At 50.0% G+C, this 141472-nt stretch overlaps 4 protein-coding genes across 5 annotated transcripts; 2 read left to right on the top strand and 2 right to left on the bottom strand.

Annotated features, from left to right (window-relative positions):
• The first annotated feature begins 28539 nt into the window (after window positions 1-28539).
• SYNPO (synaptopodin) lies at window positions 28540-88537 on the top strand. Its single transcript, XM_074960291.1, has 4 exons — window positions 28540-28603; window positions 45409-46327; window positions 72715-74753; window positions 82380-88537. The coding sequence occupies exons 2-4, from the start codon at window positions 45847-45849 to the stop codon at window positions 83400-83402; spliced, it is 3543 nt and encodes a 1180-aa protein (XP_074816392.1). The 5' UTR covers window positions 28540-28603; window positions 45409-45846; the 3' UTR covers window positions 83403-88537.
• Window positions 88538-90739: 2202 nt separating this feature from the next.
• Window positions 90740-103603, top strand: MYOZ3 (myozenin 3). The gene is made up of 7 exons (XM_074960289.1): window positions 90740-91093; window positions 94643-94732; window positions 95252-95406; window positions 96042-96119; window positions 96964-97102; window positions 97765-97945; window positions 101633-103603. The coding sequence occupies exons 2-7, from the start codon at window positions 94651-94653 to the stop codon at window positions 101805-101807; spliced, it is 810 nt and encodes a 269-aa protein (XP_074816390.1). The 5' UTR covers window positions 90740-91093; window positions 94643-94650; the 3' UTR covers window positions 101808-103603.
• On the bottom strand, window positions 103086-115679 carry RBM22 (RNA binding motif protein 22). Its single transcript, XM_074960288.1, has 11 exons — window positions 115525-115679; window positions 114814-114867; window positions 113704-113733; window positions 111680-111812; window positions 110808-110908; window positions 110475-110647; window positions 108408-108608; window positions 107553-107717; window positions 106996-107084; window positions 106235-106366; window positions 103086-105458 (listed from the first exon to the last, which is right to left on the bottom strand). The coding sequence occupies exons 1-11, from the start codon at window positions 115576-115578 to the stop codon at window positions 105328-105330; spliced, it is 1263 nt and encodes a 420-aa protein (XP_074816389.1). The 5' UTR covers window positions 115579-115679; the 3' UTR covers window positions 103086-105327.
• A 3020-nt stretch (window positions 115680-118699) lies between these two features.
• DCTN4 (dynactin subunit 4) lies at window positions 118700-137048 on the bottom strand. 2 transcript variants are annotated; one of them, XM_074960286.1, is made up of 14 exons: window positions 136841-137048; window positions 134419-134489; window positions 133674-133852; window positions 131886-131929; window positions 129990-130097; window positions 129164-129184; window positions 128097-128170; window positions 127553-127665; window positions 126234-126343; window positions 124891-124964; window positions 123685-123739; window positions 122936-123043; window positions 122365-122462; window positions 118700-121934 (listed from the first exon to the last, which is right to left on the bottom strand). In XM_074960286.1, exons 1-14 carry the CDS (start codon window positions 136973-136975, stop codon window positions 121721-121723), a joined length of 1404 nt encoding a protein of 467 aa, XP_074816387.1. In that variant the 5' UTR covers window positions 136976-137048; the 3' UTR covers window positions 118700-121720. The 2 variants fall into 2 exon arrangements, with proteins under 2 accessions (XP_074816387.1, XP_074816388.1); XM_074960287.1 differs by lacking the exon at window positions 129164-129184.
• Window positions 137049-141472: the final 4424 nt, after the last annotated feature.

Here is a 141472-nt window from a genome sequence, read left to right as displayed (position 1 = left end):
CCCTGCCATGTGCCACACACAGCCATGTATCTATTTATAGATGACACAGCACACACACACACTCACCCTTGCCCCATCAGGGGCATACGGGCACACTTCTCTTACAGCTGTGCACGCACACGCACAGAGACATAACTTGTGTTCGCTGTCCCAGATGCACACAGTCCCATCTCTCCAACACTCACTGTTGTACACACACGGGCCTAGTCAACACCCCCCAACCCTACACACGCCCTCGGTGAGTACATACAGACATCCATGCATCAAACCCCTCTGAATGAGCCAGAATAAATAGTTTATGGTAAATGACCAGAGCTAATAATTATAAAAATCTGCACTTATGACCCCAAGACAAGAAATGGTTTCCAAGCAGCTGGTGAACACGTGACCTAGTGTATGGCTGCAGGCTCTGCTCAGTCTGCTGGAATCGTTATGTCCCAGGGTGTGGAACAATCTCGGTACATAAGGCTATGAGGGGAGAGTTCGGGAGCAGTCCCACAGCTCTGATTCATTACGCTGGACGAGGCCAGAGGTCTGATTTTTCTCCCACTGGCTTCGGCGAATGGGAGTTGCTGGTACCTTGCAGGGAAGCAAACTGGGTTGCAGATGTGCAGCCGAGGCCAGATCTGGGGTGGTCTCCGAAGCCCTGCTTAGGGGGCTGTCGGAAGTTGCATACGGGGGAGATGTTTCAGGATCCCTCTGGCTGGGCCAGGCTAATGGTTACTGAGGCAGACATGAAAAATCGGTTTCGTTTCCTGGCGAAAGAGCCGGATTTTCAAGGAGTTGGGACAATGTTGTCACTGAAAGCGTCCAAGGAAAGAAAATTAGAGCAGGACCCTAAACAAAGAGGTGAAGGAGAGCAGGGCAAGCTATAGGCTAACCAGCCAGGAGCAGGGGCGGCCCACAGCCACTGAAGAAGGCAGCACTGGAACCATTGTGGCCAGAATCCTATTTAAACAGGGTTTGTGACTAGCAAGGACACGCTGATGCCATTTCCCTGGCCTGTGCAGGCAGGGACAAGCCATTAGGAAACCCTGGCTAGGGACACTCTATTATTATCAGAGTAGATTAGTACTGGCCTTGCCTCCAGGGCCAAAGATTGTGGCAAATGGTGCATGGATGGGAAGGGAGGTGCAGGCCACAAGGACAAGGAGGAGTTGGGGTGCATGTAAGGCGTGTGTATAATTTACTTCAAATCACTTTCACAGCGAGGCAATTCCCGTGTAAGTTGAGCCTCAACGCTGGCGGGGCTCACTCATTTATGCATTTAATGTTACCCATTGCAACTGGGTTTATTTGCAAACCGCTTTCCACCAGGCCTGTATGGCTGGAGATGCTACTATTGACCTCTGCTGGGGACCTCCTTTAGCTCAGCCAGTGGAGCTGCTCCATCGGACCCCGGCTTGCTGTACTGACCTTTCCTTCTAGAGGCTGGAGGACTGTGCAGGAGCGGGGAGAAGCACAAGCTGTGATGGCTGATGGAGATTCTTTGGCGGCTGCTCCTAAGCGCTCCCTTCTGGGTTAAGACTCTTTGGGTGCAAGACAAGTGGCACCAAGGGATGCTGGGTGAAGGCCAAGTGCTGTGGGATCATGTCGATCTACCGGGACAGCTGAGTTTAATTTCTACTGTCTCAATATTGTCATTATTGATAAGTTCCAGCCATGTGCTCGATGCTGTGCCAGGCACAGAAATGAAGATGGCTCCTGCCCCAAATGGCTCGCAATCTGAGACAGGCCAGCGTAGGCCCAGGCTCACTGGGGCCCCAGAGGAGATGGAGATCAGAGAGCCTGGACAGTTATTTATGTTTTCATTTTCCCCGTCTTCCCCCTACGACTAACAGAGTGAAGAAGGCAAACTATAGGTCAGTGGAGTTGAGCCCTGGGGAAGAAGTGACTCTCAAAGGAGGATCTGTATGGGGTGAGAGTGGAGGCCAGGTGTAGCGAATTGGGAGTGCTGAGAAGGGCCGGGGGGATGGACATCCCAGGATGGGGACCTCCAAGGAGGGTGGGCACACTGGGATGGGGACTGCCAAGGTGTGTGAGGGAGGTGGGCGCGCCAGGATGGGGATCACTGATTAAAACAGCAGAAAGGAGAAAACTGGAAACAACATCATCTCCCTTTCTAAGCTGCTTTCTCCTCCTGGTCTTCCATTGCTTGTTGCATTGTCTGGCCAGCTTATAGGCCCCGAACATGTGGTTGGATCCACTTGGGCAGACTCTTGTGCCTGGCGTCAAATCTCATTGACTTCAGCAAGACCCAGTGTGGACATAGGGTACCCTTCCCATATGGCTCATACGGCAGGATTGGGGCCTAGGATTGGAGCCCCTGCCAAGGCTGTGCCTGTGGTTTCATGTGTTCTGTACAGCGCCTAGCACGTAATGGATCCAGAGCAGCAGAGAGGACAGCATGGAGACAGGAGCTGGGAAGAGAACTTAGCTGTTGGGGAGGGTTTTTCTCCCTCCAGCACATAGCCACTGCCAGCGAAGTGTCTCATGTTGATGAGAAAAAGAGATGTCTTGTTGATCCCTTTATGTTGACTTGGAGAAAAATAAGCTGGTTTTCAGGTCAGCGCAGAGTTTTCCCTCTCTGGCTCCTTGGGTTCATGACAGATGATGACTCAGGCAGTAAACAGCAGCTGTATCCAAAGCTGAGCTCTCTGGTTGGCTGAACTCCACACTTCGAAGAACTTCACAACAATGGAGCCTGGCCTTGAGTGGAACATAGGCCAAGTGTTACCGGCTCCACTAAATGCAAGACAGCCGAGAAGTGGTTTTTACTGAGGCAGAATGCTGTGTAGAAAGAGAGAGAGAGGACAAGGGAGGGAGGCGTCCCGGGAAAGCCCAGTACGGAGAGGTGGCATGTTCCGTATCTAAAGCGGAGTTGCTCCAAGCCATTTTCAAACACCCAGAATGGCTCTAAAGGAATTCCTCTCCCCAGCCCTGCTGAGAGTTCGGTAAATATGATTTCCACCGTTTTACAGAAGATAAAATCACGCCACACAATCTGGTCCAAGGTCACCCGTGTGGCAATAGAACCCAGGGCCTCCTGAGTCCCAGCCCCCACGCTGGGATCACCGGATGCACATACACGCAGTATTGACCTTGTTTCCCAAGCTGTTGATCACCCACGGCTTCTGTTAATGTGTGGCTGTGCAGCACGTCCGGAAACTAGACCCCAACTGGGCTCATATATAAAGTAAAATCATTAGACGCTAGAGTGTGCCTGATGTGGGAATGGTCCACCTAGGAGTGTCATCATCCCAAGCCCTATCCCTAGGTACGCTACTGGCAGCCCAGACCAGTGGGGTTGCTCTGTTGTAACATAATTCCAAAAGGAACCATTCTGCAGCTGTGTTAGTCTGTATTTGCAAAAAGAAAAGGAGGACTTGTGGCACCTTAGAGACTAACAAATTTATTTGAGCATAAGCTTTCGTGAGCTACAGCTCGCTTCATCGGATGCAGATTTCATCTGAAAGGCGAGTCCTGCCACAAATGACATAGTCTCAGCCGTAGCCAATCACTAGCCGCTGATTCGATGATGTCACTTCTGAAGTACTGTCTTCCAGAGGTGGGACTTCCTGGAATGGCAACTATGATCAGCTCAGTTACAAAGGCAAACACGTAACTTGCTTGCAGGCTTCTAACTGCCTCTGGACCCGGTCGTGCTGACTTCAATGCAGCCCCCTTCTGTCTTTTGAATAGAAGACATTAATTCACTTGAGTTTCAGACTTCCTGGCCTTCTGACTCAGTTTAAATGTTGTCTTTCTGCAGTCAACAGGAAGTGGAAGATGGATTTCTTGGTGAGCTAGGTTTTCTGTAAACAGTCTGAAGGCCTGACCCAATCTAAGCTGGGGCAGGGAAGAGCAATCGCCTGGGAAGTTTACAGTTGTTTCTGACATTCTTCTGCCCTCATTTCCTCGGACTGCACCGCTGCTTGGAGTTCTTCCCCAGACTTTTAGTCTTCATGGAAGTTGATATGCAGCTGATTGCAAGTAGTTTACAGAACCTGGTGCCTGTGATCTGTGATGGAATAGGATTGTGCCAACCCCCAGGACAGGGTGAACTCACATATACACGACGCTACACAGACTTGCACACACAGAGATTCATTACATGCAAACCATCTCGCACACATATCCATGTGCATATCCAGTGTGCCTCTCCAGCTCTCTCACACACACACACGTGCATACTGTATTTATTATAAATACTGTAGACCACATACGTGCTATGATGAAATCATAGGATGAAACTCAATAAGGACAAATGCAAAGTACTCCACTTAGGAAGGAACAATCAGTTGCACACATACAAAATGGGAAATGACTGCGTAGGAAGGAGTACTGTGGAAAGGGATCTGGGGGTCATAGTGGATCACAAGCTAAATATGAGTCAACAGTGTAACGCTGTTGCAAAAAAAGCAGACACCATTCTGGGATGTATTAGCAGGAGTATTGTAAGCAAGACATGAGAAGTAATTCTTCCGCTCTACTCCACGCTGATTAGGCCTCAACTGGAGTATTGTGTCCAGTTCTGGGCACCACATTTCAGGAAAGATGTGGACAAATTGGAGCAACAAAGAAGAGCAACAAAAATGATTCAAGGTCTAGAAAACATGAGCTACGAGGGAAGATTGAAAAAATGGGGTTTGTTTAGTCTGCAGAAGAGAAGACGGAGAGAGGACATGATAACAGTTTTCAAGTACATAAAAGGAGGAGGGAGAAAAATTGTTCTTCTTAACCTCTAAGGATAGGACAAGAAGCAATGGACTTAAATTGCAGCAAGAGTGGTTTAGGTTGGACATTAGGAAAAACTTCATAACTGTCAGAGTGTTTAAGCACTGGAATAAATTGCCTAGGGAGGCTGTGGAATCTCCATCATTGGGGATTTTTAAGAGCAGGTTGGACAAACACCTGTCAGGGATGGTCCTAGATAATACCTAGTCTGCCATGAGTGCAGGGGACTGGACTAGATGACTTCTCGCCGTCCCTGCCAGTTCTATGATTCTATGATATCCATGAGATATAAAGCAGAGCCGTATAACTAACTGCATTTATCACACACCTTCTCCAACTGGCTTACACGCTGCCCCCTACTCCACCCCCGACCAGGGTTTCTACCATTCTAAAGCTCTGAGCAACTTTCAGAAGAAAAAGCCACATTTGAACAAAATGAACTTGCTTCTCCCCCACAACCTGCCATGAAAATGTTTCTTTCTTTCTCCCTCAAAATTACAATGGTCTGACACCCAAAATAAGCCTAGTTCAGCCCTGCCACCATGGTAGCGCGGAGCTAGAAACGGGAGCTTTATGCAAGTGAAAGAAAACAATCGTGGGTTCCCAGTGTGGACACAGCATTTCTACTTCTAGCTCTGGCAGGTCCTAAGAGAGCAGATCTTAAACCGGTGGCATTAGTGGGTATAGAAAAGTGATGGTAGGTATTTGTTTTAGGTGTTTTCAGTGCATTAGTTCAAATTTTCCTTGTCCTCTGAGTCCTGGCTGATTGGGCTCCTGACAATAAAGGGACCTGGTGTTTCGGGTAGAGGGATGCGAAACAGTAGTCTCAATAAAACACTTAGTATTCCCTCAAATGATTTCAGTGTAAAGCATGGTGGGCGGATGGGAAGGTTTTACTGGCCCACACTTGGGGCTTGCTGCAAAGCTCACTCCAGTGGAGCTAAAACAATTTTTAGAGTGGGGGAGCTGTGCCCCCTCCATCCCTGTCTGTGTCCCCCGTGCGCCTTAGAGCTGGGGCTAGGAGCAGGGCCGTGGCTCCGGGAGTGGGGGGCAGGGGTAAAAGAGCCGAGGCCGGGGTCACAGCAGGGGGCAGGTGTGGTGCCCTGGGTGTGGGGCTGGCAGCCGGTACCCCGCATGCAGGGCTGGGAGTGGAGCTCCCGACGTGGGGCCGGGAGTCGGAACTGGGGCCGGCAGCTGGGTGCAGGGCTGGCAGCTGAGACCCCCGGGCGCTGGGATGACCAGGTGTCCGGTTTTCGATGGGAACACCTGGTCAAAAAGGGATCCTGGCACCTCCGGTGACTGGGTCCTTGACTGTCTGGTTGGCAGCGCCCCTGTAGCGGGGCTGGCAGGCTCCCTGCTAGCCTCCGCGCCGTGCGGCTCTCAGGAAGCAGCTAGCATGTCTCCCCTCCAGTTCCTACACTCCCCAGGGGGCTCCGCACACTGCCCCCGCCCCAAGCGCTGCCTGGCCACGCCGCTGCATAGGAGCCGGAGGGGGGACATTCTGCTGCTTCTGGGAGCTGCCTGAAATAAGCACTGGCTGAGGTAAGTGCCTACACCCCTTATCCCCTCCCACGCCCCAACTCCCTCAGTCCCAGCCCAGGGCACCCTCTGATACCCCAAACCCCTCATCCTTGGCCCCACCCCCAGCCCGCACCAAGAGCCAGAGACCTCACTCCCCGACCCCTGCACCCCAACCTCCTGCCACAGTCCTGATCCCTCTCCCGCCCTCCAAACCCCTTGGTCCCAGCCTGAGCACCCTCCTGCACCCCAAACCCCTCATCCCCTGCCCCACCCTAGAGCGTCCTAGTTAATGTGACTGTCATTGCTGATGAGCTGGGGTGTACATGGCTCCTGCTACATTCGGAGGCTGGAGTATGAACGCTGACACAGCCGCACTAGCACGCACGTGTGTGTCTTATCACAGCATGTGAATCCTGCGCTGTAGCATTGTGTGATGAGGTATACAAACCCCACACTGGGATGGAAGGGGTTAAAGGGCAGTACTGGGCCCAGCTAGCCCTGCCCCTCCAACCTGCAGAGCATGCTCCAGCTGGAGACAGGGCTGAAAAGGGAGCAACCCAGCTCAAAAGTCAGGAGGCTGGAGAAGAGGATAGATCTACCCTGAAGGCTCCTGCCAAAAGAGGCTGGAGACGCCACCCTGAAGTACCAGGACTGCATGCTGAGCCTGGCTGGGGCTGATGGTTTGGTTTCCTTTTCCTTCTCTGGGACCAGAAGCAGTGGTAGGAAGTAACCAAGGGAGGGTAACTCAGACTCAGAGGGTCTTCCCCACCCTGGAGGTCAAATGCTGCCGACCCTCTTAGGGCCCTGGGTTGAAGCCCGGTGGAGTGGGCGGGCCCTGGCTCCCCCACCACTGCCCCATGACTGAGTGGATGCTAACCACTATTACACCTGGTCAGATGTGTGGAGCACTCCACGACCTGCGGTGTGGATCTCAGGACGAGCAGCAAACGGCACTGAAATAGTCAAAACCAGCCTTCAGTTGAGGAACAAAGCTCTGTTGAACCCCCCACCCCCAAACACTGAAGCCCTGACCCTTGTGTGTGTGCCCAGGACAGCCATGATGAGTGAAATCCCAGTCAGTTACTGCTGCCCAGCAAGCCCTCCGGCACTGCCATGAGTGGGCTCACCCCACAGGACACTTCTCTCCTGCTCATCCCTCTCCCAGCCCTAGGGTTCCACAGAAGCACTCCGTTGCCCAGAACATCTGTTTGCCCCCTCCTCGCAGTGCCGCAAACGGCTGCGTAATGATGGGCATTCCAGAGACAAAATCCCTTTGGCAGATGCCACCATCCCCGAATGCTTTTACAGGTGCTGCTGGCCTGTGTGTTTGTGGCACAGTGGCTGTAGACAGGCTGCTCTGCTGGGCTGACCGAGGTGTCCCTTGGTTGACATGGGCACTGTTGGGGTTTCCCTATGATGACAGCGGGGTGCACCATTGGTAGTGTCTTCACTGAGAAACCCTTGAAGTCAGAGACTTTTTGGTTGCTCGCGCATCTGACCCTGAAGTTCTGGGAGCTTCCCTATGGGGCAGCCCTGCTGGAAGATATCTGATATTGGAGCAAAAGGAAGAAGGAAGTGCCTTGCTAAGCAAAGCTATTGGGCAGTTAGCATTTGTGACAAGAGCTGCCCAGAACTGCGTCTGGATCCCAAAATGCTTCTCTCCAAGGCCTTGCAGAGCATTTGCCTTCTGGCTTGTTATTGTGAAGAGCTGTCCACATGGAGCATGAGTGGGTGAACGCACTGGCTGCATGTCTGCAGCTGGGCCCACGGCTTGTCAGATGTGTCATATGAAGAACTGTCAACGGTCAACTGGTCCAGAGCTCTTCCTTCTGCGTGCCTGATCTGGACACCAGAGAAACACAGCTGGAAGAAAGATGACTTCCAGGAGCCTAACGGACTTGATGTACAAAGGCCCATCATGGACTTTCCTACGGCCATTTTTCAGCTCACACACCTATTGGCTCCTCCTTGCAGGGAGGTATAGGTGATGGAATTGTGGCCAGGAGAAATGTGTGACATGGGGAATGGAAATACCAGCCCTTTTGCCTGAGATCAGGTGCTTGATTAATGGAGAGAGAGGTTTCTGGGTGTGTTGGGATCCAGAGTTTGGCTGGCCCTGGTATAGAAGTCTGAGCAAAGTTTGAATCTGGATCCTCTTCAGAACTTAGTGTTAGAGATGGGCTTGAAACAAAACCTGGATCCTAGTTCCTGTTGGTCAAAACCATCCTGTAACTGCAGGGTAAACAGGTTGAGGAAATTGGAGCAGACACTTTAACTTCGTCCTCTCTTAGTCAAGGAGGAAAGGTAACAGGCAGCAGCCGACTAGAGGCACAGATGAAAGTGAGGGGAATCAGGCTGAACAGAGAGGAACCTGGGGGATAGAAGGGGGAAGAGCCAAGACTGAATAGACTTTAAACCCAAGAGAAAAATTCATGATGCCAAAGATACCTCCTTGATCACAGACACTTTATAAGAGGGGGGGGAAATGTCTCATCAGTTCAAGTTAACTGTGTCCCAGCTCTTCCAATCAGATAAGGAGCCATCCTTGTGGGGAGATCCGCTAGGATGCTGTGCTCGGACAGCTTGTTAGCCTTCGGGCTTTCGCTCAGAAACATATTGTCAAAGGAGAAGGCGTCAAGAGATGGTTTCCAAGTGCCGCCCTGAGAAACAGCTCTGGAACTCTGTCCTGAGGAGGCAGAGGAATTTTAATGGCTAAACAGGAGAAGTGAGATGGAGGATTTAGTTCACTGCTCCCTCCCTCTTTCCCCTCAGATTTCAGACACAAATAGTCATTTGAACATTTCCTGTGGAGAGGTCACCTCTTGCAGGGAACCTGCCCCAGCTAGGACTTGAACTGAGGGGTTTTGCATCCGAAAGCAGCCCCTCTACCACTAGCTTTTGTGAGTAGCAGCCCTGATATCCCCTTACCAGGCTTCTAGCTACTAGCTATTCTGTGCTGAGTGGCTCTTGGCATACAAAGCCCCCCGGGAGATATGGAGGAACCAACCCAGAAGACCAAGAGGGGATTGGGTTGTTATGGCTCTGGAGGCAGGCTGGGGTTCTGTGAGCTGGTTGCTATTTGCTGCAGAAGTGGCCTAGGGAAAGTGGTGCTATTGTGAAAGAGGCTGTGTGTGTTTGTTTGACCTTGATGTTGCAAACATAATGATGTTGCACTTGAGAGCAAATCACGCACACACGTATTTCTTTTTCCTTGCACTAATCCCATCAAATGGGGTCTGCTCTATGAATTCTCTCCCTCTAAAGTGCACTGTTCAATGCCATATTCTCTACCATGGCACATGCTGACATGTCTTCCTTTATGACAGCCCACCGTTTCCTCCTGGGTTAGCTACTCTGTCTTTTTCCTTCAGTCTTGATCTGTCAGACTCTCTTACACATACAGTTGTCACGACTGCGCTTTACATGACCAAGCCATCTGAGCCTGCACTCCCTCATTTCTTCATTTCTAGGTGTTACTTTGAGCGTGTCTCTGAACATGTCATGTGGTCTTTCTTGCTTACACCACTCATCCAGCTCACCATTTGCATATCTGTAGATCAGATCACTTGCTCATGGTTCTTCTCTGTTGCCCAACATTCAATGCCATATGTTAAAACTGAACTAGCCACTGATTATAGACTTTCCCTTTTAATCTTCCTGGTATCTTGCAGACACATACTATACCACTCCTCTCTCTCCATCTGAGCCCAGCATTTATTATTCTTAGCTCAAATTTCCTCCTCCATTTCCCCAGATTCTACAACCCAGATTCTTGAAACTTTGCATGTTCGGTATTGTCTTCCCCTCTAGTTTCAAGAATAATTCTTTGGTGTTCACATTATTGAAATTACATACCATATACTGTTTTCCCTCTCCTTATTTTTAAGCCCATGTCTCTCCAACACATCCCTCCAGTTATCAAGATCCTCTTCTAGACAATCTTTCTCACTGCATAGAATGATATAAACAGCATGCACCAAGATGCCGACTTTTGTATGTCCCTTGTGATGGTATCCTGGACGAGGATAAACAAGAAAGGGTTTGGTGCTGATCCCTGATCCACTCCCTCCTTTACCAATAGCTCATCTGTTTCACTGCTAGAAGTTCTGACTGTTGATTGTTCACATCCACCAACTCCTTTAGCACTCTTGGATGCAGCGCTCTTGTGCTCGTCCAGCTTTTCTAAATAGTCCCAAACCACTTCTTTCTCCACAGAGGGCTGGTCACCTCCTCCCCATGCTGTGCTGCCCAGTGCAGCAGTCTGGGAGCTGGCCTTGTTCGTGAAGACAGAGGCAAAAAAGCATTGAGTACATTAGCTTTTTCCACATCCTCTGTCACTAGGTTGCCTCCCTCATTCAGGAAGGGGCCCACACTTTCCTTGACTTTCTTCTTGTTGCCAACATACCTGAAGAAACCCTTCTTGTTACTCTTTAACATCCCTTGCTAGCTGCAACTCCAGGTGTGATTTGGCCTTCCTGATTTCACTCCTGCATGCCTGAGCAATATTTTTATACTCCTCCCTGGTCATTTGTCCAATCTTCCACTTCTTGTAAGCTTCTTTTTTTTGTTTAAGATCAGCAAGGATTTCACTGTTAAGCCAAGCTGGTTGCCTGCCATATTTACTATTCTTTCTACACATTGGGATGGTTTGTCCCTGTAACTTCAATAAGGATTCTTTAAAATACAGCCAGCTCTCCTGGACTCCTTCCCCCTCATGTTATTCTCCCAGGGGGTCCTGCCCATCAGTTCCCTGAGGGAGTCAAAGTCTGCTTTTCTGAAGTCCAGGGTCCATATTCTGCTGCTCTCCTTTCTTCCCTATGTCAGGATCCTGAACTCGACCATCTCATGGTCACTGCCTCCCAGATTCCCATTCACCTTTGCTTCCCCTACTAATTCTTCTCGGTTTGTGAGCAGCAGGTCAAGAAGAGCTCTGCCCCAGTTGGTTCCTCCAGCACTTGCACCAGGAAATTGTCCCCTACACTTTCCAAAAACTTCCTGGATTGTCTGTGCACCGCTATATTGCTCTCCCAGCAGATACCAGGGTGATTGAAGTCTCTCATGACAACCAGGGCCTGCGATCTAGTAACTTCTGTTAGTTGCGGGAAGAAAGCCTTGTCCACCTCATCCCCCTGGTCTGGTGGTCTATAGCAGACTCCCACCATGACATCACCCTTGTTGCTCACACTTCTAAACTTAATCCAGAGACTCTCAGGTTTTTCTGCAGTTTCATACCGGAGCTCTGAGCAGTCATACTGCTCCCTTACATATGTAAGCGGGGGAATAGTCCCGATATTGTGGGGAACTTTCCTGGCTTCTGCACTACCCTGGTGAAGTGGGCTAGCGAAAGGATCTGAGTCCTCGCTCCCACTTCCTTTACCCAGTGGCCTCCCTGCCCTTGAGAACTCCCCTTCCACTCTCCTGTCCGGCAGAGTCCTCGTAACCCCAACAAGGCTGGGCCCAGGATTCCTGGGGGGCTTGACCCCCAACCCTGCTGTGATCACCTAGGACAGGGGCTAGGGTGTCCCCACTCTGGGGTACTCTCGCTGCACTGGTCACTTCTCTGATCCACTGACCATTACATACAAGTTAAAGCAAATGCAAGTTATTTAATCAACAATTAATTTTAAAAAGAATAAGGAAAAATGGGAAAGGTTAAAGGAAACACATCAACCCACTCTGTGGCAGGGAACATCACAAACAGTGTCTCTGGAACGTCAGGGCAGTTCACAGTCTGTTCCTTGTAAGTCCCAGGCCTCCTTCTCAGGCCCTGGCCGTGCTGTAGGGACGCTGTGGGTTGGACACTCGCTCTAGTGGTGGCCACACGCTCTCAGGCTCTAAGTGGTAGGACCCTTCTTCCCAGTGTCGCCCCCGCCCTGTCGGGGTTACGATCCAAGCCTGGCCTGCAGAGCCTCTTGGCTGAGGCGTCTCCCTGTGCTGGGCCCGCTGCCCAGGGTCCCCCTCGCTCTCCCCAGCTGCTTACCGCACCCAGCTCCGGACGACTCCAGCCCCAGCTCCGCCACTCGGTCTCTGCACTGCTGCTGCTCTGCCTCCAGCTCCCTGGGCTGCTTCTCTGGCCCCTCTGGCTCTGGTTGCTGCAGCTCCGCTCCCAGGACAGGTCTGCTCTGCAGGCTGCTTCTGTGACTCTGCTCCCAGCACTGACCTGCTCCCTGGGCTGCTTCTCTGGCCCCTCTGGCTCTGGTTGCGGCAGCTCTGCTCCCAGGGCAAGTCTGCTCTCTCTGGGCTGTGCCTCTGGCTTTGGGGCTGCAGCTCTGCTCCCAGGACAGGGTCTGCTCTCTCTGGGCTGCTTTTCTGGTCCCTCTGGATCTGGCCCAGCTCTGCTTCCCAGCTCAGCTCGGGCCCCTACTTTCTCCTTAGCTCGGCCCCACTCTGTCTGTCTGACCCAGGCAAATCCAGTTTACACGGAGGACAGACGGGACCTCCCTGGCCTCCTGACTCCTTGATTAGCCTGCCGGCCCTATCATTCAGGCTGACCTGGAGCATTGGCCTCTCCCCATTGTTCCTAGGGACTGGCAGTCTCAGGGTCCTGATTCCCTATCGACCCTTCCCCCTTTTTAGTAATGGGAGCTAGCAACTAAAACACCCCCACTGAATGTTAGTAAGGGGGCAGCAGTCCCCGTGCACATACAATGCAACTCCCCCACCTCTTCTGCCCCGCTTGTCCTTCCTGAACAGTTTATATCCATCCATGACAGTACTCCAGTCATGTGAGTTATCCCACCAAGCCACTGTTATTCCAATCACATCATAATTCCTTGACTGTGCCAGGACTTCCAGTTCTCCTTGCTTGTTTCCCAGGCTTCTTGCATTTGCATATAGGCACTTGAGATAACTTGCTGATCGTCCCTCTTCCTCAGTATGAGGCAGGAGCCCTCCCCTCTCGCGCTTTCCTGCTCATGCTTCCTCCCGGTATCCCATGTCCCCACTTACCTCAGGGCTTTGGTCTCCTTCCCCTGGTGAACCTAGTTTAAAGCCCTCCTCACTAGGTTAGCCAGCCTGCTTGCGAAGATGCTCTTCCCTCTCTTCGTTAGGTGGAGCCTGTCTCTGCCTAGCACTCCTCCTTCTTGGAACACTATCCCAGGGTCAAAGAATCCAAAGCCTTCTCTCCGACACCACCTTTTCCGGACAACTGGAAAAAGGCTAATGTCGTGCCCATCTTTAAAAAAGGGAAGAAGGAGGATCTGGGGAACTACAGGCCAGTCAGCCTCACCTCAGTCCCTGGAAAAACCATGGAGCAGGTCCTCAAGGAATCAATTCTGAAGCACTTAGAGGAGAGGAAAGTGATCAGGAACAGTCAGCATGGATTCACCAAGGGAAAGTGAAATCTAAGGGAAAGGGAAATCTAATTGCCTTCTATGACGAGATAACTGGCTTTGTGGATGAGAGGAAAGCAGTGGATGTTTTATTCCTTGATTTCAGCAAAGCTTTTGACACGGTCTCCCACAGTATTCTTGCCAGCAAGTTAAAGAAGTATGAGCTGGATGAATGGACTATAGGGTGGATAGATTGTCGGGCTCAACAGGTAGTGATCAATGGCTCCATGTCCAGTTGGCAGCCGGTATCAAGTGGAGTGCCCCAAGGCTTGGTCTTGTTCAATATCTTCATTAATGATCTGGAGGATGGCGTGGACTGCACCCTCAGCAAGTTTGCAGATGACCCTAAACTGGGAGGAGAGGTAGATATGCTGGAGGGTAGGGATAGGATACAGAGGGACCTAGACAAAAAAGAAGATTGGGCCAAAAGAAATCTGATGAGTTTCAACAAGGACAAGTGCAGAATCCTGCACTTAGGACGGAAGAATCCCATGCACCACTACAGACTAGGGTCCGAATGGCTAGGCAGCAGTTCTGCAGAAAAGAACCTAGGGGTTACAGTGGACGAGAAGCTGGATATGAGTCAACAGTGTGCCCTTGTTACCAAGAAGGCCAATGGCATTTTGGGCTGTATAAGTAGGGGCATTGCCAGCAGACTGAGGGACATGATCGTTCCACTCTATTCGACATTGGTAAGGCCTCATCTGGAGTACTGTGTCCAGTTTTGGGCCCCACGCTACAAGAAGGATGTGAAAAAATTGGAAAGGGTCCAGCGGAGGGCAACAAAAATGATTAGGGGACTGGAACACATGACTTATGAGGAGAGGCTGAGGGAACTGGGATTGTTTAGTCTGCAGAGGAGAAGAATGGGGGGGATTTGATAGCTGCTTTCAACTACCTGAAAGGGGGTTCCAAAGAGGATGGATCTCAACTGTTCTCAGTGGTAGCAGATGACAGAACAAGGAGTAATGGTCTCAAGTTGCAGTGGGGGAGGTTTAGGTTGGATATTAGGAAAAACTTTTTCATTAGGAGGGTGAATGCGTTACTGGAATGCATTACCTAGGGAGGTGGTGGAATCTCCTTCCTTAGAGGTTTTTAAGGTCAGGCTTGACAAAGCCCTGGCTGGGCTGATTTAATTGGGGATTGGTCCTGCTTTGAGCAGGGGTTGGACTAGATGACCTCCTGAGGTCCCTTCCAACCCTGATATTCTATGATTCTATGATTGTTACATCTACATACATAAGAATGGCCATACCAAAGACCATCTAGCACAGTATCCTGTCTTCTGACAGTGGCCAATGCCAGGTGCCCGAGAGGGAATGAACAGAACAGGTAATCATCAAGTGATCCCCTTACCAGGCTTCTAGCTACTAGCTATTCTGTGCTGAGTGGCTCTTGGCATACAAAGCCCCCCGGGAGATATGGAGGAACCAACCCAGAAGAGCAAGAGGGGATTGGGTTGGGGGGTGTTATGGCTCTGGAGGCAGGCTGGGGTTCTGTGAGCTGGTTGCTTTTTGCTGCAGAAGTGGCCTAGGGAAAGTGGTGCTATTGTGAAAGAGGCTGTGTGTGTTTGTTTGACCTTGATGTTGCAAACATAATATGAGTTGCACTTGAGAGCAACATCACGCACACATGTATTTCTTCTTCCTTGCATTAATCCCATCAAATGGGGTCCGCTCTACGAGTTCTCTCCCTCTAAAGTGCTCTGTTCAATGCCATGTCCTCTACCATGGCACATGCTGACATGTCTTCCTTGATGACAGCACACCGTTTCCCTGTTGCTCATTCTGGCAAACAGAGGCTAGGGGCACCATCCCTGCCCATCCTGGCTGCATGGCTTAAACAAGCCGCATATAAAGTTCTGGTACCATTTTCTCCCTCACACCCCACCAGATGACATTCCTTGGAACTGAGTCAAAGGCCTTTCCCAGATCAGTGAATACCATGTGAACACTTTTTTCCTTTCTCTCTCAATTTTTCCACTGGCTGCCTCCATGCAAAACCAGCTTCTCAGGTCTATTTTCCTGGCCCAAAGCCATATTGATTTGCAATAATATCTACGTCGCTGCTTAGTCTCTTATCGATGATTCTCTCCTACAGTTCCGTCGAATGACGCATCAGCTTTATACCTCTATTATGTGTCACGCACATGCAAATACATGCCATACGAAGAAGCAGAGGGCAGCCTTTCTAATATGCTTTGAAATCTACTGATGAAAAGCACTAAATAAGCCCTATGTATTATTACTTATTAATCGTTGTCAGTGATTTCATCACTCTTTTGTTGGTGCCCCAGCTGCTTCTGCTTTCGAAGCTGGTAACGAGGGTCCGTGTAGAAAATGTGACCAGAAGGTGACCAGTAGTCTTTGTTCTGTGTTTGTACAGCGCCTGGCACAACGGGGCCTGGTCCAGGCAATATAAATAAGAATGTTGCATCAACCACTACTGCCACACAAAACAGCCCAGAGAAAAGGAGAAGAAGGGAAATCACTACACACAAACCTGTTGGATCAAGCCTGCTGGCTCAGTTCACTTTACTGACTAGGTCAGGTCCTCTGCTACATAGATAATGGGAGGCATGTTCCCATACCCCATCATTCACATGGGTGGGGGGGATCCATGTCCTCCAGTGTAACTTCCATGTGATTTCCATTGTTCATATGGCGTTTTTTTGTTCATAAGAAGAAAGCCCCATATGAAATACATGGGAGCCAAATAATTCACCTGAGCCACATAAAATGCATGCGTGATAGGCAGGATCCACAAGGAAAACACATGCCCCTAATCTACATGTGTTTGATTAGTAAGGGAAAGATGGGGAGTCCCTGAGGTTTTGCTGCACAGATGTTCAGCCATTCTACAGAGAGAGGTGGGGGGGGGTTAACCCGCCCTGTTAGGAGTCCTTTGGCTGGAGTTTGTAATTCAGTTCCTCATGTTTCAGTGCTCTCTGCCTCGGGCCTGCCATTAACAAATCAGACCCTCATTGGCACACAAGCCTCCAATTTCTCGGCAATCAAGACTTATGAAAATACAAACTGACCCCAAGGGTGAGCCAAGAGGAGGTGTGGGCGGGGTGAGGGGGAGGGAAGGAACGCAGGGGGCAGAATATCCTCAGCTGGTTCTCATTAATGGCTGCTCATTCATGGAGGGCCGAATTCCCCCCCTCCGTCTCCCGCCCAGGCTCGTTCTTCTGCCTTCTTTCTTCGATCAAAATGTTTGGCTGCTCCCAACCAGCCGTAAGGTGAAGGTCTCTTCAGTGCTGTTCCAGTGTCTGCATCCCCACCTCAGCCGTTCCCAACTGATGAGGCAGGCAGGCTGACTCTCACGCCAACACACACGTGGGCACTCACGTTCTTTCTCACACACGCGCGCGCCCCCGTGCTCCGCCTTGCCTGCCCCCTGAAATGGTGTGGGCTGCAGGATAGACAGTGCTATATTGTTGGACGGAGGAGGCCGATCACTTGGACAAACACAAGGTTAATGCTGGGGCAGTTGGCTAGACACTGGGGATCGAGCGCCTTGCGCGGGAGGCGGTAATTAGGAAACGGGGGTAGGCCGTGGCGTGGCCCTGTTTGCAGAGTTGAACAAAGGGGCTTTCTTGCCGTTAGTACCCAAGGAGAACTTGTCTGGTTTCTCAAAGGAGAAAAGAAAGCCGTCTGTGTCAGAGACGACTGCAAGAGGAATTTTTCTGAAACGCAAGGAAACTCAAGACTCTGCGGCCCAACGGGAACCTCCCACAGAACTTGCTTTATCTCTGGTTAGGTTGAAAGGGCAGTTACGCTATAAAGCTGGGTAACAGATCCTGCTGTAAAAATCTCCCGGCCTTTTACAGGACAGCTAGGAAGCCCAGCTGGCGGTTTGGACATCGTGTATCATTCAGTTTGGCCTTGTGGCTGAAACCTCCATGTTCCCTCAGTTGCTTCAATGAGCTCATGGCCAGGACCCACAGCAGAGTTTGCACATGCTCGGAATGGCTCTTCCAATGGCCCTGGCTTTCCCTGCTATGGGGGTTAGTGGACTCCGTAGTGCAGGGTGAAGGGAAGGGTGTGTTTGTGGGCATCATGCCAATTTGCAGGGGTGTGCTGTGCACTGGTTATAAAGGCAGAAAAAAATCTCACTGGGAATCGGATGTGGCATCTGAGCTTCATTAGGACATTCTGCAAAACCTTCCTCCTCCACGAGCCTCTGCACAATAGCCAGAATGGCACAACCGACACTGACACGCCCAGCTAACGTAATACCCCACGCCCACCCCAAAATAAACCCCTGTAACAGCCACCAAAGCAACCAGCCAAACGAAAAGTGCCACAAGCAGAGGGTTTTTTCCCCCTGCAAAGGGAGAAGTGTCAGAGACGCCAAGACTAAGGACTGCATTATTGATTTTTCTTTTTCCATGGAAGGGGCTCAGATACTGTGGTGATTGGAGGCCGTCTAAAACCCTATGCTAGATCTAAGCAAAGCTTTCCTGACATCAATGAATTACACAGCCCAGCAAATCTCATCAGCCTGTGTAAACATGAATGGACCTATTTGGCATTGGTGTATGCATGAAAGTGCACGTTTCGGCATTGATCTGTACATCATTTGGCCACATTACAGATATGGAGCATATGTGTTTCCACGTAGGTGGGGCACCTATTCATTGGCATGGGCCTGCACTGGTCGGAGAAATTTCAGTGCAATATGCAGTGCCGTTCTCGCTCTGTTTTGTGGGGTGAATGCATGTTTATGACTTTGCAACTTTGTCACCTAAGTGCAGATAGTGTGTGTGTGTGTGTGGAGGGGCGGGATGGTGGGCCGGTTGTTTTGCCCAACTGTTATCTCTGCATGACAAAATAGTACCGTATCATCAAAGGATGTAACTGGCCTTCACTGTATGACGACAATGTAGTGATCTGTGTGCCTGTGTGCTAGTCATTTCCTGTACAGCTAGGGCCAAATCCAGCAGTGATGTAAATGCTCTTGTAAGGACCACGTTGGGGGTGAGTTGGTCAAAAACCAGGTATATGTGGGTGCAAGTGGCCCAGCTGAGTAGCTTGTACCAATTTAGAATATTGAAGGGAACAAATTCAGCCTTGCCAATGCCCTGCCTCCTCCCTTGATGCTCATCATGCCCAGCAATTTAGATCCTAGTTTCCGGTAGACCCAGTAGCGACTTCCTTGCACAGCATCAGAGCTCTTAGTCATACGTTTGCTAACATGGTCTTCAGAACTGCGGAAGATAACTGCGCGCATGATCCATACGAGCAAGTCACCGGCCTGTGTAGGAGAAACCCCATACGGTTGGGTCTTTTAAAATAATGCTTCCAGCTCGTTTGCCTTCAAGTATATTCCATAAGATCACAGCAGTATCTATAATTATACAGTGTATTGTAGTTTTTTTCACACACCATTTGAATTTGCACCACATTATCCCTCTTAAGGACATGCGCGTACCTCGACACATTTAGAGTTGTGAGGCTGTGACGGTTTATCTGGGGGTTTGCTCTGTAATTCCCAGATTGGATAGAATGTTATTATTATGCCATGGGAAGATCATGCAGGTTTGCTGTTGCAGCTGTAAATCAGAAGAACTACAGTACTTGCAAGAGGGACCAGTTCTCCAAGGGAATAATAATATTTCAGAGCCTGTGTTGTGCTTAATAAGACTCTTGTCTGAAAGGCTGTTTGTGAGGTGACCTCTTTCCCAGTGTAGAAGCAGTAGATGATTCCTGTGTCTTTGATGCTTTGAGCCACTTGCTGGGATCTTAAATGGTTTGTGTCTTACCTGTCTGTCTGAGCCTTCCAGTTGTTTCTTGGCAAGATCCAAAAAAGGGGTTAGTGTAGGGTGACCAGATGTCCCGATTTTATAGGGACAGTCCCAATTTTTGGGTCTTTTTCTTATATTGGCACCTATTACCCTCCACCTCCGTCCCGATTTTTCACATTTGCTGTCTGGTCACCCTAGGTTAGTGTCTATATCCCTATGCACTCTGATACACACAACAATTTAGTTTTCTGAGAACTGAAATGCTTTAGTCCAGAGATTTTCAAACTGGGATATGCCCCCCGGGGGGAAGGATGTGTGAAATGTATTTGGGGGGGGGGGGTGGAGCATGAGAAGCTTTAAGAAAAACAATGTACTGCACACATTTTACCCACAGCAATGAATAACTAGCCAAGCGGATTCCTCCAGGCATATCAGGACCTCAGATGGTGCTGTGTGTTTCACTCTAGAAGGCACTGTGCATTTGACGGATTTTCTGGCATAGCGTTTTACAAAGTCGTTGCCCTCCGTACGTTAATCCAGTTGCTACGCTGCGGTGTGCACGTTTCACTGTAAGCATCGAACACAGTCTCAGGGTTTTGCTTTTGTTCTGATCACAAGGGTTCGGTGGCTCTGCTTGAATCAATGCCCTGCTGGTTTTAATAGTTAGTGATGTATGTTGGCTTTTTAAAAAATCGGTGTATGCACTTGTGTGGCTGGGGGTGGGTGGGACGTGAACTACTGCCGATACAATGTGGGAGGGGGGGCGCGATCAAATACCTTTGAGAACCACTGCTTTGGTCTAACCCAAGTTATTGGTTCAGTGTAGGAGTTACTGGGGAAATTTAATGGCTTGTGCTATACAGGAGGTCAGAATGGATGATCTAGTGGTCACTTCTGGCCTTAAACTCTATGAAACATAGGCTAATGCACCCCATGTCATCTTGCTTATATATCTTGGTATGGTTTTCCTATGCACCCGGACCCCCTAAAGGCATCTTAAGCACTGATATGGGTGAATCAGGTTATTCCAACTGCACAGCATTAAGTTTAGACACTTGGGTCCTGTTTCTGCTCTCTGTTTCACCTTTGCAGCTCAACCTCATTGAAGTAAATTGCTGGGTAAGGCTCTGACTGAAGGCAGAACAGAGCCTTTTACATTTGCTCGGATTTCCTAAGACCTGTGGGTCTTACGTAGCCCGTGTCATTCTTCTCCTGTCAGCAGGTGCCTTTTCCTCCAGCTCACGCATTTTGGCCCACTGCGTGTGAGGCTCAAAGCGCTAGTTCCGTTCATTGTCTTTGAACTCCCATAGACTGGAAGGAAGGGGTGGTTGTATCAACCGTAGGCCAGTCTAGAACGTGGGTTCTTGGCTGGGGGTCCTGCCCACTCTCCCTTTCTTTGTGGCTAGATGGAAGAGGGGGGGGTGTTCCTGAAACTTTGTTGATGTTGTAAGATGAGGTTGTGCTATGGAAAAGGCTGAGGGCCATGGGGCTTGACTACTGAAAGACAGAAAGGGAGGCAGACCCGAGCCTCAGAGTTCGGCTCCGAGTTTGGATCTGATGATCTTGGTTCAAGACATCTTGGTTCATAAGCCTGCAGTTGTGTTGGTTTTTTTTGCAGACTAGGAACCACTGACTTGAAGATTGCCAGGGCCTGGGTAAATATACTCTGAAGTCATTAATTCCTCCCCCTGGGAGGAGAGGGAGGAAAGAGAGAGGCCACCCTCCATCTTCAAGCCAGACCTGTCTGGGCGGCACACTCCCAGCATAAGAAGCTGCTCTTTTACATTTCCTTGTCTGCCAGAAGTGGCTCCCCCCAGAACTATGCGAGCCCCAGTGTGCTGAAGAGGCCCAGCCGATTAGAGCCGTTTAACATTCTTTACAATGCCAAAGGGATATTATATCAAGATTCCTTTTTTTCTGCAGACTGTTTTCTTTTCATGGAAACATCAAATGGTCTGAGAGATAAGGAGTAAATTTATACAAGTTCACACCGAAGCAGCCAAAACACTGGGAAGGAAAAATTCCTTCCCCTCTGCACCCCCTCCCTCATCAAACTTCCCCCCACCCCACCCATTTCCTCTCATTCTCTCCAAATTCTCATGACTCCCACAACAAACTTGGCCGTCCAGACTCTTCCTGCCACGAATCAAGACTTCCAGTAAAGTCGCCAATGGATCTGTGAGGTGTGGTAGAGGGAAGGTTAAGAAAGTTCACCAGCTAAGACACACACCCAGATACCCTTCTTACAGCAACTGGGCCCTGGAATTCTGTAGCAGCTGAGAGTCAAAGTCCATGCATGGTGTTATTAAGATTCATAAATCTGTGTGCAACAGATTTGAAGGAAAGTGACAGCATCCCACCATTACTTACCAGTGTGATGGGGCTGTACAGTATACGCTGATGAAGTCCAGCGAACTGGACAATGTGACAGTTCTGGATTGTAAGAGTATCCAGAGCCTGGAGGTGAGATGGATTTAGACTTTTTTGAGAAGGTCTTCCTCCCTCTCGGGCCTCAGAATTGATGTTATTAAAGAAGCTGTGTGTGATTTAAAATAACAGAGATGGTGGTGGTGGCGGCGGGGGGAGCTTCCACTGAAAATTTTCAACTTTTTATTAAAAAAAAAACAAAGACTGAAATTTTTCAGGATGTTCAAGGAAAACAGACACTTTCTGTACAAATTTCTGTTTTGTCTAAAGCCTAATTTGCCTCTGGAAAAAAAATTGAATATTTATATATGTAGCTAGGCCTTGCAGAGAGTTAGTAAACATGGTTATTTGGGCCCCATTTGGCCATGAGATTCCTTCATATTACGTTTGTTGTGTAAAGAGCTAATGTCACACTACGTGCTTACATGCATCTGACATGTGAACGGTGCAAAGCAGCCTCGGAACTCTATCTGAGCCCTGGCGGCCCTCCATGGTGCTCCTCTTGGCTTCATACAAAAGTTTCATCCAACCGCTGTCTTCAGGGACCCCCGCTGTCTTCTCACGGGGTTTGTTCCAAAAGACGTGCTTACTGGGCTGCTGCTTTGATGAGCCGTAAAGCCCTTGAACGTCCACAGACTCCCCAAGCAGATGGTTGGACCCTGTTGACATGACAAGCTGTATCTATGGCAGCGGGAAGTGCTGTTACTCTCGACTGGATAAATACTATGTGGTTAGAACATCTGTAAAATATATATTTACATAATCGTCCCCAACAGCTCCCAGTGCGATAAACAAAGCTGCACATTTGATATAGCTGTCTACACGCTCCCGGTTCTGGCTAGTACTCTGCGGCGATGCTCTTCTCTCATGTTCCTGCTCAGGCCTGGCCATTGCAGCCTTTCTGTGTTATTTTCCCTTTTCTGTGTTCCAAAGAGTATAGTGCCCTGCACTCATTGAATGGTAATAAGCCAATCAATTTCAACAACAGCAGGATCAAGCCCTTAAAGGGGAAGTCAGCTGTAAAAATGACATCTCGGTGCGCCATGGTTATACAATTGCTCTGGTGCACAATTCTGTCAATGCTCCTCCCTCCTAGCTTGCAGTACCCCCCTGCTGCTCCAATCCTGGGACCCCACCCTCCAGCTCTGCCAATGCACCTTAATCCTGACCCGCAGCCACCCATCCTGTTTAAATCCTGGACCTCTCCCTCTTAATCAGAAACTGCCAATCAAACCCAATGATGGGGTAGTTCTGCAGTACACATGAAGGGAGAGTCGGGCGAGAGACCACCCAGCGCCTTTTCACTTGTGAGCCATCCTTGAGTTTGAGCCCCAGACTCTAAAGCAGAAATACTGCTCAGTGCCCTAGAACTTGAGCCATGTATGTTTCTGACACACCTCCAGTTGGGAATAATGAAATGTCCTTTGTCCAGCAGCTAGAATGCTGTTACAGTGGGGAGAGGGGAAAGAGACAGCTTGGCAGGGGGCTCAGAGGGAGGGGGTGAGGAAGAGGAACACAAGAGGGAGAGATCAATTCTATAGCGGGTGATGCTGTCATGCCATCAATAAATGCATCCAAAGAGCGACCCGGAACAGGCCAAACAAAGAGACCGAGATCTATACATTCAGCAAAGAACAAGAGCAGCAACTTAATGGTGCAATAGGTCACGACTGCCTACAAGGAGGTAAGGTGGAGTCACAGTGCTCCAACATGGTCAGATTGTGGACTACTCAATGAAGAGATCCACTTGTGGATATGTCGCATTCTGAACTCCACACCTTCTAGTGCTTGGCTTACTTAGAAAGTGACACTAGGAACTGGAGGGTGATTAATGGAACAGGTGTGGCTGCTTGAATCCATGCTGCCGATTTCCTCTTGTTGGGTGTAGGACATCACATTTACTTATACTGAGGATCTCCGTTCTGTCAAGACCTCACTGCTCTCATCTCTCCAGGTTACTTTGCAGTTTAGCTCTCTCCTCCTGGGTTTGGTTCCCCTCCACTTTTGTCTTCTCGGCAAATCTGATCACGAGTGAATAGAGCTGTTTGGAAAATTGTTTTTTTTCCCATTGGAAAATTCTGCCTTTTTCTCAAAAAAAACAAGCACTCCAAACCCAAAAGTTTTTGCCTGAAAACTGCCAAAGCCCAGAAAATTTTCACCTGAGAACTGCTGAAAACCAAAAAAAAAAAAAAAATTGCCTAAAAGCTGGAAAAAGTTTATCTAAATACTGCCCAAACCCCAAATGTTCGGTTTTTAGGTTTATGGTTTTCTGATGGAAAATCAAACATTTTCAAGGAAAGCATACACTTCCTATGGCAATATTTGTTTTGACAAAAACCCAATTTTCCATTTAAAAAAAATAAGTTTAGATGGAAAATTTGTGACAAGGCCTATGCATTGGCTAATTTCACAGCAAAGAAACGCTTGGCAAAGAAAGGCATGAAGTAGCCACATAGGGTGCAGGGAGTGGGCTGGGGCATTAGTTCAGCTGCGTTGTGGGAAGCCTAAGATTTCAGGGCTAGGATACCACTGGCAGGAAGGTGCTTGAAGACTGATAGATGTCTCCCCATTGTGGTGAACACACGCAGCTCCACTTAGAATCGCTCTGTGGACCATGTTTTGAGAACCACTGGGATTGGGGGTTATGGGAGGAGATTCCAGAGGACCAGCTGGATGAGCATGAAGCTCTGGGGTGCTCAGGTGACCCTAGTTTCATAATCCAAAACCGGAGCATTTTTGTGGCAATGTTTCTTAGGGTCACCGAATATCAGAGTGTTCTGTATTCTGGCTGCCCTACCTGGGTCAAGAAAGTGCCACTTGGAACAGCAAAGTGGTGTCTGAGCTCAGACCCTTCCCCCTGCACTCCAGTGTCCTCAATTCCCTCCTCTGTATGGCTCTGGTAGCAGCCAGGTGCCCTCCCCCTTCAGCCTTGATTCTTGACCCCTGCAGGGGTTTTACACTGAGGGGGCTGGGTCACTGCCCCCTCGGGCTCACATTGCAACGTTGTTGCCCAGCCAAACTTTGGCCTTGAACAATGGGTGGTGTGACACATGCTTGGGAAGCACTTTGTGCACCCATTGCACATCAGGGTGGCTGGAACAAACATTCTGTAGCTATTAAAAAACAAGCAAACACCCAAGTGCTTTGACTGATGAGATGAAATGGTCCTTAGGCCACCAAGCTATCAGATGGAAACATCAGGATGGTCCCAATTAAACCAGAGCATCCAATCTCTTTAAGGGATGCAACCCAATGGGAAAAATTAGAGGAAATCACAGAAGACAAAGGCGATGCGGGCAGCTTCTGAAAACGTGATCTGCACGGGTGATTTTGTGTATCTCCTGTTGTGTGGGGGAGTGTCCCTTCAGAGCACAACACCTGAGGAGTTATATTAGGGTTAGATGGCAAAGAGAGTGATTGTCCTCCTATAGGATCTGCTTTGCCCAAGATGTGTTCTGCACACTGCATATATTCTCTAAACCCCCCTCACAAGTCTGCTGTACCTTAGCCAAGGGAGAAAATGAGAATGAAGCATGGGAGGAGGAAAAACAAGAGTGTCCCTTCCCGCCCCCGCACCCATAAAGCTTCCCTTATTTAATTTCTGCCACTGGGGGTCCGCTCAGCAAACCAGGCTTCGGGGCTTGCAATGCTGTAATGTTTAGCTTACCAAAATCTGCAATCGATTTTCCTGGCTGCCCCCAATCAAGTGGCCCCTTGCTAGAGCCCTGCAGGTTTATGAGCTCTGAAGAGCTATAAAGGCTTTTTACTGGCTGCTTTTTTTTACTTCAAATTGGAGTGTGATGGGCTCACCGCTGGACAAAGTGCCAATTAACCACGCAGCCTGCCCAGTGCGCGCGGCTTGTGGCCGTCGCTTGTCTTGCTGAGGTATTGGGGTTTGGAAGTTTGCTGTGGTTCTGGAGAGGGGACGACATGCTCTTTCACCTGAGTCCAGGCGCAGAGCTCATCAGGATGGTCTCATTTCAGTGCCTTCGCCCCGGCCCTGGCCACAGGTACGACTGCTGGGGGAGAGACACCCTGTTTCGGACTCTGGAGCAGTCACTGGTGCAGAGGGGAGCCCTGCTGTGCTGCGGGTGGAAACTGGATCAGTTTCGTGCCCCTTTGGCTAGGTGTTGGTTTGGCAGCCAGGGGGACAGGGTGGAAGCCTTGAGCTGACACTAGCATGGTCATATCCAGGTTTGTCCATATAAGGGCCATGCTGGCCATTTGCCAGGAGCCCAGGGCGTGTGCCTCGTTCGTATGAACTGGGGCAGATTGCAGCCATCCGCGTCTTCCTGCCAGATCCCAGCATGCACTGGTTCCCGGAGCATGGCCTTCCAACACCACCAGTCTGCACTGCCCACACCTGCTGCTTGGCGTGAGCTGGGGCATTTCCTATTGGAACCTCTGGCCTCTGCGCTGGGCACTCCTCTGTGCTGAAGGGGAAGGTTCCTGGGCATTGCCTTGCACGATTCTGTGGGTCACGTTTGAACCCTAACTTGCACATCAGCCCTGCTGTGTTAGTGCACCGCACAGAGTCAAACAATCGAATCAGGTAGTGTGTGTTTTCCCGTTGCCGTGGGCTGTGCTATCTCTCAGCTCCTTGCCTGCTGATTGCTGATTAGCAAGCTATTGGTGTGTAAACAGCCTATTCAATTAGCCAGCTCCTCCGCACTGCTCACTCTTCCCCCCGCCCAGTGACTAGGCCGAAATGATTCAGCACCAGAGAAGCACTTTGACACTGGGAACTCTGGCTTCGGAGGGCCTGTCTACACTGCACGCTAAGCCCAAGTCTGGGGGACCCGAGCGTGTGTTCCCAAGCCCATGCTTGAGTGTCCACACTGCATTCTAAACCTGGGCTCACAATGGCTGGACCCGGGTCTTACAGCCGTGCCAACACATCCATTCTGCACTACAGAGACTTCTGACTCAGGTCTGCGGCTTGACCTGCAGCCACACTGCAAAATGCCAGGGCTTGGACCCAAGTCTCAGTGGGACTCGGGCTCTGATCCACCCTGTACCAGGGCTCTAGGTCCCACATCCTGAGTGCTTGCTGACTTAAGCCATCCTGATTTGTGTGTGGATGGAAGAGGGGCCAGGGCTCAAACCTGAGTCAGAGCCTGGGTTTAGGGTGCCGTGTAGACATACCCTGGCACTGCAGAATGAATGAACTCCTCCCAGCCCCCTTTAACATCTCCAGTGGTTACTGTAGAAATAGATTATTATTATTTATTATTGGTTGTATCATGGTAGCACCTAGAGGCTCCAAATGAGGCCATTGTATGAATACAAAGCAAGAGATGTTCCCTGCCCCAAAGAGCTCACAGCTGCAACTGATCACAGACATAGGGGGAAAGAAAGTATTATCCCATTGTACCAATGGGGACTGAGGCACGAAGAGATGAAGTGACTTGCCCAAGGTCACCCTTGAAGTCTGTGGCAGAGCAGGGACTTGAAGCTGGGTCTCCTGAGTCCCAGCCCCCTGTCTCAGCCACGAAACCATCCTTCTCTATGTTGAGCTCATAGAGGACAGCCCTAGTGAAGAAGAGGCAGATGCAGGCAAATTCCTAAGCCACAAAGATCCTGAGCTTCACTCCAGCTGAGCACCACAGGAGTTGTGTGCATGCAGCAGCTGCAGAATCCAGATCCTCCCTCCACCACCCCATAGTCTCCAGGCGAGTTAGAAAGATCAAGAGAAGGGGGAAAGGGGGGGAAGGCAACGTGTGAACAGAATAAACGTCTACTCCCGAATATATTTTTGGCCTTTCCCATGAGATGCCAAGTGGCTCCGAGCAGGTCAAGGAATCTCATCAGAGTCAGATGTGCTCATTTGGATGCTAGTCTCTAGCAGGCTGTAAGGAGGGGTTGCCAGGTCTGGGTATGCCCAGCTCTCCCCTACAGACTGCTGGGCAAGAGAGGGCAGCACGGAAGGTTTTGCCACTTGGTCCGTGACTCCAGACATGTATATAAATTGTTTTAGGCCAGCGGCAGATATGTCATCCACCCTTCTGCCTCCTCCCCTCCCTACGGGACCAGCTGAGTGACTAGAGCTGTTGAGATCTGCGAGTCTTTTGACACAGCCTCTGGAGAGTCCATCAGGGCTTTTGAGACACAATGGATGTAACAGGGAAACTTCCTTTCCTTTGGCACCAACACTGCATAGTCCCCCTGGTGCCATCACAGCCCCACTACCACCACCTGTCACGCTTTGGGTTTGGCTCACTCTGCAAGCGCCCCTGTGAGACAACCAAACTCCAACCTCTCCCTGTAATTCAGTGGTCACTGTCTGTGACAGGGGCCCTTTTGCTCTGGAATTCTCCAGATCTTTTACTCTTTGGGAGCGACGTCTCTGCTAAAAGTAATCAATCATTTGGATCAGCGGGGAACATCCCCAGAGAGCTTGGAAGGACTGTCCAGGTGAAAGAGAAACCTTGAGGTCTTTGGAAGCTGCCCATTTTTCCTTTTCTGTTTGGATTTTGCCAGGCTCCAGATCCGTGATGGAATGCTTTCCCGGAGAGCTGGATACGGGCTGCATTTATATTCCAGTGTAAGCACTTTCATATAGGTGTCTAATGCCTTCAGTATGTCCGAAATATACCATATGCTGGAAACAAAAGGGGCTCTGTGCTATTAAAGTTTCCTCTCCCCCGCTCCCTTCCTCCCTCTCCTCCTCCCCTCTCCCCCCTTTTCACCCTGCCCTCCTCCGTTCCTGCTCAGGCTACGGAGGGAGACAGAGGAGACCCAGTTGCTCTGTGAGATGCAGGCTGAAGTGGCCAGGGAAGGAAGATTCTAAGCCTGGCAGTGCCCACCCTGCCTTGGGGCCCTCGCTCTCCAGAAGCAGGTAAGTGGGTAGGGTAGGGGTTGGGAGATGGCGAATACATGAGGCAGGAGGTTGGGGGTTGGCTCTGGATGAGCAGACAGAGGGTGAGGAAACCACATGGCAATCAGATGTTTGGTATTTTCCTGCTGAAGAAGGAAAGTAGGAAAGGGGGAAGGAGCGGAAGAAAGAAGGGAAAGGGAAAGAGAAAGCACAGCGTGATATCAGAGTAATAATGATACTGTGGAAACTTCTTCTTCCATCTATAGAATAGTGCCCAGCTGGTGCTACTCCCTGGAGTTCAGGTTGCAGGCTGAGGCAGGGCATTCCCTCCTGCCCCGCTAAATGCAACTGCCCGTTCCTCCCTGGCACAGCAGCTGGCTGTGAGTTGTAAACACTGTCCGTGGAGCTGGACTGTCTTAGCTGGGCTGAGGGATGCTGGCCAGGTCCAGCTTTTGGTATCCGTGCATGCGCTCACGGGCTTAGCTCTGAGGATGTGCAACTGCAAGGAGTTACCTCCTACCTACTGCAGGGAAGGATGCGTGAGCTCCCTCCTGCCCTGAACAATATCCCTTTCATTACCCAGGGGCTGGGCAATAAGGTAGAGCGATATCAGATGGTCCAGGAGGAGCCAATCAGTGTAGCCCTGGGCAGAAGGACTCTGAGTTCCGCTGTCTGAGGCCACCGGAGAAATAAAACTGACCCTGTGGGCAGGCTGGAGAGGGTGAGCTGATCCCCTTCTCCCCACCAGCTCCCCTTTCTTTTTCCTGGGGGGAACATGGTCATTTCTGTGACTAGGCAGAAGGGGGGTCGGTAGAGAGGCCCAGCTGTCCCGTGGGGCCCACTGATCAGTTTTGTCACTGTAAAAAATGCTTCCAGCTGCCAGTCTCTCCAGATATGGACACCCTCCCATCCAAGGAGGGTGAAGTAAATGCAGCCGATGGATTCTCTGTGGCTCCTCTTCCCACCGCCCCGCCAGATCTTGGATGTGTGAAGGTGTCAATATCTATCCCAACTGCAAAAGGCCCTTCCTCCCACTTCAGAATCCAGCAGAATATGTAACCTCTCCCTGTGTGCATCCAGGCTGCCAGGAGGGTGGGGGGACAAAGGCAGAAGCTAGGGAAGGAGGAAAGGGAATGAGATAAAACAAGAGAATGAGAAATACCATGCGGTAGAATTGCTACTGCAACACGATGGGAGAGTCCTGTCCTCCTGTCACGTCACCGGACCATCACAGGCTGCCTTCAAGGGGAGATGTCTCCATTCCTTGCTGATGCCACAGGAGAGGTGGCAAAGACCATTGCGCTACCCAGTCCATCCCCTTGCTAGTGCAGGGCTCTTCCCTGCACAGCGTTCACCAGTGCTTGGTCCAGTCTTGGTTTAAACGGCTGAAGCCGTGGGGCTCCCATCGCTTCCCGGGGAGTAGAAATCCTCCTTTCTTCCTTCCCCAAATCCTGAGCTGCTTCCGCAGACACAGCATCCCTTGGCATCAGTGGGACTGGCACGTGCTCAGCGCACTTTCAGGATCTGGTCCAACAGGAGATTTGCCTGAGTAAGAGCTTCAGGGTTTGGCCCTGCTGGTTCTGGGTTGTAGGAGCATAGGATACAGAGGCAGGGCTTCCCCTCTCCTCCTCCAAAAACACTTCCAAACGTAAGCGATGGAAGTGAACAGGTGAGGGATTGCATCTGCAGGTGTCACCCACATGCCCCCCTGTTGGCATTCAGCTCAGGATACTGCTACTTCCATCCAGTGCAGAGTGGGAAATCTCAGATGGCCAGCAGAGGGCGCTGTATTGGGGACCAACAGAGGAGTTGGTAGAGGTGCTGGAAGCCCACATAAAAAGCCAAGGCAGGAAGCAGGAGCAGGGAGGGGGGAGATGGGAAACAAATAGGTGGGTAGGGAAAGCAAGACTTAGACTTGGGGCAGGCAAGTGGGATGCAGAGTCTGATGAGGCTCACTGGGGCTGGTGCAGGGGAGGAAGGCACCTCCGTAGGGGCAGATAGGCACAGAGAAAGTTTTAAGGCTTTGTCCTTGCTAATGCCGTCGTGAGACCACAGAACATCTATTGGTTCCTGAGGGAGCTGGAGTACATAAGGGGTGTCATTCGCAGAGCTGGTCCGCCTACAGAGTGTCCAGCACGGAAGGGGTTAAAGAGAGCAGGAAAGGAGGATGCTAAAGAAAACAGAAAATTCAGGCGTGAACCGATAGGCAGGGGGCTGTTTGGACTGGTTTGAATATGCCCTCAGTGTGTTTCTTTCTATTGCACAGGCATTTTGCGAGAACTGGAGCCAGACTGACACACACACACACAAACACACACACCCCGCTTGCTACAGAGCTTTCAGATTCCAGACCCGACTGGACAGATGGTAAAACTGCCTTCCGCAGAGTTCTCCCCTCTGTTACAAACATGTCCAGGGGTTTCTGAAACTTCCCTTTGAAGGTGAAAATATTTCATACCAGTCATCACCACCACAGCCCCCGCATCTGTCAGCGAACACAATGTATTTATTTGAAATCCCTCTCATTGGCTTTGAAATGCAAAAGTATTAGATTAGATCTTGCTCTCAAAGCAGATCTGTCTCACAGGGAGATTTTGCTACTGTTAGAGCCGCACAGTCCTGCTATTAGGGTGGGTGTGCTCGGGTTGTCATGCCATCCCTCTGGCAGTGGAAACGTCTCCCGGCTGCTCAGGATATGACAGTGCTAGGGAGAGCAGTGGGAAACCACCAGAGTCGCTTATTACACTGACCAGGCCAGATTGCATCATCACACCTGTGTTGCTCACAAAATGGGATATGTTCAAACTAGCTTCCCCGTTTCAAGGCTAGCGGAATGAAGCCCCCCAGAATAGTTAGTGCCTGAGATGGAACTGGGATGAAATGGAGCTTGACTGATTTCCCATGCTGGAAGAAACGTAATTTCCATTTCTCGAGATATGGTGGGACCATTCTGTAGTATAATCAGAGGGTTCACAGAGCAACCTCACTATGGGCCAGAATTGGAACTGAGGGACACGCTGCAAATTCAGAGTAACTCCCTGTCTTCTCACTGAGGAACCAAGCCAGTCTATGTATCTATCTAATCTCACCTCTGTAGTATCCCTTAGCTCCCAGAGAAGTCAATGGCCCAAATGCTGAGGTTTTTACTCATGCATTGTTTCCCAGCAATTTCAAGAGGGGCTGCCGGAGCTCTGCTCCTGCCCCTCTGGGTTTGGGTCATTGACTTCAAAGGAAGTTTGTTTGAGTAAGGACTGAGTAATGGGAGATGAAGGGACACAGCACCTCACCTGAGGACTCAGAATCTTGCAGCAGCAGCAGCAGGCCCTGGTTGAGGGTGACCCCTTGCTTGTTCAGGAAAGGGAGTGCTGGCCTCAAGGACCAAGATACCCATGAAGCCTCTCTCAAGGTGCCATGGAAACACCTGGCTCTCGGTAATGGTTTGGCAGGATCGGGAGGTGGATGTGCTCTCAGGGAGCTAACAGCTGCTTATCTGCTCCACCGGGAGTGCAACTGATCTGCGAGCATGGGCAGGCACTGTTGTTTCGACTTCCCTTGGAACATGGCCCTGAGTGTTTCCATACAGCCATGCGGAATCAAAGTACCTGGCATGGATGAGGAAAACCAGTTGTCTTGCTAGAGCTTTATTGTCACAGGATAGAGGTCCAGGATGGGGAGAGGGCAAAGTGATGCCGCAGCAAGGCGGTAAGGAGCCAGTGTGATAGAGGCTGCTCTCTAGGGAGGCTCAGGGTAGGAAGGGAAGGGAAGGCCAGGAGGTCCCTAACAAAGACAGCAACCGGTAGCAGCTTCCATTGGAAGGCCAGGTTCTAGTTACACATTTAAGGTGAGGCATAATGTTGCCCTCATGAAATTTTTTCTTGGTAAGATTCTCGGGCAATAGGCTAAATAGAGGCATTGGGCCTCCAGGGATGGCCATTCAACTCCTGTCTCTGCTGTTAAATGGGAATAGGAATCCTTTCTCCCTCCTTGCCTATTTAGATTGTCAGGTTTTCCGGGAAGGGACTGTCCCTTACCATGTGCCTAGCATGATGGGGCTCTGATCTCAGTTGAGGTCACTTGGAGTCGCTATAATGCAAATAACACTGATAAAAGAGAAAAAACGCTAGAAGGTTTTGAAGTTTACCATTTGATTTTAAGGGCGACAAGGTGGGGGAGGTAATATTGAGATAGATAGTTTTCAACAGCGATTGGGTGGTGGGATTGTGACCTCATAAGAAACTGTCAATTAGAGCTGGGCGAACAATGGATTTTTTCGGTTGTTGGCCATTTCAAAAAGTTCACGGGGGAAGGTGGGGGAATGAGTTCAGGTTGGATCGAAAGTGCAAATATTTGGCAAATTGAAAAGTCAGAAAAAAATCTGTTTCTGTTCAAACCAAACGTTTTGTTGAACTAGAAAAGCACTGTTTCCTTTTGGCAATTTTTTTAATGGTTTCGAATAGTAAAATAAAATTAATGGAAATTTCAACATGAAAAGTTCTTTTGAACCAAAAAAATCAAAATGTTTCATTTCCAAAATATTAGCAAAACATTCTGAATTTTTTTCCAGAAGTTTTTTCCCCCAAATGAACAATTTGACAGAATCAATATGAATTCAGACATTTCAGTGTCTGCATTTTGTGCCAAAAAATGTTTCCGGCGAAAAATTTTGCTCAGCTCTGTTGCCAATCATCACTTTGCTGAATGCACTTACTTTGCATACGGCAGTCATGTTTAAGTCGGTGTTTCAAGTTATCTGGGTGTTTTGCATCGTTTACAGGTCATATTTCATATCTACCATGTTGCAGCTGTGAAATCGGACACAGTGGTTATAATATGGCCAAAAGAGGGACTGATTTCCAGCTGCAGTGAGGATTTTAATGACAGAGCAGAACCTTGCCAATTCGCATTGCTGATTGGGAACCCCATTGCAAGTTGCTGAATATTGCCAGTTTTATTGGGAACATACGTTAAAAAACAAAGTGGGATACCGCCTCACAAAACGTACTTTGCTCCTTTATTTGACACATGGTTTGGCTTTCATTATTTATGATTCTTCATCAGATGCTAGCACACGTTCAGAAGTGTGTTTTACAAATGACCTGAAGTCTTAGTAATGTCCGACCGCCGTACAGCATCTGCTAAATCTTTGCCGAGAAAGTTGAATGTGTGGGTGAGCAAAGTGAGGGAGGAGGATTGGCTGTATATGGCATTTGCGAATGTCTGTACATACACAGCCTTGCAAAATCCTCCTCGCTCCGGCTGAGTCATTGTTTTTGGACAGGTGAGTAAAATATGAGGTTTTCTTTCTCATAAATCATCCGGCTAAGGGCAGGTGCTTGGGGTGATAAATTTTGCAAGGCTGTATGTTGCAAAACTCCCATTTCTCCCTCTGTATCAGATATATGTTGAGTCACAAAGTTCAGATCCTGAAGAGAGTCCAAACTTCCGCATATTTCATTGGTGCCCAGATCTGGCATTCTGCTTTGGCTCAAAATAGAGTTCGGCTTGAGTCACAGGATTTGGCTCCAGAGCTGAACTTCCCCAGCGTCTGGGAGTCAGGAGCAAACCGGTGCCCTGATTTGAGCCCATCTCAGTCATAAACACACACAATGTACCTATTATTGTGTTCATAACAGTAGGACGTGAGTTCTAGTCCCAGCTCTGCCACTGACCTGCTGCGGGACCCAGGGCAAGTCACTTAGCTTCTTTGTGCCTTTGTTTCCACTCTGCCCCTTTGTCTGTCTTGTTTCCTTAGTCTGGAAGCTCTCCAGGGCAGGGACTCTCTCGCTCTGTGTCTGTACAGTGCCTAGCACAATCTGGGTTGGGTTTAGGAGTGAAATTTCCTCCTGGGCAGAAGACTAGCACCACGGTGACACAAGATTTAAACTCCACTTTAGCTCTGAGGGGGTAAGCGAGGGCACTCAGGGTGCATCTCCACAAAAATAAAAGCCCCCTGGCTGGGCCGGGTCAGCTGACTGGGGCTCTGGGGCTGAAAAGTCGGTGTGTAGACACTGGGGCTTGGGCTGGAGCCGGGGAAGGTGGTGGGTTTGGGATGCTATTGAGGGGTTACTTAGTCAGAGTGGCCCATATGCATGTGGGGGATCGTGGGAGGAAGGAGCCTCTTGTCGCAAAGTACAAACTAGCCACCCTCTTCCCGCTGCAGGGCAGAGCTGCACAAAATACCCAGGGAGAACACGGGGGCAGCTCTCGCAGTGGGAGGGGAACCCGTGCATGGGGCACCCCCCACCCTCCCAGAGTCACTCCTACCCCTACCCCCCCCCCCCATCAGCCTTTTCTTAATCACCTCCGGGCCAAGTGCCCGAGTCAGCAGAGGGAGCTACCCCGGCCCAGCCAGCGCCAGGAAGCCACTGGGTCCGTACTCCTAGCTGAGTGCTCAGGAGACTCATGACCCCACAACCATCAGGGGCCAGCAGAGGCAGTTGCCACTGGGCTGTGGGGAGTAGCTGCAGTCAGGCTCCAAGAGGTCTTGGCGCTTTGGTGAGGATCCTCTTTCTCCTTTCACTCAACTAATGGCATCCCAGGGAGTCCTGAGGTGGGGGAGGAAGGACAAAGGTGTGTGTGTGGGGGGGACCACAGCAATGTGGGGCTGGGGCGGAGCCCGCAGGCCCGGAAGCTCCTGCAGTGAAGCAGTGGGTGGAGGGGGCACGAGGGGAATGACGTTTAAACGGATAATCTTCCCACCCCCCCCATCCACCCCAATTTTTGCAGCATCTCCTCAGCTCCGTTCTGGTGCAAATGTAATCAAAAGAATGCAGCACGGTGCTAACGAGACACCTGCCAAACAGCCCCGCTCCGGCCGCTTGCTGTTCTCCTGACCCCCATCCCCAAACCCCATCCTACCACGCTTCAGATGGTGCAAGGCGGGGCGGGGGTCTTCCTAGGTGTTGGTGGTTTGCCCAGAGCAGCACCGGTGCCCCCCCACCCTCAGGAAGCGGGAGGTTGCGGTGTCCCCGGCTGCGAGGAGCGCGCTGAGGACAGGAGCTCTGGAATGTTGTTTTTTCCATCTTGGTTTCCTCCAAGGTAGTAAATCAGCCACGGGAGACGCTTGTTGTTTTTCACATTGCATCAAACATGGCAGAGGGCAGAGCGCTGACATCAGGGTCTCGGGCAGGCTGTTGGGACCAGGTTGGCCCTGCCCCTTCACGGGGGCTACAGCAAGCCCGGGAGAAAGAATATAATCGCCACAAGCCAGGCAGGTCCCACAGTCTCTGCCTGAGGGCAGGTAAGGATCCCCCTGACCCATGCTGGAATGGGGTATCCTAGAGACACCCTCACCCCATCCCACACTGGCAGGGCAGGGGCTTTCCTACAGATGCCCCCTGGGCCTGTCCCAGACACCATCCCCCATCCCAGGCCGGCAGGGGCTTTCCTAGAGACACCCTTGTCCCCTGCTGGGAGAGGGCTGTCCCAGAGACAACGTCCTACAGGGAGGGAACTGGTCAGTCTCCCACTAGGGAGGGAGCTGTCTCAGTATTCCCTGCGCTGGGAAGGTCTTGTCTCCCCTGCTGAGGGCATTTGGCTAGCCCCCTCTGCCCCCAGTGTCCCGGCCCCACGCTCTCAGTGGAGCACAGCCGGCCCATTCTCATTGTGGGCTCGGAGGCTGTAGCGGAACAAGGAGAAGGCCAAGGGCCGGGCAGATTTATCCCGAGAAGGAAGGTTTGGCCAGCCGTCCAGCACGCAGTCTTTGCAATGCCCCTCCGTGGCAGGCAGCATTTCGGCCCATCTTGGCCGGGCCCTCGGGAACACAGGGAGAGGTGGGCATCTGATATGAGGTCGCAACAGATGGAAGGCGTCTGGGCACAGGGCTGCACCATCAGCGCTGGCTCTGCCCCAGACTGCACTCAGTTACAGCTATACCTGGAATGGCATCTGGGGAGATCAGCTGGTCCACTTAAAGGAACGCTATCCCCATTTCTGGGCCAGCATTGCCCCCTTCTAGCTTCTAGTGAGGTAATGCACTTTCCTTTGGCTGGCCAGCTGTTCAGCCCAGGGGCTGCCTTTGCTTTCCCAGGGGGTTCTGGTTCATTTTCTAGCTGGCCTGTGAGGACCGTGGCCAGAGGAAATCAACGACTTAGCCAAAGGCACAGAACACGCCAGTGACCCAGCTGGAATTAGACTCCAAGACCCTCTGGTTGCCGGGCTCTTTTGTTTGAGCCATTGCCTCCCCCATGGTTCGTTGGTGTATCAGACCTGGGACTTGCCCCAGGAAGGTGCGGGGAGGAGAGGAAGCAACCTGGCCACTTTGCCCTTCTCTCATTTTGCTGACAGCCTGTTGCGGAACCCAGTAACAAAGTCTCTGGTTTGCACCAAACTGGCCCCGCAGCCCTTGCGCCTGGAGTCCTAGCGGGTCGCCCCCCTCTCATTGTGCTCTTGAGCCATCTCTTTGGAGGATGGCTCCCGCTTGGCATGTCGGTTCCATTTTGGAGAGGCCGATCTTCACCCCAATGCAAGTGGGGTGTGGGAGGGAGCAATTCCCTCACCCTGAACTCCAGCCTGGGCTGGCCTCCGAGATTCCCACAGCTTGGGATTTCTCAGCAAGAGAGGTGCTCCAACCGGACTATTCGAGTGCCACAGCGCTGGGCGCGCGGCTGCTGGCGCGGACGGAAGGGTGAGGATTCCCGGATTGATAGCTGCTGGGCTATTTTAGAAAGGGATGGTCTGACCTTGTGATTCGAGCTGGGGACTGGGTCCCTTCCACTGGTGTGCAGCGTGACCTTGGGCGAGTAACTTGATACCGCTTTGTTCTTGTATAGCACCTTCTCTGTGAGGATCTCAGCGTGGTATCCCAGCGGGACTGAATTAGGTTGCACAAGACCCTTCTGAGGATGACAGGGCAGTACCATTCTCTTTGTTTTACAGATTCAGAAAAGGAGTCACAGAGAAGTGACTTAATAGGAAGGCAGAGCGGGGACCCAGATGCCAGCCTCCTGGCCCCGGGGTCTAGGCCTTGACCACTAAAGAGAACACCCTTCTGTTCTCTCTCTGCACTTCATCTGACACATTTGCAATACAAAGGACATTAGTCCCATCCTCCCTGTGACCTAGTAATGCTTCTTGTTTGTAAAGAGGTTGGAGATCCTTGGATGAAAGGTGCTAAATCCAAGAGGTGCCAGCAGATGGACGGTGCATTCCTGTAGCTGATTTATGGGACCCAGCCTGTGGAGGGCCAGAAGGGGGCAAGATGCGCCCCTTAGCTGCTGGACACAACGGCGGGATCTTTTAGGAGCAATATAGGCACTGGACTCTGTCTTGACCTGGATAATCTCACCCCCAGTGTGAGAGCCAGACCCCTCAAGGCCTTGTTCTTCACCAGCCAACCATTCTGTCTCCCCAGAATCAACCTCTTCTGGCCCCTGGCGCAGCTGGTGTTTGGAACTTGGGGATAATCTTCCTGAAGCCCTGCTCTCTGTGCTGGGCTACCTGGAGCTGAGTGGCGAAGGAAGTCAAGGCAGCATGGCTCCATTGGGCCTTTGCTGCCAGGAGAGGGAGGAGGGACACAGGAGATATTATGGAGGCACAGAGTTAATGCAGAGGTGGGTGCCCTGAGGTCTGAGGGCTCTTGGGGGATCTGCGAGCCCCTGCCAGCCCTACAAGCTGGCAGCCAAACTCAGCCGCTCCTGACGGAGCAAGGGGTAGGCAATTTTGGCAGTGCCAACTTACGCCTGCCAATTCCTGTGCCCTCTGCAGGAGGGACCCACGCTGGGGGGGCTGTCCAGCCCTGAACACTTCATGCCATTCCTGTCACCTACTGGCCGTCCCAGGGGTGTCACAAGGGTGAGCCTGATGACACTCGCTGAGCGCTTTGCAGATGTGCCCCTTAGCTCCTGGGCACATCATGGCCACTTTTAGGAGCAATGTATGGACCCCTCGAAGCCTTGTCCATCGCCAGCCAGCCGCTCCAGCCTCCCTCAAAACATCCTGAGTCATGAACACGGCCCACGCCAGCCTCCCTCCTGGAAGGTTGGAGGGCCCAGTGAGGCTGGGGGTAGCTTGGGCACGTCGAGCTGTGCTGGCAAGCCGCGTGCTTTCCCCCAACAGATGGGGCTGTCATACAGGAGGCTCTCGTCAGGCCCCTCTCACCGGGATTGGCAGCATGAACGCCACCAGCGCCTGCCAAAAATGTTTGTGTAGGAGGAGGAACGTTCACTTGAGTTTTCCCTTTTGCGGGGGTGGCCGGAGGGGGTGGGGCGGGCGGAGTTTGCTCGGGATCAGATGCAGTGGAGTCAGAAGGGAAATAGACCATGGAGAGGAAGATTGTTTCCCCATCAGTTTTTATCAGTAAATGGCTCCCCGCCCCACTCTGCCCCCCCGCCCCGGCACAAGTTTAAAACTTGAACTTTTCTTACCGAAGTCAAAGCCTGTTCTCCTAGGGCCCCACTCCGGCCAAGTGCTGACTAGAAGTGGAGGGCACTCAGTGCCTCTTCGTCCGGGATCCAGAAGGGTGAGAACACAAAGGCGGAAGAAATGAACCCCAGAGAGGGATCCTGTCCATGACCTTGGAAAGTCAGGCCATTTGTTTAGATGGCTAAGGGTAGTGTGAGGGACCTAACTTTCGCCACCCAGCTTTGAAAACTTTGGCCCCGACAGCCTGATTCCCAACCCAGCATCTTAACGAAAAACCAGCCTTGTTCCTGGCCTGTTCCGGCAGGCAACGGGAGTGTTGTGGGACCATAATCTTATTCTGGCAGACACAGTACTATGGACAGATCATACCAGTACTTTGTGCGTCTTTAACCCTTAGCTCCGATGGCTGCTGACAGGGCATCTGCAGTGTGGATTGCCAGGGAGTGGTGGGGCGGATAGTCTCTGCCTACCCTGCAGCTGATCAGTGTAAGTTCCTGCTCAGGGAGATGTACACACACTAGACCTGCTTGAGCAAGCCCGCCACAAGTAACAGGGTGGCAGCTCGTGCTAGCCTCTCGGGTGCCCCTCCATCCGAGACCCTCGGTATGAATGCGGGCAGCAGTCGCCCATGCTGCCATGGCAGCTGCTTTAGTCACTAGCTCAGGCAGAGCTGGCAAGGTGGGCATGTCTACCAAGCTGGGAGTTGCACCGGCTGTGTAGACATACCCTCAGCCAGTAAATATTAGCCTCTGAAGTTGGCAAGTCACAAGGTCACTCATTAATTACCCTGCCCATACAGGGAGTCTTATTATTGCTGGTTATGTGATTGTTTCTGTAATGCCATAGGCAGAGGTGAAAGTAAGCCGGTCCGGTCCGGTACAGCGTACTGGCAAGAGCTGGTCCGTCGCCGACCCTACCGGCTTCCCCAGGCTGGTGATTTAAAGGGCCCGGGGCACCCAGCTGCCTCTACTGCAGCCAGAGCCCCGGGCCCTTTAAATCTCGATTTAAAGGGCCCAGGGATTTAATGGCCCTGCCTCTTCTGGTTCAGGTCCCACCCCTTCCGGTTGAGGTCCTGTCCCCCCGTACAGGACTCCGGTGTACTGGTAAGTCCTTTAAGTTACTTTCACCCCTGGCCATAGGTGAGCATGGGAGTGGAGATGTGGCCAGAAGCCCCTTAATTGGCACAAGTCATACCCCTTGTAGGGCAAAGGGCCTGATCAGTGTCCATGGGGATTGGACAGGGGCTGGCTTAGAGGCCCCTGTGGGTGGAGCCCCTGGGGTGTGGAGGATGGCTGGGCCAGGAGCTCCTAAGGTGGCACTGGGAGCCTTGGGGTGAGTGTGGGGACCTGGCCAATTTGGAAAGAGAATTCCCTCCCTTAAGAAGTCCGTGACCTAGAGGCCCAGTCCTGCGTGCCTCACTCACCCATGCAGCCTGTACAAACCTGAAACACTCCATACGGCTTGTAGGATCAGGCAATAATTAGACGGAGGAGGACCAGCAAAAGGGGATTCTCAAGGGGACAGTTCTCTCAGAACTGGGTGACTGGGCAACAAAATGGCAGATGAAATTCAATGTTGATAAACGCAAAGTAATGCACATTGGAAAACATAATCCCATCTATACATATAAAATGATGGGGTCTAAATTAGCTGTTACCGCTCAAGAGAGAGATCTTGGAGTCCTTGTGGAGAGCTCTCTGAAGACATCCACTCAATGTGCAATGACAGTCCAAAACACAAACATGTTGGGAATGTTGGGAGTCATTAGGAAAGGGATCGATAATAAGACAGAAAATCTCATGTTGTCTCTCCTTAAATCCATGGTACGCCCACATCTTGAATACTGCGTGCAGGTGTGGTCGCCCCATCTCAAAAAAGATATATTGGAATTGGAAAAGGTTCAGAGAAGGGCAACAAAAATTATTAGGGGTATGGAACAGCTGCCCTATGAAGAGAGATTAATAAGACTGGGACTTTTCAGCTTGGAAAAGAGACAACTAAGGGGGGATATGATAGAGGTCTATAAAATCATGACTGGTATGGAAAAAGTAGATAAGGAAGTGTTATTTACTCCTTCTCATAACACAAGAACTAGTGGTCACCAAATGAAATGTATAGGCAGCAGGTTTAAAACAAACAAAAGGAAGTATTTCTTCACACAACACACAGTCAGCCTGTGGAACTCCTTGCCAGAGGATGTTGTGAAGGCCAAGACTATAACAGGGTTCAAAAAAGAATTAGATAAGTTCATGGAGGATAGGTCCATCAATGGTTATTACCCAGGATAGGCAGGGATGGTGTCCCTAGCCTCTGTTTGCCAGAAGCTGGGAATGGGTGACAGGGGACGGATCACTTGATGATTCCTTGTTCTGTTCATTCCCTCTGGGGCATCTGGCATTGGCCACTGTCGGAAGACAGGATACTGGACAAGATGGACCTTTGGTCTGACCCAGTCTGGCTGTTCTTATCTTATGATGTAGATGGAATTCCCAGCTGCAGCTAAGGGAAATTTGCTATGTAAACCTATAGTTACAATCCAGGTACGAAAAACCCTTTCTCTGGCAGCTCAGCCCAGCCCCAAATTGGATCTGGACCGTTAAAGTTTGATTAGTTGTGTTCCTTGGATAAGTCACTGACCTGCACTTAAATATCTGAGAGGGCCATTGACTGACACAGAAGCTGAAAACGAGCACTAGCCCCTTGTCTCAGGTTGGGCAGCCAGAGATCCCGCTTTTATAGGGACAGTCCCGATATTTGGGGCTTTTTCTTATATAGGCACCTATTACCCCCCTCCCCTCCCCCCCGCCCCGCCTCGTCCTGATTTTTCACACTTGCTATCTGGTCATCCCTCATCTCAGGTTCCTTGTAAATGCCACTGAACAGCAGATGAAATGGGGGATTTGCCCTCCTGGCTCTATGCTTTGCTCAGTTCCTTCTACTACTCCGCCCAGGGGCTCCGTGCAGAGAGGGCCCAGCTAATTCTATGTACACTCCCCCCTGCAGTGCAGCGTGGGCAACAGGCAGCAGCCATTAGGTGGCATTCTCAAGGAAGGTTGTGGCCCATTTGTGTTCAGATGTGCTCGTCAGTCGATGTGGGTCAGCACAGTCTGTTTCTAACGATCAGATCAGAGCCGCGGCTCGTCCTTGAAGGAGTGAAGGGATACTGGAGCCTCCCTTGTTTCTGAGCAGTGAGAAGAGCAGCAAGAGTCTCCTCTGCTCATGGCCCAAGCTGAACCCCACTCGCTGTGTCAGTGGAGATTGCATGGTGCAACACATGTGGTCACAGACGGCTGGTTGCATGCACAGTAGAGTACAAAGAACAGGAGGACTTGTGGCACCTTAGAGACTAACCAATTTATTTGAGCATAAGCTTTCGTGAGCTACAGCTCACTTCATCGGATGTATTCAGGGTTAAAGACTGAATGCATCCAATGAAGTGAGCTGTAGCTCACGAAAGCTTATGCTCAAATAAATTGGTTAGTCTCTAAGGTGCCACAAGAACTCCTTTTCTTTTTGTGGATACAGACTAACACGGCTGCTACTCTGAAACCTGTCATTAGGTAGAGTACAAACAGCTACAACTTATCTCCCTACTTCGGAGTTCTTAGCAAGCTCTGTGGTAGCTGGGTGCCTACGTTCAAAAACGAAAATAATTCATTTATAGTGGCTACAAATAAAATCAGGGCAACTATTTTTCTTGTTGGCCAGCCAGACCTGGGAGATACGAGTGGTCCATGGACAAGTCAAGTTAAATATTCTTTTCCTATGCAAGTTACCAGTTCAGGCTAGATTCTGCTGGCATTACCCATGTTGAGAGGCTCCTGGCTGCATCAGTAGCCCTGCTGAAATCAGCAGAGCAACTCACTGTAAGGTACTACTCATCATCAGTAATGACACCAGAACCTGCCCCTACGTGAAGAGTATTTGCTGGGGAACGTGCATAAGTGGGCACAATTTTGTTGTGAATGTTTGCATGTGAAAAATCTACTCAGTTTCATTTCAGGCCATTTTGCACACACCAGAGTTTTTGTTCCTTGTGAAACCCCTCTTGTGAAACAAGGGGTTTTGTTTTGAAATGTTGTGGAACTTTACATTTCTGTGTGCAAATTGGGCTCAGCCCAAAGGGAAATTGGAAATTTGAAGGCATGAAGAATGCTGAAGTCTCTGCTCAAAAACAGGACACACCTTTGAATGAAGGTTTTCAGACTGATATGGATTCTCATGGAAGCTCATGGGGGAAGAAAGGATTGAGTGAGAGGGCACAGATTATTCATGTGTTTCATGCTGACATATTGCCATGATGACTAGTCCATTAATGAAACCTAGTGATGGGAGGGAGGGAGAGAGGGGGGAGGAAAGAGATTCTGAAAGAGAACCCTCTGTGGATAGTTGTCATACAGCAAACTGAGCAGATGAGCCGAGGATGGTTTGGTTAGTTTTAGGCAACTTTCTCTTTGCACACATTTCAGATAAACCAGAGGCATAGAGCCTTCTTCAGATGACAAGAGGCAGGTCCAGGTGGCTCAAGAGACATCAGGTGGCTTGCAGCATGTCCCAGTTAAGATATAAATGACCTCCAGCATATAATGGACATAGGCATAGATAAATTGTAAGGTCTTTGGGGCAGGGGCCGTCTTTTGGTTCTCTGTGTGTACAGTAGGGGGTCTGCGGACCTACTATAATCTCAATTAGGCAGAGGTCTCTGAATGGCAGTGCACTAAGGAATGACATTTAAGTACCATGGGGCTGTGATATAAGCACAGGGCTTTCGGATTTTACGTTATTAAACAGATCAAAAGAGACTCCCTCCAGGGGCATTTCCCCCAGTCTGGTCTCTGCTGTGATGCACACAACAGCTTCCCCACACGTTCTGTTACCCTTCTCCTTTAACTGACACACCGTGCTATTGTTCACACGTATTCTCCACTCATGCTATTGCTCAGTACAAGGAGAGGGAAGCAGCTATGACCCTGTCCATGCTTGCCCTGAAACCATGTTAGTCAATCCATATTTCAACACGGCCTGGCTTAGCCGGGTGCTACCCAAGGGAGTCAATGGGAGTTTTGTCATTAGCTAATCGGAGTGGGATCGAGTGCACCGGTGCTGTTCCTTGTCTGGCGTGACCAGACATCAGCCAAGTTAGACACTATTTCACCAAACCATGCAAACAGCCTGAAGGTTAGCTTCAAAGGAGCCTTCCCACCACAGCGAGACTGACCCTCACATCATGGACACCCCCTTCCACACCAAACCTCCACCTGAAACAAACAATCAGACCAAACTGTAACCCAGACAGAGGGGAACCCTGGAAAAGGAGCAATGCCACAGACTCTATGAAACCCACTAGGGTCTTTGCTATTGCTATGGGCGCCCAGACACGATGCTGAAAGGTGGCAGGAAAAACTCCTTAGACAGATAACATGGCTCATCTGTCTCTGCTCTAGCCAGGGATCCTGGGTTAACACTGGGTTAGAAAGAACTCCCACAGCTCTTGCTATTATGGATTCAGTAACATGGCCAGAGGGCCTAGACCAGTTTGAAATATTAACACATCCTAGATGGGGCCCTCACTGGGGGGATTTTATGTGGTACAGACAGAAATGTCCTCTCCCCTGTCCCACGCTGGGTGGCCCCCATATGGTACAGGCAGGAATAGAGGTTCTTCCCCTGGCTTCCAGCCAGGCCCAATGCAGAGCCCCAGGTCAGCCTTCCCTCTTTGCCCGGTGAATTCCTTTCTGTTCTATTCCCCTTGAGGCAATTAGCCCAGGGATGTAACTGGACAGGGAGTGGAGGGAGCTGGCAGTAATGCTGCCATCACAGAATGTGTGGAATTTATCACTGGTCTTGAGTCATCAATAGAGCCCCATTCAGGGCTTTGTCATCTCATCCTCAAAAAACCCACAAGGGATGAATGTGATGAATAAGAGAACTAGTACAGGCCCTGGCAGAGGAGTGGAATTAACCCTTTCCATGCATGGCAGTGGGGAATCCAGGCACCCAGCAATCCTGAAGTTAAGGACCAATAAATTAATCAGGTCTTTCTCTTCTCTCCCCTACAGAATGCAACTTTCCTGTCTCCTTGTTCCCCCACTTAGAGTCCCAGCCCATCACCACAGCCCTTCTCCTTTTCTCACATCACACGGCCCAGGTCACTCCTCAAAGATCTGATCATGGAGGTTTCCTGATGGGCCACGTGGCCGTTGCTGCCTGGGAGCTGGGAGGGGGATGTGGGGGGATTCCACGAGGGGATCCTGGCAGAGACTGCCTCTCCCAGGCCCCCCACTTATGTCATTTTAATGGGAGGGGATCATCTGGATCATTATTATTTTCTTTTCTACACAGTTCTCCCTAGATGAAGTGTGCAATGTTAGGAGCACAGGAATCGCCGCACTGGTTCAGACCAGAGCAGGCCCATATTTGCCGATATGCTCACATCTGTCACGCTTTCCATTTTGTTCGCTCAGGTTCCTTGTCTTTGAAGCTGCCTCATCTGCCTGATGCACCTTTGGAAAAGGAAAATCCCCCGAAAAGGCTCCTCCCTGATGTTTCCTCCCGCTAGGAGATCTGGGGACTGCAGCGAAAGACAAAGAAGATTCAAATGGTCTTTGGGGACTCTGACTTCACAGCTAAAAACGTGTGGTTCCTCTTTGAAAGGAGAAACCACACCTGCTCTCAGTAACACCCATGTCCCAATGTACGTGAAAGTTCTCAGGTCAGGGTGAAGAACAGCTCAGCTCCCACAGGTAACCCGGACGCTCTCCCCTGCAACAGTGGATTATTCTGTGGGATTATCCCATACAGGAGAGAGTCCCCAGAGTATGAACAATAGACTGAGCCTTAACACTCTTGAAAGTCCATAAAGCATTGAACCCTGCCCAAAGAGACTGCAGAAAGAGAGTACAATGCTTAAGGCAACGTTATTGCAGCCTTGTCTCCAACCTCAGCCCTGCTGTGCCGGGTCCAGTGAAAGAAGCCAGCATTCTTATGGCTTTGAGACTCTAAAGGTGGACCCAGAAGTGGGCTATGGTTTGGTTCTGCAGCAGGAGAAAGAAAAGGAAGGCAACCAAAGGTGCCAGCCAACTGGAGCCATGTGCCCTTTTAACCCAGAGGAGCTGGAGGAAAAGAATGAATTGTCAGGAGGAAAATTGAGAGACCATCTCCAGCGGGAGAGCAGGAATACCAATGGAGACATGCTGGGGCCCAAATTCAACAGCTATGGCTTGGCATCCCCTGGTGGGTACCCAGCTACAAAAGACTTGCCACGGTCTGCCCCAGAGCTGCTTCATTCTGGAGTTAGCACCAGAGATGACCCCAGCGAAGAATGGAAAGTGGTGAAGGTGAAACGAGTCCTCATTTACCCTGCTGGCCAGCCACGGAAAGCAAGTAAGCAAAGCGCCTTCTTGCCCCTTCCCCACACGGCTCTGTCACACCCTCTCTGCAAGGCTATGTGTCACTCAGGTTATGTGTAATAATTGGGGGCCTAACATGTTACCCACCATAAGTACATAAAAACGGCCCTACTGGATCAGACCAAAGGTCCATCTAGCCCAGTAGCCTGTCTTCCGACAGTGGCCAGTGCCAGGTGCCCCAGAGGGAATGAACAGAACAGGTGATCATCAAGTGATCACCATCCCCTGTCGCCCATTCCCAGCTTCTGGCAGAGGCTAGGGACACCCTCCCTGCCCATCCTGGCTAATAGCCATTGATGGACCTATCCTCCATGAACTTATCTAGTTTTTTTTTTAACCCTGTTATGGACTCGGCCTTCACAACATCCTCTGGCAAGGAGTTCCACAGGTTGACTGTGTGTTGTGTGAAGAAATACTTCCTTTTATTTGTTTTAAACCTGCTGCCTATTCATTTAATTTGGAGACCCCTAGTTCTTGTGTTATGAGAAGTAGTAAACAACACTTCCTTGTCTACTTTCTCTACACCAGTCATGATTTTATAGACCTCCATCATATCTCCCCTTAGCCAAGTAGAGTGATTTCCACAGCTCTTCCTAGGACAATCCCCTGGCCGGCCTGCCCAGTCAGACACAGGAAAACCCCCAACCTCCCTAATTGTCTCCCCAGGGGAAAGTCCAGTGACATCCCAAGGGGTGTGGATGCCTGGAGCTTGGTCATCACCACACAGTTTGAACAGATGGAAATCCCAAATCTTTCCAAGTGCAGTGGGCGGGGGGTGGGGGAGGGATGTGATTTACAGGAAGCAGCCATCTCGTGTTCCCTGATGAAAGGCCTGCTTGATTGATAGAGCTGCCGGAGCTTCTCGGTTCCTTTTCTGTCCAAATGTGTGTGAATTCAGTGATAGGTGCTAGGTTACCCTTGCCGGACACTGCAACCCTCCCCTTAGCACAGAACAGACATGCCCCCCCGCAGCCCTTTGTGGGAGGAAGGCTGACTCATTCTCCATGGCCTAGTGAGTCTGTGGGTCCTTCGCTGAGGCTGCCAGGAAGGATGCTGGCTCTGGCCAATTCTGGTGGCTTTTTCTGTGATGTGGAACACCTGTCTGCTTGAAGTGGGAGTGGTACATCCAATTCATTTCATCTCAGCTCCTGATCAGCCATCAGAGGATAACTTGTGGTCACTACCCAACCTGGGCTCTGTTAGAACTGGTGACCTAAAAGCAAATGGCTCGGTCCCCCATTACTTGCCCTTTGGCTAGCCACTCCTGTATATTTAGAGTCATAGAGTCATAGACTTTAAGGTCAGAAGGGACCATTATGATCGTCTAGTCTGACCTGCATAACGCAGGCCACAGAATCTCACCCACCCACTCCTGTAACAAACCCCTAACCTATGTCTGAGCTATTGAAGTCCTCAAATCATGGTTTAAAGACTTCAAGGTGCAGAGAATCCTCCGGCAAGCGACCCGTGCCCCACTCTGCAGGGGAAGGCGAAAAACCCCCAGGCCCTCTGCTAATCTGCCCTGGAGGAAAGTTCCTTCCCGACCCCAAATATGGCGAGCAGCTAAACCCTGAGCATGTGGGCAAGATTCACCAGCCAGACACCCAGGAAAGGATTCTCTGTAGTAACTCAGATCCTACCCCATCTAACATCCCATCACAGGCCACTGGGCCTATTTACCGCTATTTCAAGCTCTATTTAAAAATTAGGTGCTTTATTTTAATCTCCTCGATTCCCACACTTCACTTCCATCTACACCCGTTCAGTTAGGACCACCTTTGAGCGGCTGTAACTGTCTCTCTTTTGTAGCTCTAACTACCCTTTGAACCACCCTTTCAAAACACAGCCGCTTGCAAAGCCACCCATCTGTCAATAACGCCCCCACCCTGGTATTCTAGCTGTAACCTCAGTCAGAAGCCTATGGTAACCCCTTTTACACTATTAGAATCACCCTGATGGGATTACAGACCCAGGAACCATTATTTTAACCCATTTGCCACCATTCTTGATGTTTTGTTCCTGATCAGTTATGATCTCAATTGCGAAATATTGAAAAAGCAGATGTGTTGATTGCACCCTGATTTGCAAGTACCCCTCCCCCCAGCTTATTTTCAAGATTTTCAAGGGACTCGTGATTAGGGGGAGCTCTGGGTTTGGGTGCCTGACTTGAGATGCCTGATCTTCAGAAAGGGCCGAGCACCTGCCTTCTTCAAATCAAGCTCCTTTGAGGGACTTCAGGATGAGCAACCTCAAAAATGGAGGCATCTCAAATCACTAGCTGCTTTTGAAAACCTTGGCCATACTATTTGTAGGCGTGCGTCATTAGCTACTCTTTTGGCAGCAGCGAGTGAAGTGCAGGACACTGCGAGCCAGACCAACCAGATCCAAATCATCTCCCGGGCTGCCGTTGTTCTCCATTCAGGATGACAGATTTCAGAGTAGCAGCTGTGTTAGTCTGTATTGGCAAAAAGAAAAGGAGGACTTGTGGCACCTTGGAGACTAACCAATTTATTTGAGCATAAGCTTTCGTGAGCTACAGCTCACTTCATCGGATGCATTCAGGATGGTGGCTCTCCTTTGAGAAAGGTCAGGGTTCATTGTATCCAACCTCGACGCTTTCACAACACATGCCCCAATTCCAAAAGCACGGCTGGAATTTTAAAGCAACTCAAGAGGGGTTTTTTTGGAACCACTTTGTCCATTCCGGCTCTTTCTCCAAGCGAGGTCATGGTAAGCCACTGCCTGTGAGCCATCAGAATTGCTACAGCAACTCACTGGGAGGTCAGGTCTCGTATCCATGTTTGGCTGCAGGATCAGGCCCTTTTGCTTCAGGTGGGGAATAAATGCCTGGAGAAACTGAAGCCTTGTAAAGCAAAGGTCTGGTTTGAGCCAGATGCCCCCAGCAATGAAAAAAAAAGTTGGTAAAAAGAGAGAGAAAATATAGAAGATGTCAGCACAACTGTCTCAACACAAGGGTAGCTTTCAAGGTTTCCCAGCGGGCATTTTTCCTCTTCCTGGTCCACGTCACTGCAGAAGAAAAGGGCTCCCAGTAATGTCAGTGGAATCAAAACCCAGCCACAGCGCTCAACAGACAGAGCTGCAACGGACGCTGGAACAGCTCGGCTGCCATGTGTTGGCTCTTAGGAGGCCTTTGTGAGATGCCGATACTGGTGTGAGTGCAATCCCCAGCAGAGAGACATTCATGACTGGTGCTGCCCTCAGGTGGCAGTGTCAGGACCAGTGGGACCGCTTGAGCATAGTCTGAGCCAGTGACGATGAACCTGCCCTTCCTATTGGATCTGGCTAGAGCAGCGTGGGGTTGAAAGGATTGTACCACTCCTGCCGCCTGCTGAGCCCGTTGGGTGGATTTCACTCACCGGGACTGTGGCATTGGCACTTTCCAGCAGCCCCAGCTTCCCTTTAAAAATGGAAATACACAAAACCAAACCCTTAGTTACTGAGAACAGAAAACTACAAATGGAATAAAGTGGAGAAGCCATCCCCTCCCATCCCCCAGCTCAGACGGAAACAGGCAGGAATGCCGGCATGGTGATTCTAGCCCTCAGCCTTGGATATATATTTAAAGAATGCTTTTAAAAAAAACAGATGAAAGAGGCGAGATGCTATTTAGCCAGGGGGCTGACTTTCCTGTGATGCTGTGGCCTGCCATTCCCCTGTGCTCAGTGTAAGTGGCAGGGGAAGGGGTGGCTATGCACCTGGTAGAAATGGCAATGGAACCAGGGCCAGGTTGGTTGAGACAGTGTCCATACTGTAGTCCTTAACCTGTCCAGTCACAACATCCTCAACGGGAACATCCTCTTTGCTATCTATCTTACATAGCTGACCTCCCATCACCATCAGATTGAAGCCCCTCACAATCTGTAATCTATTTATCCCCACTACTTCCCTGGGAGGCAGGGCAGTGCAATTATCCCCATTATATAGTCGGGGAACTGAGGCACAGAAAGGCAAAGGCTGACTTTAGGCACCTAAATCCTTATGAGAATCTGGGCCTAAGTGGCTGGCAGAGCAGTGTATTGAATCCAGGTCTCCAGCACCCTCACCAGTGGTGAGGAAGGATGTTCCAATGATTAGAGCACTACTAGCCTAGGACGTGGGAGGCCTGGGTTCAAATTCCTGCTCCTTCACGGGTGACCTTGGGTAAGTCATCTAGTCTCTCTGTGCCTCAGTTCCCCCTCTGTGAAAGGAAGGTAGTAGCACTGCCCTGCCTCCCAGCCATGCTGCGAGGCTAAATACACTAAGGATTGTGATACTCTGGTAACAGGGGCCTTATGCATAACTGAGCTCAATAGACCATCTGGCCTCCCTTAGCGGTGGGGCAAGAATGGGAGCCCCTCGTGCCTTTTCCTACAGGACAGGGAATTTGTGGGATACTCCTCCTGCCCCCCATGCTGCATTGGCAAACAAAAGTATAGCTGACAGTATAAGGAAGGGCCCAGTGAGCCCCCCCCACCCCCTGGATCGTGGTGGAGAAGTGCAGTGCTGCACATTGTCGTCCCCTGTGGTCAGTTCTGAGATATCATTTCCCACCGCCCCACTCCTGGATGAATTTCCAAGAGCGTCTCACTAGCCCCCGCACCACATTCCCATTCTCAAGGCCCCCAGTCCTGGCCCCTGTCCTCCTAGATGAGGAGACATGATGAGACTCACTCCTTCTCCCTTCTCCTTAGTTAGGGCCTGAGCCTGAATGGCTGAACTCTGGCACTGATGTCATTGGGAGCAGGATTGGATCCTTAAAGGCGGATTTTGCTGCTCTTTCCAATAGGTTCCCAGACTTTCCAGTGGGTCAGACTAGGGCTGGGCTTTTCCAGGGAGCCTAAAGGAAGTGGGTGTGCCAATCCTGGTGAAATGCAAAGTGCCTAACTCCCTTAGGCACCTGGGAAAATACATAGACCTGTTTACTTGTATCTGTGTTTGAAGCAGGGGTTGCTTCTTCCCATCCCAGCCAGTGGACATCATAATGCTGAATTTCTGACATCGCTATCATTTCCATGGCAACAGCCTGTGATGTCATGGGGACAGGATTATGATGTCACAGCAGGATCTTGCTGAAGGAGAAGCTGGGCTAGGAGGGGAGGAACAGAGGCTGCTCTCCCCCCCCCACCCCAGCAAGCCTGGCCTTGCAGGGAGGATCCTTGTGGGGGGCTAGAGGGGCATGTAATCAGTCCCCAGCATGGAGACGGGGTGGGAGACCCACACAGCTTGGGGTACAGATTCTGCTCCAGGCCAGGGATTACCAAGAACAGCTGCAGCAGGCTTCAGGCAAGTGGATGGCTGTCGTCCTCCCCCCACATCTGCCCCATCTCCCCCTAGACGGACAGCAGCCAGCAGCTGCAGCGTGCAGGAGTGGCAGCCTGGCCTGTTCACCCCCCTCACCCAGTGGGAGCTCCAGGGGGACGGCCGGGGACAGGATTCAGCCCCCTCTCTAGTGGGGGAGTTGCCCTTTCCGGAGCTTGCCAATAGCGCATTGCCAGCCAAAGGAGAGTGCCCGCTAAAGCCCTGGAGGGTGACCAGACAGCAAGTGTGAAAAATCGGGACAGAGCACAGGCACTGTATAAGACAAAGCCCCAAATCTCGGGACCTCTGGTCACCCAGGGCGACTTGGCTCTTGGGGCCTGAGCCAGTGATGAGCCGCCCAAGGCCAGGGAGAAAGTGAAAGACACCAGGCTCCCTGGGCGGGGCGGGCCGCGCTAGGACCTGGCGGCAGCCCGGCTGGCTCTGCACAATGGGCTTTGCTCGCGGAGCGGCTCCCAGCCCGGCAGAGCCAGGGGGAGCGGGCGTGAGGCAAAGTCCCCGGCTCCTGCTCGCCGGGGCGGGCGGGGGGAGAGGAGCCGCTTTGACAGACGCGGCCAGTTGCTGACACCCGATCCAGCGGGCCAGGGAGCGCGGAGCAGCCCGGCTGCTTAAAGCGCAGCGGCGGGGGGCAGCGGCTCAGAGCAAGGCGCGCCCTGCGGGGAACCCGCCCAGACCCCAAGGTAACGGCGGGCAAAGGTGTCCCGGGGCAGGGGCGGCTGGCGGGGCTGCAGCTGGGCGGAGGGGGGGGGTGGGAAGTCCTGCTTCGGGGGGCAGCCAGCGCACCCCCAGATCATCCTGCGCCTCGCAGGCCAGCAGCACCCTAAGGCCAGTGAGCGCTGGGAGCAGCCAGAGGCAAGGGGACCTGCAGCCTCTGCCGGGAGCGCCGGGGTCTCTCCAGGCTCGCTGCGCTCCGGGCAGCTCCGCGCTGATGTAACTTCTCTGGCTGCTGATGCCTTTTGGATGGGCTGCGGCTAGCGCTGGGGGGGTTTCCCAACTTCCCCCCCCCCAGCCGCGCGATGCAAAGGGGAGGTTTCTCGCCCGCCTGCTCCAGCGGGGGGAAACTTTCCGGGGGTTCCTCGCTGCTGGGGACCAACTCGGCTTCGCCTCTGGCTGCGCCGTAAACAAGCCCCGGGGGTTGTTTTCTGTCGCCGTAAATTGACACCCGTGTTCGTGTGTGTGTGTGAGAGAGAGAGAGACACGATGGGCAGCCTGGATATTAATGGGTAACGCAAAACGGCTGCTTGCCCCAAGCGCAGAGCTGGGAAGCCGGGTCCTGTAATCTCAGCCAGGTGCAGGAGCAGAGATCTGGGCCCCCTCTGTCTCCCGGCGTTCACCTGCAGCGCTTCGCGCTGGGAGAAGTGCAGGGACGGCCGGGTCGGTGCTCGCCGGGCCCCCCTGCCTGCTCCAGCTCTCTGCTGCAAACGTACTTGGGTTGCTTTTTTCCGGACCTGGACATTGATGTGCGCAGAGTTGGGTATCGTGGAGCGTCCATGCTGGAGCTGCGAAGGGGTGCAGTATGTAGGAGTGGATCTGGAGGCATAGACCTTGTCCTGTGTTAAAGCCAAGGGGCAGGATGTGTGAATGGACCGGGTTGATTGGATGGGGTTTTGCACCCCCAGCTTCACAGGGCCCCCTCCCTTACTGCCATCCCACCCCCTCCTTCCTAGCCCAGGAGACTTCATCTGCCCTCCCGTCTTCCTCTGGCAGGGGGCTGCACATGGGGGATTCCTGCCGCAACCACACCACCTTGTGTTGGAGACAGGAGGCCTACCTGTTTGCACCCTGTCTGCGGCCAAGGAGATTGCTTATGTGTTGTCTGAAGGGTGTTAAAAAATACCCACCTAAAGTCCCCCTTGAGTGCCTGATTCCACGTCAATCTGAACAAGAAGATCTCTCCAGCAGGTCCCTGGTTCCTGCAAAGGAAGGACTAGTCAGAGGTGGCTCCAGTGGGTTTGTTGCCCTGAGTGCTGCTCAGACCTCAGTGGTTCAGGAGCCAAATTAGCGATCAGCATGACCCAAAAGAGCCATGGTCGGGTGTGCATATATATATTGTCTTGGTTATTCTGACCAAGTATGATTCTTTTATCAAGTACATTTGGGTAATAACACAGTAAGAGCACCCTGACTGGCTAATAACTTAGACTGGTTAATAATTAAATCACAGGGTGTTTGAATATCACAAGTGCTGCAAACCAGAGCTGCAGGAGACCCATGAAAGAGCCACTTGCCGCTGTTGAGCCTCAGTCTGAGCATGGCTGCGCTAGATCCTGGCAATACTCAGCCAACCCAGATTTCCCCCCGGGGATATGTCTGCACCCCAGTGCAGGGATGGAGGCACTGGCAGGCTGGATCGAGGGGAGAAGTTCTCCTTGAGACACCTGTTGGTCTTACTGGATGCCAGCTGTACCTGTTGCTCATCATTTGGGATCATCCTCCAGGTCTGCCCGTTATTCAGATTTTGCTCCCTTGCCTGATGCATTACACAGAAATCTGAGTCCAGGCCCTTCTGATATTGAGGCAGGAGCCCCCAGGCTGTGGCACTGGAACAAGTTGTCCAGTGGGGGGTGCTGAGACCCACTGAACCAAACTGTCAACCCTGCATCTGATGGAAACCACTTCAAGCCAGGCACTGTGGCAGCACCCCCAGCGCCCCTAGTTCCAGCCCCTGTGCCCCCGGGGCAGTTGGTTTTATTCAAACTTCCTGTTGTTTGCTTTTCTCAGATGTAGATCTGGAAGTGAATTAGGTGCTGGATGTACTGGCCCAGAGCCAGATGCCCTCTGTTATTACGCGGAGCAACTGCCTCACAGGCAGGGGTGATGGGATGGCCCTGCAGCGTGCCTCACCCTCACTTCGGAAGGCCTCCTCTCGGGAGGTGACAGCTTGGTCTCCCTGCCTTGTTCAGCGCTGGCTTCTCTGTTGAATGGCCGTGGTGCTGGCTTTCGGCTGCAGACCCTGCTGCGTCCTGGACTCTACTGAGAATCCGCTCCTGGGGCGCTGTTACCTTTTCCTCTCCCTTCACCTCTGCCACAGCTGCCTTTCTGCCCCTTTTGTCTTGGCGGAAGTTTAATTTTCCTTTCTTTAAGGTACGGCATCTGACCTCAGCAGGCGAGAGCCAATCAGGCTCCCTCCTCTTCCAGGGACTTTGGCTGGGGCTCCCAGGGCTGCTCCCTGGCACCGCACAGCTGCTTTGCGTGTGGTTGCCCGTTTACATACCTGCACAGACGAGAGAGCCTGCTCTCTGGCCGTGCTCAGGGCTGAGAGGGGCGTGCTGGGGATTTGCACGTGAAGGAGCACGGCTGGCACCCGTTGCAATACAGACGCTCTATCTGCTGCACTGACCAACCTGCCAGAGCCCCAAAGTTTGCTGCTTTCAAAGCCATTGCGTTCTGTGTGGCAGTTTAGCGCAGGTTCAGACGGAGTGTGTGCAGCCCCCCTTGGCACTGGGGAAGGCCTCCTGGAACACTTGTGGGTCCGGACAGAGGCAATAGGAACTGGGGGGGAGGGACTGTTGGGTACTGGAGTTCTGTGGGATTACTGTGGGGTATGTTGTGAGGGCTGTTGATTTATTGGGTTAATCTGAAGTTTTAACTCACGTCTGCAGCAGGATGCAATCCCCAGCTTTCACCCACTTATTTATTTTCCACCAACACCTCCATATTTTGAAAGGCAGTGAGGTTTTCCTCCTGCTTCCCATCTCCTCTTGCCCATGTGCAAAAGGAAGCTAGACGCTCCCCCAGGTGTTGCAGCTGAGTTCGCAGATGGCCCCAGGGAGATGTTGCTAGACCACTGTATTCCATTGCCTTTCCAAACAGAGCATCAGCGACATCTGTGGCATGTCCTGCCAGAAAGCTGGGAACCTACCTAAAGTAGGGAAGTGTGGGGTGAGGCTCCCCCAGACCAAGTTAGGATTGACATTTCCTTTGGGTCTATAGTGCCCTAGGTCACATGGAGTTTTGACATCTGGGGGGAAGAGGATTTGAGGCCAGAAAGGAGGCCGAAATTTCATACCCAAAGCAGAACCAGAAAATACATATATTGATTTGGTTTGTGGGCAGAAAGTTTCACATAGCTGTAGTTAAGGTGAAAGGTCAGCTGTTTCCTGCCAGAAAACATGCCTTCATTTCTTCCTCATCAAACGCTCAAAACATTGAAGCGAAAGTTCCCCCCCCCCCCCCCCGTGGTTTTAGATGTGGCGTTGATGAACACGGTTTCTTTCCCTGAGTTTGGTGCCCGATGGAAAGGTTTTTCACTCAGTTCTCTGGTACTTGTGTCACCACTGAACTGCCCAGCCTGCTGGCTTGGGGGAAGCAAAGTGGTCCCACCTACAAATCTGTTGGAGACCTGAGCCTATCCACCACCGGATCGTCTTCCCTGCTGCGGGTTACAAGCTGTGTCATAAGATCACTCAGCCACATTAGGTAACATTCCTGGCATAATAAAGCCAGGCTGCACAAAGGCCAACTCATACCTGATACAGTCGTGTTGTTACCGGAATGGAATCCAGGTGCTCCGCTTGCTTGGCATTGTCTGGGAAGTACCTTTACCACAGAGTTGGTATAAGCGTTGTCAGAACCTCAGGCAAATAACCCAGCCAGCCCCTGCTCTTTCTCCACCTCGCAGTGTCCAAGATAATCCGCTGGGAGGAAAACAAGGTTCATATGAAGAATATGAAGCTTCTTTGAGAGTGTGAGCATCTGGGTATGTTTGGACGGGACTACATTTCATTTCATGACTCTGTCAGGAGGGTCTCTGGTCTGCTGCAGACACTGGTCTCGGTAAGCAGCTCGGAGGCATAAAGCCGAGTTTCAGAAATTGCTTTTGGTGCCATTACTGAGAGACTGAATTTATCTTGTTTCATTCTGGTGTCACGTGGAAGAACTCTGCCCTGATTTGTTGTGTTGGTCAGAGATGGAGCTTCCTACTTGTCTCCGTATTCGCCACACTCCACCGGCTGGTAGAGGCACCTGCATTTGTGCCTGGATTGCCAGCGACACTGCGGTGTGAGGCGATGGGGTTCTCGGGTGTGGAAGAAAGCTCTTCATTGGCCAGGGCTGGCTGCTGCTCCGGAGTAGTCTGTGTTTCCTGTACCATATTACCAGTGCTGTCTCTGGAGTTGGATTCATGCCCTCTCTCCTTGGTTGTTTGGAATCAGACAGTTAGTTTGTTCAGTGCAGTGTCATTTCCTGAGCTCTCTTGCATACCACGGGGCCTTCTTGGAGGAGAACCATGGAGCTTTGGAATGTCAAAGGCACCTGACGGGGAGCAGGATATTGGTGGAAAACCGAAATCGAACCTTTTTGAAAATCACCTGCCAAATCTTGAGTCTGGGAGTTGATGTTTCCTCTTCCAGCCCATTAACGCCATTGGCCTCATCTATTAAACTATTGGTATAGGTCGTCTCAGTGCACGGGCTTTCCCTTGTGGAGGTAGAGTGCCCTTCATCCAGCCAAGTCGCTTCCTTTCTTCCCCAAATGTGCTCCCTGCCGTTCTGGCTTAGGGGCTCTCCCATGTGTCCCCAGCACAGTTGAACTCCACATATGATACTTTGTGTCTGGGTTTGTTGTGGGACCTTTAAACACAATGGGTTTGGAGACTTTCCCTTGCTATTTCCAAGGTACCCTTTGGCTCGGCAACCGTAGCAGTAACAGGCAGCAAAGCAGCAGAAATGGCTTGGCGTGAAACCCTGGCCCACCCACGTCAATGACCCACCGAACTCCCATTGACATCAGTGGGGCCAGGGTCTCGCCCTTGTTTGACACCGATATCTGCCTCCCCGGGCATTACGTCAGGGTTTGATGCAGGGGTAGCCTGGATCACATGTAAGATCACAGTCTCAGGAAGGCTAGGTTCTTATGTCATCAGTCACCTGCGGGTTTGCAAGTTCCAGTTCCCTCTGCAAAATAGCCCTTTGCAACCGGACCCTGCCACTGCTAGGTAAGCTGAGCAGGGAGGAATTCTGTTTTCTCTTTGGCTGGGAAGGGGAGGGTGACCAAAAAAGCCCTTCCTCAGCCTTTTAGGAACAGGCCATGTCCTTGCTGCAAAAAGGTCGACTCTGACGGGTCAGTAAAAAGCTGTTAAGCCCTGAGCTTTGGGGGCATTGCTGGAAGTCATGCCCGTGACATTTGGAAACCGAAGGAGTTGGTTAAGTGACAAGTGCCTGTATAACCCAGCAGCCCCCAGCAGCTCTGCTGCATTTCAGGGTATGTCAGCATTCCCATCACAAACTCCCCTTTCTCGTGATTTCCAGTCCAGCAGCCAGCTGCAAAGCAACCAGACAGAACTTCTGACGGCAGGCGGGGGATTGCTGCTCAGACCTCTGAGGAGACGAGACTCCTACCCATCCCCAGAAACCCTATTCCTGGGCCAGGAATGGATGTGGGCCTTTTGTCCCGCAGGTTAAATAACCACAGTCCACGGCTGAATCAGAGCTATGGAGGGGGGAGGGGAGGCAGGTAAGCGGAAGGCCCCTGTTGCAGCTAGACTGGTGATGGAAGGCAGGATGCCGGGGGGGTGACAGAATGAATGCATCCCGGAGTGCAGCCTTGGGCGTGGAGGGAGGGGTGTGTGCAGGGCAGTGCTAAGTTTATGTCTATGTCACTGCACGTGGGAGGCGTGGATGCCAAAGGGCTAAGTCCCGCAGTGCCACTTGCGATGCCAGGGGGAAGTGCGGCTGCAGCATGTGGGAGCTGGCAGTGTGAGAGGAGTAATCGTAACAGTTAATAATCATTGTATGAGCTATAATTCCCCTGCGTTGCCGGAGGGCTCACGGTGCTGGTCAGCCCTGCAATAAAAGCCACACAACACCAATTATTATTAGTAATAATAATTGAATAAGAACATTTGAAATGAACTTTTGATTAAAAAGACCTAGAATATCTGACAGAAAACACAGCTGGAATCACTGGCAATGTGGAGCGATAAATATAGGGACCAGAATGGCCATTTAAGAAAATATCCCCTATCGGAGGGAAAAAACGTAAAGTACCTTTTAAAAGTTGGGAAAGGACAAAGTAAGACTGAGCTGGTTGTGGGGAGGGGAGTTCCACAAAGCAGGGTCACCTGCAAACTCCCCATGCCCTGTGGAACCCTTTCCTAGTAAAGGTTGTGTGAGCACGGATGCCCGCTGGTCCCGGGCTTCAGGAGAAGCGCTCAGATGTAGCCAGAGGCAATGCCTTCATCAGCAATAATATGTACGGCTTAAGCAGGGCTTTTCTTCTTCGGATCAGGTGACGTGCACCAACCCGTTCATCCTCAGACACCTGGGAGGCGGGGAATTGGTGCTATTCTCCGTGTTTCACAGCAAGGGAAACTGAGACAGAGGAGATAGGTCAACGTTCTCCAGCGTGGGTGCGGAATCTGGGCATGCCCTTTGGAGATGCCCTGGGCCTGCTTTTCATAAGAGCTGGACCCTCCTATCTCCAGTGGGAGTCGGTGGGAGATGTGGGTGCTCTGCACCTTTGAAAACCAGGCCCTTGGGGGTGTACAGTTGGATGCTCCAAACTCAAGCCACCCAGAATCAGTGGCTGGTTTTCAAAATTCCTCTGTAAGTGGCTTGTCCAAGGCCTCAGAGCCGGTGTAAATCAGTGTAGTTGGCTTTGAGGGTCAGGGTTAGACCTCAGGAGTTCCTGGCTCCCAGGCCTGTGCTGAGGCCATTAGAAAACATCTGTCTGCCACACTGACCAGAGTGCGTGTATGTACACATCTTGGGGATGCTGTGTGTTGGCCTGTGAGCGAGACTGGCCTTCGCAGTGCAGCTGGTCCGAGCAGGAATTCACTGCCCAATAGCAAATTCATCTTCAGAGCTAGAGAGCAAGCCTGAAAGGCCCCCCCGGTTGCTACTAAAAGGCAGTAGCAAGATCGAGAGACTCCGAAATGGCTCCGTTGAGAGCTTTGCTTCTCAGGCAGCCTTGGACACAAAATAACTTGGACGGCTTTGGAGTGGTTCAGCATGAAATTCACAAACATCTGGAGCCTGTGGCTTGTTTCTCAGCAGCTCCAGCATTCCACAGCCATATTCCTCCATTCTCCCTCAGAAATAAACACCGAGAGGGCGACCCCACTGAAAATGGAGCCCAGACCGAGCCTGGCCCCTCTCCAGCCAGCGTCAGCCACGCTGGCTGGCTGAGGAAATGCTGCTTCCCTCCTCTGTGCTGTTGCCAAAGCAAAGCCAGGGCAAATGTTTGTTGCATTTTAAAAAAAAAGAGAGAAGATTTTGACCTCTAATGTCCCTGCTTTAGACAGACTCATCATTTCCAGGAGAAGAGAACCATATGCTTTCTTTCTTTCTTTCTTTCTTTCTTTCTTTCTTTCTTTCTTTCTTTCTTTCTTTCTTTCTTTCTTTGCAGCAGTCTCCAGTCCATCTCTCTGACATCCCACGAGAGCTTCTCTCACTCCCCGAACCCGCTGTACAGAAGCACATTTAAGAAGCCAGCCCCAGGCAGGAGATACCATGGCTAAATCAATTCCACCTGACTTACACCCCACCCCAGCCTCCCCCTCCCCGCCAGCCCCATAGGAACAAACAGGCCGATCCTAGTCTGGTGCTGTCCGTTTGAGTCAGGGATGCATCCCTGATCGCAGTGCTGATGGACAGGGAGCGCCGGGTTGGGGCAGTGGAGCTACCAAAAAAGAGCTGGCTAAATCCTTTGTGGGACTGGGGGAAGGAATTTGCATCCTGTCAAACAGAAGTAGTTAAGCTGGAGAGATGGGTGGGGGGCAGCCGTGGCACGCTGCAAAGTGCATGATGGAGCTTGTCAGCATGGAAGTTTTGCTAAAGCCCCACTGAGCTCCCTACCTTTGGAGTTCACAGCTTCCCATAAATCTGCCTCTCGCTGCGAGAGGGGGAGAGAGAGGCCGTAGAGGCCGTGCTTTCAGGTGCTAAAATAACACGGGGAGGGCTTTCGTTCCTCCTCCTTTGTAGCTGCCAGAGAGGGGCCAAATGATTCAACCCTTCCCTTAGCAGGGAGAGCGTTTCCGAAGGAACAGAATCAGACGCATCCACTAATTAAGTAATAGCGGAAGGTGGGTGGTTGTGAGTTGTCTGGCAGCCAGTTTGCTTTGGGTTTTGCCCGGTGCAGATTCTGAAAAAAACACAAGGGTTTAAAGAAATATACAGAATAAAGAGGATATGAGGAATGTTGCCTGCATGCTTGTGGAGACAGGGAGATGTACAATGCAGTCTCCTCCTTAGGAGATGTAGAATGCTTGTACATGCAGTCCACAGAAGGACCCCTTGCTAAAGGTCTGGGAAGTGTTGGTTGTGCACTTTATGGAGAGGAGTGTTGTAAAAAAGGGAAATTCCCCCTGGATTAGTAGTGTAGGGAATCAGAGGTGCCTGATATGAAAGGGAAAGTGGGAGTGCTTTTCTCCCCCTATCTGTATAGTAAGATGTGTACGGTAAAGGAGTGCTGTGTGGGGAGAATGCATGTGGGTGTGTGCTTTGGACATAGGGTCTGTGTGGTGTGTAGGGGGGGTGCAGGAGGATGTACATTGCGGGTGTTTGCAGGATGTGAGCGTGTGTGGCTTGGGGAGGATGCACGTTGGAGAGGGGTGTCTGTAGGAGGTGTGAATTTGTGTGCACGTGTTTATTCTGCAAAAAGAAAAGGAGGACTTGTGGCACCTTAGAGACTAACCAATTTATTTGAGCATAAGCTTTCGTGAGCTACGGCTCACTTCATCGGATGCATTCTTTCTGAGTTTCCATTAGCCACAGGAAGTCGATTGTCGTCTCTGTACAATGGAGAGTCTAAAGGGAAGAGAGGCTGTGTGTTCTCACTCGTAGCGGAGCTAGCTGGAAAATTTCAACCAAAGCAAAATGTTACCGTCAACCACAATTTTCCAAAAATGTTCCTTAATTTCTTCCTGCTTCTCGGCTGGCTCTGGTGTGCACAGACAGGCGTGCCCCACGCCTCGTTCTCAGCCAGGGACCTCATGCTGTAACCTCCATATCCCTCACTCAGAGGCCGTACTTGCACAAAGGCAGACAAGTGTCATTCCAGGGGCCCAAGTGCTGATCTGAAGGTCCACATGCAGGATGGGAACCTACGTCCTCCACTTCAAAAACCGGCCCACGGGACGTCCCCATGTACCGTATGTAGATGGGGATTGAGGCTGGGTCTCCTTATTTGCTTTGTGAAGTGCTGGGCACATTTAGGGCCATGTTGAGGGTGGATCCAGTTCATCCCAGGTGTAACTCCACTGGAATCTATGGGATTGCGCCAGGGATGAAGTTGGCCCATTGTGGCCGGGCTAAGGAGAAGACGACCTCACCTTTGTGGAAGAAGTGAGGGGGTCGTGGTAGCCACTCACCCAGGGGAAGTGTTAGCCAGGGGAGGTAATGAATCCTGGCTCGTGTCTGCCAACACCAGGCCATATTCTGTTTACTCAGAGGCAAGGCCAGAGGAGAGCAGCCACTCAGCAATGAGTGTGCGATGGACAGAGGGAGATTTTGGATTTCTCTGACACTTCCCCTCAGTCTCTCCCATTGCTAAAGACTGAACGGGTTTCTGCTGTGTACACTGGGCCCTGCCTAGAGGGCAGACACAGCTCCCCGAGTTTCCCCGTCATTGTTCTGTTGAGAGAAAGAGAAGAGGCTGGGATTTCATCCCCCCGTGCATATAGATCTCAGGGCATCCACCAGAGGCGAGGCCGTCCGCCTGGAGAGAGCCTTGCTGGCCTCTTGGTGCTGGCTCTGTGCCGCTCCGTGACTGCATGGCCCTCGCACTCGGAAACCCTGCCCAGCTCCCCGCAGATTGCATCTGCGGCAACTGGCACCGCTTTGCAGGTGCGACCAGGGAGAGCCCATGCTGCCAAGATTGGCTGGGGCCCCTCACCCTGAATTGCCTCCCACTCTGAGGAGCTGGATCCCCTTGATAGCATACTGCAGGGAGGACATGTCCCATTCATTGCCTTCCCCGGCCCTGCTCCAGCTCCCCCTGCCATGGCTTCCTGCTATGAAGAATAATCGGGAAGGAATAGCAGGGGGACTGTGGCAGAGTTGGTGGGACAGTAGGGGAGAGAGAGGAGATGCTCTGTGTGTGTGTGTGTGTGTGTGTGTGTGTGTATATGTGTGTGAGAGAGAGAGAGTGCACACACGTGCAGCCCTGGTTGCTTTTAGATGCATGCTGTCCGTTGGCAGCTATAGAGGGTCCTATAAGTCTCGAGGCCCGTGCAGTGAATCCTCCCCTAGGGGTGTCCTGTCTGCCATGACGTGACGAGGGCTCTGGGGACGATCCCTTTGCCAGAGCCAGACAGGTTGTGCTAAGGTGTGGCCGACGCCGGAGAGGAACACGCAGAAGTGCAGTGCTGCCTAGGCTGCGAGAGCAAAGAGACACACGCTCCAGCCGCGGTGGGTGTCGCCTCTTCCTTTGGTTGGGTTTGCGTCACTATGGGAGCGGAGGGGTGAGAGTCCACCCTTCCCCCTGCTGCATTACACCTCCCCATCTGTGGAGGGCCCACAGCACTGCTGGGCCAAAGCCACTGCTGGAGTAAACCTGAGGCATCCCCATGGGGGGTGCTGAATAAACTCCCAACAATAATACTCATGACTGGGTGGAGACCTGTCAGCCTCGCTGGAGCCGAGCGGGCCAGGGTGGATGGGCCTGCCCCAGCCCCGGTCTCTCTACAGCGCGAGTGGGCTGAGGCTGGGTCTCTGCCAGCATCGCCCTCGTGCTGGTCTGGCCTTCTCCGCTGGGTCCGGCCTTGGGTCGACCACTCAGCTGCCGATTCAGGCAGTCCTGCCCCCTGCCAACCGCAGCAACCTACGGCCCCGTGCCGCCCGCCCACGCGGGACATGAAGAGGACCGTGGTTCTGCCCCACACCACCCGCTCAGTCACCAATCAGGGGTCTCCTTCCCTTTGGGCTCTGACTGATTCTCAGGTACCGTGCGGTGCAGGCTCCCTGGGGCCATGCTCCGGCTGCTCCCTGGATCTGTTCCCCTGCCCAGAGCTCTCAGCCCACTGTGTCCCTGCAGCAGCAGCCACTGCTCCTGCACCGCTAATGTCCCTTCACCTTCCCAGGTGACCTTGCTGCAGGATTCCCTGCCAGCTCTCTGCCCAGCTCCGGTTTGTTTGCTCATCCCCCTCCCGTTCGAGGCTTCTGGGGCAGGGCTGGCTTTCACAGCTCTGTTGCTGGTTTGTGGAGTAGGAATTCCCAGGTCCTCCATGGGGCTTCACTCCTCCCTGCATTAAATGCTTCCTCGTGGCCAGAGGCTGCGCATGCTTGGGCATGGGAGACCCAGGCTTGGGCTCATGCCCAGCGGCCACCTTGGAGGACCGCATGGCGTTTTGCAAAGAGCACACTCATTCACCCCTGACTCGTCCCAGCTATGGATTGCCACCTCCGGCCCCACCCAGCTGCACAGACTGCGAGATGAGACCTGGGAGAATTCTACGCTCCTGGAATCGCTGACCTCACAGGAACGGTTTACAATGGCTTTGGAAAGCACCCACGCAGGGAGTCAGACAGACATCCTGAGGCAGGGAGTTCCCCAGACAGCGCCCTGGCCGGTCCTGAATGTGGTGTTGGAGAACAAGGACAAGTTGGCAGAACTAATTTGCCTTAATGGGATATAAGCCAAAAATGGATGACTGCAGGCTTTACGCTGTGTGTTGGTGATAAGGCCTAGGAGTGCACTCACCGGCAGGCTGGTAACCAATAACAGACCCCGGGATCAGGGCCCCACAGCGCTGGGTGAAGTACATGCAGAGAGGAGGCATATCTGATTCCTTACTCATGGAATAGTACCGTACGCCTCGAGGAGTCCCACTGATTTCCGTCTCCTGGGCTGCTCATGGAACCCTGAATTAAGACGAGACGCAGCAGGGGTTACAACAGAAAATAGGACAGAGCAAGGCAGGAGGGCTGAGCTCTGAGTGTGTGTTAACCGAGGCAGAGCCCAGCGCACGACCATAGTTTCGAGGCTTTGTTTACTTCAGAGAGACGGTATAGAAATAATACAGGAATAAGCTCAATCTCTCTCGCGTGCAGCTCCCAGCGGGGAGGTGTCAGCCGTTCCCGTGCCCCTCGCTCGGCTTCGCTGTGCCGTAGCTGCTCAACTCCTCAGGGGGTCGAACAACTCCTGCTAGGAAACGAGGCCTGTCTGAGTCAGGGGAGTCTCCACCAGCCAGTTCACGCTGCGTCGAGGGGCAGGTTTGTGTGGGATGAAAAGGAAATTCCCAGTTCAGACCAGCGTTCCCTCGCTGGAGCTCTCTGTCTTCTTACTTTGAGCTCTCTGAAAAGGTTGGATTAGTAATGCAGCCCTTCCTTCGCTGGTAGGCTTACAGTCTGAACCACTGCTTAAAATAGCCTGGAAGGGTCCCAACCAGCACAGAAGGCAAGAAAATGAAAAACACATTAAACGAATGGGAGTTAACTTCAGACATGATCAGAGAAGCTGGACTTAGTGTCAGCAACAGCCCAGAGCATCCCTGCCGGCGCCATGCATGGAGTTCCCTTTTACACACACACACACACTCCCTCCCTTACACTCCTCCTACTGCATGCACACACAGATACACACATGGAATTCCCTTGCACTCCTGCACACACACTCTCTCTCTGTCTCTCCCTCCCTCACATTCCTCCTACTGCATGCACACACAGATACACACATGGGACTCCCTCACATGCTTACGCACACACACTCCTTCACTTACACTCCTGCTGCACACACACATACACGCATGGAATTCCCTTACACTCCTACACACATACTCTCTCTCTGTCTTTCCCTCCCTTACACTCCTCCTATATGCACACACATGGAACTCCCTTACACTTGTGCAGACACCTGTGCACACTCACACACACACACACTCTCCATAGGTCAAAATCTGCTCAGCTATCATAGTAAATTGCTGCTGATTTATGGCTAGATTGTCCCCAGGCCCTGATCAGCTGTGCCGTAAATTAAAGGGGAGCGAGGGTTCCCCTTACTCCCTGCTGACCCAAGGAACAGCTGCTTCACTTGTGGCTCCGGCTGCAGAAGGGAGAGCAGGGCTGCTCACCTAATACTCTCCAATTTGGGCATGTGGGCAGAGAGGGCAGGGGGTGGGAGAAGCCTTGACTCTCTGCCCCCCCCCCCCCATTTGCTGGTCTCCATAGCTAGCTGGGTGCCTAGTGCGGGAGTAGGGTGTTGGCGAAAGGGATGAAGTAACACACGGGAGGGTTGTGTCTCTAAGTAAGAGCTGCTTCCTGGAGTCCCTCCTGGGGGGCGCAGCCACATACCACCCCTTCCTCAGGGCTGAGCCGGAAGGCTCAGTCTAGCCCCATATGACACAGGCTCCCACTTATCCAGGGGGCACAGATTGGAAGGGGAGAGCCAATGGAAAGCCCCGTCATTCCCCCCCCCCACATCACCGGCTTTTATACTCTTTTTCAACCCCCATCCCCGCTTTAGTTATAATGGGGCAATGCTGCCACCTGCCTGGGGGCTATGGCGGCCTGAGGGCGTGGCTTAGGGCCAATAACCAAGCCCAGGCAATAGGCTACCAAGCACATGCCCAGAGTAGCCCAGCTGAGTGGCTTAAGTAGCAGAGCACGGTCTTTGGCACTGCCAATTGCCCGTTATGGGTTATGTGCACCCCTAAAGCATGGCCAGACCCCTGTCCCTCAGGGCTGCTGGTCTCTTGCAAAGGATGAGAGAGAGGGAGAATTTTAACCCTTTGCATGTGAGATTTCTGTGCAATCTGAGCTGCCCCAAAGTACCAGTCCTGCTCTCTGACCCTGAAGCACTCAAGTGTGCCCTGAGCTTTAAACATGTAGCATCGACTTAAGCATGTGCGTAAGTGCTTGCCTGAACTGGGGGCGCTGGGTTGGTAGCAGCATACAATGCATGCGCCCACTCCCTCCTTTCGCCAGCACCGCTGGGCGGTTACCATGGATTCCTCAGAATAAGCTCTGAGGAGAGATCAGAGCACGTCCCGTGGCTTTTGGGAGTTGTGGAGCTTTGGTTCAAGGCCGTGATTGTCGGCCTTCATCTGCCTCCAGATCCAACAGAGATGCCCATGGGGTTCCCGGCAGGGACTGGCTCGTGGCTCTGTCCTGACGCGCTTACAGCAAACCCCTCTGCTTCGTGGGACACCCTGCGTCTCCATGAAATCACTCCGGTGTGATCGGAAACGCTCCTTTCCCTGCTGGAGGCAGACGCTGAGGGCTGGGCATGGGCAGAGCTCAGCCAGGGGGGTACGGCGCTCTCCGGTGAGTGGTAGTTGGATGCCTCCCCAAAGAGGGATCTTGCAAAGCTGAATGCGTGCTGGCTGCTGTTATAACATCTACGGAGATTGGAGACTTGGGAGCCGGTGTGTGGGGATACACCTGCCTTTCACCTTTGGAGATCTCAGCTGCAATCCTGAGCTAGGCCACAAATCAGAATTGGCTAGCCCCTCATTCACTGCCCTACAGGCACAGCACAGAATCCCAATCCAGCCCTGCTATTATTATTGTTTAACGTTTGTATTGCGGTAGCTTGAGACCCCACTGTACCAGGTGCTGTACAAACATATAGGAGAGGATGGCCCTAGCCCCGAAGAGCTTGCCGCCCATTCGGCATGGTGGCCCAGGACTGGAATAGCAGGTGGTGTGGTACTGTTGGTCGAACTGCCATGTGTTGGCAGAGCTGGGGTGGGAGGGGCTCAGGGCTAGCAGGAGAGGCAGGTGGTCAGGACTGAGGTGCACTGGCAGAGGGACCGACCAAGGAGAGGTGACCAGGTGCAAAAGGCACCGACAAAGCCAACAGCCATTGAACGTGCAACGTCACTCCAGCCACTCTTGTCCTTGTGCTGCCCTGGGCTGGGTCCCCAGCTCCGCCATTTGCTCCCTGGGTGCGTCCGGGAGATCCATGAAGTCAAGGGAGAGAGAGAGAGAGTCTTCTTGTGTTCTCAGGAGTGTTGCCCCATGCCAGGTCCCAGAGCCTGTCGGGAATTCCCTTCCCATCCCCTCAGCTGGAGCTTGGTGGCCACCCCGTGGTTGCAAGGGGGCTAATAAAAGGGTGACAATTGGCAGGGACCAAGCCTCGGTCTGCAGGACTTCCCTCCCTCTGGGGTGTTACAGCAATGATCTGTAATTTCCAGAGAATACAGGAATGGCCAGACCCACGGTGTGATGACCTCCAGCAGTGGGCAGTGATGAGAGGAAGGCAATTGTTAGGGTCGGGAAGATTCCTGCACCCTGCAGGCAATTGGCTTCTTACCCACAGAAACGAGACGTGCTTGCCCTGCTCACCCTGGCATGCAGTCTGATCGAGTCTCCTCTGCTTCAGCCTGCCCCACCCAAATAGACCCATTCCTGCCACTTCTCCTTCAGCATCCCTCGCCGGGCAATGAGGGAGTGGTGTCTTTTCTGGGACCAGCACCCCCCTGCTGCTGAATTTCTCAGATTGATGTGGGTAGGGAGGCAGGGTGGAACCTGTGACCATTCCCTGTGCTGGAAGCCTCGGATACCAAGCAAAAAAGCCCAACCCCAGCAGTTGGGATGGCCCATCCCTTAGTCATCTGGATTGGAGTTTGTGGCTGCTGGTGCCCCTTCAGCTGGCTACCCTGTCTGATGGGGAGAGAGAGCGGGAGCAGAACCAGCGCAGGGGAGTGGAGCCCAGCTGTCAGCCGGCATTAGCTACATGTTTCATCTAGACAGACACTGCCTCTCAGACTCCCACTGACCCTGGTTTCCAGGCAGGGGGTGGTTATCAGGCAAGATGATATCAGAGACGGGTTCTCAGCTCCTCCTCCTCCTCCTGCTGCCTGGGAGATGCCTCCTTCAGGGAGATAGGAGGTTCAAGGTTCACCAGGCCAGGCCCACACGGGGTAACAGGGTGCCATGGCATGCCCTAGCAAGGCAGGAACTTGTGCCCGCATGCGTGTAAGCGACGGTCACATTGGGGCAGGCACCGTTCCCTCGCATGACTGAGATGGACCCAAACCAGCCCCGAGATCAAACGCCCTCAAGCTTCGGAGAAGGGCAGCTCTTGCTCTGAACTTCATGGGCCCATCTGTCTTTTTCAGACACCAGGGTGGTGGTAGATACCTTCGGAAGCAGCCACATCCCTTCCTGGCCCTCCTCCCTATTCCTCCTTCTACCCCACCTACCCTCCCATCAGTCTCTTTTTTCCTCTCTTTTTTCTCTCTTTCATTCTCCCTCTGTTTACATTCCGCTGTGTCTCCTCTTGCCGTCCTCCGGCCCACTCTGGGATCCCGCTGCTGCCCCATCACCTCAGATTCCCCCCCGTGTAAGGAAGGGAGGAGGCGGGAGCTCCGAAAGCAACCTGTGATGAGAGGAGCCAGTGGCTATGCTACACAAAGGTTGACTCAGCTTCTTTTCTGAGGCTCAGGGATCCGTGCTGGGATGGGAACAGTACAAGTTGCTGCCATGGTCGTGTGATTGTGGACAGTTGCAGCGGCTTCTAGCACGGTTTCCCTCACAAGGATGGTAGTCGGTAGCATATTTTGGCTGAAGAGATTCCCTCTCCATGGGAACTGTGCTGGGACTTTGCTAGCAATAGCTGGGTATAGCCCTAATTGCGGCTAGCATGATTTTGATCCCAGCGTGGGATGGGGACTCTGAGTTGGGAATAGTCTTTGCCCAGACAGAGGCTCTGCAGCATCGACCCTGCTATCCAGATTAGGAATGTCGTCCATTTGGCTGTAAACTTTTTATGACTGCACTTTGTTTCTGATGTTTCCTCTAATCAGCTGGGTTAAATCATGGGAGATTCAGAACACTGCTTCCTAGGAAATTGCTCACCCAGAGAAAATGCATTCCATGTCATTCCACATCCTTTTGGACGTGGCTAACAGCTTTTGTTCTGACCCATATCCAGCCTTTTGTCCAACAGTTGAAGAGCCCAGAGGCCCATGAATGGATTTTCGGTGGGTTAAGAGTCACGCAATTGGCATGTCTTCAGCACTTCCATGGAGCTAAGTGGGTGCTATTCTAGGAAGCCTGTGGCTTAATTAGATTGAGCCACTGCTTCAGGCTGCATCTGACAGGCCAAAACATATACAGCTTTCCTGGCAGACGCTGCCCTCTTGTGTTGCTTCGAAACCCAACAAAACATTGCAGTGACAGGGCTCATCAGCCGCCCAAGGGGTTACCCACGGGTGCTGCTGTGACATTTCCAGCTAAAGCAGGGTTTATTTTCCTAACTTGATATCGGCTGCGTGCATTGTGGTCAGCCAACGCTTGGACAGTCTAAAGAGCGAGGGGAGTCTGTGAGATAGTTCGGAGCCGGCCAAGTTCCTGCTCTGAGCATGTTTGTGCAGGGTGGTTGAAACCAAATGAACTGCAACCTGAAACCTTTTGAAGTCTTTCAATAAATTCCTTTCCAATACAGTCACTGCAACCATAAAGCAAAGCTCGACACACACACTAGAAAGAAGACAGGGACGCAACCACCCAGTGGTTGTCTTTGTTGTTTGTTTTTCAAAGTCACTGTTATGTTGCAAGGAGTGAAGGAATCGGGGGCTTTTCTGTCTTCCCAAAAGCAATGCATGGTCTTAGAAGGCAGCGAGGTGTAGAAGGCAGCGAGGTGCTCTCCCAAGCAGGTTCACATGAACAACAGCTCGCTTCTTTCTGCAGACAGGCGTGGAAAGTGATGGGAGCTGCCAGACTGCTGCAGCCAGGGGTAGACTTCCCATAACACGATCAGAAGGCTTCTGTTCCAATTCCTGTCTGCTTGTTTTGATTACATTAAACCCACCCACTATGGATGTCTGGTATAGATCTAGTTCCCTGACTGCCCGCTCCACGGCAATGTATAACCAATGCAGTTACCCCCACTGCCCCCTATCACTCGGTTGCTAGCCCCCAGCGATGCATTGCCCGGGGTCGAGAGCAGGGATGGGTGAAACGGTGCCCTGTGCCCGAACTGAAGTTTTCCAGGGTTGGCAGAACTTCGGAGAATCTTTTATAAACTGATTCCCCACCCAACTCAGGCGCTTCCTGCTTTTAGCTGGGGCCAGAAGTGGAATTGTTGTAACAACACAAGACAATTCTTGCAGGATCCAGTGGAGCCAGGGAGTGCTGGAAAGCATCCAAGAAATACTGCCCGGGTTAAACTGCCAGTCCCATCTCTAAGCCAATAGGGTGCCGAGAAGCATCCAGGCTTTTTGTGCTGCCCTGGACCAAACCTCTGGAGCTTCTCCTGCACGTTAATCTCTTGGGACGGAGGCTTGCGTTGATTTCTCATCTCTAGTGTATGGGTAGTGCCAACCACCGGGTACAGGCTGCCTCCAGTTGCACTGTTGAGGCAAAGGCCTAGTTTAAGCGAGCGGAGGCTGTGATGCTGGGGAACACGCTCACGCAGAGCAAGAAACGACTCCAGGTTTGAAAGGGCTGCACAGCGATGAAGTATGGCTGTTGCCGGGTGAACCTCTCAGGGCTGCAGACAGCAGGGTGCCATCTTGGGAATCTCTCCACTCAATGGGAGTTGAGGGTGCTCAGCACCTCCGGCTGTTGCTCTTCTCCTTGCCAGACAAGGCCCCCAGGGTGTGTCTACACTGCAATAGACCCTCGCGGCTGGCCCATGCCAGCTGACTCGGGCTTGCGGGGCTCGGGCTAAGGAGCTGTTTAATTGCAGTGTAGAGGGTTAGGCTGCAGCCCGAGCTCTGGGACCTTCCCACCTTGCAGGGTGCTAGAGCCTGGACCCCAGCGAATGGAGGTCTATGACTGAGTTGTAGCAGTAGATTGGACTTGATGACCCAGGAGCTACCTGTGTTCTTAAGACATTCCAGGGCTTGTTCCTCTCTCTGAGTGTATCCCTCTGTGTGAAAGGAACAGCCCTATAGACCCTCCTGATGCTGGAGCAGCCACCTGCCTCTTGGTTCAGATCCTGGAAGATGCTGCGTAGCCCAGACCAGTGGTGATGTGGGGGCTGCCATCGGGAAATCTCCTGTCCCTGCCACTTCCCATGCGGTGGAGAAGACAAGCTGTACAGGCCCCGACCCCACGTTCCGTCTGCCCTCTGAGCCTGCTGCACTGGGCTGTTGGCTATTGGTATTCATCTCTATCCCTGAACGTTACTGCAAATCAGCATAATTGCACAGCACAGCCTTGCCTTGCAACGATGGCTCCAACCTGCATTCTGTTCAAAATCCCGTTTCTCATCAGTGTTCTGAAACCTTGTCTTTGAGGGGGTTGCAGGGCAGAGGATGGAACGGGAGGCATCACGCCAGTAGGTTCCATTATACTCGGTGGCTCACAGGCTGGCAGGGGCTGGATGCACCTCACCCCACTGGGGTGCACCCCCTGTTCTGCAGCTACCCTGCTAGCAAATGTAGGAGCATCATGGACAGGATCTAGATGGAGCCCTATCCCATGCTCCCTAGCTGGAAATACCGTCATTACAACATAGGGCTAGGAAGATGGGGAGAGAAGGAGGATCTCTGACGCTCCACAATAGAGGCTTCAATATCCCCTTCCCCCACCACACACAAGAGATACTTCTTGAGTTGCAGTGCGAGGGATTTAATTTCCGTGCTATAATGGAAAGTCTTGCAACACCCCCCATTCAGTCCCCACGGCTATCCAAGGATGCAGTCTGCAGCTGTCAGTCACCCAAGGGGCCACCTAGATCTCCCTTTTTTTGAAGACTAATTCTCCTAAATTCCATCATCTTCCAGGATCTGCACCACAGCCCTTTGTTTATTGTCCCTGCAGTGCGATCCCCGTTATACTCCACACGTACCTACAGGGGAGCATGTTTGGTCAACATCCCCCTGCCACCCTCTTGTTCCTAAACTACAAGGCAGGGGGGATTTTGTCACTGATTTGCTCAAAGCATCTTGCTTTGATGTGTGTTGAGTTCTTGCCGGCTTTAGTGTTTTGTTGGCTTCTGTACTGGGCTTTAGCTCACTCAGTTTTAGAGACTCACAGCGGTAGGGAAAGTGATTCAAATGCGAGATTCGTCCTGCCCAACGTGAGCAGAGAGGAGGTGTGTGTGTGTGTGTGTGTGTGTATAAGTAAATAAGCAGAGATAAATGGAGTTTTGCATTCTTCAGGCTCCTTGGTCCCTCCTTGTTCATACTATCCTCTCTTTGTTTTCTCCTTCCAGATCTCTCCAGGAGTGCCAGTCTCTCAGAGAAGGAGCTGAAAGAGGCTAAAGCCAGGAGCCAGAAAATCGCAGCCCAGCTAACGAACCCACCCAGCTCAAACTCCAAAGGTGTGCTGCTCTTCAACAGGCGCAAGCAGAGAGTGAATGCGTTCACTTTGGCAAGCACCAGAAAAAGTGGGGAGGAAGCAGCCACAAGAGGCAGCCCAAGAGCTCTTCAGTGCAGCCTCCCAAACCGGGGGAAATTGCTGCATTTGAGACAGACTTTAGAAGGCAGCAAAGAACTGAAAGAATTACTCTGCGCGGAAGCCCCTGGACTGCAGATCCTTAAAGGCAACATGGAAGAATATGAGGAAAACACCTGCCTAGAGAAAACACAGTCCCCGCCAAAGAATGAAGTCAAAAGTGAGGAGATCCTTCCCCAAACAATCCCAGTGCCGTCCCTCAAGGAGTCTCCTAGTGGAGACATACAGCAGGTCCCTCTAACTATCTACTTAAAGGAGAACATAAAGGTGGCATCAACCAACGGAGTGCAAGAACCTAGCGCCAATGAGCATGAACATGACAGCGAGAACAACGCACCAGTTCTCATCCAGGAGCAGACGGCCCCAGTTATTGACAAGGAGCAGAATGGAGAAGTTATCAACAAAGAGCAGAATGTGCCCATGACTGACAAAGAGACGGCTGTTCCAGTTACCAGCAAAGAGACGGCTGTTCCGGTTACCAGCAAAGAGTGGAATGGGGGGCCCAATAAACAATATTATGAAGTTCACCTCACTTTGGCTAAACCAATGCCAGTGAAGAACAGAACAGCAAGACCGTTTGGGACTCAATCATCAGCTACAACAAGCCAACCAACGGAGAAAAGCCCTGGGGTAGAACTTCCTCCGCCCCCCACCTATGCAGAGACCTTGTTCAGTCCACCTCCAGTAACTAGGGTTAGGTCACCTCCTGCGTATTCAGCCTTGTATCCTAGTGCAGAACAGAAGCCTCTCATTCTGAAAGGGCCTCACCATGGAGAAAGCAGATCTACACCCTTGCATAAAACAGGAATATTAGAGGAGTCCGTAACCCGGAGAACAACTAAAAAATCCATGTTCACCTTTGTTGAAAAGCCAAAGGTGGCTCCTAACCCAGATCTTTTGAACTTAGTGCAGAATGCAGATGTAAGGAAGAAGCAGAAGGAGCAAGGAGAACCAGTCCCAGAGGAAGAACCATTTGCTCTTGGGGCAGAAGCTTCCAACTTTCAGCATCAGAATGCACTGAAAGGTGGGCTTCACCTGGATTCTTCAGACAATGCTCCAGAGTGGTCTTCATGCCTGAAGTCCCCAAGCATACAGCCTAAGCCTCAAATGAAACCCAATCAAAACCTAACTGAAGCAAAAGGAAAAGGAGCTGAACTGTTTGCCAGAAGGCAGTCAAGGATGGAGAAGTATGTCATTGAGTCCCCAGCACACCCTGGCTTGGCCAGGTCACCTTCGCCCACCATGTCTCTGCCTCCATCCTGGAAGTATGCTTCCAATATTCATGTAACACCCATGGTCTTCAAACACCCACCCAAGAGTCCAGACAGGTCATCAAAAACTCCCCCAGCATCTTTGTACAACAGCAACGTCGCGGAGAGTGAGATTTCCCAACAGGAGCTGGAAATCTCAAAGCAGCAGCCATACCAGCTCCAATCATCTTTGTTCATCCTATCCCCAGCTAAAGAACCGGTGAGGTCTTTGCCAAGAGGGGCACCACCGCCACAAGCCGTGTTTCCCAACTCTAATTCTTACACGAGACATACCTCGTGCCCAACGTCTCCCTTGACACCTTCCCCTGTTTTTCATTCTCCTGCTCTGTCAAGTTCAAGCAGGCCAAAATATGGTCCTCTTTCTCCATCATCTGGGACTGTGCTTATTGCCCAAGACATCAGAACAAGTGCCCCACCAGAAGCTCCCTTTGCATCCCCTTCCAGAGTTTTGTCACCAAGAGCCAAAGGAGTCTTCCAAGCTCCGAGACCTTCTTATTCCACCAGAAATGCAGGGATTGAACCCCAGGTGTGGAAACCTTCTTTTTACTTCAAGTAATGGGGTTAGAATGTGTGTTTTAGGGGTTCCTCAACTGGCCACAATCATGTCTAACTGGTGATTGATGTGCAGAAAACCAAACAAACCCAAACTAACCAACCAATAGCTTGGAGGTTTTGAATGCAAAGAACGTGTCCTTCTGTAGCCAGCCCTCCTCTGCCAGCTGTTGGCTCATTATGGTCCTGAGGATGTTGAACTGAGCAAGAGGAGCAGAGTCTGGGCTGTATCTGATGCAGGGCCAGGCCAGGGGAGGAGGAGTGCCGTGTAGCCTAAAGCCTACAGAGAGAGCTAGATGCTTGTTGAGCCAGCCCAGCCCAGTCCATGTAATGAGAGCTGGACAGTTTTGCAGACTGGATTCTGGAGGGAGAGAGAAGCAGCAGATGCATCCTCTGAGTTTAATAAGAGCCCCAGTGTGCAGACCCTAGAAGATCATTACTAGAAGCTTCACTGAAACAGCAGGAACTCTGGTGCCTTTTCTTTTCCCTTGTCTGGCAACGTTATGGAGCATCAACCCTCTGGCTCAGCCTTCTTCTCGCCTTCTGAATTTCCACCTCCGCTTTGCAAAGCCTTCTGCTTGTCCTCTCTGCAACTTCGCAGGCCATTCAGCTGCAGCCTCTCCTCTCCACTGACTCTGTCATGTGCACCTTACCAAAGGGCTTCCTAGAGGGGGGCGGTGGCATTTCCATTTCTGTCTCCTTTCTTCTCCTGCTCCTGATGTTTCTCCTGTTTTCTTCTGTTCTTTGCCTTAGTTTAACAGCATCACTCGAGGTCCCCCCCAGAGCACAGGGAGTGCCACTGCAGCACTGAGATGACAGGAGAACCTTGCTAGTCTCCGCCTGTCCTTTAGTTCCCTTCCCGGCAAAGAATTAGCATCAGATCTATTCGGTGTACGAGAAAGGGGGCACTTCGTACTCCCTTGGGACTCTGTAGGGTCAATGGTATTAGCCTCTGCAACAGGGGCGGGGGGGGGGCATTGGTCCTGGAGCCCCTCTGCACTAGCCAGCTGGGGTGTGTAGGGGAGGGCACAGTGCTTTCTTGTTAAAGATGACACAGCAGCTGTGAGAGGCCTGCCACAGGGACAGCTTAGGGCCACAGGATGGGTTTTTCCGTGCTATTAAAGGTTTAGGCCAGATGGTCATCTCGGGTGTCAGGGGAAGTCAGCGGAGTTCCTCTGGATGTACTGGGAGCAGAACCTAGCCCCTGCAGGACAGACACTTGTGCACTAGCAAGTATTATCACACTCCTCAAATCAACAAACCAAGTGCATTTGGGGCTGTGTTATTCCTCTGTTCCGGAATACGTTTTGCGTTCACACACCAAGTCTCGTATTCATCCACAGCGGGTCTCCCAGGCATCAGTGCAGCTTAACGAGATTCCAGGAACAAGGTTCAAATGGGTGTCACTGGGTTTCCTCAGCTGGCCAAGAGCATGGTTAACTAGGGCTCGAAACCTGACATAGCAATGTATTTGTTTAAGCCAAAATGTTCCAACCAAAGGTGGATTTAGGTGCCTACAGGTGGGCACCTAAATCCATATTGAGGCATCTAAATCAAGGCATCTAAATCTAAATCTGATTTGCAGAGGTGCTTAGCCCTCACAGGCCCCACTGCAGTCAATGGGAGATGTAAGGGCTGAGTAGAAGTGGTCAGAAAATGGAAGGGGGATTTGGGTAAATTTTCAGGGAAAGCTGGAAAAAAGTTTTCCTCTACATTTTCCATGGAAAGAAAATACTGATGGGGAAGAATTTCACTGAGTCAAAACCCCAGTTTTCCACTGAAAACCAGTTTGACCAGCTAATTTTTGACCAGCCCTAGCTCTGCAAATCAGGTCTCTTTTATTCCTTATATTTAGTTGACTAAATATCAGGTATAATGTAGGGATTCAGGTTTGCAAATGTCCGAAGCACTCTCCACTCACATTGGAATGTAATGCTCTGCAGTTTGCAGGATATTGCTTCATATACTAGAATGCAAGAGAAAAAGCCCTTTCACGGACACCTAGTCATGCAAGGGGTTTATTCACACACACAAGAGAGGCTGCTACAGGGGAAAGCAGGTGACCTGCAAAATAACCGTCAGGGATAAGAAAACTGACAGCTATGTAGAACGGTGCCAAGAATTGTTCTGTTAAAAAGCAGTTGGAGGAAAGGTCTCCAGTTAAACCGACAGCTTTAGCACTTTATAGTGTGTCTCTGGGCATGCACCGTAATTTACAGCCAGGTTCCGTTAGGCGATTTGCTAGTAAAATAAACATGCAAAATTCCCACAGCTGGGACACTATTTATGCTGTTGCCCCAAATGCTACAGTCTAACCTGCCTTGTCTCTCTCTGATCCCACTAGCCTGGCTGACACCTTGTTTTGCCAGGCCAGGGTGGAAAGAGTGAAAAGCTCGAGTCAGCATTCCCAAGCAGGGACGCTGGTGAACCAATTCCTGACAGGGAATCAACATCAGGAGCAGACAGGGTAATGAAACGTTACCATACAGGGCAAAATGATGATGTGTTATTTACAGTCCTTGGGAATTGCCAGTACGGCTTACTGTACCTGCTACCTGCCATTTCACTGGTGAGGGCCATGTAGAGGCAAAGGCCAGAAGCGACAAGGCAAAGGCTAGACAATGGAAACAGATTTACATATAAGGCAAGTGTCCGTGGAGTAGCAGGGTGTTGGCAGGTCAGGTACTTACGGGATGGAACAATAGGATGGTTACCATATGGCAGGAGGGCATTTACAGGGTCCAATAGCTGGGTATTTACCAGGTGTTGTGGAAGAGTGGGACAATTACAGTTAATCTCATGGGCTAGCCGGGTGTTTACGGGCTGTTGTGGAAGAGCTGGGTTTTTCCAGGGGAAGAGGCTCATCCTGCAGTCTTTACTCAGGTCAAACCCCCATTGCCTGCACAGGGTGTTTGATCCAGGTAGAGATGGTCAAACGATACTCGTCAAATAATGTAGGCAATGAGTTTCATGAAATCTTTGACTGTGGGGTGGAGAATGTTATTCACTCTTCTCCCCGCTCTAGGTCTGAGTGATGGCCGCAGGGCCTGGCCCCTTGGCCCAGCCTTTGGGGAGGGGTTTACTGCCGTGCAGTGACAGGATAGCTACGGTACAGTGCATGGCAGCTCCCTGGCTAGATTGTGCCAGGGAGACACAAGCTGGGGGAGGCACAGGGGGCCACAGGATGTGGGTAACCTCCACTGTCATCACTGGAGCTGCTCTGAGCCAGCAGACGGAGAGGTTGCTCCCAGTCTGATTTCCAGGCTCACTAGCCAGAACCGTGACCCAAGGAAGCCCAGACACGCTTGCCAGCTAGACGAGGCCTTTAGCTGCTGCAGCACCTGGACAAACCTCATTTCCTCGTTAGATCATGGGTTTGGGCAGTGTCAGATTGGTGGGCTCTTCCCGGGGAAGGGATGGGCCAGTGACTCACAGCACATCCTGGAACAAATGCATCTGAAGGAGCGTGCCAGAGAAAGGAACCGGGCAGAGAGGAAGCTGTCACCAGTTCGGTGCCTTCCCTGCACTTTTGAGCATGTGTTTTGGAAACTTAGCCTGCGATCCCAGCTGCTGAATTAACCCAGGGCAGGACGCTAGTAAAGATTTTGTAGCTCACTTGGTCTCTCCACTTTTTCCATGTTAACAAGGTTACTTTCGACTGTGCTTCTAATTCCTCTGCGTCCATTTTCTTTACTGGCTCTGAATACATGCACAGACCTCTAGTCTGTTTCTGCTCTTTCCTCTTGGATCTCAGCACACTGAGTAGCAAAACTAACAGGCCTGTCTTCTAGCTTCAGGGTATTATTTATGATTTGTTTGGTGGGAGTGTCTAGAAACTCCAGCCCTGAGCCAGGACCTTATTGTGCCTGGTGCTGTACAGATAATGAATCAAAAGATTGTCCCTGCCCCAAGGAGCTTCTCTGTTCCAACGCCCTCCTCCTCCATCACCACCCCCCTGGAGGCAGCAGGTGTGGTGGGGAGGGGCCTCTTGTGCTCTGCCATCCTTGGGTCTTGGCTTTGGTGGTGCTCTACGTATGGAGAAGCACATTAGGTCATTTAAGGGAGTAATTTAGGGCAACCCTGTTGTCATGGGCCCAGAGAGATGTGACAGGTAATCAACCATCCCGTCGTGCATTTTGGGCAAAAGTTGGCCTGGTGATGCCCTCGCCCGACCACACGCCTAGTGACTAAGTACATTCGGCTTCCCCGTGCCGTTTCGCTCTGTACACATAGAGCCAGATCCTCCGCTGGTGTCAATCAGCAAAGCTCCCCGAAGTCAACCGAGTTGTGTCAATTTACTCCAGCCGCAGAGTTGTCCCGTTGGGTGTAAAACATTGGGAGCGCCTTTGGAATCAGAGGTGCTGTGTAAACGCGGGTTAGGATGTGAAGTCAGGGGGTGGCACAGGGCAGGGTCTCTGTCTCCAAAAAACCACCCCAGCACGCCTACGCTATACACCACTCCGGTACTTGGTTGATTTGCTGTTGTGATGTTTCCCTGACTCAGTTTGAAATTTAATCTTCCTGACTATTTGAGTGCTCCTGAAGAGGAAAGCGAAGTCAGGGAGGAGTGACAGGACCCAAGGTGAATCTGTGCCACCCTGCTTCTGGCTGGAACGCTACCTAAAAGTCGCCAGTTCCTGCCGCAATTCTGTAGGCATGCGTGAGCTAGCTTGGAGTGAGCTAGCTTGCTCACAATAGCTGTGAAGCTGCAGCAGCATGGGCTAGCTGTCTGAGTGCCAGCCGACCTGGGATCCTGAGTATGTACTCGGGTGGCCAGCCCATGCTGCCACCCATGGTAATGCATCTTCCCGGCTATTTTAGCAAGCGAGCTTGACGAAAGCTGACTTGGGTCTGTCTACATTTGCTGAAATCTCACCTCCTTATGCCCACACACAGACAGGCACATGTGTGCACACGCAGGGGCATGCACAGACACACATCCACACCCACGACTATATCGACATTAGTCACTGGTAGGGCTAGAGTTGCCCCTTGGAGTGGCCCAAGGACACTGCCCACCGTCAGCTGCAGGGGAGATTGCTCAGCACAATTCCAAGTCTCAACTGAACATGCCCACTGCAAATCCAGGCCTGGATGCCCCTGCAGAGGCAGGCCGTGCCCCAGCATGCTCCTTTGGAGTTCCCCTTGGCTGGCAAGGCCAGACCAGGGCGGGGGAATTGGGTTTTGGAGGAGGGAGGATTTTTATTGTGTGACTCGATGAAACTTTTCAGTCTGTCCTCATTCTCTTTCACACCAGCCCAGCGTGGCAGCCCCGGCTGCACCTGCAGGGGGTGCCCATGTGCCATGAGCTGCTTCTCCCTGCTAGATAGCTGGAGAGTCTAGTCAGAAAGCAGCTGACAAATGCTGTCTGGGTTGTGGCTGAGCTGGGTCCCATTGGGCCTGGTAGGCATTTCAGCCCCATGCCCTGGTGCCCTCTGCAGCTCCTGGGCTGGGAGACAGGACCTCCAGAAAGCTGGAGTATTGCCTTTAAAGGGAATTGAACCACTCTCCACAGGAGTGTCCAACCCGGAGGCGTTTCAGGGTCAGAGGCAGAGCTTGGGCTGGAGGCTGCGTATCCTTGGCACAGCCAAGGTTATGTGTTGCCAAGGCTCAGGAACAAGTGGTAGCAGCAGAAGGTGGCAGGAAGGGCCTCAGGTAGTTGGCGGGACCAGCAGTGAGATAGACCCAAGCGTTCCCGCATGGCCCAGCCCAACATTAAACCATCCCTAGGTGTTTGAGCCCAGCGCCCTGGGGCCGAGTCTCTGCTGTAATGATGCAGCAGGCCTACAGATGGCGTGCTGCAAGTGCTGGGGGTGCTGGAACAGAATTGGAGCACGTCCCGTGCCAAGGGCACAGGGATTAGGAGGCATGAGCATGAGCTGGGCTGAGAGCGAGCCGGGGCGCGTGGATCCAGCACTGCAGAAGGAACGGGAAGGGGGGCACAGAGGGGACCTAAACCAAGGACCATTGACGTCAATGGAAGGGCTCCACTGGGCTTTTGATGAGGCCGAGGGCCCCAGAGCTGAGCTCTGTCCCAATGCCCACAAGCTCACTGGGAGCAGGAGCAGGGTCAACCCATGGGAAAGTCCTGGCCCTGGCTTCTTGTCTCCTCCTGCTTGACTGGACCAAGGAAGCATTGTCCCAGCTGCACTTGGTGCTCCAGGCCCCAGCCCTGCCTCACTGTCGCTTTTCTTGGGCACCTATGCCCAGCTCGGACCTGTCCTGCTAGGCTCCTGTCTCTGGCTTTCCCTCCCTTTGGTCAGCCTGTGGGACAGGGCTCTCACCCGCTTGTCAACGAGGCCTCCGTGCTTCTGAGCAGCATGGGGGGAGGAGTGAGCAGAACAAGAACAACCTAATGATGGGCCGTCCTGTTTGCCCCCCGCCCCCTGGTCCTCTGCATCCCCCCTCCGTTAGCTTGGCTGGATGCCATCTCTCCAGCCATTGGAGCAGGGCAGCATTTGCTCCGTTCCCTGCTGCCAAGAGGGGGCTACCCCCGTGGCCAGTCCTCCCCACGCACCGAGGACGCTGAGAGCACGATTGGGCGTCATGCCTCTGGGGACAGCCTGGCACGTGCCAAGCCAGCGCTCCTCCTGAGAACGGGACCAGGAGGGAGAGCTACGCAGGGCCCCAGGAGACAGCAGCAAGCAGCACGACGGTGGTTAATGGGCACCCGGCTATAAAGGGGCAAGGGACGCGATACGTACTGAACACGACCCAAGGGAGGCCCTGGTGCTGCAGCCCTCGCTCAGGCTGGGAGCACCGACTCGGGGGCGTAGTCCCAAGGCGGTCAGAGCAAGCGCTACCCAGCGTGAGTAAGGGGCACAGCGTCAGAGCCCAAGTCCCTGCCGGGCAGATGAGGGCATCAGAAGAAAGCAGGATGTTCTTGGCTAAAAATGCCTGGATGTGTGGTTTGCTTCTCCCGATCTCCGGGATGGAATAAATGGGCCCAAGGTGCTAACAAAACCCAGTCACCGCCCAGCTGCCGCCTCCCCCCGGCACAGCCCTCCTCCAACGCTGAGCACATGGCGTGCTCCAAGGAGGCGGCGTTGAAGCCGGGGCTGGGGAAGAGCCACGGCAGAGCTGGTCTCGTCTCTGCTAGCAGGGGTCAGGTGGGTGAGGTTAGCATTATCGGCACACAGCCTGCCTGGCTGGGAGGTGCTGATTGGCCAGGTGTGTGGCCTCACTCTGGGAAGTCCCGCCTTTTGAAGGCAGGGCTTCCTGGCATGCCATCACATTTAGCAACCTGCCCCTGCCATTGGCTGAGAGGGATGGGCGGGGTGGGGCAGGGTTAAGGGGGAAGGAGACGGAGGAAGGGTTTGCCCTTCTGTGCTATCTGAGGAGCTCGAAGCTCTTGCCAGCTATTAACAGCTCGCCCCCAGAGCTGCCAGTGCGGTGGGTGTTATTATCCACTCTACCAGCGGCAAAGCTGAGGCCCCGGGAGGTCACAAGCCTTGGCTGTGGTCACGCAGCGAGTCAGTGGTGGGGCCAGGAGCCCCGACTCCCAGTCCAAAGCTCTGGTCTCCAGGGTCCCTCACTGGCTCTTTGCCCTGGCCTCCCTTGTCAGCCTGACACTCAGCCGTGCTCTGTGTTCCCCCTACAGGAAAGAAGAGTGTCCCTGCCTGCCTCCCTGACCTGGACCCCACGGCTGGTGCCCCACCCGAGCCCCTTCAAGGGGTGGGCGAGCCCGACGCCGGAGCCTGAGGAAAGGCCTGCGGAGGCCCTGCGAGCAGCCAGTGTGAGGAGCCCCCCTCCTCCCATGTCGCCATCGTGGAGCGAGAGGTCCCTCTCCCCACTGCGGCAGGAGGCAGAGCCCAAGGCCAGCCGGCAGATGCAGGCCCGGCTCGCCAGGAACATCATCAATGCTGCCAGGAGGAAGAGCTCCTCCCCCAAAGCCCTGGGGACTGACGGCGTCAGGCCATTCACGCCGCCCGCCGGCACTGGAGCACCACCTGCCAGCGCATCCCCATGCAGCAGCCCAAGAGCCCTGGACAACCACTCCCCGAGTCCACGGTCTCCGAGAGCAACCAGGGTGGATGGGCACAGACATACCAACACTGGGACCCCACAATTCAACACCTCATCCTGCATCAGCCCAAGGACCCTGGGCAGCCACTCCCCGACCTACATCAGCCCACTGCAGTCGCCGCGCACAGCCAGGGCGGATTGGCACAGGTCCTTCACATTACCCGCAAACACCGGGGCACCAGTGCTCAATGCAGCAGCTGGCAGCAGCCCTGGCATCACAGGCAGCCACTCTCCAACCTACAGGAACCCAGTGCCATCTCCAAAAGCCACCTGGACAGAAGGCCACAGGATTCTCGTGCCACCCGCCAGCGCTGGGGTGCTACCAGCCAACGCGTCTTCTTGTACCAGTCCCAGGAGCCTGGGTTCCTACTCGCCGACTTTCATTCGCCCAGTGCAGTCGCCCCCTGCGGGAGCGAGGTCCCCCATGAAGCTTTACACCTCCAGGTCCCCCACGGACTCGGATGTGTCCATCGACTCAGAAGACTCTGGGGTCAAGTCTCCTGGGATCCGCAGCTTTAATATCTGCCCCCGGGGCTGGAACGGGAGCATGCGGCTGAAACAGGGCCGCCTGCCCTCGGAAGCGCCCTGCACCTCCTAGGCCAGGAGGAGAAAAGTGAAGTGAGCAAGAATGTGTCTGGAGCCCGTTGAATTGATGCATGGACTCACCAGCACCCAGTCCTGCGGGCCAAGCCATGCAGCGGGGGGGAGGATGCTGGGGGCTGTGGGGACAGATGATAACAAGTCCCTCTCTCTCCCCACCTCTGCGGCACCTCTCCCCAAACCTGCTGCGGGATTAGAACGGGGCAGGAGCTTAGTCAACAGGCAGCGCACCAGAGACCAGGGACCTTGCAGATGGCAGTCTGGCCTGCGACAGCCAGCCGCGGGATGGTGCCCGCTAACTTTGCCGGATCCAGACTCCCCCCGCTCCTGCCCCAAGCCAACGCCACTGCTGATCCCATAACTCCATCCCTGCATGTGTTCTGCTTTCCCAGACTGTGCTCTCCCGGCTGGACTGGAGCCAGCAATGACATCTAGGGAGCCTGGCGCTGCTTTTGTTCTTCCCGGGACGAGGAGGACACAGACGGCGGACAGGCAGCCCCGAGACTGTCCTTCCGGCCGCGTAATCCCCAGCAGAGAGACAGCGAGTGGCCAGAGGGGACTTGGGAGGCCGCCAGCCATGGGCTTTCCAGCTTGCTGCCTCTGAATCCCATTGTTTCCTTTGTGTGCTCTGCAGAGGCCATGGATCAGGCCTGCTTCCAGCTGCCTGAGGGGAAGAGCAGGGCTGCCAGAGCCCAGGAGAGACTGGAACTGCCTCAGGGGAGTGAACAGCAAAATCCTGGCTCCCACCCCGCGGCCACAGGGCTCCGCCGGCAGGGCGGCTCCCTGCGCTCGAGGGAGGCATGGCGAGTCTAGGAGCTCATGTCCCGGAGGGGAGCCACAGTTCCCCTGGCAGGGGGGCAGGTTGTGCCTTAGGTTGATCCACAGCGCCCAGGCAGGGCGTGATGGAGTCAGCATTCCCCGCCCCGCCGCGGGACTGTGACCAAAGCCTACGCCCCACACCAACATCCCATGACTGTGCTCCATGCACCTCTGCCAAGCTGGCTGTAGCTAAAGCCGGCTCCTGGAGAACAGATGCCGGGGAGGCCTGTCCAAGGGGCTTTGGTGGAGCCACCGGAGATTTAGAGCCATGCAGCATGTGCAGCCGCCCTCTCCGGCTGTTGTGGCCTCCTGGACCCTGCCTGGGGGTCTGAGCCCTGAACAACCCCGAGACCCAAGCAGCGGAAGCAGGGGGTGAGGTTGGAGGTGGGCTCCCTCTTAGCAAGTGGCCTGCGGCAGAATGGATGGAGCCAATGGGTCCCGGGCCTTGTCTCGGCCCTGGAAGGACTCCCCCTGCCCTGCAGCGCTCCGGCTGGCTGTGAGGAGGCGCTGAAAGGAGCCCACTGGAGCGGTGCTGAGGGACTTGGGGAGGAGGCCCCTGGGAAGGTACAAGGCCCTGTCCGGGTCGGCTCTAGGTGAAGGCACAGACAGGCACACGTGCCGTCCTGTCACTGGGCCAGGCCTGCCACTGCCACCCACCTGGCCATGGGGCTCTGGAGTCGTCGGCAGCACGTCTGGCCCAGGGGCTGTTTGCGGGGAGTCACCGGGTGAATCATCAGCCTCGTTAGCTGATAGACAGTCTCTGAGAGAGGCTGCTGCAAACTAGAGGGGAGACGGGGGGCATCTGAATTTGGCCTAGGCTATAGACTGCTCTGCTGACCCTGCTGCACAATGGTATTTCACTGCTGCAGGTTCCCAGAGCAGCCAGAGCTTCTCCACTGAGCCCTGGCAGCGTCATGGTCCCCGGCCACGCACAGAGTGTTGGGGAAAGAAAACCAACGTCCTAGCCCATTTGCTTTTTCCCTGGCCAGCCCAGCCCCTCCTGCCCGTCCCGGGCTGGTCCCCCCACTCTCTCTTTTGTATGCTTGGCAGCGTGGCATGCAGCCTATGATCTGGCAGGGGGCACAGAGCAGTGTCAGGTGTTACCCTCTCTGCCCCTGATAAGCTGGCCATCCTGTCTTTTTATTACCCTAGCCTTTCAAGGCAGGAGTGTGCCCGGCTTTAATGCCAGGTGAGCCCAGGGAGGGCAGCCCGTCCCCGTCTGCACTCAGTGGGACACAGCGCTCTCGCGTTCTCCCCATTCCCAGCCCCTGGGCTTTCTAGCCCCTGGTGCTGATCACAGGTCCTGCGGGGTGAGGTTGTGGGGAGCCGCTGGGGCTGCACAGTTGCCTGGCTCATGCTCCTGGCGCACTGATGTTGCTGAACTCCTGCACGCCAAGGGGTGAGGCGCCGCCAGGTGCCGCACCACCACACGAGGGCCAACTCAAGGACGGTTGGGGCACCCGGAGATGGGGTGCAGGCAGGAGAGGGCCGCGCTCAGGCACGTCCCAGACAGGTGGATTTGCATCCTTTCACTCCAGCCAGAGCAAAAACTCTGCAACTCTCACCAGGCCCCTGTTCTGCAGGGAGCAAGTGGAGGAAAGGTTTGCCTCTGCGAACCCAGGTGTCCGAGCTGTGCCCAGCTCGCCCGGGGAGTTACCGTATCCGTGCACAGATCTCCGCCCTCCCGCCCTGCCCCGCAGCCGCTTGGCCTCCCAGAGCCCCCCCCGGTGCATTTCTGCTGCTCTGGTTTCATGAAAGGAATGTCGTGGGAGCGGGGGGATCACATGCTCAGGGCCAGCTTCCGCTGGGCGCATGGAAACAAATGAAGCCAAGAGAGAGCGACAGCCAGGGAGTGCCTGGCACCCGCCAGGGAGCGCCTAGCACCCCCCAGGGAACAGCCCCGGGCTCGGCCCGCGTTTTCCCAGGAGGAGGCGACAGTCCACAAACTGGAGCCCTCTAGGGGTTAGTTGGTGCAACTGCAGAAGCTCTTTGAACCAGTCGGAATTTTTAATGTGAAATTTTTCTCAAGAAAAAATGTCCCCCCCTCCCTCCCCCAGGGCAATCTCTGTGGCACGGGTTTGTTTCTTTGGAAACGTCCCATTTAATGTTTCAGAAAAGACCCTGAAAATGAGGCTTTTTTTTTACTTTTTCATCCCTATATAAGCCAAAACAAGGTTTCACAAAAGTTGATGTTCATGGCAACTCCTGTCCATTTCTCCCCAGCTCCCCTCCGCCCTCTAGCGCCCCCATAGGGCTGCAGGAATGTGGGTGCACACGTCAAAGGGGCGGCTCGCAGGAAGTGGGACGAGGGGGCAGCCAGAGCTCTGCTCTAGCCCAGATGCCCTGCTCCGAGGAGTGCAAGGAAGTGGGGCAGGTTGCGGAGAGGGGCCAGTGGCCTGGGAGGGAGAGAGCACCGTCTCAGATACACATGGCTTTGGTCATTAGCTAAAGTGCCCAAGACATTACCAGCCAGCTCATCCCTGTGGGGCTGGGTGTCTCCAAGGATTGGTAACGACATGAAGAGTTTTTTTGCTTCCAGATTACTGCTGTGAGGGGACACCCAGGCCAGGAGAGACCAAAAGTCTTTCTCACTGGGGAGCAGTTTACTGGCTCATATAAAAAGAATTTGGGGTCCCAGTGCAACGTCTCATGGACAGCAGTTCACGCCACAGGGCTACTACTGGTGCCATTTGGTGACTGTCCCCTGAAGGTCCTGGTTAGAGACACAATGTGTGGGGGAAGCTAATGTCGCTGCTGACCCATGCTGAAACCTGGGGCTACAGAGAGCATTTCAGTCTGCAGAGGTGAGAGGCAAGAATCTGACACCAGCAGCAAAGCAAGGAGCGCAAAACCAACCCCCAGCCTGGCTATAAATCACATGCACTATTACCAGGTTTGCTAGGACGAGTTAGAAAGAGCCTCTGGGTGATGTCTGCACACCCTGTGGCTGATGGCTCCTTAGCGCCAATGAAGTGGACGGGTCCCGCTCCAATCACACAGAGACGATCACACGGCCAAGGCAAGCACAGCTCGCACATGACACGCCCCACAGCCCATTTGGCTCGTGCTGTCCCAAGCCAAGGCAAGCACAGCTCGCCGTGGCTGGGAGTGAGGGGGCCTGGGCTGGGTCGTTGCTACAGGGAGGATGTGTGCGGCGAGAGGGAGGACAGGTAGCTGTTCAGAGCATGTGTCGGCAAGTGCTGAGAAGGGGTGATGCTCCGTCGGGCTGAGCGGCGCACTGGGGCATGGAGCGGTGTGGCTTGGAAAGCTCTTCAGAAAGAGCCCCGGGACAATGAGGAGAGGGCTAGTGGGAGAAGTGGCATCACAGAGGTTATTGTAAGTGAAGGGAGGTGTGAAATGGGGGTTGTTTTAGCCTGGCCGCTTGGGACAGCACGAGCCAAATGGGCCATGGGGCGTGTCATGGCAAGAGCTGGTTAAATGCTAGTTGCTGTAGGTTAGATAAATACTAACTGATTATTGATGAGCGCTGGGCAGTGCGGAATGACGTTGCTGGGCACCCCCCTCTCCGACACGCCAGGCCCCCCAGTACACGTGCAGCCCGGCATTAGTGCAGGGACACAACTAGCTCACTAACCAGAGATGAAATGTCCTCCAGGGTTGGAGCACTGTAGGCTCTTGCATGTTCTCCGCTGGGGAGCAGATCCCAGCCCTGCAGCTAAGGGCTTATCCAAAGACATCCAGTAACTTCAATGGGCTTTAGAGCGGGGCCCCTAGTAACTAGCTTTTTCCATCTCTGACTGCCGTGCTCCTCCCTGGGATGCTCATCCAGACCCACTCTGCACCTTGGGCTTCCCTTTCACCTTGCCAGCCCCAGTGCCCTGTGGGCGAGGGCCCTTTAAACTGGGTTATTCAGAGGGGGCTGGGCAGGGAGCAGTCCCACCAGAGGGGGGGGCAGGGTAGGGGGCTGGAATGGCTCCATTCAGAGCGTGCCACTTCTCCAGCAGGGGAAGGGTCCCATGGATTGTGGATCCCTTGGGAGGAACCAGTGGACTGTCCCAAAGCCTCATCACCACGGTGCTGCGTGCCCCCACTGAGCAGGCGTCCGAGTGCCGCAGGGGCTGGCCTGCCTGGGTCCATTACTCACCACGCAGCAAAGAGAACCCGCTCAAGCAGGGCACACCAGCCCCGTGTGACCAGCGGCTCTGGCCTGCTGGGCCATCGCGTGCCCAGGTGCACGTGTTCCGCATAGAGCCCGCAGCAGGCGCTCCTGGCCATTGCTTCGCCAGCTGCTCTTTGACGCGCATTTTGCCACATCACTGTATACCACGCTTGAAAATAAAGCCGGCATTATCCCACCCAGTCTGGCCTGCCTGTGTCCTTTCCAACCCAAACCACCCAGCCAGGCGTGACCCCCCCCCCCCCCGCCCAGCCCCCTCAGTGTCCTAGGCATGCTGGGCGTCCAAGCTGGCCCAATTGCAGCATCTGCCTACTTGGGGTAAAATTAAAGGTAGCTAAGAACGTCCTTGGGCTTCGTGCATTTCGCTTATGGCAGGGGCAGTTTGGGGTTCTCTAGCGCTCCCAAATGGCTCACACCGGGGGGGTTCGTAGGCTTCTGGCCTTTCCAACACTAGACCTGCAGTGATAAGGAACGGCCACCAGGTGGCAGCAAAGCTGAATGAGCATCCCCCATTGTGTGTGTCCCCCTGGCTTCCCCCTCCCAATTCAGCTGGGTTTTGTCTGCCGCTCCCTGCTTGAATGGTCAGTGTCAGAGCTCCTCATAGGCGGGATGGGCAGCTACAGGAATCTCATCTACACTAGGGAAATAACGCCCCCCCCCCCCCCGTCACTAGCTGCTGGGGTGAGTGCCACCGGGGAGCCCTAGAGTACATAGGCCACCAGGTCAATTGAGCCAGTGGTGGATTTGAACCCATATCAACAGCTGGAGAAAAGTTTTGCCCAATGTCCCTAGTGGTGGAAGGCTGTAGCCGAGCTGGCTGGAATGCACAGATCCTCCAGCCGGGCTGGGTAGGGCCCATCGGGGCTCAGCCGTGACGCAGCTCAGAGCTGGCTGGCGTGAGACTCTCAACCCGTAATGGCAGCATGTATGTTTGCAGTGTGGGGGGGGTCTTTCCTGCGCTCTCCTCCTACAAACTGGACTGCGAAGGCTCCTCAAGAGGGGCTTGTGAGCTGAAGAAACAACCCTCCCCCCCTTGGCATTATTACACAGATGTGAGTCTAAATAAGAGCCCAAAGCGGCCAGTGGGATGCTTCAGGTAGCTCCAGCCCTGCACCTTGCTGTGCGATGCTATCCCACAGCCCGGATGTGCGTGGGAGCCACTCTTCCTGACCCCAGCTGGTGAACAGCTTAGGCCTGACTTGTGAAGTTTGTAATTTGATTCTCGTTGCTGACCCTGCAGATACTATTCTTACTCCTCTAAATCGCTAACACGCTTGTGAACGGTACTGTTTAATCACCATAATATCCTGTAGCAATGAGTTCTGCAGATTTTATTTTGCCCTTCATTTGAATTTTAGAGTAGAATCATAGAATCATAGACTATCAGGGTTGGACGGGACCTCAGGAGGTCATCTAGTCCAACCCCCTGCTCAAAGCAGGACCAACACCAACTAAATCATCCCAGCCAGGGCTTCGTCAAGCCAGGCCTTAAAAACCTCTAAGGAAGAAGATTCCACCACCTCCCTAGGTAACGCATTCCAGTGCTTCACCACCCTCCTAGTGAAAAAGTTTTTCCTAATATCCAACCTAAACGTCTTCCACTGCAACTTGAGACCATTACTCCTCGTTCTGTTATCTGCTACCACTGAGAACAGTCTAGATGCATCCTCTTTGGAATCCCCTTTCAGGTAGTTGAAGGCTGCTATCAAATCCCCCCTCACTCTTCTCTTCTGCAGACTAAACAATCCCAATTCCCTCAGCCTCTCCTCATAAATCATGTGCTCCAGCTCCCTAATCATTTTTGTTGCCCTCCGCTGGACTCTTTCCAATTTTTCCACATCCTTCTTGTAGTGTGGGGCCCAAAAATGGACACAGTAAATGCCTTGGGGCAGGGGGCCTTTTCTGGCTCTGTGTTTTGCGAAGTACTCTGTACACGTATGTACTCCAAAAATAATGATAATAAATAAGAAGCGCATAACAGTATTTCCCTGTATGTATCATGAATGGGTTGCCTTTGATTTTAATCAAATACCCCTTTGCCCTGGCATTATTGGAGAAAGCTTCTAACTTCCCTTCTCGAGTGCCTGCATTAGTTTGTATCCCCTGCTAGGGCACTTAGCACTTCCCTGGCATGGTCTGTCTTTGAAGTGCTGCACAATAGCTAACCCCCCCGGCCCCCGTGTACCTCTGCCCCCCAACGTGCAGGTAGAAATGCCTGCATATATAAGGGCATGTTTATGCATTTGTGTATAAACGCCCTACCTGGGTGCACACATACGGCTTTGTATGCATGAGCATGAGAGAAAGAGAGAGAGAGAGAGAGAGAGAGTGTGTGTGTGTGTGTGTGTGTGTGTGTGTGTGTGCGTGTACGTACACGTACACACACACCCCTCTGTGTTTGTGTGTGCTCTTAGCGGTCAAGAGCTTGGCTCACCAGGGGTCTGCACTGCCTCCGCCCCCCCCTTTTCTCAGCCAGAAATAAATGTCTGATGTAACATGGATTAGGACGGAGGAATCTCAGCGATGGTCCAGGCTGAGTGCGAGCAGGGCACAGAGGGGGTAAGACAGACACAGGGGCTACTGGCAAACACTGGGCCCCGGGGTAGGTTTGTGAAAGCTGTTAAGGAATCCTAAGCCCAGGCCTAATCCCTGGGTGGAGCAGGCACAGCAGGAAAGCTCCTTTCATCTGACAGCAGTGCAGCAGGACAGAGTCCAAGGAGTCACACAGTCAGGTACGAAGAGCTTGGCTCTGAACTTGGGGGGGACGGGGACTGGGGGGAATAGCATGGGAGGGGGAGAATTGCTACATCCAAAAGCAGCAGGAGGGAACTCAGCAGCAGGCTGGAGTTTGACCCCCACTGAGAAGCAGGCTGTCTCCCCCCCCCCCCCCCGACCCCGGCTGCTTGTTATTTAGGGTTCGTCTCCATGTGGCTGGCTCAGCTCAGGCTCACTGAGAGCTGGAACCTAGAGAGTTAATAGCTAGGGCCCTACCAAAGTCATCCTCCATTTTGGTCAATTTCACTGTCGTAGGATTTTAAAAATCGTACATTTCATGATTTCAGCTATTTAAATCTGAAATTTCACAGGGTAATTCTAGGGATCCTGACCCAAAAAGGAGTTGTGGGGGGGGGTCACAAGGTTATTGTAGGGGGGTTGTGGTACTGTTACTCTTGCTGCTGCTGCTGGTGGCAGCCCTGCCCTCAGAGATGGGTGGCCAGAGAGTGGCAGGGTATCTGGTGCTGGTGAGGAGAATCTTGACAGCTGGGCAGGAGAGGACATTGCCCTGCATTCATGCATTCAGGTGTTGAGGAAATACCACCACCCCAGCAGGCTAGGATGGGGGTGTTATTTCCCATGTCTATTTCAGGAGGGGCTGGGCCCTGGCCCCGTTGTGCTTGGCACCGTACAAACCCGGACCCAGAGTTAGCCCCTCCGGCCCTGGGAGGTTTACAATTGAAAAGACACAAGTGCAGGTGACACGAGCAAATGGACTTGGAGAGGAGCCATAGCGAGACGCCGCCACGCCAGCGGCTGGCTCCTTGGGTGCCACTCAGCAGATCTGGGCATGGGGGCTCTCCATCCCTGCGCCCCAGGAAGAGGGGAGGGCTGGGGAGGTGGTTGGGTGCAGTCAGCTTGGCTCTAAGGAACCCCCATATGGGGGCTAGCAACGCGGGCATTGCAGCTGTCAGGTAGCCGCTGCTGTGGGCAAGATGGGCAGCAGCTCAGGACATGGGAGCTGGGGGGCGGGGCAGCGCTGTGGAGTTGTTGGCTACATTACAGAGAAATGGCTACTCACATGGGACTCCCCATGCACGGAGAGGCCAATGGGTCATCTCACCCCATACCCTGCCTCCCACAGTGGCTCATACTGGATGCTGCAGAGAGTAACACCCCCCAAAATGGCCCCAGTTGCAATGGAGGGGAAGTTTGTTCCTGTACCCAGCTGGTGATCAGCTTATATCCTGGAGCATGAGGTGTCTTGTAATGTTTCCTTACTAGTGCTGCTGCAGAGGCTAATCTTATCCATGGCTGTACGTTACACCTGTTGGAAATGGAATATTTGCCTCCTTAATACCCTGCAGCAGTGAGTTCCACAGGTTGTAGTGAGTGAAGCATTTCCTTTCAGTTGTTTGACTTTTGCTACCTTTTAATTCCATGGAGTGACTCTAGTTCTTGGATTCTGGGGCGGGGTGAATAGGAGCTCTCTCAGGCCCCCTCCAGTGAGCCCGCTGGCTGGGCTCTGGAGGGGCAATGGCAAACCCATATGCCAGTGCCTGGCTACACTAGAAATGGGGAGTGGAACACAAACCCACTCTGAGTCCAGAGATCTTTGCCAGGCGAGGACCCTGCATGACTGCGGGTGTGGAGGCCAGTTCACCCTTCCAAGCTGTGCTAGGAGTGGGTTCTTCCTTCAGGAAGCTGTGTGTCCTCTGATCGCTTTTGGGGTGGGGATCCAGGCTGTATTGAAAGCAAGGCCAAAACTCCCATTGACTTCAATGGGTGAGGATTCCCCCCTGGGCCACCGAGTCCTAGAGGAGTTGCCGTATATCGGGAGGATCAATTCCCCCCTTCCCTGTACAAGCAGCCCCTGTGGTTCTATGTTATGGCTGTAGCAGAGTCACTTGCTAGGAATGCTGCTGCACCTGCAGGGCCTTAAACTCCCAGCAAACCCTCCTAAGCAAACTCCCCACCCAGCATCTCCAGACCGAGCCCCCCAGCTTGCTGAGACCATCCTCCCAAGAACCTCCAGATGCCGTCCTCTCTGCCCAAAGGATCCGGGTTACAACTCCCCACTCTACCAAGGTCAGGAGCTCAAAATAGACCATGGCTAAATGGGAGCTCAGGGAGCAGCGAGCAGCAGACATGGTCTCCATAGAGAAACCCACAAAGCAGAGCAAGGTGCTGCTAACTTGGCCTGCTGCCCCGTTCAGGCAGGGGGACCCCATCCGTCTGTGCACCACATGGGGAGAGACGTATACTTAATCCTGCCTCAGTGCAGCAGGATGGACTAGAGAACCTCTTGGGGTCCCTTCTAGCCCGACACTTCAATGAGTCTGTGATTCTACGGGGGTGGGGTGGGGGGAGGAACGAGATGGGGACTATTTTTTCCTCTTTAACGAAGCGCCCAGTGAGAGCCTTCCTGGGGGGTGACTTGCAAACAGAACAAAAGTGACTGATTCGAGCTGTTTCTTGGCTTCAGGAGGGTACAAGTTAAAAGACTTAGATGGCACAGGCAACCTTAGAAATACGATTGATCGATCAAAGGACAGATCCCTATTCTGCCCATGTTCCAAGGATTGGTTTTGTACCATGACTTAGGGTAGAATACAGCCCCAAAATACATATAAGGAAACATGCAACATTTTAATTAGCTTGTGAAACTCACCCCTGCAAGGGATTAAGTCAGACACCAACAACGTTACACATAAAGGAGCAGACGTTTATGAATAAACGTGGCTCCAGCCAGCTAATCTAACAGTCCCAAGGGCTCTGGCTTCAGGGCCGAAGCAGAGGGGTAGCTGAGCTCAGAAAGCTCAGTATACAACGCAATGCACCTTTAATTTGTATATTTTGAATAGCATCTTCGGACAAGACAGCGCCCCACAATGCTTGGCAGAGTCTAATGCAGGACGGGGCATTGTATCAGGGACAGAGAGCCTTGGGGCAAAAACTTGGCCTAGGGAATACATTAAGTGGCTCAATCATAAAGCCAGCAATGGAGGGCAGAATTAAGAGGCATGAACAGGGAGCACAGAGATTTCAGATGGCGAGTTGCTGCAGGAGATGGCACCAGATGGCAGGAGCTGCGGAGGAGGAGGGTCTCGCACCAGCAATAGCGAAGCGTGTGAAGGGTGGAGAGAAGCTAGTCCAAGAATAGTGGGGAGAATGGGGAGGAGAACACAGAGGACCAGGATGTGGTCACTTGGAACAGTTCTATAGTGTTAGAGACATGGAGGGTTGGTCCTGAAATGAATGGGAGAGGTCTGTGGTGAAGTTGGGGTGACGTGATGGCATGATACAGTTCCTAGGACCATAAAGCGGAAGAGAAACCCCCTTTTTCCAGCTATATTCTCTCTGGTTTTGTGCATATTTTCCAAATGGGAGCAGAGCTGGGCCCCAGGGTAACTGTTTGCAAAAAGCCATCACACGAATCTCAGAACTCCACCTGGGATCAGTTCTTCCTAGGGACGGGGCAATTGGCACCCTGGGGGTAATGTGTGAGTAGCAGCCAGGGTCTGCCCTGACGTGTGAGCCCTGCTGCGTGTCTGCTTCTTTTCCAGGTGGGAAGATGTTCCCAATCATGCATTCGGACCACACCCAAGAGAGAAAAAGGCAGGCGATTGCCATCGTGAGGGAGATGGCGGAAGATGGTAAGAGATGCCTTGTGCTAACCTGACTTACAGAGTAGCCCCAGGTTGCCGCATGCAATCCACAGGGGCTGATCCAGTACCCATTGAAGACACTGGCAAAACTCCCCTGGACTTCAGGGGATTAATGTTACTGGTCTCCTCCTTGGACTTTCCAAACGAATGAACACTACATTGTCAATTAACACTAATGGGGCCCATACACCAGATCGCTAGAGGTTATTCGGAGCCCTTCCCAGCATCGGGATCCCCTTACTATCCTCCCTTTTCATCCCCCCCCCACAAGGCCCCCTGGTCCCTACCTCTTTTGCGGATGTGGCTCCCATCAGTGCAGTTTCTGAACCAGCCTGATGGGCACTGCAGAGCTATGCAAGATGTTTGTCACTCCTAGGGCCTGACCCTCTCCCCAGAGTGAGGTTCTGCTGGCAGCCCCATGCACAGCCACTGGCCCCTTGCTCAGAGACCCTAACCCCCTATTGTAACATCTGTGCTTTCACTGCCCTGCTCTGTGTGTCCCCTCAGTCCCCCAGCTGGACCTGGGGAAGAAGGTCAGCATCCCCCAGGATCTGATGGTGGAAGAGCTCTCTTTGCAGACAAACAGGGGGTCCCAGCTGTTCCAACAGAGGCAGAAGCGGGTGCAGAAGTTCATCTTGGAGCATCCTACTGGCTACAGAGCCGTGAGTCGCCTCATCATGATGGGAACCCAAATCTGCGCTGACCCTGTTGGGTCAGCATGAGGGTTGCGCTCTTGGCTGACAGTCCAGGGACTGAACCAGGACCTCCAGGGCTAACGGCAGGAGCTGCTGCAGCTTGAGCTGAAGCTCCAGAAATGGGCAAAGGGGCTGTAATAAAGCCAGTCCTCTAGATTGGCACAGAGCGGGAGCTGTAACACTCATGCGCACCAGGCATTACGCCAGCACCCCAGCCTACCTCCCTCGCCCTTTGCTGGGGTACATGTAGAACATAACTCGAGCAGGCCCCCTGAAAAGCAGGGCACTTCTTAGCCCAGGATATGGGGATCCCTATGTTAACAGGAAGCCCTGCACAGTTATTGTAACGGCATGTTTTAACGGGAAGGAGTGTGAGGGGAAGGCATGCGCCATGAGCTGTGAGGAGAGCTGGGCTATCACCAGTTGGCACTGCCAGCTGCCGTGGCCAGTGTCTGTAGAAACGATCCCCGTGTCAGAGCCAGGAAACCGGGCTCTGAAACCACGTGCACCGCCGGCCCTTAAGCTGACTGCACGCTCCCAGCACTGGGGCTGTGTGTGGGGTGTGCTCCCCTGAGTGACGTTGCTCCCCCTGCCCTCCACAGAGCTCGAGCAAGATGGCAGCAGGTGGCTCACACGGCATGGCTGAGGGGGACCTGGCAGGAAGACCCGACACATGGCTGGTGAGTGTCCCTGAGGCACCATTATTGAAAGAGAAGCAGTGGATGGCGCTAGCCAGTTGGGCTGGAGCTAAGTTACTGAAGTAGCCTCACTGGCAGCTCTAGATCAGTGCTTTGCCAGGTGTCCTGTCGCTTTCCCTGCATTCATTGAGTAAGGACATGCTGGAAAGGGCCATGAGCGGGCTAGCATGCTCTTTGCGTCAAGGCACTTTGGACAGTGGCCCTCTGGGCCTCGCTGTGCATGCTGGCCTATTCAGTTGGGATGAAGGTAAGCGTATTCCACACTGATTTCATTTTCTCGTTCTTTCTGAGCGAGGCAGGAGCCCTGCGGGTCCAACCTCCATAAGTATCCTTCCATGGCTGGGGACCTAGGCTGACAATCTCCCACTGGGGTAGGCAAAAGTGAAGCAAGGTGGTAGTTTTCCTCCAAGATGCTAGCAGTTCATCACAAATTCACCATGCAAGTGTCTTGGAAAGGACCAAAGATTAGAAAACAGGGGGCCGGTAGGTCCTCCCAGAGGCCCACGGGTGGAATTGTGTGAGGTTCCGGGGCTAGCAGAGCAGGGGATGCTGCAGCAATGCATTACAGCATGCTAGCAGAAGTGCATGGGGGGAGTTCCTGCCCAGGGCCTGGCCCTGCCATGCCTGGCTCTAGCTAGGGCAATATGCTCTTCTCATCCCTGAGCAAAAAAGTTATCACCCTTCAGGAGACACGACTAAGTTGTCTCCTCCTCTACCCTTTGCTACTCCATCTTCTCCACAAGGCCTTACCTCGGTTGTCAGGGGTGAAGCCAAGCCTCTCCTTGTGCCCATCCATAGCCTTCTCCTATCACTCTTTCTTCTCTAGTCTGCTGAGGGCCAGGAGAACTATCGCACCGAGCTTCACGTGGCAGCAGCAGGCCAGGGGACCCCTCCCAAAGTGCCCAAGAAGACAAACAAAGTCATACAAATGAGTAAAGCCCTCAATCCCGAGGCCCTGGCCCCAGGTAAGGAGTTGCCAACAGAAAAAGACCACCACAACGGAGCTACGTCAATGAAGTGATGAGGAGCCAGACCTACAGAACTTGTTATCAATAGAAGGCGTGTGGCCCCCATGATTCCCAGTGGCAGAACATGAGGAGCCCTCCCTGGTGTGAATGCAGGGGTAGCATGGGGCCACCTTAGAATTCACTACCCCAGCCACAGACAATCAGGGAACAGCCATGCCATGGGAAAAGGAAAGCCCCCTCCCGAGATGTCACTTGCAGAGATGTAGCCTGGTCAGTACAGCTGGCTGGGCATGGTCTGCCAAAGCGTTTTTTCAGTGGAAAAAGAGTTGGGTTTTTGGATAAAAAATAGAACGTTTTTGTGGAAACAAATACATTTTTGCAGGTATTTGTCAAAGCCCCCCCCCCGGACAATCTAAAATGTCGGTGAGTGGACAAAAGAAACATTTGGATAAAAAGAAAAAAAAATGTTTTTTCTCTACATTTTTCATGGGAAAAACCATGTCCTGGCCAGCTCCACTGCTCTCCCAGCCCTTCCCATGGGAGGGGAGAGTTCCTGTCCACATGAGGACAGCCCCGGGCAGGCCTGGATCCAGTGAAGCTGGCTGGCTGCTGCCTTGCAGGCCTGCTGTAGTAACAAAAGCTTTGTCTCCCAAATGCAGGCTACTCTGGACCGCTGAAAGAAGTCCCACCAGAGAAGTTCAACTTCACTGCCATCCCCAAGAGCTACTGTTCCCCTTGGCAGGAATTCCTCTTCAGTGAGGACTATCGGGTGGAGAGCAAGAGCCAGCTGCCTGAACTGCCCAGGAAACCCAGCCACTTCGAGTTGAGGAGCTTCAACAGGTAACGGTCATTAGACACATCCACCATGTTTGCTGGGATATGATGGCGATTCTGAGCTGATGGAGGACTCAGCCTGGGGCACAGGTCAGGCTTGAAGATGAAAAGGTGGCTGGAGACCTTGCTAAGAGCTTCTATTTGCAATTTTTCTTGCAACCCCATTTTAGCAGCTGGTTATAGCAACCACCGCTGGGAAAGGCTGGGCAGGACAGGGGTCTTGTGCAGCACAAAAACAAGATGGAGCACCCTTGACATCTCTGCAACGGGACACACAGGAAACCTGGATCTCTTGAAATTACAACTGCTACAACCTGTCCCCTGGCTATCCCATTGCATTCCTGCGTGGGTGCTCCTCAGAGGAAGCAGACACCAGTGAGGCTACAAGAGGGAATACAATACTTAGGACATGGATAGCATCTCTTAAAGGTGACCTGCAAAGGGAAACTAAATACGGGCTTGTGCCTTCTTTATACACCATAGAGAATCAACATAAATAAATGGGCCCAGGCCTAATTCTTTTCCATCAAAGGGCAGCTTCAACAGAACAAGGGAAGCTTCCCAAAAGCCTTGCAAAGCCCCTCTCCCAAAGAACCCCTGAGCCCTAAGCCCAGCCCTACCACTGACTTGTCAGGTGACCTCAGGCAAGTCACTTGACTTCACCGTGCCTTATTTCCCCACCTGTTACACAGGGTTGAGAACATAGCGCCAGTGTTTGTTACACGGGCGTTGGGAAGACCCACTGCTGGTTGCACAGTGCTCGGGAGATATAAAGCACTGTAGAAGTGCACAGTCCTTCCTCCCAGAGCCACAGGCGCTGACTTATTTTTCCCAGTGGCTGCTCCCCACCCACTTTGCCCCAAGGCCCTGCCCCCATTCCACCCCCTCCCCCTAAGGCCCCACCCTCGCTTCGCCTCTTCCCACCCCCTCCCCTGAGCGCCTCCCACACACCAAACAGCTGATCAGCGGTGAGCCCCGACTGGAACCAGTGAGGCTGGTGGGTGCTTGAGCCATGGAGCAACCACAGAGCTGGCGCCTGTGCTCGGAGCAGGCTACGTTCCACCTGTTTGGCCGTGGCCACGCTAAGTGACAGCTCGTGGGCTAGTCTCGTTTTCACAAGGTGACAGATAGCTGCAGAAGCAGCTAGGACACTAGGTTAATCCTTACGCAAGGTGCTAAAAAGTCACCTGATTCCTTCCAGCCACACACTGGAGACTGAACTGTCACAATTCTTCGACCAGTGGCGCCAGCAAAGGGTGCAGCCCCAGGCACTCTGTGCAAGGGTTAACCTTACTCTTTGTTATGCCTCCTCAGATCCTAGAAGTTACAGTAGGTTTGGGTTTGTAAAGTACGCAGATGGGAGACTGCTAAGGGAGTCCCGTGTTCTGCAGACAGCAGGAGTGGGGGTTCCAGCAGAGGAAATCTCACTTCTCAGTCCGTAGAGAACAAGTAACCTAGCGTGGAGTTGGGGGCACTGAACTTACATAGCAATGTCTTTTAGCTGAATCATAACACCGAGGCCCTGACCCCTTCTGGTTATTGAGGATCCCCAAATCCCTTTTCATGAGTGTAGGTCTGGGATTCACCCTGGTCCCTCAGCCAAACTGCTGTTTGGATAATTACATCCTGCCTAGCTGAATTCTTGCTACGGTTTCAGATGGATGCGGCGTTCCTCCTCACTTCTTGCCCAAGCTGCTGCATAATGTCGGTGGGCCCCGTTAGCCAGCTGCTTTATTCGAAACCTAAGGTGGCTGTATTAGAGTTATGCAGGAAGTAGCCGCCCCGCGTTGTTATGGAGATGAAAGGTGTTGTATAAACGTAAGATATTAGCGAGGAACTCGCCAACCCCTTCCCGCACCAGCCCAGGGTAACTAGCAGGGAGCACATGAGCCAGCTAGCAGAAAGCAGGGCCCTGCTGGAAGTGATGCTGCCGGCTGGAAGCAAAAGGTGGAAAAACCAAGGGGTTGCTATCGTGATTTCCTTACCCCTCAATGTATTCAAATATTTAGAATTTTCCCCGTCCCCAGCTCCATCAGGCATACGCTGTAGAGGGACGGGGAAGGTGCTGCAGTCACTTGCTCTTTAGTTTCTCAGACTCGTCATGTTTCTCTGCCCTTGGCTCAGTATTTATTTCTGGACAGAAACTCAAACAGGGGCATGTTTCTATATGACGTGTAAGGCTGCCTAGCTTCACCCTGTGTTATTTCCCCCTCTGAACTGCTGCTCTTCTATTTAAAGCCCCAAACTGATATTTAATACAGCTAGATGCTAGCCAAGTCTCTCACCTCCATTTTAACTCTTCAGTGAGGCACAAAGTGCCAGGAAACTGAATTTACAGCCGTCAGATTTAAACAGAGTTAAAAAAACCCATGATCCTTGTGGATCTATGGTCCTGATTTTGAAAATCACCTCTTTTGATTTGATCTTATCCTCCCCACCCCAAACAAATCCAACCCAAAGCTCTTAGGAAAATGGATGCTGCCTTTTGTATTAAGCGAGAAGCCAGAAATCCTGCCTGTGAAGCAAGATGAACCCTGGAGTATTTCACATTTGTGAGAGACCAGAGGAAAGCTCACAACCTCTCCAATGACTGAATTTAAGCAGGCTGGTTTATTTACAAAAGGCAGAGGGGTGATGAAAGACCTTGAAGAGGCTCACGGAGATGGTACCTGCCCTACATGAGCTGTAACACAAGGCTTTGAGAACTACCTTGCCACATACTCCTTGGGGGAACCGAGCATTTCTGGAACAACCCTTCATCATCCACACTTCCCCCAGAAGTGGGGCTCACACCTGCAATCAGCACCTGTTCCTTCCTGGGACGCTGCTGTGAGAAAACAATGCCACGTTACTCGAGTAACAGGTTAGACAATGTAACAGAGCACGTTTTCCAAAGCAGACATTTGCAGATATGCCCCCCAGTCAGCCTTTACTGCTGCCCCCAACACAGTGCTCTGCCTTAAATGAAGGCCTAACATTCAGCCCAACCCTAACTGCTCCACAGGAATACACCTCTGGCCTTATATTGTTTCTCCAGGAACAAAGGACAGCTCAGGCCCCTGCACGAATGCCCTTTTTTGTCACATTCCAAGAGAAGAGGTTGTTTGTTAAGATATGTACAACAGCACTGATCATGAGGTGGTGTTAACACAGCTGCAGTCCCTTCCAGAACGCTTTGACTGCACATAAAAGGCTTCACTCTGCTTTACAAGGGGGAGCAGAGGGTAGGACTTGCTGCCCTAAGACCTTTCATGTGTGGGGTCTTTCTCGTGCCTCTTCTTGTTCAACACACACATGGATGCTGGCAGGGTTGCTAAGGGAAAGTGGGGTGTAGTAGCTGTGGGGGCAGCTCTACCTTTCCATCTCAACCAAGGCTGCTGAGGTAGTGAGACAAGCGACCCTGTCTCTCTGCAGGAGTTTGGATGAGGGCCAGCTGATTGAGGCTCAGTCTATAGGAGATGAATGTTGTGAGGACCTGAGGGAAACAGAGTAAGTGGGAATTACGGTGGCTGGAAGGAGTACAGCTGCCATTCATGACAAAGGTTGGCAACTGATGGCTTTTGCTAGATGACCAGGCTGCTATTGGATGCTCAAGGAGCAACTAGTCCCGAGTGTTTTTACCATCCAGGGCTACCAGGAGAAGTACACCCCCTCCCCATGAAAATGCTAAATCTTCTTCCTTTGTGCATGCAGGACTCCTACCCCATTTGGTGGAGTGCTACTCAATGACATGTTCACTGTGCCTGGGTTGGAGATGATGGCTCAGACAGACACCCCGAACAGCTTGGAGCTCGTCTGGAATAGACCCAGCTTTAACAGAGCACCCCAGGGCTGGGTACGGATTTTACCAGAGACAGAAGAGCTGTAATGTAACCTTACTCCCTTCTCCTACCCACAAATGCTTTATCTGCTAGGCTCAAACATGCTTTGTTTTAAAGCGCTGGTAGAGGTACTCCTTAGCATAGCAGAAAAGGGGAGTAGATATTCTTACCCATGCACCCTGTGAAGGCCCAGTGGCCGCAGCATGTCACCCACTTCCACACACAGCCCCCAGCAAGCTCACATCTAGAGCCATTCCTAGACTACTCTGTTACAAGGTTTTCCTAGGTGTCCATTATTGTGGTAGTGGGACAAATTGACCAGCCAAGTTCTTATTGACAAAACTGTCGAATTCCAGTAAACTTCCACATCCATGATTATACTGTGGAACAATGCGGTTGGAGCAGACACATTGTCCTCGCTCTGGTGGTGTGGCAAATGGCATAAGAGCCAGTTGTCATCACATCAAGTCGCCTTGCAACTGTTCTGCGACACCAGCATTGACAGGCGCTGGCTGCTCAGAGAAATCCTAGCTTAAGGGCAGTGCTGTAGAAATGTAATTTTGGTTGAGATGGGGAGGGGGAGTGATAAGGCAGTGTGGTAATTGGGGAAGTGGGTGAAATAAGTTACTAATGGCTTTCTGACACATAAGGAGATAGATGTAATTTCCTTTAACATGCTAACTCCGTTAAGAAACAACCACTGGGCTGGGTGTGTGGGGCTGGCTGTCAGACAGAAACATGTACTGCATATAAGTGAGGGGAGTGCTTGAGATCACCACTACCTGAACTGGGAGAATCAGGAACCTATGCCATTTTCCCTGCTAGCTACTGGTTGGTGTGTTACACTTCCTTTCCTACCCCTAACAGCTTGCTGTATGAGTTTACACAACACCGTTTTAATATTTACACCACTTGATTACAATTATATATGGAGGGCCTGATCCTGCTCAGATTTTCTTTTTTACTTCAATAATAGTCAGGATCAGACCCTGCCGATTTAAGATACAGTACACAATTGGCGCAGCCCCAAAAAACAGAGTCTATATTTAAGTAATTGCCAATTTGATCATACAAATCAATGCTTGATAAAAACATTAATGTGGTACCACTAGGGGAGAGGACATCCTACGTAATAAACACTTCTATGGCAAGCAAGACCTTCATGCAACACATGCAGAAAGTAGTCAACAAGGGTGCTTTGACCACAGCCTTTCGGATGCACGCAAGCACAGTATATAGAACAGAGCTATCCATCAAAGGAAGAATGCTACCAAAAAAAGGGTAGATCACAACCCATGTATGTTCCAAACACTCCCACTCACCCTGGGGCATAGAAAAGCTCCAGCTCAACTTTGCATTTTCTACATTTGTTTAGTTGTTTTTGTCAAATTCGTACGATAACCCTACTGTAACCTTGCAAAACTGGTCTTGTTTTCTTTTTTTTAAATGGGTGAGCAATAATATATATTTTTTGGATCTTTGTGGTTAGGCTAGGCAAGTCATTTTATATCCAGGCTGGTAAATGTGCAATTTTAAAAGGCTGCCTTATTTGTAAATAACCTAACATACAACCACTGCGTTTCTAACGCCAACGAGACCACGCAGAGGAAAAGCATGCACCACAGTTAATTACGATCTGGGGAAACTCACCACTGCAATGCAACACTCAAGTGGGGAATGTTCATTCCTCCGCCCGCCCCCAGAAGCACACCGGGGCAAACTGAACAAGTGTTTAAAGGTTTGTGCCTATGAACTACTGTCCAGCTCTGAGCCCATCTCCCTCCCCTTTGCCTGTGAGCTGGAGGCCATGTTTACATTCAGAAATCTGGTTGGAGAAAATAAAGCAGCTATATTGTAAAACCTCTGTGAGTTCAATACTTGTCAAATTAGTGCTTGCAGAATAAGGCACTGACTGGCTCGAGTCAAGCCCAGTACAAGCAGGTGCTGTGCCAGCTTCCCCCACACAGATCTGTCAATGGATCGTCAAAAGCCTGTCCTGTAACACGCTATTCTGGGAGCTCCTGAACAGTACCAAGTTGTGCTGTATTTTGATATTGTGGATTATTACTGATTGAGACCAGCAACACTCATTTGCCTGTAACCTATGCCAAGTTTAAACCCAAGTCTCCAGAGATGAAAGGCCAGTGCACTAACCAAGTGCACCCCCTAGAGTACTGTATTCTCCTATACAAGATCCTACATGGTGCCTGCAACGTCAGAACGTCACATTCCACTTAAGCAGGGGCCTAGCCCTACATTCCAGAGAGCCGCACGGTGAGGCAGAACTGGGGCTGTACACTAGCTATCTCACGCCACTCTTCATCTTTACGAGGACAGAGGGCTCAGCCAAACAAGGTCAGACAATACTCAGACAAATTTTGCCTCTGGAAGCAGGGTCCAAATATTTGGAAAATCTGCTCATTTTAATTTAAAAAACAAAAACAAGTAAATAAGGCTTTATCTCATCACATGTTTCTCTTTACCAAAACATATCTACAGATCAGTTACATCAAAGCAACAGACTTTTGTACTTTAAAATCCCCCACCCGGACTCCTAAGCACTGTATTAAATTACAGACTTTATGCAGAGAACAGATGCTCCAGGGTGAATGCTGAACTCAGAGCTCTTAAAAAAAAAACAACCAGAAAATGGTTTGGTCCATTTCACAGCTTGAGAGCCATTTTACACGAAGGCCACAAAAGCCATAGTTCAGACTGGATGAGCTTGCAGTATTACTGCTGTCTCATTCCTGGCAGTTTCAGTAACAATGTTCATTCTCCCAGGAGAGGGGCGGGAAGGTCCCAGCTGGCCTATCTGAAATAGATGGCTGCTTGAGTGCCTGTTTGGGTCATGCTGGAATTGACAGTAGGGGAATTGTTTGCATTACCTAGCACTTAACTGACTAACTACAGGGGCTTAGGATTCTCCACGTTTTCCTCACGATCAGAAGAAAAGCAACCCAAAAAAGGAGAAAAAAAGGTCACAGTAAGTAGAAGGAGAAATCCCTGGACGTTGTGAGCCTGATGCTAGTTTCCTTTCCCCTCATTGTTATCTTGGAGAGTTCTGGCTTAGTGCTAGAGGACCTGGTATCTTTTTTCAATGATGAATCACTAGTTATTTGACTCCGGAATGAATATTACTAGCAAAATTTCCAGTTAAGTCTGTATAAGAGACCCCAATCCATTCCAGGGTGTAAATTGCTGAGGCTATCAAACTGGCTAAAGGTGTGGTTTTTTTCCCCAGGAGAAAAATTTATTTCAAAATATGTGCAAAATTGAACACACTGATGGGACTGTAATTCTCGTACAATTCATTCATGGACCCTCTAGATCACGTCTCTCCACATTCCTCCCTCCCACATCCCCCACCCATGATAGTAAGTGAATGATTCAGGTTATATGAATGACCAGATTCGCTAGTGGCAACACAACAGAGCTCAGCTTGCCCTGTGCGTGCAAGCAGGAAGCAAGGCTTAGTCTCCAGCTCGCCCACAGCTGAACATATTATGCTACCATGGTAACCAAAAAAATGACATCTACTCAAACGGTGAACAGGTCAATGGGGTGCTAGGGAGTATTGTGCTTCCCAGCGTGGGCACCCATCCTCTGTGGATCTTGAGAAGGGTAGTGGATGGGGCCTGGGGCTCTCATGAAGGGAGGTGGAGGCCCCATGGTGTGAAACATGTGTGGTCCAAAACCTGCAGACACAGAACACAAGTGTCAGATTACCAGGCGCCCTGATGAAGTATTTTATTGTTGCCTGTGTGTCATTCAAGACAGATAAGCAAAACATAACTGAGCCCACGGAAAGGGTGCCCCCTCTCCTCCTTCCCCAGTTTCTGAGGAATCCCAATTTACACCCTTTTAACCTTTCTGCCAGCATAATGAACAGCTGAGGGCATGTTGCTATTCAATGACAGACTGTAGATTCCAATTCTGTGAGTGCCTGTTCCCCTGCTCCCTATTATATTACGAACTGCCAAATGTTTTGTTTTCACTACTGAACATACCAGAAGTATTTGGGTAATGAGACCATCCAGCGCAGTTGGACAAACCCAACACTTCCTGAAGTTCCACCGGGCTAAGGCTTCACGTTTTGAATATACAAACAGTCAAATATTGACACTAACGTTCTCTCTGTTTAGAGTCACTCCTAGAAGTTGGACAACATGGGGTTTACTCAGCTATCAGCTAAGCAGGGTGGGCCTCAGCACAGGTTATGAGATTCTCCTGGGTACTGCAGAATTTTGCAGAGAACATATTACATCACAGGCAGTTCAGTCTAACGAAGAGCCAGTTCTACAGTACAAGCTGGTTCATAAACCCAGATCACACTTAGTAGGTACCACACAAAACTACAATAGAGAGCATCTGCTAGTAGGTACTCTGGCAAGTAAGACCTGATTCCAGCCCTCTTTGGTAAAGGACATAGTTCTAACTCTCCCCACCGAGTGGGGAAGGGAGAGGGAATTACCTGGAGGTGGGGGCGGAGCAATGCCAGGGGGTGGTGGCAGGGCAATGTTAACCACGGCTGGAGGGCCACTGGGAGGTAGGTTGAAGTAATTTGCAGATGCCTCTTCTTCTGCAGCTGGAGGAGGGGGAAGAGCTTCAAGACACAAACATCCCTTGGTTACTGGTGAAAGCTAGCAGGCAAAATATAAGCAAGTATCCACCCAATCCCTAAGGGGAGTGCTTCAATCAGCTCTCCCGACAGGAACTTTGTTAGTAATGTGTATCTAACAGACGCAGGATGCCAGTGAACCTCTAGAACAGCTGTGACCCCTTCCACAGGCTCTGACCCTTCCACACCGAAAAGCCACCTGAATCCAATCCTAAACAACTGGGATTGCCTGCCCCAACAGATGACACTGAATGGATCAAGAACACACAACCAGATCTTATGCCACAGAAGGTCTCAATGATTTAAGTGCCTTTATTCTAACCATTGTAACTTTTCAATCACCCTGTAAAAAAGGCCTTGAGTCACCTTGAATTTCCTTCTAGCCAAAGATCCCTTCATTGCCCATAAATACAAGACTCACCAGCCAGCTCTTATTCGAACACAGGTTCATTAACTGCTCTGAGAGCGAGATGTGCTGCTGCCCTGCTGGCCCCAGGTCCCAATGGTATAGAGAGCAAACCAAGAAGTGTAACTCTGTTCTGCCTCATGGTAGCAAGTGACCTGCTGTTCTGTGTTTGAGAGGGCAATCACTGGTATGGAACCATTTCCCTTACCTCCAGGTAGTCCTGGGACTGGCTCCAGCTTTATACCAGATTCTGTAGTACCTTCTTTCTCCTTCTCTTTCCCTCTTGCTGCTTGGGACCTGAAATCAAAGCCAAAAGCATTAGAACTGAAGAAGGAGGTGGCAGAGTGGGTAGACCCTCACAAGAGACAGTTTTACGTCACCAATCCCAGACCCACTGCTTCAGGCCAAGGATCACGAATTTACAGAATGCTAGCAGCAGGGACTTGGTGAGTTGGCGCAAAAGGAGTTAGTGTTGTTTTTTCAGACAGCAGTGTACCCACCCCAAAATAGAATTTCTCAAAGAGACCCAATGCCAATTACCCTCCAACACCACATTCCCCACCAAAAGACAGGCAACCCACTAAATATTTGGGTCTTTTACACACTTGGCTTCCGTTCGAAGTCACCAAGACTTTTGAGTTGAATAAGGAACAGTACATGACTCTGAAGTGCGCAGTTAAGAGCGGATTCTCCAAAAACAATATCCTGAGGAAAACCTCCAAAAAGGAAATAAATGCTTCCCCTCTTCCTCTCCCACTTGCTCACCTCCCCCACTTGACGTTGAGTCTGCGTCCATTGACAATAAGCTTGTTAAAGGATTTCTCAGCAGCCACTTCTGCAGCTTGCCGTGTCGCGAACTGGATGAATGCACACTGCTGCCTCTGTACCACGGTTATCGTCCGGATCTCTCCAAACTGGTAGAAGTGATTTCTGCAAGGAAAGGACAGCAAAATTGGATTCTGCTCCTCTTCTCCATAAAACACACAATACATTAAAGGTCTCACATGCTCACACCCTTGGGAGACAAGCACCCTTTCCCCTCTATATCATGGATTCAAATCCAGTGTTAGAAAAGAGGGGAAATGCCTGTCACAGAACTTTAATCCCTACATACAATTATGCAGCAACAGTGCCAGGGGTTTCTTCAGAATTCAGGAATTAAGAAGATGGAGGTTACATGAGGGGATTTCAACTGTACAAGTGTAAAATGGGATCCTCAGGGCACCAACAACAATGATGCATTTTGGGGGGGATTTTTGGTGGAGGTGGGAGGGGAAGAGAAGAATTTGAACACAGCACAGATGATGTGGCTTAGATTTAACTGTATTCCCACCTCCAGAAATTCTGCGCTCCTCTAAATAGACCTATTCGCCAGCTTCTGGTTAGGGTAAAGTGAAGAGAGTGGTCACTCACTTCTGACTGGTATGGACAAATGAAGGGGCTGCATAACCAAGGGATGAACAGCCCCCTTCACTCTCATTCAGGCATAGCAATCTCAACAAAATGCTTGCTAAAGATGAACACTGTGACAAGCATCTTAGGAAAATGTTAGCAAGCTAATTCTCCGTTATCAAGGCATCAAGCTGAAAAGCAAATGCAAACTCAGATGTACCAACGTACCTCAGATCAGTCTCGGTGATGGTGTCTCCCAGGCCTCCTACATATAGTGTGGTAATGGTCTTGTCATCAGGTGGGTCCAGACGAGGCATGGTTGAAGCCCGTTTCAGAAGCTTATCAGCTACAGGATCATTAATACCATAATAACGATCTTTGATGTTCTGATCGGCCAGAGGATCATCTGGGTCTGTAGGTTTCTCGTGTCTAAAGTAGAGTAAACAAAGCATTTCATAACATTGCACTGTTACAATTGCACCAGAATAACATGACTGCAACAGCCACCTTTCTCCTTAAAAGGCTATCTGAGGACTAACAGCTAACAGTATTCAAATAATCACACCAAAATGACACACAATTAAAGAGCCCTAAGAACTCAAATTACTTATTAATTTATTATAACATTCGCCACCTAGAGTTTTAACAAATAGCAGCTCAGACAGTTCAACCAAGGTTCCATGAAATTGCATGAGCTGGGTTTCAAACAAAGTTACTTGCTGAGATATGTTCAGATCACTGACTGTGGGACAGTATTTTCTGCTGCAAGAACTGATGTTGCAAAAAGAGGCAATGAACAATGTAAGAGAAAAGCTGCACTTGTTCTGGGGATTGATGTTTCAGCTCACTGCTGAATACACACAGTATGATCAAGAAAGAACCTGCTGGAAAGGATTCATTCACTGGTAATATGTCAAGTTAACATTCAGTTTCAGAAAGCCTTTGACAAGGTCCCTTATCAAAGGCTCTTAAACAAAGTAAGCAGTCATGAGATAAGAGGGAAGGTCCTCTCCTGGATGAAAAGACAGGAAACAAAGGGTAGGAATAAATGGTCAGAGAGGTAAATAGTGGTGTCCCCCAGGGATCTGTACTGGGACCAGTGCTGTTCGAGATATTCATAAATGATCTGGAAAAAGAGGTAAACAGTGAGGTGGCAAAATTTGAAGAGGATACAAAGTTACTCAAGAGAGTTAAATCCAAAGCAGACTATGAAGAGTTACAAAGGGATCTCGCAAAACTGGGCAACTGGGCAACAAAACAGCAGATGAAATTCACTGTTGATAAATGCAAAGTAATGCACCATGGAAAACATAATCCCAACTACCTGTACAAAATGATGGGGTCTATATTAGCTGTTACTATTCAAGAAAGATCTTGGAGTCGTGGATAGTTCTCTGAAAACATCTACTCAATGTCCAGCAGCAGTCAAAAAAGCTAACAGAATGTTGGGAATCATTAGGAAAGGGACAGATATTAAAACAGAAGATATCATAATGCTACTATATAAATCACTGGTTTGCCCACACCTTGAATACTGTGTGTTGTTTTGGTTGCCCCATCTCAAAAAACATACATTAGACTTGGAAAAGGTCCAGAGAAGGGCAACAAAAATGATTAAGGGTATGGGACAGCTTCCATACAAGGAGCAATTAGAAAGAGTGGAGACTTTTCAGCTTGGAAAAGAGATGACTAAAGGGGGATATGACAGAGGTCTACAAAATCATAAATGGTTTGGAGAAAGTGAATAAGGAAGTGTTATATACCCCTTCACATAACACTAGAACCAGGGGTCACTCAATGACATTAATAGGTATCAGGTTTAAAACAAACAAAAGGAAGTACTACTTCACACAACAGAGTCAGCCTGTGGAACTCATTGCCAGGGGATGTTGTGAAGGCAAAAGTATAACTGCGTTCAAAAAAAGAATTAGATAAGTTCATGGAGGATAGGCCCAACAATGGCTATTAGTCAAGATGGTCAGGGATACAATCGCATGTTCTGGGTGTCCAAAGACTAAATGCCAGAAGCTGGGAGTGGACGACAAGGGATAGATCACTCAATGTTTGCCCTATTCTGTTCATTCTCTGTGAAGCATCTGCCATTGGCCACTATCGGAAGACAGACTACTGGGCAACATGGACCATTGGTCTGACCCAGTGTGGCTGTTCTTATGTAATTTTTCCTGCAACATCTGCAAAAATGCTTATGAAGACACTGCATTACTTTCATTTTACTCAGAATTCCCTATATTGCAAACCACTGTTAACATGTTAGCTTTTCAAACAAAACTGTACCTGTAGGGACACTCTTCCCCTCTCTTGCATTCTCCTTTCACCCAAAAAGAACAGATGTGGGGTCGGTTGCGTTTATAGTAAGGGGTGGTCCGAGCCAGTTTAAGCAACATGTCACTGGTAGAAGTAGCTTTTCCTAGAGCACCAACTGGTCTTGTGCCATCAGAGTTTGAAATCTAAGCAGTAGGTAAAGAATGCATATTTCATTACTTGGGACAGGAAACTGATGCACATAATCAGAGAAGCCAGGAAGTTTTCAAGATTATCTAATTCATTTAATCTACAGCAAAAGTGAGATAAGCCACCAATAGATTCTGTTAAAAATGCATTCCTTACTTCTCTCTCCATGTTCTGGGTGTAATACTCTTTATTGACATCAGATTTAGGCATGTCATCCTTAAAAGAGAGTCCTGCATCTCGAACCTGAATAGGTAGACCTAAAATTAAATGGAAGAACAAAGTTAATATTAACCGAAAGCAGAAAGCCCAAAAGCGGTTATTATAACATATTAACGTAGCTGTATTCAGAGATCGGGGTCCTGAAGAGCAGTCAAATCTGTACTGATTCGTTGTTTTACACTGCATTAATTAATATCCTATGGATAGTATTACTTCACCTGCTGTGAAAGGTGAACTGAATGAGACTGAAAGTTTGTCTAGTTTCATGGTAGTTTTTTAAAAGCCTCATATTCTACTGAAACATATGTGAATAGCGGGAATTCAGTTAATCAAATATAATTCATCCTACATCTAGCATCCCCAATGGAACAATTTTTACTCTTGCCAGCAACAAAGGCATGCAATGTCAAGATTCTAATCCTCTCTACAGTTAGAGTAAGATCCATTGGGTATCAAAGTCCAAATACACTTTGAAATTCATAGCAACTCAGTCGTATGAACACAGTCAATCACATCACAGCACTCGTGTGTATGGGAAGATCTTATTTTAGAATGGATGCAATTATTAGACACGATTTAGTCTTTAATGAGCTGGAAAGTTTATGCAGACAGGAGCACCATTTGGCATATAGATGTGCCTTCTGGTATAGCCTAGAAGAGATCGCAGTCAGATTTGGTCAACTTCTCTCTCATACAAACATCTCTAAATAAATATGCATCTCCATGCTCTAGGCACACAGAGTCATGGAGATACACATTTATTTAGAGATGTATTAAAACTATGCGGAGACAGGAGACAAGCTACACACCATATTCCAGGTCAAGCAGGCAGGTCTGACACACATTCTTCAGCTTGCTACATGTTTGGCACACTTCTGTCTTCTTAAAGCGCATTCGAACACCTGGGCACCAGCGAAACACTGTGAAGGGCCTGGCACAAATCTGAGACAAAGAGAGCAGTGACTTGTACCGCTCTAATTGCGGCCAGCAATGACACTAGTATTCAGATTCTTATGGAAACTAAACTACTACTAGAGGCTCCCTCCCTTTTAATCACCTGCCTAATGTTACTACCTTAATACGTAAAAATTCAAGCAAACAACTCAAAAAACCCAATCTTTTCTTGAAAAAAGAAAAGGAGGACTTGTGGCACCTTAGAGACTAACAAATTTATTTGAGCATAAGCTTTCGTGAGCTACAGCTCACTTCATCAGTTGCAAATTAGCTGTAATGATCCTATATACACTAAAGGATCATTACAGCTAATTTGTAGGATATGTCTGCAAATTATATACTTGCTGGGATAGCAAGAGACCCAGTCCATCTGGCCACAGGCATTTAGGCCCAGAAAAGGGTGGCCTTACTCTGAAGTAATGCATACAGTCTCTGTGGGGAGGACGTTTCTACTTCCATTGTACACTGGACTCGGGGAAGGGGAGCTGGCTCTCAATACATCACTCTGGTTTCCTAACGAAAAGGAGATGATGGTAGGAAGGAGGAAAAGAGGGAAACAATACATTTTAACTCCTCCACTGGAGTCAATAAAAAGCATTCTGCTTTATATTTCCAAGGGATATCACTAAAGATTCCTGCTTTCTCCTTTTTGAAACACAAAGGCTGGCTTGTCTCAGAGATACCCAGCATGAACCATTTGCTGGCAGGGGAGTTACTGAGATCCAGAGGGAAGCCAAGTTCCATCTACCACCCATTTGCCAAGGCAAAAGTGAAGAGGAAATGAATTTTTAACAGGAAAATGCTAGATTGATTAAATAAATTCAATAGTAATCCAGTCCAGCATTAACCACCACTATGTTATGAGATTTTTTTTTTTTTTTGGGGGGGGGGGGGGGGGAGAACAGCAACCGATAAATCCAAACTAAGAAGAGAATCAGATTTAAGTTCAAATCTCTTTGAGATTACTCCCCCCCACCCCAATCTACTCTTTCTGAAAAAGTAATGTCAGTAACCTTCCCACCAGGAGTTCTGAACACTGCATCTTTTGGTGCCAACCTCTGGATTCAGTGAATCCACTAGGAGGATGGGGTTAAAGAGCAACACCACACACTCTTGGGGCGAGAGGGAAGGAATTTGTATAACTAGGTGATTAGGTTATTTTTGTTCAGGTGTAAATTATTCTCTTACAGGGTTTGAAACCTAAACCCTAGAACACTGTGTTCTTGCAAGAGACTGAGCGAAAATGACTAGAAGCAGAAGTGAATCTGAACAATTCCAAACTTTTTTTTTTAAGTGAATAACCAGACTAAATAGTGAAATAAAGGAAATAAACCTAAACATTTTTCAGATTTAATAATTAAGGGTCCAATCCTGAAAAAATGTACAATCATCTGTAACTTCACTCACATGAGAAGCCCCACTGACTTTCATGGATAAATCACATGACTAGACTTATTAATTATTTATATTACTATAGCACCTATGAGCCCTAGTCACAGACCAGGACCCGATTGTGCTAGGTGCTGCAGAGAAACAGAAAAAAAAAAATAAGATGGCCCCTTCCCCCAAAGAGCTTGCAATCTAAGTGTAAGACAAGAGACTACAGATGGATACAGAGAGATGGGGGAGTATACAAGGAAACAATGTGACAACATTGGTCAGCATGATAAGCAGTGAGCACACTAGTAGCTAACTGTTGTCAAGTATTTGTAGGCAACAGGGCATTCACATGCTCAAGAGTTTGCAAAATCCACCCCTTAAAGTGTTAACAAAAATAAGCAATTGTTTGAAGCTGATATTTTCAGCATTATATCTTAATTCTAAATGGAAACTAATGAGCTAGTCCAGAAGTCAACTCTTACAATGAAGACAAACATACCTTGCATTCTTTTCCATATTTCTCTTTGGTCTGGAATAAAATCAAATGAAAGTTACTAAAAAAGCCCACAAGCTACTAGTCAATGCTATGATCATACATTACATGACTTAGAAAATACTCCCCTGCTTTCATCTCTTCCACCCAACCATCCACATGTGGTACCACCATAGCATCTGCATATTTTCTCTCTGTGACGGTTGCATTTGGAGATGTCTGATCCTATGGCTTTCACTTAATCTGGACAGCCTTTGAAAGGTAAGTGGGAGGAAATCACTTCCAAATCCTTCCACTTTTTCTGATGGCAGAATATTTAATAGAATATTTTTAAATCTTTCAAGAAACCCCTCAGCTTCAGCTTTTTAATATCTGTTTTCTAAACAATGACAAAACATCCAGAGATCCGTAACACACAAAAATAAATCCTCTATCAATCTTTGAAACACAGACGATATTTGCATAAAAAATTATAGCTCATTAGAATTGCATAGACTAAAATGTGCTTAGGGAGAGAAGAGTGGAGAAAGATGGATGTTTAAAATGAGAATACACTACATGATTGTACTTGGTGTTGGGAAAGGTAAAACAAAATGGAATGGTGACACGTACACAGCCTTCCACTGAAGAAGTCAATGCACTGGGTAAAACAACAAGGATTTAAAGGACATTCAAGCAATCTTCATCAAATGATATCAAAGCACTTTTCAAAGCACATTTTAAAGATTGGGCAAGTCATTTAGCCTTTCAGTACATCACATTTCTCTAAGTCAAGAAGAGAGTCATCATCAAAAGTTGTGATAGAATCCATGTTTACCCCATCTCTTATGATTTAACCATTAGACAAGCAGTCTTGATTTCAGCTCAAGTTTTTGATTGTTTGATTTGTTTTATTGTGCGCCCCATGCCCTTGGCCAATACCGAAATCTAGCCCTCTTCCCCTACGCACGCACGTTCTGCTGCCAAGAAGCAGCACGCAGAAGCCTGTATGTATGCATTTTGGCATCTCCTACTTGTCCCATTTGTCTGAGCTCATTTTTAGTCCCCTAAACCAGCAGTTCAATAGCTAGTCTCACCATACACCTTAAAGGACAATGACTCGAAGCAGTCACATACCATTCTGATATAAGGGTTTTCTCCAAGGCATGTCTGACACAGAATGGGGAAGTCCTGCATCAAGGAAGGGGGAAAAAAAGAGTCAGGACTAAATCTCAGAACTCACTTCAGATTAGGCCTCTATTCAGCAACAACATTTCCGCAGTCTGCGTCTCTCAGATCAGAGATGCTGGACTGGATGCTGGACTAATTTAAAGCTCTGACTACCCAAAGTGTGTGTGTGGAGGGGGGGGGGGTGAGGGGGACACCACCAAGGCCCCCAACACGTCCCAACCAGCTCCTAGCTGAAGCCTTGTGAAGAGCCACACACCCGCTGCCCGTTATTTGTATTTAAAAAGCAGAACACTCCCAAATACGTGGTAAGATCCCACCTGGTCAGGAGCCCAGATTAGCCACCAGCAACCCCGGGGGAGGCCGTGGACTGTGCCCGCGCCCGTCATTTACACGGGGTCAGCGCCCAGCGGCCCCAGACAGGGAGCAAGGCCCGGCACCCGCCTCGGGAGAGAGCCCCTGGCCGAGAGCCTCCCGACCCACAGCCCCCGCCTCAGCCACCCACACGCCCTTCAGCCCCGGCCCCGGGCGGACCCCCGCCACCGCCAGGCTCCCTGGGCCCGGCCGGGCCGCCGAGGGAGGCTAAACCCACAGCGAGAGGGTGGCGGCCTCTCCCCCCCACCGGGGAGCCTGGCCCCGCAGGCCCCGGCCGGGCCTTACCGCGTCCTCCCAGTTCTGCCGGTTGTAGGTGTTGGAGCCCAGGGACGTCGCCATCTTGGAACCAGGCCCGGTGGCCGCAGCCGCAAGGCCCGGACGGAAGCGCGCGCGCGTCGCTCCGCCAGCGGCCCGGCATGCACCGCGAAAGGAAGAAGGGCCGTGACCCCAGCATGACCCTCGGGGAGCTGGGCTGCCGCCTGCCGGCGTCCCCTCTAGCCACCGCTGAACCACAGAGAGCGGGAGGGTGGGGGCGTCTGGCCCTTTAAATCACCTCGGAGGAGGGGACCAGAGCTGCCAGTGGCGCCCCTGTCCGTGGGAGGGGGGTGAGAATCTCGACCTGGGGGTGGGGGAAACGCCCCCCCCGGGGAGGGGGTGAGACAATCCCGCACTGGGGTGGGGGAAACGGCCCCCCCGGGGAGGGGGGTGAGAATCTCGACCTGGGGGTGGGGGAAACGCCCCCCCCCGGGGAGGGGGTGAGACAATCCCGCACTGGGGTGGGGGAAACGGCCCCCCCGGGGAGGAGGTGAGAGAATCCCGCCCTGGGGGAAACGCCCCCCCCTCGGGGAGTGGGTGGGGGAAACGTCCCCCCGCCCAGGGAGGGGGTGAGAGAATCCCGCCCTGGGGCTGGGTGTGGGAAACGCCCCCCCCCGGGGAGGGGGGTGAGAGAATCCCACCCTGGGGGAAACGCCCCCCCCCTCGGGGAGTGGGTGGGGGAAACGTCCCCCCCAGGGAGGGGGTGAGAGAATCCCGCCCTGGGGCTGGGTGTGGGAAACACCCCCCCCCCGGAGGGGGTGAGAGAATCCCGCCCTGGGGCTGGGTGTGGGAAATGCCCCCCCCCCCGGAGGGGGTGAGAGAATCCCGCCCTGGGGCTGGGTGTGGGAAACGCCCCCCCCCCGGGAGGGGGTGAGAGAATCGCACCCTGGGGCTGGGTGGGAGACACGCCCCCCCCCCGGGGAGGGGGTGAGAGAATCCTGCCCTGGGGCTGGGTGGGGGAAATGCTCCCCTGGGGAGGGAGGGGGTGAGAGAATCCCGCCCTGGGGCTGGGTGGGAGACACGCCCCCCCCCCCCCGGGGAGGGGGTGAGAGAATCCTGCCCTGGGGCTGGGTGGGGGAAACGCCCCCCTGGGGAGGGAGGGGGGAGACCTCCCACTTTATTACGGAAAAAGACTCCTGGCGAAGTCTAGCATGATGAGGACACTGCCACATGCCCTGGAGCACAGCATGAGCTCTGCCCTTCTCTGCTCTGAGACCTGTGGTGTCCACGAATGGACCTGGTCTCTTAGAGCCATTAGTAGCAGCCTTTCCTGCGCTGCATGATGGGGATGCAGTGTGGTTTGTGTGTGTGATAGCATCAGATGAAGAGTTGTCAAATACCACTCTGGAACTGCCAGACACCATGCTAGCATTAGCACTGTGGGTGTAGGGCCTCTGTTTTCAAGGGTCTATTAATTTCATTGTGGGGAGATGGGTTTTTTTATCCAGTAACAGTTGTGATCCATAAACAGACTGTAGAGGTTCTAGCCGTTGTGAAAAACCTTTGCTCTTGGGCTGGACACACTGGTGCCAAGAACCACAATCTCTCATGTGCTCAAATGCAGGTTTAACAGTTGTCATATTGTTTACAGCACTTTTAGTTCTGCGGGGAGTCCAGTTGATATTATAAGCCACAGATAGTTTTTTGTGAATCTTAGAAAACACCACAAAGACTTCTTTCTGCTTTACAGCACTCCTGTCTATGGCATGCAAACCACAGTCAGATGCATCAAAACCTTTTGCAGAAGCAGATGAGTTAAAGGACTTTAAAGGAGTCATTGTGCTACCACATACTTACTGAAGGCTGTGATCAATTGATTGTAAATGGACTGTTTAAGCAAATTAAGAAATCTGAACATGTAAGTTTGAATAAAGTTTATCAGAGATGTACTGCTATCCATTAAGGTGTAATATACATTTATAAGGGAACCCAAGAAAAGCCTTTGACAAGGTACCTCATCAAAGGGTCTTAAGCATAGTAAGCAGTCATAGGATAAGAGGGAAGATCCTCTCATAGATCTGTAACTGGTTAAAAGACAGTAAATAAAGGGTAGGAATAAATGGTCAGTTTTCAGAATGGAGAGAGGTAAATAGCAGAGCCCTTCCCACTCCCCCTCAGGGAGTTGTACGGGGACCAGTGCTGTTCAACACATTAATAAATAATCTGGAAAAGGGGGTAAACAGTGATGTGACAAAGGTTGCAAAAGATACAAAATTACTCAAGAGTTAAGCGCAAAGCAGACTGCAAAGCATTACAAAGGGATCTCTCAAAACTGAGCAACTGTACAACAAAATAGCAGATGACATTGTGTTGATAAATGCAAAATAATGCACATTGGAAAACAATGCCAGCTACACATACAAAATAATGGGGTCTAAATTCACTGTTATCACTCAAGAAAGATCTTTGAGTCACTGTAGTTCTTTGAAACCTCCCACTGGGACTATTCAGCTTGGAAAAGAGAGGAGTGTGTGTGTGTGTAGGGGGGAATATGATATAGGTCTACAAAACCATGAATGATGTGGAGAAAGAGAATAAGGAAGTGTTATTTATCCCTTCACATAGCACAAGAACCAGGGGCAATCCAATGAAATTAATAGGCAGCAGGTTTAAAACAAACATAAGTACTTATTCAAACAGCATACAATCAATCTGTGGAACTCATTGCCAGGGGATGTTGTAAATGCCAAAAGTATAACTGAGTTCAAAAAAGAATTAGAGAAGTTCATGGAAGATAGCTAACAGCCACTGATTGACTTAAAATGGTCAAGGATGCAACCATATGCTCTGATGTCCCTAAGCTTTGGACTGCAAGATACTGGGACTGGACAACACGGGATGGATCACTTGATAATTGCCCTGTCCTGTTAATTCCTTCTGAAGCATCTGGCACCAGCCTCTGTCAGAAGACAGGCTAGTGGGCTAGGTGAACCAGTGGCCTGACGCAGTATGGACATTCTTATGTTGTTACGTTCAAGAATGAAGTGGGATAACCTCAATTTTCCCTTCATAATTACAACCAAAATCAAAAAGTATTTCCAGCCAAAATCTTCAGTAAACTGGAGCTAAAGTAGAAGCTGCGTATCAGTTTAAAAGAACATACCTTGGTATTGTTAGTTTTAATAAAATTTTATTGAGAGCTTGGAAATTTTAAATAAAGGCAAAACTTTGAAAGATTCAAACAGTTGAAATTATGGAAATGGAGAGTTAAGGAACCCTAAACCATCTTAAGTCTGTGCTCCTGTCCATCACAAACTTGTTTCTAAATGATCTTTTATATTCTTGTTTTGATAGAATGAAAGAACTAGAGGTGCCTTGTGCTGGTATCCTCCTGCAGTCAGTTATACAGAGTGTACATGGCCAGCTCTCTCTTAAAGCTGCGAACATTTTAAACCCAATACAGCTGGTCATCTGTAAAGTCCTATTTTGAGTCCATAGCTAAACTTAAGGGCTAAATTGCTAAAATACAGGATTTCAGATATTACCACCTGTGTGAGAGATTTATACTTCTTGGATAGTGTAGAGATGAAGACAGAGAGTGGCAGAAGTGCAATTACATGTTTACAATGTCACTATTTTAAACTGGTTTGGGAATAGTTCATGTGAAAAAAACACTGAAGTCCATTACAAACAGCTGAGTGACAGCATAATCCGGTAGCAAGGATAGGATTTCCAATCAGGAGCTCTTGATTCCAGCTCTTCCGGTGACACTTTTACAGTCTTAGAGAAGTCACTCAACTCTGGCTGAAATTTAGCCCTCATGTAACTGATGAATGGAATGATCCCTACCTCAGATGCACATTGAGCATTAATATTTTACTGCACTTTAAGTACTATTATTGCACAAGATAAAAAAAGCCAGCTTTGTCTGCTTTATTTATTTTAAGTTCACCACATAAATTAAGCTATAAAGCAACAATAATTTGTCATTAATGGAGTTAACATTGGTAAAGGCAGAGTGCTGCCATTGTTCTCGACTGGAACAAGTGAGATGTTTTGCACAAATATGCACAGAAAACAGCTAAAGTTACTCCTATCTCCTATAAGCTTTGAAGGGAAAAGAAATTCACTGGACTAGTTAAGCCATTCAAAGCCAATGTGCCCTTTACTTTTCAAGGCAGCAATTCAGAGCACCAGAGTACATCTGATTTTTGTAAAACAATAACTAGGTGCTAAAGAACCTTTCTTGTGTAGTTCAGTAGAGCGACAGCCCAGCTCTAAACTCAGCTACAAGTGGTGAATTAACCAGTCTGAAAATAGCCAGCCAGGCAGCCAGCCAAAAGCTAGTTTGGCAAAGATGCTTTTTGATAGATAGTGTTGATAGTTTGCCAGTTACTTTGGCTACTGAAGAAAACTCAAAGCTTAAGTGTTATTTGGTTACATAAGACAGTAGCAGACACTTATTAACACTATACACTTATGAATAAATACTGGCTACACTTAAACTCATGCTGTACATCTGTGTATCATCTACGCAAATTTGTAAACATTAAGCCCCTCTCTGCTGTGATATCCATTGCACAAACGAGCAGATAAGGTGCAGCTCCTTCTCAAAGGCTGTCAAACAGGATACAGATCAATTTGACTCCCTCTGGACATAAAAAGGGTAGAACTTCCTGTATGCCATGATAACCCAATCCATTCAATTATATTAATATTTGACTAAGATAAAACTATGCATTTTTCTCCTTTCCCAGATGCCACACATCTTACATTACAGAACAGCAGAGTCATATACAGTACACAAGTTCCTTATTTAACTAAACAGAGCATATCTGGAAGGGCTTGAAGGCCACTTGGTTATCTTCAGGTTGCATGTCAAAGCCCCAAGATAAAGATTTTTGTAGTCTGCATTTACTGCTCATTCAGGGAGATGTTTCACAAAAGTCACCGCTTTTAACTAAGAGCAACTGAAAAAAATCTTTGTAGGAAGAGAAATCCTGCACTGGTTGCACTATAATACTGTAGTTAGTGGTAGTGGTGGCATGTTACAATCAGAGTCATGGACATGCTGTTTGTAACTGGTTTTAGATCTGACCTGTGGCCAAAATAAGCCTTATGGTAGCACGTAAGTTATGCTTATGTTATGGCATGGTATATACTCCTGAAGTGCGGAGGGTTAGGATAAGCCTTTAAGTTTTTTTCTGCTCAAGGAGCCCACAACTCCCCCCCCCCAAGTCACTAGTAAACATACTGAGCACACTCCTGAACCCTTAAAGGCTGTGTGTGTATTGAAATAATCTGAGCTGTCATTCTTTGGTTGATTTCACCATTCATTAAAAATAATTTATTGAATGCAAAAATTGCACTCAGTAGTGTCCTAGCCTCAATAAAAACTGAAGCAGCAGCATGTTCACTTCAGTGACCTATTATTCCTCCCAAGTCCTAGAGTACCATGCATAATAACCTACACTTTCCCACAAAAAAGGCTTAAAATGATATAAATTATAAGCCAAGCCCACAAGAGCTACAGTAGACCATATTTCAACACTAGAAGCAAATAAATTCTTAATATCCATTGCCTCCCAAACAAGCTGTACAGAGCAAAACGATTTTTCATAAAGGGGGAGTAAAAACCAGTTACACCTTTGAGTACATGGGCTAAAGAAAATTTTAAACTAATGAGATTCTAATAGGGGATGGAAAGCAAGTAAGAGTGTATCATGCTGCTGCAACAGATGGTTATTGTAACTGAAGAGACAGGGCCACAGCCCTGGCATGTTTGCTCATGAACAGCAGGCTCTACCAGAGAAAGGATTTGTTTTGTTGCGTATTTAAATATTGGCTTCATAGGACTGATGTGGAGAAGAGGAAAGCCAGCGTAAGGGTTTGGGTTTTTTTTGTTGGTAATGCTAATGTGACTTCAGCAAGGGATAAGGTCTAGAGAGGGCCTTCTTTGTGCTGTAAGTTAAACAAGCATGTGGTGTTGTGAGAAAGCCACAGATTCACATAGTGGGCATTACAGAACAAATCATCCAACAACAGAGTTACCTTCCCCTCCACCTCCCCCGACTCGTGCAACCTCCTCCTCATTTCTTGGCTGGAATTTGTGGTGTGTGTACACATCACAAAGGAGGTTTCACAAACGATTTCAACAGGATGCATTCTGTCATGGCAAAAGAGTCTATCCCGTGGCCACCTTTATGGATCCAGCTGTTGGAAGCCATTATGGGAGCAGTGGGCCAAGGCTGAGCTCCACATGATGGGTGAGCCAGATGACCTCAGAACTCTGATCGCCTTCCTCACTGGGGCGGATTGGAGCGGCCAGATTTTTAAACTCATGCTTCATCTTAAAGCTCACGGTCACTTCGCCCTCTTCTTTCTGTGGAGTGACCTTGATGAAAACTCCCACCTTGTTGGCCTTTCTGAAGGCTACAATGCTGCAAAATAAGAAGCAGAGTATTAGATCAGCCAAGTCTCAAGCAGCTTCTCTTTTTATGGGACTGATGCAACATCTCTGGACAGATCTTTGAGTTATTCTAATGCCAACTAGTAACTATACAATTTTAAGTATTAGTAGTGGTTGTAAACTCTGCTTGAAAAGCTAGCATGATTCTCCAGAGAACAGACAGCTGGAACAGCTGCTTTCCATCTGCCATGTCAGCTTGCAATGCACAACCTACATAGAAGTGAATGTTTTCTGAACAATCCCGTACCGTAGACTGAAAAAAAAAAAAAAAAAACTTCTACATTGCTCAAGCTTGACAAAAGCCTATGTGCTGAGGAAGAGTAACAGAAGAGGAAGTTGCTGAATATAACCAAGTACCACATGCCAAGTTATTCCCCACACACGAAAGATGGAAAACTCACTCAGGGTCATCTTGAAAATCCTGAGGTTCTGCCAACTCATCATATTCTGCTGCAGCATCTTTGCCAGCTAGGATGAGCTCCTTGGGAGGAACAACCACCTGCAAAACAATATGGAGAAGGGCAGTGCTGAAACACATCAACATCTGCATATCTAGCATCAGAGTAGGCACTCCCTGCTGACGGCTAGTCAAGCCAGGGGGCACCATAGAGGGAGAAGAAGAGAGTCTTCTGGTTTTCCTCCACCATTTCTGTTTCCTCCTTATCAAATGGTCTCTATCACACTTTTCCCTTAGATTAGAAAGTTACATGTTCTGAGTTATGGATGCTGATAATAAACCTCTTGAAGGTGATTTACAACTGTTCTCAAATTGTACAAGGGTGATATTAATGCACCAGGTTTAAGGTTTAAACCTCCCACATAAGGAGCGTGACACATGGCTGAGACTGATGTACATGAATCCTCCTGTAGCTTATGAGAAGTTGAGTGCTGCTCAGCCCAGCCCACATGAAAGCACAGTGCACTGGAATAGGTCTCTGCATTTGGAGATTGTATAGCAAGAAGGTGCAATACCTTAGCAGTACTGTTGATGTCATCAGGGTCTCCCGCCTCACACTCAATCAGTGTGACATGGGTGAGGTTTTCCACTGGATTGGTCAGAGTCAGAAGAACTTGGCTCTCCTGGTGAGATACATAGGCAGGGTGCACAGTTTAGGAACCAATTACACCGAAAAAGCAGCTTTCACCCTTAGAGTTGACCTCAGGATGGCTAATGTTGCCTTCAAAACGATGTCACATTAACTCCCCGAAGATCTACAGAATACTCTGCTGATGTATACCATCCATCCGCCTCATGGGATGTAGGTATTCAGAAGAAGGATGCTATGCCATGTCACATTTATGAAGGGCACTTCCATCTCACGATTACACTTCTATAGAGTGAAAAAGTATGCTAGGAATTTACTCTGCCTCCCAACTCAATTAGCTCTCATTCCCGACATACTGGTACATCTGAGACATTCACCAGTATCATACTATACTTAAGTCCACTCATTCAAAGTGAAAATATTTCTTACCCACCTCATCCCAGACCAAGATAAGGCACACCACTGGTAGATCTTGCCATCCCTTAGTTATGGTACCTTCTCTGAACTGCAGTAGTTGCTGTTTAACTCCATTCCATTTAGATATATGTTACATGAAGCTAATGCCATCACAAACCTAGTCCCTCATCATGCCAGAGTACCTTTTTAAAATATTGTGGATCCACCATTCACACTCTACTTTCCACCCTAAGAGGACAACAAAAGAGAAGCACTGACCTTCATGTAGCGCAGGTTGGGAATGGACATGATCCTCACCTCTGGGATGTAGTTGCTACAAATGAAAGATATAACATGAGTCTGCTTTTGCCAGTACTCTGCCTGTCAAGAGTCCACCAACACAGTCAAAGATACACATCTGACTTGTTTAGAGTGTATGCTTTAGTTTGTTTAAAAAGATACATTTCAATCAAAAGGATTATACAGAACAGACAAATCCAGTGCTCTGTAAATAACTCTTATCAACTACAACCTTATTTTTTTTAAACGAGATAGTGCCTTTTTCAGATTGTTCAAACTTAGTAAAAAGAAAAGGAAGACTTGTGGCACCTTAGAGATTAACCAATTTATTTGAGCATAAGCTTTCATGAGCTACAGCTCAATGCATCCGATGAAGTGAGCTGTAGCTCACGAAAGCTCATGCTCAAATAAATTGGTTAGTCTCTAAGGTGCCACAAGTCTTCCTTTTCTTTTTGCGAATACAGACTAACACGGCTATTACTCTGAAACCCTCAAACTTAGTGAATTTCATTTTACTTTTTGACTAAAGTGGGAAAGTGGAATTTCAAAGAACTAATGTAACATTGTTCTACAAAGTTTTAAAGGGAATTATTAACAGACATTAAAATCACCTGCTTTAAAGAGATACTGTACAGCAGAGTGTCAAGGGAGCTCCTAGTAATACTGCATTGAGAATAACCTCATAATATGTATCCTCTGGGTAATTTTAAAAAACACAAGTATGCTGTAATTGTCCCTGAAAGCAATGGATTCTACTTGAAACCTGTTTATGCTAGGATAGCTTTTGTGCTCATTTGCATGATGCCACCTAGAACGACATCTCAATGCTGAAGGATCAAAGATCATCAGTTTTGCTTAAGTTTTAAATGAAGAACCTACAATTTTTCATAGCTGGTGCTTGTAGATCTACTTAATCCTTGGCAACACTCTCTCCACTACTGCATACCACATTCTGCTAGATATATTAAAAACAATTTCTTGGGTTACTTAAGGAAACATTGCATGAGCTCCTATGTGTCCGCAACTAGTTTCTGTTACCAAGTTATTTTTTACACCCCCGTTATTCCTGAATTTTTGACATCAAGACCACTGCTAGGAGGAAAAAAAAAAAAATAAAGTAGGGTTTTAACTAGGTATTAATACACAGCAAGATACTGCTCCCCCCTCCATTCCCAGCATACTCACACAGCAACCAGTTGGATTTTGAATTTAATGGATGTTGGATTGAATTCTGGTTTACTCAGATTATGTTCACATTTCTAAAAGAGATGAAAAGATATTTTAAACATCACCAAAGCACACATTGTGTACAGCCACACAATAAACAATAGGAACTGCAAGTATCATAGTTTGGATGTTCTATTTACTAATTCTGTCAGCCTAGTACACACAAATCGTCCTGAATTTGGTCTAGGCATTTGGTCGAAATTCTGATAAATTGAAAATTTGCAGTTCCAGGACTATCTTGAAAACCTAAGAATTTTGAGTCTCTCCCCATTTTCAAAAAACAAATGGACAAGCAACTACATAATGCAAGACTACAATCATCACAAATCTGCACTAAACCGGAGTTACTACAACCCTTTCCTTCAGATGAAATTAAATTGTATTCTTATTTGTTGCTAATAATATGTAGCACTTAAATCTCATTTTACATCTTCAAAATACTTTAAAATATTAACTAATTAATCCTCAGCTCTTCTGGAAGTTAGATAAAGATTATCCCCGTTTGCTAGATGGAAAACAGATGTGTTGCCCGATAGCTCAGTGGTTTGAGCTTTGGCCTGCTAAACCCAGGGTTGAGAGTTCAATCCTTGAGGGGGCCACTTAGGGATATGGGGCAAAAATTGGGGATTGGTCCTGCTTTGAGCAGGGGGTTGGACTAGATGACCTCCTGAGGTCCCTTCCAACCCTGATATTCTATGATCATACAGTGAATCATCAGAACCAGGATATGAATTCAAGACTTCCTGGCTTCTATGCCTGTGTTCAGTCCTCTGATTTTCTGCTGGGACACTGAAATGTCAAAGGGAATCCGTATTCTGCATTGGGTCATATCACTGGTAACCGACTTTCCATGTTTACTGACTAGGTTTGGTTTCTGTTTTTTTAAACAAAAGGCCATTTTATAATACCAACTATATAAGGTACTCCCATCTCACAGCTAGTTAAGGCATTTAAGTCCAGATTTTCAAAGGTATTTAAGTCCATAAAGATGCAAACAGGTGCCTAGTGGGATTTTGGTGCCTATCTGCTTCTTTAGGCACCTAAACACTTTCAAAATCTGGCCCTTAGTCTCCAGCCATGGGCCTCACCCTACCCTACAGGTTTAGTGGGCTTATTATGCTTCACCAGGCCCATATCGAGCTGGTTGTTAGAAGTTTACTTATTTCATGACCCTGTAGCATTACTGTAGGCTGGAACTTTCAGAGACAAAATGCAGTTGCAAGTTAGTTTTCTAGGTGGGTCCCCACAGTTTAGGATTCCAAAGCCGAGGGAAAAGCTGCTCTATGTATCCGGTTACCTACCCGACAGCGCAGTGAGCGTTTGATCAGAAGGTGCTTATGGCGCGGGTAGAGCTGGGAAGCACAGATTGGCTGGAAGTCAGGCTGCAGGAGACGTTGGTGCAGGGTAGTCACTGGGCACATATTTGAAAACAAAAATCCAAATTTAATTCTCAACTAGAGTCGCATAAAATCATGCGGTGTGTTTGAGATTACGGTGTACTCTTGCTACATTTAAGGAACTATATACATCACTGCTCCAATAATTCAGTAATTGCCCTGATCAAAAAAATTAAGATTTCTAGTAGCACATGGACACAAAGACAAGCCAGCTATACAAAGAAGGATTAAGGCCCAGGCACTGTAGACATAGGTATGGTAACAATGACAGCCAGCCATAAAACTGGGGACCAGACTTTTAAAGAGACTTCATGACCATTCAAAATTTATTAGGCATGAATACGAAATAGCACTTGATCGCAGCCTTGAAAAATTTTACTCACCATGGAAAAATACAATTTTCTTTGCTGTTGTCATTGTCAAAGCAGTTGAGCAGTGCACTATACAAGACAGAAATAGTCTCTGATCCAGGGAGTTTGCCCAGTTCAGACTCATGCACCAGATTACCCAAAAGGTGTATTCCTAAAGCAGTGCAGATTTCTTACACATTTGCTTTTGTGGATTTGAAAGGAGAGGATGGACATTTGGCACAGAGCATAAGTAGCACAATGGCATACTGAAAATAGAAAATCTAGATGATTGTTTGAACTTCATATTTTATACTATTCGCTCCCACAGTTCCTCAGCCAATTTACAAAGACTTGCCAATGGAGGAAAAATCCAGCTAAATAATCAAAGAGAGTGTAAAACTATTTTAAACTTATGCCAAAGTAATGCACAATTGTTATTATAAAGCTTAGCGTACAAGTCCACTCCCTATCAGCACAGCTATTTCCCTCATTTCCTGTCATTACTAACAAGGACGGCTGCTCTTTTCCTCCTCCAAATGCTGCCAGTTTTCCAAAGCAAATAAAGTCATTAACAAAATGCAATCCCAAGAATGCAGCAGGACAGTCCAGACTTTTCAGACTCTCACTTCAACTTTTCTTATTAGACAATGAAGTCTGACCTCAAGCAATTAATGCTGTAATTTAAAAAGCCAAAGATTTCATAATTCTTTACTAAGTTGCATCACTGCACCATCTCAAGCAATACAATGAATAAAATCATGCAAACATTAAAATCCCAGGAGGATAATTTAATGTGGACAAAGAGTAGGCTCTTCTCGATGGTTAGCTGGTAAGCAGTAGCACAAGAAACAAAATGGAATGTTAAGCCATTACCCTCTGTTAGATTTATTGGTCTTGTGTAATAATCCTCAGGCAGAGGTTCCACTTCTTCTACAGCATCAGCGGGCTCAATCTTTATCTCCCTCAGGTCCTCTCCTTCTTTCAGGCTGAAGCAAAAAAAGTAAAGACAAATTAGGGAGTCATTAAACACGGTACACCTTTAATGACTGAAAATGTTATACCATAATAAAGTGTCAGATTACACTCAAAACAAAAAAAAACAGCGTTAAGGCTGAGATTCCCTCTTAACTCATACCACTGTAAGAAGTAACTGACTTTCATTAACTTCTATTAAGAGATTTCTGCAATATCTAGGAACAGCAGGGTAAATTACAGGATGAGTGACAGCATGGAGATTGAGTAGTGAACTCACTCCCTCTGCCCTGGCATTTTACATGATCCCATCTCTCCACCTACTCTAGAGATGATGCCCTTTTCCAATAATATCAAATAACTTACCCATCTCTCTCAATTTAGATCTTTACTTTCCTGCTTATCCCTTTCATCCCTCCCAACATACCAAACCCTGAAAACTCACGAGAGTCCGGAAAGAGCACTGATGGACACCCCAGGCCTCTGACGCTGGAGTCTGGTTCCAAGGCCGTATTTGTCCTACAAGGAAGAAAACAGTACCACCAAATCCAGATCTGCCGTCTGTCAGGACACAGGCCTACAGCAAACTTGAGCCTGCGACAGCATGACAAGCATAGGGTGCCAAGCAAATGAAAGCAAACTGGAAGAGTTTCTTCTCTGCTCAATAATTTGCAACTTTTCTTTGCAAATCTTGTTGGTAAAAATATATAAAACCTTGTGGGCTGGGAGGGGCAGAAGTATACTGTCAAAGATTTGTCAAGCTTTAATTCTTTACTTTAACCACCAGGCTGAACAACTACAATTTGCTGAACTCAGTTGTACTCTTGAAGGCAACTCAGTTATAGTTAGCGCAGAATGCAGTAGCTCACCTGCCTTAAAGAAGTGGGTACGTGTGAGCATATTACAGACTGAACCACTTTGCACTGCCATCAGAAGTGGATGGAGAAAGTGGAATACAGATTAAAGTTCTAGATGGCATGGGACCTGGCTACCTAAGTCTACCCACCTCTAGGCATGACCATAATGGGCAAGGACAGCTGACGTACTCACTGACTTACCAGATCTCAGCTGGAGACAGGATACTAAAGGTAGAGGACCTGCTGCTGTGAGACCTAAAGAACCTGACTTCTCAGACCTTCAAGGGACTGCTGCAAGGCTCATCCTATTAGGCAAAAATTTGCTTCACCTGGAGCTAAATGAGAGGTTTTCATCTGATGGGTTGGGCTGATTGGTAGGAAGATTATTATTGACACCCATACTGGGCATCCGTGTTAGTCTATGCAGGGACCGTGTCTTAGTCAATGCGTCGGAAAGTGCTCTTTTTCAAACATGTTATGTGTCTGAGGGCCAAAAAAAAGAAACCCTATGTTATTAAGTTACAAGATTTATAATGAAGCTCAGAACGATGTTAAAAATCAAACTGGGCTGGACTTCAGACACACTATTGGTACGTGAGTGGTTTCAAGTTGCACTACAAGAGCTTTAACACCAGCAGAAACTGAAGAGACTTACCACTACGTGTATTGTGTGTTGCTGTGAAGAGCCCCCCAAAAAGCAGCAGGTAGCAACGGAGACAAAAAATGCAGCCATAAGACAAGAGCAAATGCACAGAGCAGGCTGGTTATACAGTTAACCAAAAGGTTGCAAGCATACAGAGACTTATTCTGCTAAATGAAGTAAGCTTCTCTCTAGTAGTTACAATAAACGTACTATTCGGAGCTGATAAATTGTTAAACCCAACTTCAGTTAAGACTTTTAGCAGATAACCAGTATGTGTCAATCCTGCATTAGGAGGACAGTTGGCAAGTATCTGATGAACGTCTGACCAGCTGTACAGAATCGTATAGAGAAGTATTAACTCTGGTATCCTGGCTAAATTCCAACCCTGGCACTTGTGATCTGTCTAACCTCCCCCTATATAGTTTCAATATATAAAGATTCTTCCTATCCTTTAAAAAACAGGGGTGTGTTACACAGGGGCAGAACTGCTGCAATGTCCTCACACAAGAAGCGGCTGCATTTCAGTGCTAGCTGGGCTGATCCGATCCCTTCACACACCGTCTGTGCCGCAGATTTTGAGATCCTTCAGGGATTATTAGCTGCAGGGGGCTGGGAATTAGTGAAATTCTTGGAGGGAAGATTATTGATCCTACCACCTCCCCGAATAGGCCTGACTGACTAAGTATAAGTTCTTTACTTCAAATCCTTCTTGAGAGATCTCCTTCCTTTTTTCTGGCAGGCGCTATTATCCATCTAATCTTCAAAACTGAGGCAGTAAAGAAGCCCTGCTCCTGTGCTCCACTGTTTCTACTCTAGGAGCATCACTGCCCCAGCTCACCGAAAAGGCCAGGGGCATGTAGTTTCGGCGTCGCACCAACTTCTTACGGTCCCGCTCAATCTTCTCTCTCTGAGCCAGCTGCTGGTAATACTCAACCAGTTTGTTAATCTGAAGGGGAAAAAGGATCAATTATATACCGCGTGAAACACTGTGCCAGACAGGCCAATGGCATTCCTCCATCTCTCGAGTTTCCCTTCCCATAAAGTATTTCCTACCATTGCCAATACTGGTTTTATTTTGAAGGAAATACATTGAGGAAGCGTAGATGTCTCTCAGTCTTACCGTACAATGGGCAACAGGAGCAGACGTTTCATTGCTCCTCAACACCCTCTAGCATGGCTCATCTCAAGACCAATTCTATCATAAAAATAACACTTTACCCAACTTCCACTTCCCAGCTACCACAGTAATTGAGATGTTTTTCAGGCTATTGGGTGGAACACATGACACTCTCCAAAGTCATGGAGAATACTGCATGGCCAGTTGAGAACAATTTGGTGTTGAAGTACAATTGGCAATCTCCTTGTCAGAGACCAACTGTGTTTAATAGAGGATGAGGATAGTAAGATCTATTATGTTGGGGACCAGGAGAGCTCCAGGCCTAGAAGAGGGGATGACCAGGAAACAACTTCTGTTCACAAAGACAAGAAGTGGTGTTTTGTTTTGTTTTTTTGTTTTTTACAGTTTGCATGCTAATTAAAATAAAAGTGTTCCTGCCAAGGTAGAGCCATCATTCCAATGTAATTTCAATTCTTTGGAACTTAGTTTCTATGTGTGGAACTTTCAGATGAAGTCCAAGAAAGCAAAGTCATGTCTGATCTATGCCATTAAATATTCATGTTTGCAGTGTCGTCGTAGCTGTTGGTCCCAGAACATTAGAGAAATAAGATGGGTGAGGTAAAGTCTTTTATTGGGCCAACTTCTCTTGGTAAAAGACAAGCATTTGAGCTTACGCAGAGCACTTCTTCAGGTCTGGGAAAGGTACAGCTAAATAAAAGGTGGAACAGAGGGTTACTATGAGTAGTTAACACACATTGTAATAGACCACTCAAGTTGAAGTGGCCCGTTAACATCTCTGCAGTTGTAGGACTGAAAAGGGGAGTTAGAGGGTTACAGATTGTTGTAATAAGCCAAACATCCAGTGTCTTTATTAAGACCAGGATATTTAGTGTCTAGCAACGTTGTGAATTTAAGCTGCCAGGCTCATCTTCTGAAACCTGGTGTGCAGGTTTCCTTTGAAGATGAGGACTAAGAAGTCAGCTATGGATCACTTTGTGAAAAGTGTTTACTCACAGGTGATATGGTGTTTTGTCTTATTTTTCTGAGAGAGTTCATTCGAGAGCATAGTGATTGTCTCATTTCACCCACATAGTTGTTGCTGGGGCATTTAGTGTGTTAGAGGAGGTACACCATGTGTTGTGATAGGCATGCTTAGGACCCCTGCATCTTGAAAGGTGTGTTATGGGGAGGTATTGATCATCATAGCAGTGGAGATATGTCTACAGGTTTTGCATCTATGTTATGTTAAATATTCATGGCACTTTTCATAAGGGTATTGGTTTGGCCCTACCATTTCTCTCACCACACATGCTTTGTGCCAGTTGGTGGCATTTCAACAATGTTTGTATGACTGTAGTTTGTCCTGAAAGATCCCAAAGTTCTGTGCAAGAGGCACTATATAAAATATTACACCTGTGGTAGGATCTGGCATTCTCCCAGGGGCTTTCCTTCTGCTGAATTCAGCCAAGATGCTGACCTCATGACTACAGGTAACCACAGTTTCTTTCTCAAGAATAACTGAGATGCAAAAATTCACTGATCCAAAAGTAAGACCAGAGCCTTTCTGTCCTAGGCCACCCTCCTAAGGTTTAAGCTTTACCTCTCCCCTTCACTTACCCTCTGTGTATGTGGATTCTCCGGCTCCTGCCAACCACCACTGGCTGAAACAAAATAAAAAACCAACAGTCTTCAGAAGGAGAAGATTCTCATGCTCAATACTCTGGGCAGCTAGAACAACTGTTCTTAAGACTCAACAGTAGTGTTTTCCATGACAAGGCTGTAGATGATAAGTTGTAGGCAAAGTTTCCAATTTTTTCATGATAAATCTTGCCTGTTTGTTGTAATAAGATGCTTGTTTAACACTAAAACCACACACTAGGGGCTGCCACCAACAGTAGCACAGATCATGTGAAACGCCACACTGAAGTCTTGGAAAGATCCATGAGGTTCCTCTATTTGGAAGGCTATTCACATGAAGCTTCATGGAGAAGTAGCTTACTTGATCAGTTTTTATACAGCATTTTAAACCAATAATATGCTTGTAAAGAATCACATTATCGACAGCAAAGGGCCCAACTAGTGCTACTTATGTAGTTGACAGGAGATGCAATCATTTCAAAAGTCAAGTTCTTTGGGAATCACAATGTCCTTCCAGATGAATTAATGTAAACTAGTTTCCACCTCTACTCAAAGTATCCCCGAAGATGTCTCAGTGTGAACAAGAACTGTTGATTAAGTTTTTAAAACCATTCCATAAATGAGTCCCAGGTTTGGATGCCACCTGCCAGTTTACATAAAGTCACTGAAGAATCATAAGCTGATCTTACTCCCTTCACAGCATAATTAAAACTGCTATTAATCTAATCACACAGTATTAAAACAATTATTTACAGTATGTTAATCATGAAGTGAAACACAAGGAAATTAAATGATACAAAGTAAGTAAAACCCATGCACTAGGAAGAGTGTGGTAATGATTTAGTTACATGACAGCCAAACCCTACGGAATATAATATAAAATAGAGAGCTTAAATTCTTATTAGATAGCAAGACTATGAGATACCAAAAAAAAAAAAAAAAGCAAGCTTCCATTGCAGGACAAACTCAACATAGCCTATCCATCACTTTGGTATCCAATATTTTTAAATGCAACACTCAAGTGTATAGGCAATTAACAAATAAAACAGTGTCCCTGCCCTTCAGAGTTTGCAATGGAAGGTCCCAATCCTGCACTCATTCTGAACTATAGTCACGGGGCTCTGGGCAGCCACAGAGATCTGCTTGTGTCAAGTCAGCTCCAGGATTGTGGCTTAACAGTCTAACCTAACCAGTAAGACTGTGCAGCTTCTCTAATTACTATATTCCCTGCTAGGCAAAGGATTTAATATATAAAATGGAAAAATGCCTTGAAGGGAAAACCTAAATTCAAATACTGAACCTAAAAAGGCTTCAAAATACTCATTTTGTCATCTTAATAGAAGTGCCAATTTACAGAAGTGATGGAGTTATCATAAAGTACATCATGCATCTGTGTTATCAAACTGATCTACTTAAGAATCTGAAATAATGGTAGTTTGTTATATAGAGAACTGTTCTGATTAAGGAGGGAAAAAAAGAGTTCCTAATTCAGTTGGATCTTTTACTGGGCAAGTGGCACTATTGTAGAACAGGTTGAGAAGTACAACTGACTAATGAATCTTAATACTTCTCAATTCAGAGACTCCCTAAGTGGCAAGATCACTTTTTACCAAGAGGATGGAGTATCCAGCTCAGACTCTGTGGTTAAGTTTTACTGGGGTTACATACACAACAGACCTGGGAGCGATTTTTGTTATTTAATATCTCTGAACAAATGTTCTCTTCCAACATTAGTCACTGTCCTGTCTTTAATACTGAGTTACTTACCAACAGACTTATCTGCCATGCCCACATCTCTGGAAGTCCAGCGGCAAAATCCACAGGCCAGGTAATATGCTTTCTTCATTGTAGTCTTGGCTGGGTCATCAGGAAGTGGAGCAGGAATGCTTGTCGCCCTGGTAGAAAGAGTGTGCATGCAGCATGGGCAGTCAAAACAGTTAGCACACCTGTCAAAGACAAGGGAAAGTCACGAGCTTGAAGCATCCTTGGCAGAACCTTAGTTTTACATAAGGGTCTTAAAGAACAGAAACTCATAACTAAAATGTGCATTTTTGGTCTCACACAACAGCTTTAGAAAACATTGTGCTCATATAGATTCAATAGAGGAAGGAACAGGATTTCATAAAGTCAGCCAAAGGGTGGACAGAATGAGCTGGTAACACTGAAAAACAGTACTAGGGATTTAACGTCATTTCAAAGCTTATCTACAACATATAAACGTGACGGCAGGTGACCAAAACATTTATTATAGTGCCAAAAATTATACATAGCACTTCACAGTGAGATACATTCCCTGTCCACAAGGGATCACAATGTAAGTGTGACAAAACTTAGGATAACAGTTCAGGAGAGGGAAACTGAGAAACTCAGACATTATGGTGATTGAGCCAAACAGTACATAAATGGGCCAGGGGATTATTAATGCTGGAGAAAAGATTGCTCAAAGTAAGGAGCTTTAAAAAGCAGAGGTTTAAAGGAGGAGACATTGCAGTACAGAAGCAGCCAATCTTACCTATTCTTCTTCAGCTTAGCTTCAGCTGATGGCATATTTTCCAGGCAACTGGGACAATAGTGAGAGTCCACCTAGCGAACAACAGACAAAGAAGTCACTTCATCCCTCTTGATGCGTGTATTTCCAGACAGGATAGCAGCAGCAGCTGAAACACCTTGCTGCATGATTTCAAAATGTTTTATGGAACATAACAGCAATGTGAAGTCAGTGAAGATATAAGATAGATGTCTGATGTTTGAAATTTTTCAGTCTGGCTTGGCAAGGAGTTTCTCTTTAGTATCTTACCACAGAAGAGGATCTTGTCGAGAAGGATTAAATGCTACTACCTAGGAAACAGGCCAAGTTTAACTGGGCCCTAATATGTTAAAGATTACGAGAGCCTCAAGATAACAGCCATCGGTTTCTGAACGTGAATAATTAAGTCGATAGAGTACTCTGGCCTTTCATCATTTTCCAACTATATGACCACTCTATTTCCATATATGCTCACCATGTGTCTAACTTTATTTTGGCATTATAACTGCATTGGTCAGCAATTAATAGTCTGGAAAGTGTTTTATAGTTATCTTGTATCTTAAAGAACAAATCAATGGGAATATTATGTCTCCTTATACAGCCTTTTATTGACAGAGCTGAAATTAACAACTGGTAACTGATCTGTGAAACTGCTTCAGGTTTTGGGGCTGCAGATACAGATTTTTCCTGTCTTAATATGTGGTGACTAGCTCAGTCACTGCAGATAAACAGTATGAGAGATGCAGCCAGCTTACTAACCCTTTTACATTGTTCAAATGTTTCAGCATTTGTTAACAAACAGATGTTTTATTTACATTAGATTATTTCATCTCCACTTTGAGTGCTTTACAAGTCTTTAGATACTTCAGAAGGCAACCAAACCAGTAGCCTGACTCCAGGAATTTTGGCAGAATATCATTTTAAGATTATTTTTCCAACTTTTGGTTAGGATATGTCAAAATATAACAGTTTTTTCAAAAAAGTTGTAATTTGCACATAGAAAACAACATTTCCCTCACTTCTTAAGCCGTTTGTGTTTTAGGTTTCATAAAACACGATCAGAGCAGTTTTCTTATGACCTTGTTACTAAATCCACCTCTGAATATAATTGTCAAGAAGTTGCATTGCTCAAATTAGCAACCCTGGGATTGATACCTCACTAATTAAAATAACTTGTGCAAGCTTTTAAACACCTCTCTTGTGTTTTGTTTGATATAAACATGGTGATCAACTGTCAGCAGTCTCTGGACAGAGGGTAACCTATTTATCCATAATCTCAGTTGATCACTATCTAGATTTTAAGTGTGAAAAGGCCTTGATCTTGAATGAACTTTTTCATTGCTGAAAAACAAATTCCTGCCTGCAAAAATCTACTTTGATTTCAAATACAAGGGAAAATGGCTAGTCCAGATGAAAACAATTTTTTTTTTTAAATCCACAAAACACTACCTCTGAACCCTGAATCTGGACTCAGACCAAGTCCCAGCAGCCATGCAAGCTTATTTGTGACAAACAATACACGCCATTGTCTCCCGAGAAAGGACACTACTCTATCGCGCTTTGCATTCAGTGCTTTGTCTGGGGAGAGTTTTATACCTGCCAACCCCCCGCCACCATATCACACCTCCTCGCAGCTCTACAGCGAGGGAAAGCAGCCAAGCGCAGGCCTCGCCCGTGCCATGCAGTGAGTCAGTGGCAGTCAGGACTCCCAGGCCTGCACTCCCCCGGCTACACCGCAGTGGGTCCCTGTGCTGTGCCAACCTGCAGCAGCCACCCTGGGGTTATCCCTGGGCTGCAGGGGCAATATCAGGCAACCCAGGGGAAGGCCAGACCCTGCTAGGGGAGGGGAGCAGGAGAACGTCTGGACAGCTCAGGCCATGGGGTGGGGGTGGGCACCCTGGCTAATAATGGGAGGTGGGGGAGACTCTGCCCAGGCCACTGGAGGGAGGGGGCTTGTTTGGGGCTGATCCCCTCAAAGACAGAGCCGGGGAAGGGAGGGGAGCCAACCCACACGAGGCCAGGTGGGCTTCTCCCCTCCCCCAGTGTAGCAGCTGCCTCGGACATGGGGGAGCCCCTGCCAAGCGGGGCCACCTCCCTATACTCCAGATAGGCCTGAGTAGCTGCCCCCCCCGTGCATGCAGTAACCAATCAGAAAACGAAGCTAGCCGACAGACAGCGATAAAAACCAATCAAGAAGCCAGCCTGGTGGGAACCAGCCCCCCCTCCTACAGTTGAGCCAATAGCAGAGGGCTCGAAGGCCACCTCAGTCTCACCCCCTCGTAGCGAGCTAGCCAATGGGAAGAACCAGAAGGCTTGCGCGGCAGGCGACGTGACCAATAGGCGTCAAGGGGCCGCCCTCCTCGCTGGCCTCCGGTGCGGCAGGAGGCGGCCCGGCCGCCGGGCTTACCTCGTGGGAGACGCACTCCAGGGAGCGGAGTTCGCTGCAGTAGCGGCAGAAGTAGAGCTGGGAGAGCGGCGCGCGGATCTCCTTTTCGCCGCGCACCAGGTACGAGACCCGCTCCGACTGCAGCAGCGACGCCATCTTGGGAGCCGGGGCCCAGCCGCCGCCGCGCCCCCGTCACGTGATCCCGGCGCGCGGCGCCCACGTGATCACCCAGCCACTTCCGGGCCGGGGAGAGGCACGTGGTGGGGATTCACAGCGGGTAGTGCCCATGTGGGCGGGGCAGGCGTGGTCCTTCTCCACGTGGTCCTATAGGGGCTCTCTGGCGCCCCACCAGGCGATGAGTCTACAGGGGCCATGGGGTGGCCCCGGGCACCCCCCAGCCAAGCCATAGTCCCCCCCCACACACACTCCGAGCAGGGGCAAGGCCCTCCCTGTGCCAGGCCGCCGGGAGAGATTGTGGCCAGGCGGCAGAGCCAGCCCTGTACCCCAGCAGCTGCTGTGCCCGTCTTGGGGCAGCTCCCTTGGGTTTCAGGGGACTGGCAGCTGAGATGTCTGAGCCCGTTCCTGCCCGCTCTTCGTCTCCGCCGAATTCTGTTCCTGACCTGGACCCTCGTATTTGTGTTATCGTAGCGCCCAGCAGACCCCATTGTGCTAGGCGCTGTACAAACACAGAACAGAAAGACGATCCTGGCCTTAAAGAGCTTACGTTCTTATGAGTAAGTTGGTGGCCACAACAGACAGACAGGAAACATAAGGAGACAATAAGACAAAAGCGTCCAACCATGGAGCACAATGATAACTGCTTAAATCCAGGACTAGATACAAAGCCCTTGGTGTGCACACACAAAAAAGCCCTGTTATGTAAAAGACACTGAAATCTTTGCCAAAATGGCCCCTTTCCACTTTGCCAAGCTGAACTCAAATTTACGCCTACAGCCCATATGTGTGAAAGTCCCCAGGTCTAAACGTCACTGGGAAAAGTCTGTGCATTTTTAGATAATACAATTAAATCTGTACAAGACAGAGCACTATTACTGAGTGACCACCTGTCTTGGGAAACCATCCCAAAGTGTCCCCAAATAGTTTGAGAACTATGCTGCCTTGCCTTTTGAAGCCATTATAACTGCTTTGTTTCTCTGCTGTGTTTGGGTTTTGTCCCACAGAAATGGGTGTTTTGCCTCCTTGGAGAATCAAAACAAGACCTTTTCATGCTGTCTCAAGCCTCAGAGACAACTTATTTCGTGTGTTGCTCTCATAGCACTACGTATAGCAGTTGTAAGAAAAGGTACAAAAATCAGTTTGGACAGCAGGGGCCATCATAGCTCTGTATGTCTCCTGCTAAACTCAGCTTATGGTGCAGCATCTCCTCACAGACATGCTGACCTCTCTGTGACTTTGTTTTTTCTTTTCCCAGAAAGGATATGCTGTTCCCGCCATCCCTAGGTCTGACTTTGCAGGGAGCTCTCCTTCCCTCAGTCTCTCCTTCCTTGCACCTGACAACTCCCCTTAATCTCACCTTGCTGTTCCCTTACAAAATCACCTCAATTTCTCCCTTCCCTCCCTCCCTCCTTACACAAACCCCACAGCCCCAGTTTATGAGTATGGAGCCCTACTTCCCTCCCAGCACCCGCTAGTCCGTTGTGGGTCCCAGCTTTTCTTACGTCCTTTACATTAACAAGAGACCTGGGACACATTATTGAGGTGATCAGCTGCAGAGCTTCAGCACTATGCCAGGGCCGTCAGCTACCCAGTCGGACAGAAAACTCTTTCATACTTCGATGGGGAGCAGCATAGAATTGGTACAGCTTCTTCAGAAAAAATCATTACAAGGATTACCAAACATTCCCTGTGTGCAAGGCTTTGTGCTTGGTCACTGTGCTTTCCATCCATCCTCACCCTGCCATCTCTTCTGGTCAGCCTGGTTGTTGGTCGCAATCAAACTAAGCTTAAAAAAAGAAAAGCTGATCTGGAGCTAATGAGAGGGAATGGGATCAGAATTCACATGCAGTATTGCCAGCATCAGTCATTCAAAAATCATGAGTCAGGCCTCAAAATTCATGAGATTGGCTTTAAAAATAATAAGATGTTTTTAGAACGGAGTTCTTTTTATTTGCCTTCTACTTTCTGAACCTGGCTACACGTTTTCAGGTTTTTCTGTGCAACCATAACTGATAGAAATGTACTTTTTTAAAAAATGAAAGCTGAGATCCTCGTGCAGTCTTGTCATTCCAGGAGCTGGGGCTTTAAGAAATACAGCAAAATGCGAGACTTGCAGTAAAATTGTGACAGTCGGCAACTCTGCACTCGATTCTCACAGTATCCAAAGAATAGAGTTTTTGGTTACATATACTGCTCTTCATGTCCAAGGTGCCACATACTACATTGCTCAAACAATATTTCCTTCGACTTCCAGGACTGTAGGATTTGGCTCAAAGTATCTGAAATTGCTTTATGAAGTGACATATTGGTAACAGAGTGACTTACATCAATGCATCAGCCCTTAAGCTCTCAGTAGTGCCGCTGACATGCATAACTGGGAAGGAGATGTAGGCTGGGATCCTATTGGGATCCCCCATTACGTTTTGTAAAAAGCCTGCCACTGAGGTACAACAGACATCAATAACTGAAGTTTATGTGGAACCTAACCAAAGACAATAAGACGCATAATTGCCCATCTCCTAGGCATCAGCCATATACCAAACGCTGTTCTCTGGGCTATGTTAACAGAGTTAATGGTGGTGGTGCACCACTGAGGAAATAAACTACAGGAAATAAATTACAGTAACTAACAAAATCATTGCCAATCTGCTGAGCCATTTAGTCAGAGATCCCTTTAATAAATAAGTGCTCAAACAAATTTGGTGCCACCATCCGCTCAATGCTAACCAGGAAGAACTGTGCCAAGCTGGAATCTTTTTAATTACAGAGAGCCATCATGTCTGCAGAATTTCCCTGCCTTTTATAGGAAGTACCTTAAAAACCCCCAGACTTTCACCATTGCTCAAAACCATGATGAGTATAAACTAGACTGTGAAGTGCCAGAGTTATTATGGCCAAGCGACTGGCAGTAGTTCCCTGCTGTAACAATGCTGAGAAGCAGAGCAGCTCTGCGCTACAAAAGTGCCTGCCGGGCAGGAGTTTTCTGTTAACTTGTTGTTGTAATCCAGAGTATTTGACTCAGCAGAGCAAGAACATCCTGTTTGTAAAACACATTACTGGTACATGTGATTTAGGTCTTAAAAGAGAGACCTAGATTGCAGGGTGAGAAGAGCATATGCTGTGGATTTTGTGATGAACTCTGTCACTCAAACAGATTGGCTCTGAAGCTGGAACTCATGCCTTTAAAGTGACATGGTGGCAGTGAACGGTTAATAAACCATACTTACTTGGTACAACAGGCCCTGGTTTTCACTGCTTTTCTACCTCAAAAAGAAAAGTAACCACGCAATGGGTTACCTGTGAGAGTTAATCCATCATAAATATGTTCCAGATGAATGCTAAGAGCAGGCCTAGCTAGTGATTAAAGTATGGGATTGGGAGTCAGGATATTTGGGTTCTAGTCTCAGCACTGCCACGACTTGGGTGAGTCTCTTAATCCTCCAAGCATCAGTTTCCCCATCTGTAAAATTAGGAAAATAAGTTACCTCCCTGGGGCATTTTAACTTGTTAATCTTTGCTAAGCGCTTAGAGCAGTGGTTCTCAAAGTTTTGTACTAGTGATCCCTTTCACAAAGCAAGCCTCTGAGTGTGACCCCCCCCCCTTATAAATTAAAAACACTTTTTTATATATTTAACACCATTATAAATGCTGGAGGCAAAGCGGGGTTGGGATAGCTCACGGCCCCCCCATGTAATAACCTCGTGAGCCTCTGAGGGGTCCTGACCCCCAGTTTGAGAATCCCTGGCTTAGAGAGCCTCAGATGGAAGGTCCTGCAGAAGTACAGTGCATTGTTAAAGTCGCTGATGTGTGCTGGGGATTTCCCTCCCACCTGGCTGTTCTCAGGAAAGGCGTTAGGAGTTTTTCTACATGTGCTGTTTTGTAATCCTCCCCTGGGAAGTGCTGCAGAACAGCGAGAGGCCCAGAAGCACATGTTTGCAGGTCATTGTTAGTGGGAAGTTTCAGCATGGTAGCTGTGTTAGTCTGTATCAGCAGAAACAAGGAGGAGTCCTTCTGGAACCTTACAGACTAACAAATTTATTTGGGCATAAACTTTTGTGGGCTAGAACCCACTTCATCAGATGCATGGAGTGGAAACTACAGGAGCAGATATAAATACATGAAAAGATGTGAGCTGCCGTACCAAGTGTGAGGTCAGTCTAACAAGACAATTTAATTAACAGCAGGATAGCAAGGTAGGAAAAATAACTTTTGAAGTGGTAATGAGAGTGGCCCATTTCAGACAGTTGACAAGAAGCTGTGAGTAACAGTTGGGGGAAATTAGTATTGGGGAAATTAGGGTTAGGTTTTGTAATGACCCAACCACTCCCAGTCTTTATTCAGGCCTAATCTGATGGTGTCCAGTTTGCAAATTAATTCCAGTTCTGCAGTGTCACGTTGGAGTTTCCCACTAGAATCTCCTGGGTTTGAGCCAGCTCCACTAAAGGCGCAGAAAGTCTCCTGGTGTCCCCACATTCT

Source organism: Natator depressus, chromosome 8 (genome assembly GCF_965152275.1).
Source record: "Natator depressus isolate rNatDep1 chromosome 8, rNatDep2.hap1, whole genome shotgun sequence".
NCBI lineage: Eukaryota > Metazoa > Chordata > Testudines > Cheloniidae > Natator > Natator depressus.
This window is presented reverse-complemented; position numbering and strand designations above follow the sequence as displayed.

What these genes read in the sequence shown, in the direction of transcription:
- SYNPO (XM_074960291.1), top strand. Translation starts at nt 45,847, where the DNA reads ATGCTTAAGGCAACGTTATTGCAGCCTTGTCTCCAACCTCAGCCCTGC. An exon ending in TGGCCAGCCACGGAAAGCAA is followed by an intron (nt 46,328 to 72,714) that starts GTAAGCAAAGCG and finishes TTCTCCTTCCAG; the next exon opens with ATCTCTCCAGGAGTGCCAGT. An exon ending in ATGCAGGGATTGAACCCCAG is followed by an intron (nt 74,754 to 82,379) that starts GTGTGGAAACCT and finishes TTCCCCCTACAG; the next exon opens with GAAAGAAGAGTGTCCCTGCC.
- MYOZ3 (XM_074960289.1), top strand. Translation starts at nt 94,651, where the DNA reads ATGTTCCCAATCATGCATTCGGACCACACCCAAGAGAGAAAAAGGCAG. An exon ending in ATCCTACTGGCTACAGAGCC is followed by an intron (nt 95,407 to 96,041) that starts GTGAGTCGCCTC and finishes TGCCCTCCACAG; the next exon opens with AGCTCGAGCAAGATGGCAGC. An exon ending in GAAGACCCGACACATGGCTG is followed by an intron (nt 96,120 to 96,963) that starts GTGAGTGTCCCT and finishes TTTCTTCTCTAG; the next exon opens with TCTGCTGAGGGCCAGGAGAA.
- RBM22 (XM_074960288.1), bottom strand. Translation starts at nt 115,578, where the DNA reads ATGGCGACGTCCCTGGGCTCCAACACCTACAACCGGCAGAACTGGGAG. An exon ending in CTCAACGTCAAGTGGGGGAG is followed by an intron (nt 107,085 to 107,552) that starts GTGAGCAAGTGG and finishes CTTTGATTTCAG; the next exon opens with GTCCCAAGCAGCAAGAGGGA. An exon ending in TGCTCCGCCCCCACCTCCAG is followed by an intron (nt 105,459 to 106,234) that starts GTAATTCCCTCT and finishes CTGTGTCTGCAG; the next exon opens with GTTTTGGACCACACATGTTT.
- DCTN4 (XM_074960286.1), bottom strand. Translation starts at nt 136,975, where the DNA reads ATGGCGTCGCTGCTGCAGTCGGAGCGGGTCTCGTACCTGGTGCGCGGC. An exon ending in AACGCTCACTGCGCTGTCGG is followed by an intron (nt 124,965 to 126,233) that starts GTAGGTAACCGG and finishes CATCTCTTTTAG; the next exon opens with AAATGTGAACATAATCTGAG. An exon ending in ACATCAACAGTACTGCTAAG is followed by an intron (nt 122,463 to 122,935) that starts GTATTGCACCTT and finishes ATTGTTTTGCAG; the next exon opens with GTGGTTGTTCCTCCCAAGGA.